General features: G+C 40.7%; 2 protein-coding genes across 2 annotated transcripts in view; one reads left to right on the top strand and one right to left on the bottom strand.

Moving 5' to 3' along the window:
* Positions 1-15,934, top strand: part of TMEM164 (transmembrane protein 164) — a 121,747-nt gene extending 105,813 nt beyond the window's left edge. The window contains exons 6-7 of the mRNA XM_027839044.1: positions 13,139-13,239; positions 15,276-15,934. Coding sequence (XP_027694845.1) covers positions 13,139-13,239; positions 15,276-15,482 — 308 coding nt within the window. The 3' untranslated portion in view covers positions 15,483-15,934. The remainder of the gene's footprint in view (positions 1-13,138; positions 13,240-15,275) is intronic.
* An 18,819-nt stretch (positions 15,935-34,753) lies between these two features.
* On the bottom strand, positions 34,754-112,427 carry AMMECR1 (Alport syndrome, mental retardation, midface hypoplasia and elliptocytosis chromosomal region gene 1). Its single transcript, XM_027839132.1, has 6 exons — positions 112,411-112,427; positions 111,966-112,076; positions 57,958-58,072; positions 40,040-40,130; positions 37,021-37,117; positions 34,754-35,196 (listed from the first exon to the last, which is right to left on the bottom strand). Exons 1-6 carry the CDS (start codon positions 112,425-112,427, stop codon positions 35,082-35,084), a joined length of 546 nt encoding a protein of 181 aa, XP_027694933.1. The 3' UTR covers positions 34,754-35,081.
* Positions 112,428-144,179: the final 31,752 nt, after the last annotated feature.

Below are 144,179 nucleotides of genomic sequence, written 5' to 3'. Positions count from 1 at the left end.
TTCTAACAGTTCAGCAACAAAGAAGGGGGGAGGGGTTGAGCTCCCTTTTTTTCAGGGACAAACAAGCCTGAGCAGTTACCCTAATTCATTACCTGACAAATCACGTTGAGGGTGAGAATGGAGGAGGTGTGAGTGTGGTAGCCTGGGGAGGGGGGCCAAGGGAGAGCTTGGGGGAGGTTTCTGGCTCTCTGCTGCCATCTGCTGCCCTCTTGGGGGATCAGTGGGCTTGAGAGAACACAGGCTTCCCCTGAGCAGAACAGGGAGTTGGCTCACAGTGTGGTGACTAGTGGGAGGATGATTGCCCTGTTAATTAGGACATTTGAGGCTTTCTGGGCTTTTGCCTTTTATGAAGTATTTAAGGTAATTACTCAAGAGAGCCTAGGTATTTTTTCTGACTGTATTATCAGATGATCAGATCCGAGGTCTCCAGCTGGAAGACCCTCTCATTTTACAAAGAAAGAAACTGAGGCCCACAGAAGGGTAGTGACTCACCTAGGGCCACACATAGGATCCTAGCTCTAGGGCTGGAAGGGCCCCCAGAGGCCACTGAGTCCAACTGCCTCATATTATAGGGGAAGAAACTGAGGCCCAAGGAGGAGAAGGGTGGCAACATCCAGATTTGCACTCAGGCCCTGTGATTCCAAATTCAGGGCTCTATCCACTGCACTATGTCGTCCTGTAGCCTAGAATCCGTACTAATAATAACAATAATAAAAATAGCTAACATTTATATAACACTTACTATGTGCCAGGCACTGTGCTAAGCACTTTTCAGTTATTAATCTCATTTGAAATGGCTCCAGGCTGGGGCATGACAACCCTGATCAGGACCTGCTATGTTAGTCCATTCAAAATCGAGGAATATTTATCTCTCTACCTGTTGATTGAGGAGACAGGGCTTGCTGGGGTTTTTCCCCACTTTTCCTCCTGGGAAAAGCTGGTCTGGGCCCATGGGGAGGCACAGACCCTACTGGTTTGTCTGCCTGACCCCAGCATCTGACCTGAGCTGAGGAGAAGAAAACAAACACATATAAAGCACTTACTATATGCTAGGTACTGTACTAAGTGTTTTACAAATATCTCGTTTGATCCTCACAATCACCAATGCTGTTATCATCCCCTTTTTACAGCTGAGGACACTGAGGCAGACAGGGCTGAAGTGACTTGCCCAGGGTCACATAGCTAAGAAGTGTCTGAGACTGGATTTGAACTCAGGTCTTCCTGATTCCAGGTCCAGGCTCCAGATTCTAAGCCTCAGTTCTAGCCATCCATCCATATGACCAGGGCTTCAGCCCAGTAAAAACCAGCAGACCTTCCTTGCAGCCTGGGCTCTCAGGTTTGAGCCTAAAACCTCCTTTTTGGAGTCACTTCCCTGTAGTAGCATCTCCTGCCCCTCCACTGCTCCGTAATCTCCAGTGACTACCCAGGTCAAGCCCCACCTCAGTCTACCCTCCAAGGGTTTATCTGGCCTCTGCTTCAAGACCTCTAGTTGTGGGCGGGGCAAGGGAAGGGGAGAATCACCACCTCCCAAGGCAGCCCCTTCTATTCTTGGGCAGCTCCAACTGTTAGTAAGATTTTCCTGACATTAATCCTCAGTTTACCTTTCTGTGCCTTCCTCGCATTGCTCTTGGTTCTACAATCTAGGCCCAAACAGAGCAAGCTTAAGCCCTCTTCCATGCGACACTTTCCCAAACTGGAAGTCACTCATCATGTCCTGAGTCTTCTTTTGACTAGACATCCCCAATGCCTTCACCCAATCTTCATGGGACATGAACGGGTGGGTCTTCACCGTCTCGATCATTTTCCTCCTCACTCTCCTGGCCGGGAATAGCATTCTCATAATGCTTTTGAACAATAGTTCAAATTCTCTTCTCAGACACCATCTTTGTCTCTAGCTGCCCATTCTCTGGTAATTTGCATTCTTATTTCTTTTCTTTTTTTTTTAATAGTATTTTATCTTTTCCAATTACATGTAAGACAATTTTTTGCATCCTTATTTCTTAACAATAAAAGACTGAGAAAACAACATAATGAAGAAGCCCAACTTACAATAACAAAAACCATCCACTATTCAAAAATTAACCAACCTTGAAATACACAGAGCCTGTCTTAGGACAATTATAAACCTGTAATGACTCAAATGAAAGGATATTAGGTGATGATTGATGGGTTGGCTTAGTATAGAATAGAAAAGGTGCTACTCTCAAAATGATTTTCCATACATAATGTAACACCAAGAGATTGCTTCGCAGAACTGGCTAAAACCGTAATCAAATTTATATGGAAAAACAAACAGGCGAGACTCTCAGGGGGCATGCTGAAAAGAAAAACTAATGAAAATCATCTTGTATTCTCAGGCTTGAAAGCATATTAAAAATTGGTTATCACAAGAAACTATCTGGTACAAGTGAAAAAGGGAGAATGAGATAGATCAGTGGAATAGATGAGCTAAGGCAGATGTCCAAGCGAATGTCGGACCAAGGGGTATTGTTTGATAAGCCTAGAGAAAATAAGGCTGGGGAAGGATTCATTGTTTAACAAAAGGACAAGAGGGGAGAAAATTGGTTGGCAATTTGGTGGGGAATGATTTAGATTTTACACAGTCCACCTCAGAGAGTTCCATCTTGTAATGACCTGAAACATTTTAAAAAAAAAAAGATAAAAAAGATGGAAGAAAATGGAATGAGGTTTGGAATAGGGAAATGATGTTCTGTTCGGCAAATAAAAGGGAATTATTCAGGCAAGATAGATGTTCTTGATTACATTAAAATAGCAAATTCTGTGTAATAAAAAAGCATAATTAAAAAGGAAAAGAACAGACTGGAAAGAAATATTTATGGCAAATACATGAGGCCTGGATAAGGACAATTATACAGCCTGTTTGTGTCAAAATTAAAAAACTTGGCATATACTATATGTAAAGAACTGCCAAATATTCACAAAAGTAACTTTTTGTCTGCAGTGGATTAATTGTCAGATGATACGAACAAAATGTCAAAAGAAGAAGTGTAGGTTGTTTTAAAAAAAAAAAAGCTTATTATGTTTTCCTGATATTAAGCTTCTGTTTACCTGTCTGTGCCTTCCTTGCATTCCTCTTGGTTCTACAGTGTAGGCCCAAACAGAATAGGTCATCACTGTGTAATGGGTAGCGTTCTTGACTTGGAGTCAGGAAGACCCTAGTTCATATCCCACCCTACGTAGACACTTACTAGTTCAGTGACCCTGGGCAAGTCACTTCACCCCAATTACTTACTATCAATTTGGAGGTTGGACTGAATGGCCTCTGAGTTTGCTTCTAGCTATAAATCTAAGATTTCGTGAACTTGAAAGATTGCTTGAGTTTATTAACAATGAAAGAAATGCACATTCAGAGCAACTTTAAGGTACTACACCCTACCCATTGAATTGACCAAAAAAAAAAAAATTAAAAGGAATGAAACTCAGTGCTGCTGGCCTGGAGGGGGAATGGGTCCACTCATTCCTTGTTGGTAAAATTATAAACATAGAGATTCTTTGGCGAGAGCAGTCTAGCAGTATAGAGAAGGTTCACAAATAATCATGCCCTTTGACCAAATAAGGCCATTGTTGAGAATAAAGGGAAAGGGGGAGGGAATGAGCATTTATTAAGTGCCTACTATGTGCCAAGTACTATGCTAAGTGCTTTCCAAATATTATCTAATTTCATCCTCACGACTCTGAGATGTTGTTGCTATTATTATTATTAGTCTTATTTTGCAGTTGAGGGACCTGAGGCAAATAGAGATTAAGTGTCACATAGCTAGGAAATGACTGAGGTTAGATTCAAACTCAAGTCTTCCTGACTCCAGGGCCCCAGTGCTCCATCCAGTGTGCCACCTAGCTGCCTCTAATAAACCCTGAGTGTTAATTTAAAAAAAAAAATCTGTTCATAGATGTTCATGGCAGCATTACAAAAAACCCAAAAAACCAAAGTCAAACTTTTGTTGTTGTTTTTCAGTTGTGTCCAACCCAATTTGGGGTTTTCTTGGTCAAGATACTGGAATGGTTTGCCATTTCCTTCTCCAGCTCATTTTACAAATGAAGAAACTGAGGCAAACAGGGTTAAGTGACTTGCCTAGGGTCACACAGCTAGTAAGTGTCTGAGGCCAGATTTGAACTCGATTGAGTCTTCCTGACTTCAGGCCCAGTACTCTATCCACTGCAGCGCCACCTAGCTGCCATAGTCAAACAAAATGACCAATAATAAGGGAATGGTCAAACCAAGTGAGGGACCTTAATATAATGGAATTCTTTCATGTAAACCAGACTAGCGAATTTGAGGAGGAGTAAAAAAAAAAATCTGAAAAGACCTTTGTGAAACAATGTGACATGAATAAAGCAGAACCAGAAGAACTGGACACACACTAACAACAGCAATAATAGCTAGTATTTATATAGCACCTACTATGTGCCAGGCACTGTGCTGAGCACTTTACAAATTTTATCTCATTTGATCCTCACAACAACCCTGGGAGGTAAGTAGGTGCTCTTATTATCTCCATTTTACAGATGAGGAAACTGAGGCTGATAGAGTGCTTTACCTAGGGTCACACAGCTAGTAAGTATTTGAGGTGGGATTTGAATTCAGGTCTTCCTGACTCCACTAGACCCAGTGCTCTGTCCACTGAGCCACTTGACTGCCTCTGTATAAGGGGAAGGATGAACAATTTACCTTATCTCTGTTATCAGTTATGGCTCCTGGTTAATGGGATGCTGACACCTGACAACTGAGAGGAAGCCAAAGTGCCCAGGTTTTACTTTTCTTCTGTTTTTTTCTGCCAACGAGGATGATCTTTGTACCGCAAAGAGCAGAACAAAAATGACTTAGAGGGAGTAGGTCCTCAGATTGCTAAGGAAATGGTAAGAGAACTTAGTCTTCAGCTGCCCTGGCTTGTCAAGGCCCCCGGACCAGGACAGCTGCATCCTCAGGTACCACAAGACCTTCAGGATGTGGCTGCTGAGCCAGCTCTGTCCATGCTTTTTGAAAGACCTTGGAGAATGGTACCACAGGGCTGGAGAAGAGTGGGTATTGTCCCTGTTTTCAAAGAAGGGAAGCCTTTGATTCCTGGAAAATACTTAGAATGTAGAGACTTTGTGAACATCTCAAAAAGAAAAATTTCAAAGAGCCAGCAGGCTGTATTTCCTTTTTTTTTTTTTTTGACAGAGTTACTAAACTGGTAGATTGGGAGGGCTATAGATAGCTTACCTAGATTTTAGCCGGTATTTGATAAAGGATCCCCTGCTCTTCATGGGGTAAAGATGGAGTGATGTGGGTGAGATGAGAGTTTAATTAGAAGCATTCAGGACTGATGGGATGCTCCGATGCAAAGAGGACTCATCAGTGGTTTGATATCAGTGAGGCAGAAGGTCTCCAGCGGTGTGCCCCACAGCTCTGTGCTTGGTCTAGGGCTGTTTACCATTTTTATCAATGACTTGGATAAAGGCGTAGATGGCCGCCTCATCAAATTGCTGGACTGCACCAAATTGAGAGTGAAAACTGATGCTGGATGACAGGAAGGACCCAGAGGGATCTTGACAGGCTAGGTAGAGCATTGGGCTAAATCTAATAAGATGAAATTTATTAGGGACAAGTGTACAGTCTTACACTTGTGTTCAAGAAATCATTTTTGCAAGTATGATGTGGGGGAGGCATACTTAGACAACAGCTTGTCTGAAAGAACTCTGGGGGTCTTATTGGACTACAGGTTCTAGAGAAGTCATCAGTGTAGCATTTGTTGTTATGTGATTAAAAAAATGAATGCTATCTAGGGCTGCATTAACATGACCAGGAGGGCAGCTAGGTGGCGCTGCAGTAGATAGAGCACTGGTCTTACTTAGAACCAGGAAGACTCATCTTCCTGAGTTCAAATCTGGTCTCAGACACTTAGTAGCTGTGTGACACTGGGCAAGTCACTTAACCCTGTTAATCTCATCTTTAAAATAAGCTGGAAAAGAAAATGGCAAAACCACTCCAATATCTTTGCAAACAAAACTTCAAATGGAATTACAAAGAGTCAGACGTGACTGGGAAAAAAAAAAAAAGACTGAACAACAACAACAGAATTGATGAAACTTGGGGAATGGCTGATTCTGTGGGGTGAAGGTAGAGATGAGAATGTCTCAGAAATGCCAAAATCGACAGATTGACCAACAATCTGATAATTTGATGTCCCTTTGCCTTTCTGGCCTTATATCAAATATGACTGCCAAATCAGATTAGTCAAAAGGCACTGATGTGCTCAGTCTTCCCCCCCTCCACACCAATGCTATACGTTTTCTTCCATCTACCTGGAATTTCTTCCCTTCCTTTCCTGTATCTGTTGAATTTCCTGCTCATTCTTTAATGGGTAAGAAGACCACCTCTTACATCATGTTTTCTCTGGTATCTATCACCTCCCCCCCCCCCCCCCCCCCGTGAGTAATGATCTTCCCTTTTGCATTTTCTCTCACATCAGTCTCCAATGTTATATCATGGAATATTGTGTAGTGTCTGTGTGGGTGTCTGGCTTATCCCCCAGTTATCTCCAGAAGGGCTAAGACTATGTCATATCGAAAGTTGGTATCTCTCCAGGCATCTAACACATGATAATCACTTAATATTATATTTGTAATCATGGATTTAGGGTTGGAGGGAACCTCAGAGGCCATTGAGTGCATCCCTTTATTTTACAGATGAGGAAACTGAGGCCCAGGGAGGGGAAGGGGCTTGCCCAACATCACACAGTTCATTGAATGTCAGAGGCAAGATTTGACCCCAGGTCTTTCAGCCTCCAAGTCTAGCACTCTCTGCACCCTGTGGCCTCTGTGTAAGGGGCTGATTGTTCATTGGAAGGAGTTCTGCCTGAGGAGTCAGAAGCCTTCGATGAGAGTTATTAGGCTTGTGACCTTGGGCACATTTCCTATCTGTATAATTTGGATAATAAATACAAGGCTGCCATGAGAATCAAATGGGATCAGAACTATGAAAGCCCCATGTAAATTACCATCATAACTGTTATTAAGATCATTATCTCTGTAGGAAAGAGCCTTGTGCTTTGCCTTGGGTGATGATGGCCGGGAGCCTACTGAGCCCTCACAGCTGGGTGGGGCTATGTGTTTCTTGGAGTGGGAATCATATGATCCAGAGGGAAGGATCCAATCCTCTCATTTTACATGGGCACAAACTGTACTCCAGAGAAGGTAAGGGTCACACTGACTGGGTCATGGACCAGGTTCAATAATACAGGTAAATTCATGTTCCCTATTTTCTAGAGGGGCAGCTAGGTGGCGCTGCAGTGGATAGAGCACTGGGCTTGGAATCAGGAAGACTCGAGTTCAAATCCAGCCTCAGATACTTACTAGCTGTGTGACCCTAGGCAAGTCACTTCACCCTGTTGGCCTTAGTTTCCTCATCCGTAAAATGAGCTGCAGAAGGAAATGGCAAACATTTGTATCTCCAGTATCTCCAAATGGAGTCTTAGAGAGTCGAACATGACTGAAATGACTGAGCAACAGCTTTCTAGGAGATTAAATGTTGGAGATTTTTGTTTTTGTGGCAGGGGGAACCAACTTGTGATTTCATTGATATAGGGGAGGAAAACTCCTTTCCCCCAATGCAGGTGGGTGTCTTCTCTGCAATTTATGGTCACAAGCCAGAGAGGTGATGACTTGCCCATGTTTGTGTCAGATGAAGGGCTTGAAGTCAGGTCTTCCTGGATTCGAGATCAGCTATCCAGTTTGTCAACAAGCACTTACTGTGTACCAGGTCCTGTGCTAAGCACTGGGGATACAAAGAAAGGAGTTCCTGCCCTCAAGGAGCTCCTAGTCTAATGAGGAGACAACATGTACATTAGTATACATGAAGAGCAGAGGAAAAGGACTGGAGTGGGGAGACGAGAGGGTTTTTGAACTGAGCGTTGAAAGAAGCCAGGGAAGCTAAGAAGCAGAGGGGCAGATCGTTGCCTGCATTAGGCACAGCCAAGGTAAAGGTGCGGAGATGGTAGATGGAGTGCTGTGGGTGAGTATCAGCAAAGAGGCTAGTGTGGATGATTGTGGAGTGTGTATCTTTTAGACATTTTGATTTTGAAATCTCAAGAACAAGCTGATAGCAGGAGAGAGAGAAATAGATTTGTAAGTCATCTGCTTAGAGATTATATCTGAACCCATGGGAGCTGATGAGATCTCCCAGAGAGTGAGTATTTTTCAAATATTTCATTAATTTATTTTCCTTTTTTTTTTTTGTTTTTGTTCTCACTCACCCCCCACTGGCTAGGTCTGGCATGTATATTTCATTCTGTGCCACAAGTGTGGCTTCTCTTGTTCAGGAAGTGGATGGCCTGCTTCCTCATTTGTCCTCTGGCATTGTACCTGGTAGCCTTGATCAGATTCTCAAGTCTTTCAGAATTATCTTTCCAACATTGTAGTCATTAGGTCACTGCTCATTTCCCTCTGTATCAGTTTGTGCAAGTCCTCCTAGATTTCATTTTAATTCATCCCTTTTGTCATTTCTGTTTTCGTTTTTGTTTTTTTTTTGTTTTTATTGGTGTGGCGATCAGGGTTAAGTGACTTGCCCAGGGTCACACAGCTAGTAAGTGTCATGCGTCTAAGGCCGGATTTGAACTCAGGTCCTCCTTACTCCAAGACTGGAGCTCTATCCACTGTGCCACCTAGCTGCTCCCTTTCTTGGGGTGCAATAATATTCCATCACTTTCATATGTCATCATTTGATCAGCCATTCCCAAATGGATGGGAACCCCCTTAGTTTCTAATTCTTCGCCACCCCCAGAAAAGCTGCCACATGTATTTGTGTACATATGGGTCCTTTTCCTCTTTCTTTGGTCTCTTAGGATTTAGGCCTGGTCATGGTATCCACCCAGTCTCCCTTATCCTTCCTTACACACCCTTTTCAGAATGTTAGGCAGGGAATACCCATTATGCAATCATGCACTCAAACCATGGCCCAAGTAGGTCTGCAGAGACCAGTGGTCTGCCTTGACATCTTGTCAATGACTAGCAGGGGAAGGGGTAGCTATTTTTAGAATGAGGTAGATGGAAAGACCACAGGTTCTCTCATCCCAGGGTTGGGCTTTTTTGAAGGGTGTTAGAAGCTCATTAGCAAAGCAGGTTAGATGGGTGGAAAGCACAAACAACCCTGGGAGGTAGATGCTATTATGATTCCCCATTTTACAGTTGAAGAGACTGAGGGCGATTAAGTGATTTGCATAGCATCACATGGCTACTAAGTGTCTGAGGTTGGATTTAACTCAGGTGTTGCTGGCTGTATTCCACTGTGTTACCAACTGCCTGGCTAGGATGGGTATAGGAACTTACAGGGATATACTAAAAGACTGATCAACATGGAGCTTCTCACAGGCTCCTACTAGAGCTAGACTGTCTAGCTCAACACCCTCATTTTACAGAGGGGAAAACTGAGGCCTAGGAAAGGATGAAGTGAGTCATCCATGGTTACATGGGTAATAAATATGAGGTGAGATTTGAACCCAACTCCTCTGATCTAGTCATCCTTTGACTTGCCTACTTCCTGCTGGTGATGGTGTGTTAAAAAAAAAAAATGGATCCTACTTCACTAAAATAAAATTGGTCCTGGAGTCCATATTGGAACTCTTGTCACTATCTGGGTAGCCCTCTCCTTTCCTGTCCCTTCCCCCTCCTCTCTGTTCCTCTCCCTCCCCAGGCAGTCTCTGGATGCCCACTGATTGTTCCACTCTTGGATACTCCCAGAATCCCCCTTTTCTTTTGCAGCTCAGGATCCCAACCCTACTTCATTCTGACTTTGAGACTATGATCCCCTTATCCCCTTCAAGTTACCTTAGGATGGGTGCCTGCTCAGACCCAGTCCATTAAACCACCGCAGGAGGGCACTGCCCTGGCCGAGGTTGGTTCTTGACCGTGCCACGTATACCATGGAATCTAGGTCGAGGAAGGGAACTTTGCCATAAACTCTACTAGTTCTTTCCTTTTGCAGTAACCAAGAAAATTAGAGAGGGGGGAGGGAGTTGGTATTGTCTGTAGGGCAGCCTGAACCAGCTTAATATGTAACTGAGAAATAAAATAATACAATAATAAAATAAAAAATATGAGAAAACATAGGATAATATTACTTTTTAAAGCTAAATCAATTTGTGACCCATAGGAGTCCTTTTGTATGATTTTTGTGACCCCCCCCAGTTCCATTTGAGTTTGACCCCTTTGGTTTCCAGGGTGCCCCACTTGGGCCCAAAGCTTAGACTCATCTTTTGTTAGGTATTTTTTGAGATATGGAGCTTCTGGCCCCACTGGGATTCTCCAAGGACAGGCAAAGAAGTGAATAGGGAGATGGCACCTGGGTCACCAAGACCCTGGGTTATGCCTCACTTCTGACACTTACTGGCTGGATATGCAGAACGCAGAACAGGTCATCAAACCAGGACTTCTCACCCTCTTGGGTGTTGTGGACCCCTTTGAGTCGTATGGGGATGCCTAAGGACCCCTTCTCAGAATTACATTTTTAAATGCTTAAAATAAAATACAAAGAAGACCAATTATATTGAAATACAGATGTCAAATTGAGTACTGGCCCTGGATTCAGGAGGACCTAAGTTCAAATCTGGCCTCAGACCCATAACACTTACTAGCTGTGTGACCCTGGACTTAACCCCATTGCCCAACCAAAAAAAAAAAAAAAAAGAAATACAGTTGTCAAAGTATTTCCTTTAAAAATTTCCTGGCCCTCAGGTTAAGATCCCTGCCCTAAAGCTCTAATTATAGATAAAATGCTTCCCTCTGCTGGTAGAAGGAGTTTCCACTTCCTTCTAGAGTCCTCTAGACCAGGGGTGGGGAACCTACAGCCTCAAGGCTGCATGTGGCCCTCTAAGTCCTCAAGTGCAGCCCTCTGACTGAATCCAAACTTCAGAGAACAAATCCTTGCCCTCCAGGTCTTCAAGAGCGGCCCTGTGGATCCAAACTTCACAGAATGAATCCTTGCCCTCTAGGTCCTCAAGTGTGGCCCTTTGACTGAATCCAAACTTCAGAGAACAGATTTGTTCTCTGAAGTTTGGATTCAGTCAAAAAGGGTCGCACTTAAACCTAGAAGGCTACCTGTGGCCTTGACTGACAGAATCATCTCATTAAATAATGACTATTTTACAAAGAAAAACAACCTGCACATAAAAGTCACTCCCTTTTTTCAGTCCTTTTTTGTAATTTCAGTTGTACACTGTTAATGCTTGTTGATGGTTATCTAATTAATAATAGAAAAAAAAATATTATCTGCTTTCGCCAAATAGTTTTTCCTTGGTACTTAAGGATTACTCAGAATCCAGTCTTTCATTGCCCTTCTATTCATTTTTTTTTTCTTCCCAAATCTAAAGAGCATGTCACACTTTGCCCAGATTCCTGAATTTCCTCTCTACTCCCATCGACTCTAGGCAGGAATGGACCCTCTCTTCCACCCTCCTCTCCATCAAGTGGGATTTGAACTCAGATCCTCTGACTTCAAGTCCAATCGTCTTTTGATTTGCCTACTTCCTGCCAGGGATGGTGGGAAAACTGGATCCTCCCTCATTGGAGTAAAGATGGTTCCCATCTCTTCCACCCCAGGACCAGGTTCTCCCTGTCAGCAACAATCAGAATCATGCATTGCCCAATGTAGATTCTTCCACCTCTCAGAGGATGTCTTGTTAGCCCAAGTGGTGTCTATGTTTCCCCCCCATGCTACATATATTTTCATTTTATTTTCAGGCTCTTTTTTTGGGGGGGGCCTAGCCAATGGGGTTAAGTGACTTGCCCAGGGTCACACACCTACTGAGTGTTACGCGTCTGAGGCCAGATTTGAACTCAGGTCCTCCTGACTCCAGGGCCAGTGCTCAATCCACTGCTTCACCTAGCTTCCCTTCAGGCTCTTTTAAGGTGATATTTAACCATTGTCTCCTGGGTTCCTGAGTACAACTAACCCATCGAATAATTCAATGTTTGCCTGGTGGCCTGTGGGTACTTTCCCAGTTTGGTCTCCCCAGAAAATGTGGCCTTGAGAAAATGAGGAATTGTGGTTTAGTAGAAAGAAAGGAATCTTTGAAATCAGAGGAGCTAGGTTCTGCTAATTACTACCTTGGGCAAGTAACTTCCCTTCCCTGGGACTCAGTTTCCTCCTGAGTAAAATAAAGGGGTTAGACTAGGTGGCCTCTGGGGTTTCTTCTGTCTTTAGATCTAGGATCCTGTGTGTGACCCTGGACAAGTCACTTCCCCTCCCTGGGCCATCACTTTCCCCAGACAGTTGGACTTAACGTCCACCAGGACCTTCCCAGCTCTCGAACCTTGGGGAATGTGATAGCCAGGTTCCTTAGACCCCTCCCCTTCCCAATTCCTATGATACTCCCTGCCCCCCCTTCCAGTAACACCACCTAGGATCCCTATAACAGGGCATTTAAATTCAGGCTGTATTAGAGCTGGAGCAAGAACTCAGGCCTGCAAGTGTGAGGTTGCCTTGTTCTTTTTCAGGAGTGGGGAAACAGGGTTGAGTAGAGGGAGTTTTCAGTACAGCCAGGTTCCAATGAGGAGAATGAATTCCTCTGAAGTGGTTGCATGTATTTGAATTCACACTATTCAGTTATAATTATGTAAAATATGGTCATTGGTTCCAAACCAGTGAGAATAATCCATAGTGCAAATTCTAGTTATAAGTATACTAGCTAACATATATATAGTGCCTGCTATGTGCCAGGCACTGTGCTAAGTAAATATCTCATTTGATCCTTATAACACCCCTGGGAGGTTAAGTGCTCTTATGACCCCTGTTTTACAGATGAGGAAACTGAGGCAGGCAGAGGGGCAGTGACTTGCCCAGGGTCACACAGCTAGTGTCTGCCTTAAACTCAGGTCTTGACTTCAGGCCTAGGGCTCTCTGCACTGTAGTGCCCCCTAGCGGCCTTTGTGACCACTTCCGGGAATTCATTATTAACACTCACTAAGGTCTAGCTGTGGAGAGGAGTGTGCCCCACCAGGGAAAGAAAATGGGCCTCATTAGGCAGCAGGTGACTCCTTGGGAACGCAGCTCTCAAATGGAACACACAGGGTTGGTTCTGTTCGCCACGGAAGTGAGGAAGTCTTCTGCGTATTGGTCTCACCAGATTCTTTTCTCATACAGGTGTCTACACTCCCGAGCCGCTCTCCAATTTTTGGTGGGCCCTCCTGGCGACTGGCCTAATGTTCTTCTATCACTTCAGCATCTTACAATTCCTGGGCCTGGTGAGTGTGGCAGTCCTGATGTCCTTTATCCCCAACTGATGATTCCTCCCAAATCACTGTACTCTTTTTTCCCAAGGCCTTGCCCAAGTCTAAGAAGCCAACTGATGATTCATGAACATTGGCCTCTCTGGAGGGTTCAGAACCCTGAATTCATGATAAGTCTTTAAGTTGCTTGGTTGTTCACAGTCCTTGGCCCAGTGATCTAGCTGGATCTGGAGTTAGGGATCAAGCCAAGAAGTATTTAGTAAGTGCTTACAAGTAAGGATTTAGTAAGGCACTGAGCTAAGCACTAGGGATACAAATACAAGTAAAAAAAAAAAAAAGATAGTCCCTGCCCTCAAGAAGCTTATATTCTAAGGGGGGAAGATGACCTATAAGAGGGAGCTGAAGAGGTATGGGAGGGAAACCTGCAGATGGCATCCAGAGAATAGAAGATGGACTCATCTGGGTCCTTTCTCAAAATGGAGGTTTTAGGAATCATTTACCAATGGATGAAGGGTGGGACAGGGTGAAGACAAAAGGCAGCTGAGGCATGGTGGCAAAATCCAGAGGTGGGCTTAAATCCCACTTTAGACACTTACTAGCTGTATGACCCTGGACATGTCACTTAACCTCTGCCTCAGTTTCCTCATCTGTGAAAGGCAATATGACCTATGGTACACAGCCCCCAGGGTTGTCATGAGATATACCCAAATAAGATAACGTATGGAAAGCAAACTCAAACAGGCTATATAAATGTGAGCTATTTGGCCTGTGCCCCAAGGAGGTCAAAGACAGAAAGAAAGGTTTTATATAATAATAAGTTAACATTCCCATAGGCCTTTGAGGTTTGTGTAGTGCTTTACTTTATGTTCTCTCATTTGATCCTCATGACAGCCCTGGGAGGGAGGTGCTGTTATTATACCCATTTTACAGGCGGGGAAACTGAGGCACATTGAGTTAAAATGACTTGCCCAGGATCACACAACCAGTAAGTATCTGAGGTAGGATTTGAACCCAGGTCTTCCCGACTCCAGGTCCAACGCTCTATCCACTGCACCACCTCACTACTTCTCACATGGCAACATTTTCAGTAATAGCAAAAGACTAAGAACACAGTGGGTGTCAATCCACTAGGGCAGGGGTGGGGAACTTGCCCTAGGGAATGGCCGGACAAACTGGCCTAGAAACATATTGGAACACGGTAGTGTGATAAGAACTGATGAACAAGAGGAATTCAGAAAAACGCTAGAGGATTTGGATGAATGGAAATAGAATAAAGAAACCAGAACCAGGAACACAGTACACACACTTAACTACATTGATGTAAATGAAAACAACATTATCAGGCATACACAATCAAACTGATTCCAATAACTCATCTTGGTCCTGGACAACCCATAGAGAAGCACACTGTCCTTCTCTTAATAATAATAGAGAGGTGGGGGACTTTGGGTGCAGAATGTTGTAGATACTGTGGTTGTTTGTTAAATAATTTTGTTTAAATGTTTTTCTTTGTTATGAGAGTAGGTTGAGTGGAGTAGAGGGGAGGGGGTAAATTGGAAAATGCTTATGGTGCAGAAATCAGTAAAACCTCTCATGACTCTTTTTCCTTTCCCTGGGGAGATTAGCTATCTTATCTATCCAAGCAGGGCAGAAAGAATGAGCTGTGAATGTCAAGTCAGCTGCACATCACAGAACTGGGAGCCAAGGGGCAGCTAGGTGGCGCAGTGGATAGAGCACTGGCCCTGGAGTCAGGAGGACCTGAGTTCAAATCCGGTCTCAGACACATAATACTTACTAGCTGTATGACTCTGGGCAAGTCACTTAACCCCAACTGCCTCACTTTAAAAAAAAAAAAAAAAAAAAAGGAGCCAGGAGAGAGCCTTCAGGCTATGGGGAGCAGAGTATTTCAGTGGTAGGGAATCTAATTGAGAACTTTGGGGTCCAATCAGAAGTTGCTTGAGTAAAGCTCTCTGGCTCCCTGGCTTTGAGTGAGTGTTTGGGCTGGAGGCCCCCATTGGTGAGTACCCATTGTTCCTCTTTTGTTTCCACAGGCCACCGAAGTGAATCTGAACAACATGCTTTGCCCGGCCATTTCTGACCCATTCTATGGCCCCTGGTACCGGATCTGGGCCTCAGGCCACCAGACCCTCATGACCATGACCCATGGCAAGCTGATCATTCTGCTTGCCTCCACTGCCAGGCCCATGTTCAAGTACCTGCTGGATCTACTCCATCTTCCAACCAAGAAAATTGACTGAAGAATTTGCTCTCCCTACTTGGAGATGGCATCGGGAAAGGGGGATTGTGTGTGTTGTGTTTCTTTTTCTTCTTGTCCCCCTGCCCTCCCCCATGGCTCAGACTGCTCACCGAGCCTGAAGCCAGGCCCCCTGGGCCCATTGCTCTTTCCCCCCCCGCTCCTGGTGGCCTTACCTGGGGAGGTGGCAGCTGATCTCTCTTCTCTTCATGCAGGTGCTTTAGTGATAGCTCATTGAGGAAGGAAGGTGCTACAGCAGCAAAACCATGAAAACGTGTTCTTTCCACTGCCAGGGACCCCCAGGCCTGTCCTCTTCTGTTAGCACAGCCCCCACCATGGGCCCATACCTCATCTCTGTACCAGCAATGAGCCCGGGGGAGTGGGGAAGTTCCCAAAATCACAGCCAAAGTAGGCACTGGGCTAGCCTGGGACCACCTACTCTGAGTTCAGAATTTCTGTTGGGGGGTGGGGGGTGGGGTTGGGAGGGCACAGGGAGGATGAGAGGACAGAGTTGGGTTTTTTTATGGGGGGGGTTTAGGGAGCAGTATAACAGTAGGCAAATCACTTCTCTAGGACTCAGTTATTCTCTGTAAAATTAGGGGATTGAACTAGAATGCCTTTGAGGTCCCTTATTCTAAATCTATGATTTTATGGTCCTACGTAGGACCCGGGCAAGTCACTTCCTGTTCTTGGGCCTGTTTCCTCCTTTGGAAAATCATTTATCATTTCCTCACTGGCTTCTGAGGTCCCTTCCAGCTTTACAGCTGGCATCCTATGTCTATAGTATCATATACTGGGAAGCCCCTCCCCCCCTCCCATTGCCATAAGGGTGGAGACCTCCATGTAAATGCTGACTGTAAATAAGCTAGTCATTTGACTGTTGTGCCATGGAATCTGAAGAGCACAAGGGATGCTGGGATTCCAGAAACCTTAGAGCTTTAGGCATCCCCCAGTAGACAGCTTCTGCTTTAAACAAGTGAATATTTTGAGGAAGAGTGACCCCAGAGGCCTTGATGATATGAGAGGCTGACGCATCCCATGGCCCAGCAGAGAGTTTGAAGAGCTGGGTTTCAAGCCTGCCTCAGATACTTATTAGCTATAGGGGACCTGGGCAAGTCATTTCATCTCTATCTGTTTCTTTATTTCTAAAACCGGATCCTAATAGCACCTGCTTACCACAGCACTTAGGAGGCTAGAATGTGATTAATATAGGGAAAGTGCTAGAGAAACATGTGCTCTTATTAATCCATGATTTGGCTAGCATGAAAAGCACCCTGGTCATTTTGCAAGATGCCTACTCAGGCTTCCAGGGCTTTTTCAAGGTGGAGCACTTCCCGGTAGTGTTTCCCGGGGGGCCATCTCCCTCGTCATTGGCCAACTCGGTGCTGAACGGTTTCTTGGAAGTGTTGGCTTGTTTTGCACTGTCCACATGCTCCCAGGCTTGAGACCATGGTTGGCATGGGCTGCCAGGGAGGGGCAACCTCCGTTGCTTGTGTGTGGTCATGAGGCTTGAAACTCGGCCACCGATGTATCTCAGGAAAGAAGGTCGTGATTGAACGTTCTGTGACTCGCCATTCACCCAGAATGATTTCCTTAGCAAAGGGAGAAGTTTCTCCTGACAACCTGTCCTTCAGGGCATCCTCTATAGCCTATCATAGTTCTAGTGAGTTTACCATTGTGGGTATTAATGAACGAGAAAGCGATGATGGAGGGAAAGCTTGCGTGTGTCTGAGCACGTCCTTCTAGACAGAGAGAGCACTTTTATTGCAGAAAAAAATGCATTCTGGGTGAGCACCCATTGCTCCTACAGGCAGCTGAGGTCTTGGCTGATTCTCCATGTCCCTGCTTATCATATCAACCCCCAGCTTTCCTGACAGTGCCAACATAACTCCTTAACCCTTGTGGCCGAGTTTCTACATGCCGTTTGATGGTCCTTGTTTATCAATACGTGGGGGAAGTGTGTATAGGTGGAAAGGGAGGTTGCTTCCTTCTGAACAGTCAGCACCAAGGCCAGGACCGCCAGGTGTGGTTAGCCAGAGTTGGTGATATGTGAGGAGCTCATGGCTGAGCTAGGGCCCTGTGTGATCCTTTCCACAGGGAGACATGGACAGGTTCATGCAGGTCAGCAATGACCTCTTCCCCCACCCCCACCCCCACCCCACTGCTTCCTTCCCCACCTCACACGCCTTGTACAGCTGGGTGGGCCAGGGACCTTGGTGGAACTGGGCACTTGTACCAGATAATTGAAGTCTGTTTATTGTAGCCCAAATCAGGGTTTTGCTTACCTCTGATGGTTGATAATCCTGGGATTGAGAAACTGGGACCCTTCTCCATGATTAGGGTGATCCGTAGTCAGCCCTGCACTGGAAGTGAGCTGGCTTGCTCACTCAGGGCCTCTTTTCCCCATCCCCTTCCCCCCGCTTCCTTCAATTCCGCAAGAGGGGCTTATGTTTTCCTTTTATGAGTTGGAGATTTTCAGATTGCTTTTTCTCAAAGGAGGTGAAGGGGTGATAGTGTTGCGTAGTGGATAGCGTTAGGTTGGCCTGTACACAAGGCCCAGCTCTGATGTACGATGGCTGTGAGACCCTGGGTCAGTCACTTCTCACTCTGCTCCAACACTGTAAGTTGGTCTGGGGAAAACCAAATCAGAATAATGATCCCTGGGAGGTAGAGTATACAGTGGGAAGGGTGCTACATAGGGAGTCAGAGGACCTGGGTTCAAACCCAGGCTTTGCCACTTATTCTGTGTGACCTGAAGCAAGGCACTTAGCTCCTCAGTGCCCAAGCCACGCTCTAAGACTTCTAAGTTTCAGAGTGGGTGCTGAGCTGAATGGGCAGAGAGACTTTCCTCTCCAGAAAATCACAGGTGGATTTGTGGCCCATACCAAAGCTGGTGTGGGCCACAAAACCAGAAAGCAGGATGGCGTCGGGTAAACCAGGAGAGTAAGCCTGGCCGCACTGGGTCGGGGCATAGTCCCTTGCCAGCTGCAGGCTCTGAAGCTCAAGGCCCCAGACAGGAAGGGAACGCCTACTCCCTATTGGCTCCTCTTGGCAGTGACACAGTCCCCCACACAGGCATGCTGCTCATGGCTCAGCTGGGGTCATCACAGACCAAGCTCTTTGGAAAATGCTTGCTTCCTGTTTTGTTCTGTCTCCCCGCGCCCTGCTTTCCTTTACCGAATATGAGAACAAGCAGGGTGACGGGTGCAGGGAGAAACCTGCCAACTCCTTCCGTGCCCACCCCAGAGGCAGGGCTCTACACACAGGGCCCCCAACAGCCACAGCCGGCACTGCCTTAGCAGCAGCGTGCCCAGTATTTCATAGCCTGCAGGACGAGCGAACAGCATTGACCCCGCTGGGCTGGCCTTCAGTGACTCCCTCCAGCCTTTCCTTCACCCACCTTTTGGAACTTAAGTTGTTGTTGCTAACTTGTTGTCCTTGTTTTTGTAAAAAGTGTTTTGTTTTCGCAAATTTCGTAACCTCTGGACCCCGCTCAGAATGGGGCTTCTCAGGTCATTCTTTTGGAGTAATTAGACTTATAGACTTGGCTATTTCTGTTTCTGAAGCTCCCTGAGTGAGGTGGGGCCTTCACTAGGGGACCTATTGTGCAAATGTTTTGTAGGGTGACATCATTAAAAGATTTATGAGAACCCAGCTGTGTCTGCCTCATTTCTGAGAAGCCCGGCAAAACCGTTGGGGCCTTGAAAGTGGGAGAGATGGCATGAGAGGGGCGGAAAGAGCCCAAGGACTCGAGTTACTGCTTTGCTGTGCGACCTTGAACACATCACAACCTCTCAGCTATCCTTCCCTGCAAAATAAAAATGATAATGGAAAGAAAATCGAAGAAAGCATTTTCTAAACAAAGCATGATATAAGAACTAGCTCTTACCAGCTTTTCCAGAGATCTGTCCTTTCAGGTCGCTGGGAACACTCCCAATGGCACAGATCAGAACTTGCTCCATGAGGTATAGAGACCTGTTGACAAATTTGTCACCTGGTGACTGGCCCTTTTAGTCTTAGGCCAGTCCTTGGATGCAAGATGTGCCACCAGGCTCTTACCTGAAGCCCTGACAGCTCGGTAAGATTTCCCAGAATTTACGCAGGTTACCCTACACACCGCCAAGAGGCATCTGAAGACACATTTCCTTATTTGCAAAATAATGGAGTGGGCCTGGGGGCCTCCAGAACGCCTTCTTTACATCTATGATTACATGTGTGACCTTAGACCAGTATAAGTCCCTGTAAAATGAGGGGACCTCTAAGAATCCTCCCAGCTCTAGCTCTATGAGCTTGTATTAGAAAGAAGGGGCAGCTAGAGTGCTGGGCCTGGAGTCAGGAAGACTCATGTTGGTGAGTTCAAATCTAGCCTCAGACACTTACTAGCTGTGTGACCCTGGACAAGTCACTTCATCCTGTGTGTCTCAGTTTCCTCATCTGTCAAATGAGCTGGAGAAGGAAATGGCAAATCAGTCCAGTATCTCTGCCAAGAAAACCCCAAATGGGGTCATGAAGAGTCAGACAAGACTGAAAAAAATGACTGAACAACAAAAATTATAAAGAAGGAAAAGGAATCCCTTACCCCTCCTGACAGATTAAACGTTATTTTTCAAGCCCAGTACTTCCATGTTCTCCCAGTACAAAGCTGGGGACACAGTAGGCATCAACTAATACTTGTTTTAATTCAGCTGAATCAGCTTTTCTGGTCACATTTGTGAACACCAAGTGGGCTGCAAACCCCTAAATATCTCCCATTCTTTTCTGTGCCTATAGTAGCACAGACTGCCCAGGAAATGCTTGGGACTCCAGCCTTTGTTTCCAAGTAACCCCAGAAGGCCTCACACAGGGTGGGCAAAACCTTGTTTCCTAACTAGCCTCTGCTCCTTACTGTTCTTTTTTTTTTTTTCCATTTAGTTGGAACTTCCTTATGTCTTTTTTTAAATTTAGTATTTTATTTTCTTCCAGTTACACGTAAAAACAATTTTTAACATATGTTTTTAAAACTTTGAGTTCCAAATTCCCTTCCTCCCTCCCTCCCCCATTGAGAAGGCAAACAGTTTCACATAGGTTATACATGTATAGTCATGTAAAACATATCCATAATAGTCATATTGTGAAAGAAAACAGACCAAAGGGGGGAAAAAAACCTCAAGAAAAATAAAGTAGGGGCAGCTAGGTGGCGCGGTGGATAGAGCAGCAGCCCTGAAGTCAGGAGGACCTGAGTTCAAATCCGGCCTCAGACCAAACACTTGACACGTACTAGCTGTGTGACCTTGGGCAAGTCACTTAACCCCAATTGCCTCACCAAAAAAAAAAAAAGAAAAATAAAGTAAAAAAAAAAAAGTAAGCTTCAACCTGTATTCAGACACCACCAGTTCTTTCTGTGGGGATGGATAGCATTTTTCATCATAAGTCCTTCAGAGTTGTCTTGGATCTTTATATTGCTGAGAACAGCTAAGCCATTCAGAGCTGATCATCTTACGATATTGCTGTTACTTTGTGCACAGGGCACGTCACTTTGCATCAGTCCATGCAAGTCTTTCCAGGTTTTTTTTTTTTTCTGAGAGCATCCTGCTCATCATTTCTTACAGTACAATAGTATTCCATCCCAATCACATACCACAACTTGTTCAGCCATTCCCCAGTTGATGGGCGTCCCCTCAATTTCTAATTCTTTACTCCCAGAAAAGAATTGCTGTAAATATTTTTGTACATATAGGTTAGGTCCTTTTCCTTTTTGTTTTTTATCTCTCTTGGGATATAGACCTAGTAGTGGTATCGCTAGGTCAAAGGGTATGCCTGGTTTTATAGCCCTTTGGGCATAATTCCAAATTGCTCTACAGAATGGTTGAATCAGTTCACATCTACGCCAATAGTGCATTAATGTCTCATTTTTCCCACATTCCCTCCAACATTTGTCATTTGCCTTTTCCGTCCTATTAGACAATCTAATAGGTATGAGGTAGTACCTCAGAATTGTTCTAATTTGCATTTCTCCATTCAATGATGAGTTAGAATATTTTTTCATATGGCTATGGATAGCTTTGATTACTTCACCTGAAAACTGATTATATCTTTTGATCGTTTATCAATTGGGGAATGGCTTGTATTCCTCCCATGCCCGTTTATTCTATTCTTTCTCTCCTTTCACCCTGTCCCTCCTAAAAGTGTTTTGCTTCCTACTACCTCCTTCCCCAATTTGCCCTCCCTTCTATCACTCCCCCTTCTCTTATCCCCTTCCCCCCCTTACTTTCCTGTAGGGTAAGATAAATTTCTATACCCAATTGCATGTGTATGTTACTCCCTCTTTGAGCCAATTCCTTTTTTTGTTTGTTTTTAATACATTTTTACTTTTTCTTTTTCTTGCTTTTTGGTGAAGCAGTCAGGGTTAAGTGACTTGCCCAGGGTCACACAGCTAGTAAATGTCAAATGTCTGAGATCAGATTTGAACTCAGGTCCTCCTGACTCCAAGGCCGGCGCTCTATCTGCTGCGCCCCCTAGCCACCCCATTTGAGCCAATTCTGATGAGAGTAGGGTTCACTCACTCCCCCTCACCCCTCCCTTCTCCTCCACTGTAAAAGCTTTTTTTTTGCCTCTTTTTTGTGAGATAATTTACCCCATTCTACCTTTCCCTTTCCCTTTCTCCCAGTATATTCCTCTCTCACGCTTTAATTTTATTTTTTATATATCCCTTCATATTCAACTCACACCTGTGCCCTCTGCCTATATATAATACTTCTAACTACCCTAATAATGAGAAAAGTCTTATGAGTTACAAATATCATCTTCCCATGTAAGAATGTAAACAGTTTAAATTTATTAAATCCCTTATGATTTCCCTTTACCTTTTTAGGCTTCTCTTGAGTCTTGTATTTCAAAGTCAAATTTTCTATTCAGTTCTGGTCTTTTCATCAAGAATGCTTGAAAGTCCTCTATCTTATTGAATATCCATTTTTTCCCCCTGAAGGATTATACTCAGTTTTGATGGGTAGGTGATTCTTGGTTGTAATCCTAGCTTCTTTGCCCTCTGGAATATCATATTCCAAGCCCTTTGATCCTTTAATGTAGAAGCTGCTAAATCTTGTGTTATCTTGACTGTGACTCCAGAATACTTGGATTGTTTCCTTCTGGCTGTTTGCAATATTTTCTCCTTGACCTGGGAACTCTGGAATTTGGCTATAATATTCCTAGGAGGTTTCATTTTAGGATCTCTTCCAGGAGGTGATCAGTGGATTCTTTCAATTTCTATTTTACCCTCTGGTTCTAGAATACCAGGGCAGTTTTTCCTGATAATTTCTTGAAAGATGATGTCTAGGCTCTTTTTTTGATCATGGCTTTCAGGCAGTCCAATAATTTTTAAATTATCTCTCCTGGATCTATTTTCTAGGTCAGTTATTTTTCCAATGAGGTATTTCACATTTTCTTCTATTTTTTCATTCTTTTGGTTTTGTTTTATTGTTTCTTGATTTCTCATAGAGTCATTAGCTTCCATTTGCTCCACTCTAATTTTTAAGGAATTATTTTCTTCAGTAAGCTTTTGGACCTCCTTTTCCATTTGGACAATTCTGCTTATTAAGGCATTCTTCTCTTTATTGGTTTTTTGGACTTCTTTTATCATTTGGACTAGTTCTTTAAGGTGTTACTTTCTTCAGTATGTTTTTGTGTGTTTACCAAGCTGTTGACTTGTTTTTCATGATTTTCTTGCATCACTCTCATTTCTCTTTCCAATTTGTCTTCTATCTCTCTTACTTGATTTTCAAAATCCTTTTTGAGCTCTTCCATGGCCTGGGACCAATTCATATTTTTCTTGGAGGCTTTGGATGTAGGAGCTTTGACTTTGTTATCTTCTTCTGAGTGTGTGTTTTGAGCTTCCTTGTCACCATAGTAACTTTCTATAGGCAGAGTTTTTTTTTCCTGTTGTTTGCTCATTTTCCCAGCCTACTACTTGACTTTTAACTGTTTGCTAAAGTAGTGCTCTGCTTCCAAGGTGGAAGGCACACTATCCCAAGCATCAGGGGTTTTGTGCCACTGTTTTCAGAGATGCTTCTAGGGACCTGTAAGTTTTCTGTACTTCCAAGATGGTATGATCTAAGTAGAGGTGTTTATTCCTCTCCTGGCCTGTGCTCTTGTCTGTGAGTGACCACAAGCACTCTTTTCCACCCTGGAACTGTGAGGAGGGTCCCCCCCACCACTGTGGCCATAAGCTAGTGTGTGCTAGTGATCCTCCTCATCCTGGGACTGCCACCCAGGACTGTGATCCGAATCTGAGTATTGGCAAAGCAACAGAGTCCTGCCTCAGTGCTAGCAAAAAGACCCCTGTAATCTCCTGACCCCCTTACTGTCTGTGGGCTGAGAGCTCCAGAAGCAGAAGCATTCGATCACTCCCAAGGCCTGCTTCTGGTTTGCTGGGGCTGGGGCTATTGGTGTGGCCTATGTTGGACTACATTCCACTCTTACCCAGGTGTGACAGACCTTTCCTGCTCACCTTCCAAGTTGTCTTTGGCATTTGTGGGCCAAGATGTCTGGAAACTGCCACTGTGGCCAGTGATTCAGTCCCCTGAGTCCTGCTCCAGGTTTGCTGGGACCCATTCTTCACTGGATTGCACTCTTCTATCCCCCTGGTGCAACGGACCTTTCCTGCCAACCTTTCAAGTTGTCTTGGGCTGGAAATTTGTGTCACTCTGTCTTTTTGTGGGTTCTGTTGCTCTAGAATGTGGTTAGAGTCATTTTTAAAGGTATTTGGAGGGATTTGGGGAGAGCTCAGGCAAGTCCCTGCCTTTACTCCACCATCTTGGCATTGCCTCCTATTCTACGTTGTACCATTCCCCTGCCTCCACCTCCAGACTCTCTCCCCTGTGGGCCTCACTTTCCTCACATCTAAGATAAAGATATTAGACTAGAGGTTTTCTAAGGGTCCATCACATTTATTAAGCAAAAGTTTTGTGCTAGGGACTGGGTATACCAAGGCAAAAGTGCCCTGCCCTCAGGGAATATATAATCTAATCAATTAATAAGTGGGTTTGTTTTTTTTTTTAGCACCTTCTATCTTAACACCACAGGGCCACTAGATGGTGCAGCAGTGGATAGAGCACTGGCCCTGGAGTCAAGAGGACCTGAGTTCAACTCCAGCCTCAGAAATTTACTAGCTGTGTGATCCTGGGCAAGTCACTGTTTGCCTCAATTTCCTTCTCCAAATGAGCTGGAGAAGGAAATGGTAAACTGCTCCAGTATCTTTGCCAAGAAAACCTCAAGAGGGATCACGAAGACTTGGACAACAATAACATTTAGCACCTAGCAATGTGGGAAGTACTAAGGAGAAAAATAAATGGTCCCTGATCTCGAGGACCTTTCTATGGAGTGTTCTATGTTCTCAGTACAGTGCCCTGCTTCATTAAGGGATAGGGACTGGGCCTGTGATTTCCTTGGCATAGAGAACTTCCAGGCAAGGAAACTTCCTTCGCCAATGCAAGTGGTGCTTTCTCTACCATTTATAATCTGGAAGATTTGCCTAGATGTGAATTGAGGGATTATGCCTTGCCCAGAGGCTAAGGTTAATGTGTGCAAGGGGTGGGACTTGATTCTATCCAGACCAGAAATGTCAAATACACTGACACTCCTGAACCAGATTACAATGGAGTTAGGAAATACTTAACAAAATAAGTAAAAATATGATAAAACATAGATATTATCTATTATATATTAATATGTTTTTTTTTAAAAAATCAATATGTGGCCTGCAGTGGCCCTCATTTCTATTTGAGTTTGCTATCCCTGTACTACACCATGATGCCTGTCTTGCTTAATAAATAGCTATTTAACAAGTGATTATTGAGTTGAATTGACCACAAGCAAATGTTAGAGATCAGCAAATGTTAGGGATCAAAATCAGATTGGTTTCTGGGGAGTTTCCAAGTCCGTTCTGGCATTTGTACCAATAGCTGGAGAATCCCTTGGGCAAATCCCATTCCCTCATTGGGCCTCAGTTTCCTCTTATGCAAAAGGGGTGGATTGTACTCTGAGGTTCCCTTCTGACTGATTCCAAGCTTTTGTGTAGAACAGAAATGAAAGGCAGCGTGGTGTAGGTAGAAAGATTGCCAGAATCAGAGGACCTGGGTTTGAATCCTGGGTCTGCCACTTACTATGTGTGACCTTGGGTAAGTCACTTCCCCCCTCAGCCTTGGTTACCTCTAGATGATCTCCCTAAAGGTTCCTTGCAGCTATGGCTCCAAATCCAATGAGTCTTGGATGAATGTCAAGACAATGGACGGTTAAGGAACAGCTTCATCATCTGATATTTGGGAAATTGATTTGATTACTGCCTTAAATAACTGTGTTTAAACAGAGAGTGCACTGATAGGATTGAAAAAAAATAGTTGTTTCATGTAATAGTGACTCCATTGGTCTGGACCTCATCTTCAGGCCACTGGGCAGGCAGGTGAGCAGCCCTAATGGCCAAAACGGCATTTAGCTTTGTTGACGTGGCCAGTGCCCAGAGAGCCTGAGAATGTTTAATTCCCTGAGTGGGTAAACCTCCATTTGGAATCTCCAGCAGCAAAGGGCAAACCATAAGGAATTCTGTATGTTTCAATTCAATTCAACAACAGACTGCAGACACTTTGAAGGCAGGGAATGTGCTACTGGATGGGCTCTAGCACAGTGATCGGTGAAACACCTAGTGAGGGCAGTTTGGGGGTGGTGGTGCAGATGTGAAATCAGAGTCAGGCCATGCGTTCAGACAGCTTAGTCTAGTAGGGAGGGTAAGACAAGGACATCTAAATTAGGACACAAGTTAGAATACGATGAATGTGTAAGGGAAGCAGAAAAAGGGAGAAAGAGCATTTTTGCTTTATGCAGGCCACCAGATGGCGCCATAGTGCAACGCCACACTTGGAATTCGTCTTTGGTTGTTCAGTCAAATTTGACTCTTCATAACCCGATTTGGGGTTTTCTTGGCAAAGATACTAGAGTGGTTTGCCATTGACCTGAGTTCAAATCCTACCTCAGATACTTACTAGTTAGGTGACCCTAGCTAAGTCACTTAATCTTTGTCTGCCTCATTTTGCTCATCTGTAAATAGGGGTGAGAAGAAGAGCACCTACCTCCCAGGGTTGTTGTGAGGACTCAGTGAAATACCATTTGTAAAGTGCACAGAGTAGGTGCTTCATAAATGCTTGTTTCCTTCCTTTTTTCTTTTTAGGCAATTGGGGTTAAGTGACTTGCCCAGGGTCACAAAGCTAGTAGGTGTCAAGTGTTTGGCCTGAGGCTGGATTTGAACTCAGGTCCTCCTGACTTCAGGGCTGGTGCTCTACCTAGCTGCCCCTTTTTTCCTTCTTGCCTTATGTAGGGAAAGCTTCATGAAAGAGGTGACCCTAAATTGAACTTTGAACAGTAGGAAAGGTTTTGAAAGATTGGTGATGGACTGAGCAATGACACAAAGGTGGGAAAGTGGGCTGGCCTTAGCTTAAAACATGGAAAGGGAAGTCATGTAAAATAATATACTAGTTAAGAGGTAAGCTGGGCCCAGATTGGAGGGGATCTTCATATTCTGCTGCATCGTTTATTTATTTATTTATTTTTAAAAATTTATTTTGTTAAATATTTCCCAATTACATGTAAAATAAAATTGAACATTCATTTTTTTAAAATTTGGAACTCCAAATTCCCCTCTGCTACCCCTTGAGAAGGCAAGAAATATGATATCGACTACACATGGGAAGTTATGCAAAACATATTTCTGTATTAGCCATGTTCTGCTGCATAGTTTTATTTGGAAGATATCAAATTTGGGATAGATTTATTTGGGAGCTATCAAAATTATTTATTTGGGAGCTATCAGATTTATTTGGGAGCTATCAAAAGTTTTTGAGCAGTTAGTTAAGTGACCTGGTCAGACCAGTGTATTAGAAAGATACTATGGAAGGGTACCATGATGATTGAAGAAACAAAGGAATGAATGAAAAACAGCACGTAAGGGCTTATGACATGCCAAGGGTGACTGAGCTCTTGAGGAAACAAATACAAAAAGCAAGATAGCACCTGCCCTCAAGGAGCTTGCCTGAGGAAGGTAGCCCATTAGGGCAGTGGTGACCCAGAGAGGGCAAGGCTGGGCTGGGAAGTCACAGAGAAGGGGAGTGGAGCCAGAGAACATTGTTGATTTGGTGGAAGGGGAAAGGGGGGTGGGGAAGGGAGATGGTTCACATGGCATGAAGATAGCTGCTGGATTTGGAAAACTCTCACCAATTAAGAGTAAGGGGCCCCAGGATGTGATCTGGAGTATCAGGCGGGAGGTTGAGGCTTCAGCAGGAAGGTGATTGGAGAGCAGCAGCATGCTCCGGTCCGAGTCAGGAATATGTATGGAGGATGGTTGGAAAGAATGCCTGTGGAGTCGTTTTTTTCAGTCACGTCTGACTACTGACCCCATTTGGGGTTTTCTTGGCAAAGATACTGGCTTGGTTTGCCATTTCCTTCTCCAGCTCATTTTACAGAGGAGGAAACTGAGGCAAACAGGGTGAAGTGACTTACCCAGGGTCACACAGCTAGGAAGCATCTGAGGACAGATTTGAAATCAGAAAATCCAGACTCCAGGCTTGGTGCTCTACCCACTGTACCATCTAGCTGCCCACTGCCTCTTCCTCTTCCCTCAATGACCTTTTATTTGCATTCTATATACTTATGTGTTCCTGTATCCCCCAAAAGAATGTAAGCTCTTTGAGGGCAGGTGCTGTTTCATTTTTGTCTCTGGGTCCTCGGCACCTAGCACAGTGCCTGGCATACAGTAGGCATTTAATAAATGTTTGTGGATTGATAGTTGCCAGATCAGCTGAAACAATCCTGACCACTGAGTAGGGGGAAGCAGTGAGGTACACAAGAACACTAACTCTGGAGTCTGAGGGCTTGGGTTCAAATGCCACCTCTGTTGCCTCCTACCTGTGGCCTCCCACAAGTTCCTTCCCATCCCCGGGCCTCAGTTTCCTCCTCTGTAAAACAAGGGGGTTGGACTAGCTGGCTGCTGAGGTTCCTTCCAACTCTAGATTTGGTCCTAAGAGGGACCTTGGACAAGTCCCTTCCCTCCCCGGGCCTCAGTTTCCTCCTCTGTAAAATGAGAGAGTAGGCCTTTGGGTCCCTTTTGGCTCTAGACCTTGGATCATTCTACTGGGGAAAAGGGCAAATACATACACAGAAATGGCCATGCAAAATAGATATCAAGGGGCAGCTAGGTGGCACTGCAGTGGATAGAGCACCGGCCCTGAAGTCAGGAGGACCCGAGTTCAAATCCGGCCTCAGACCAAACACCTAACATTTACTAGCTGTGTGACCCTGGGCAAGTCACTTAACCCCAATTGCCTTAAAAAAAATAGATATCAAGTTCTTTTCGAAAAGCTGGCGAGGGGCACTAGCAGCTGAGGAAATGAAGACCGGCTTTTGCTGTAGGAGGTGGCATTTGAGTTGAACTTGGAAGGCAGTTAGGGATTCTAAGGCATAGGCGAGGAGGCACTGGGGGGGAGCAAATGGACAGAGACAGGAGGGAGAGTGTCTTGTAAGGGGAAGACCAAGGAGGCCAGTTTGGCTGGGATGAGAGTGTGTGGAGAGGGGTGTGCGATAAAGCCAGAGAGGGAGGTTGGAGTCAGAGTGGGATACAAAAATCATCGGAGGAATTTCTATTGTATTTTAGAAGAAAGAACTGGGGCTATGCTTTAGGAATCACTTAGGCAGCTGGGCAGAGAATGGAATGGAAAAGGGAGTGACCTGAGGCAGGGTCAAAGACCAGTGGGAGAGTACTGCCATCAGCCAGGTGAGAGGTAACAAGGATCCAAACCATAGCGGTAGCTATATGAGCAGAAAGGAGATTGTCGATGTAAAATCAGTAAGATGGGGCATGAGGGGAGAGAGAATGACTTTGTGCTGGGGCATCAGGGTGATGGAATGGGCGGCTCTTCTTTCTCTTCAATCCCACCAGTTCTATCGCTTTAAATGATTTTTTTTTTTTTTTTTGCTAATTTTGACAGGTGTGAAGTGGAACCTTTACGTTGTTGCACTTTGCATCTCTTTGACCAGGGCTGTTTCAAACGATCAATAAATTTGTTCTTTTGAAAATTCTGTTTCTGTCCTTTGACAACTTATCCCTTGCAGACTGGGGGATTGCCTTTGTAACTTTAACATTTCCTCGTGATGTTATCTGTCAAGTTGTCATTTGTGACATTCACCATATTTTTCTTACTCTTACTTTTAATTATATTGAACTACTAAATTTGAATGTAATCAAGGCGTATCTATCTTGTCCCTAAAATACCTTCAACAGAACAGAACAACAGCATTGAAAAATTCAATCTAAGGAGACTATGCTGTCCACGGTTAAGGCGTACCCGATCTTGCCTTCTCCCTCCCCTGGTATTGGGGCTTTTTCCATCTTTAAATCTATCACGCAGCTGGAGTTCACTGAGTTAAATAGGGCCTTTCTTTACCCTGCCTAGTGATACAATGAATTCACTCATCACTTGCCAGTTTTCAAGCCGTACAAGGTCTAGGGTAGGGGTTCCAGATCTCAAACCTGAGGTCCATGGATAGATTCAAAGGAACCTGTGAACTTAGATTAGGAAAATATGGCATCTTTATTTTCACTAACCTGTAAGTGAAATGTTAGCATTTCCTTTAATTATTTGAAGCCATCATTCTGAGAAGGGGGCCAAAGTTTTCACTAGACTGCCAAAGAGGTCCAGGACACAGAAACAGGCTAAGAACCCCTACTCTAGAATGGTAGATGTGTGTGCGGGAGTTACCTGGGTAAAAAAGTTAATTCAAGGAAACTGTGTGTGCCTCTGACCTCTAGGTGGCCCTATAATCTAAGAATCGTGGAGCTTCGGTACTTTGGTTTTGTACATCCATAATAACAGGAAAGCTTCCGATGGCAGAGGAAAAGGATATGCAGTGAATGAGTGGGACACACCACCAGCAGGCCTACAAAAGTGGAAATACCTACAGTAACCACTGATTTGGGACGAAGCAGCCTAAATTTCTGGAGAGGTTCCATTCCCTCCCCGATTTGGGGGCTAGGAGGGCTGTCTTGGTCAATAAAGCACCCTCTCTCAGCCACAGACAGCTCAGTGCCAGAGGTGAGGGTCGCTGCTAGTCCGAGGTCGAAATTTAAAAACATTTCTCATTTCTACCTGGATTCTTAGGCCCTTTCAGCCAACATATGTTGCTGCATTTAATAACATATCAGTAGAACCTCCCCATGAGCATTCCCAAGACGAAGTAGAAAGGCAGAGAAATGGACTGGACTCCCACCAATGGTGACTCATTTTTTATATTTTATTGGGTAAATGATTTAAAAAGTAATAACAATAGTGTTAAAACTACTACAATATCTTTCCACAGCCATCTCACAGACCCACAGATAACCTATATTTTTTGTCTTTTTGCACATTTTAACCTTTTAAAAGCCATACTTATGTTAACATGCCCATTTCAACAGTTTCTTCACACTAATAGCAATTAAATGTGGAAGGAAGGAGGATCTAGTTAAAATGGAGGGGGGTTAGTTATTGTAATAATAATATAATTCATAATCAAGTTACTAAGAAAGGAAAGCAGAGGCTACTCCAGGCAGCCCTCGCTCTGAAGGTCTCACCATTGCATTACCGAGAATTCATTATGCTGGTGACTGAGTCAAAGAAATTTTTTTTTCCTAACATACAAAACACAAAAATAACTTAGATAGAAACTAGATCCAAATATTTCAAAAAGAATCAGCTTTGATATACAAAAACAGTCATAGGTTGTTACAAAAGCGTTTTCTCAGTGCGTTCATGTACCAGCGCAGTTTAGCGGGTCCAGAGCAAAGTAAGAGGTTTTTTTTTTTCTCTTTTGAAATAGCGATAAAAAACATGGAAAACACATCTTTGTATATAAAGAATCATTGCTGGTCTTGAGAATAATGTAATCAGAAACCCTTAAATCTGAGAGGCACACAATAGGTTTTTTTTTTTTTTAATGAAAGGAAAGTCACCAGTTTATTTAATTGGAGGATGTACTCACACTCCTCAAATAAACTTAATTCAATTAACATCACTAGAAAAAATCAGTTAGAAACTGTACAAAAATAAAAAAGTTAACACGCTGAATCCTGCAAGGTTTTTGTAAGGACTGGAAGGCGGGCTGTGGGAGCAGCATTTGGGCATGGCTGGAGGTGTCTTTGGTTTGATCTAACACACGAGAGATGTAACCTATTCTGAATGACAGCTTCAAAAGCCTGCATATTTGAAGACAAAAGAGACTAATAGAACAAACTTCTGGTGTTCTGGGAGAAGAGGCTGGATGTGTTTCTGGGACAATCATGAGTGCTTTGGAGGGGGTTGGGTGGGAGAGGAAGACTTGGGGCCCCCTCCCAAGCTGCAGTTGGCCTCATTGGGGGGGGGGGTTCGGGGCAGGCTGGGGAGAGAAGCAGCACAAGCTGGTGCAGTCAGAAGGCCACTTGGAGGAGGACTAGAAAAGAGCTTTTCAGTTAAAGACTGAGACCTGGTCAGTCTGATTGAAGGACAAAGAAGCCCTTCCAGAAATGGAAGCCTTTTGAGAAATATCCAAGTAAAATTTTTTTTCCAAGGGAAAAAACACTACACAGATGCATTTCTATAAGTAAAAATGAAACTAATCTAATTAACATTTAAAAGGGGCCGTGTAAACTTTGTGCTACTTAAATGGAGTTCAAGTATTATTTCTGGGCTGTTTAAAGAGAATTAAAATGACCCCATGTCTGGGTGATCACAAGTGCAATACAAGTTTGTGTTTCCAAACAAATAAACCTACCACTGGTTACAACACAACTCAGGGAATCAAAATCTCTGAGTTTGAAAATACATGCTACATTTCTATGTGTCCCAAGTTAATTCAAATGACAAAGTTCAGAAGATATCGGGAAAGGTGAACTGGGCCCAGCATTGATTTGGTTAAAGTACACCATACAGTCTGGATAATGACCTTTCTGCTACAGTCTTGAAGCCAAAAGCTACAAAGAGACAACAATTAATTGTGCATTATACTGTATCTAAAAGGAGAGAAACTATCCTTTTCCTCCAGGCCATGGAGTATTGCTGACCTCGTCCTCTGAAGCCGGCAGGATGGTTACATCATCAGTATATTATTATTACACTGGTAAGAAATTCTGTATAACATCTGCATATATGAAGGATTTTAAAAAATCTGATATGATTTTAGAGTCCGCATGACCAGTCACGTGACCTGTTCCAGGTTGATTAGCACCTTAAATACACACACATAGAATAGATCTTTTCTTAAAAAACTTCTAACAATAAGCTCATCCCAAAAGGAGGAGCAGGCTGTATTGAGATGATGGACAACATGGGTTTCACAACAATATTGGTCTTTTTTTTTTCTTTTTCTTTTTTTTTGTCTTTTTTTTGCAGCAGACATCATCATTCAGCTTGTGCTCAGTTTCCCTATAAGGGCATAAAAAAAGTTTCCACTGAAAGGCGATGCTGTTCTGAAATGCTTCCAAGTAGAAACAGGACGACACTACCAAAGTTGCTGCTAAAACCCAATAGCTAATGCTTGCCTGGCAAATCTCTAAGCTTAATATATAGACTTGGCGACTGAGAGGCCCTTTCCGGCCCCCAGTTGGCTTCTGAATTAAGGCATCATAACTGAAATTACTACCTAGACAATGGATGCTGTGGATGAAGGAAAACTGATAACCTTCTAAGGACCACCATCAAGCCCCAAAGCCCCCAGAGGTGCTTGGCCACAGTGGTGAGCAGCAACAATTTAGCCAATTATCTTAGAAAATAGAGACATAATTCCCATTCTGGGCTAGAAGGATGCCACCGCTTAGAACAAATGGATGGCTTTTAAGGACTGGATATTTGATTTCATTTCTTATCTCTTTAGAATATATATTTTGTTTTATACCTATATTCATAATTTACATATTGGTTTCTTGCTTGAAAAACATTCATCTCCACTTATTCTAAATGAAGAAAATTCTTTTGTTTTCTAGGGTTTGTCACTTTCCTGGCAATGTACTTACCTCCCAAAGGCATGAAGAGGTTTTCTTTATGTACATTTAAGGGAAGACTGGCCTCCCCCCAATAATTGGGGGTCTTCTACACGTGCCTTAACTAAATCTCATTTCTGTTACTACAGCTTTAAAAATTAAAATCTTATCAACACAGTAATTACGTTTCTCTTGCGAGTGTGTAGTGCAGCAAGTGATTCAAGCTATTTCCTAGTAATTCTAAAACTCCAGCACTGTCTCTGGAACAGACACAAGTAGCTGAAGCCATGGCATAACTAACTCGATAATCATGACCATTTATCTCAGCTTTGCCCAATCATGATTTAATGCAACCTGAAACTAACACATTTAAGTGAAAAGACATCAGCAGAGTGTCGCTTTTTGGCTGTTTGCTTCAAAACCAACAGCAACCAAAAGGGACCTCGAGGTTTAAAAAAATCTAAAAGTAAGGAAATTGTCTAGTACATGGATTAATCTAGAGAAACCATATAGTGCTACAAGTGATTTCTCGAAATTGCCTTTTTCTACTCTGCCCACCCTACGATTCCACTTTCCCAAGTCAAAGGCACTAAAAATCTACATCTGCTCTCTTCCTAAGATTCAATGCTCTTCAAAGTGATTCCTGTAACATATTTGAAAGGTAGTTTTTTTTTTCCTTATTTACAGATGATGTTTCTGTTTGTTAATTGACTCAGTGACACAATTAGGACATTTTTTCCTATTTATAACTGGCACACAGGCATAAACGATTTCTGTGACAAACCTTAATGGGGACTTCTCTGCTTTAGAGATTAGCTCTCTGAAATTCATATACATTTTGACTATATGAAAAATATCACTCTGGGGGGGAAAGACTTATACAGACTAAGTCTTCATAAGAAAGTCAACCCTGAAGGCAGAATTCAGGGTAAATTGTAAATACCTGAATCTGATATGCATTGTTCCCTAGCCAAACAAATTCAACCACTATAAGTGTGTGTGTATATATATATATATATATACACACACACACACACACACACACACTTACACACACACATATACATACACATATACATATGTATGTACACATACATATATACACATATATGTACACATACATATATACATATATATGTACACATACATATACACATATATGTACACATACATATATACATATATGTACGCATGCATATATATGAATATGTATGTGTATATGTGTGTATACATATGTAAAAGAATCACAAAACTTTAAATGCTTCCTTCCATCCACAGTAAAAAACAAAAACAAGCTTTGATATAATGAAGTAAAATTTGATATAATATTATAGAAAAAGAAAAAAAGATTATATATGCTGCAAAAAAAAAGTCCATGACCTAAAAGAATAAAAATAATTATGGGATGAACTTAAGAAAAGCATTTTTTCCCACCCGTTGCCACAATGAGCTTAACCAATTAAGGAGAAGTCTCACTATGGCAACGGAAACTATCATCATAAAATGGTACAGTAATAGAGATAGCTAGACCAAGAAGGGGGAGGGTCTCCTGGAAAGAGGTCTGCAGAGAGGTCCAGGGACTGGTCATGTGGCTCAGTGTCAGGAGTAATGGTTGTAAGGTGGCAGAGGGTGTCCAATGCCATTCTGGAAGTGATGATGCTGACGGTGGGCAACATACTCCGAGTAGCTCATGGTCATCTTCTCACTGCGGTACCTGGAAGAAGGAAGAAGAGGGAAAAGATTTACCCAAAGAAGCACCTGATACAGAGCTCGAGAATCACAGAGCCAGAAGGGCTATTCGTGACTGCTTAGTTGGCCTTGATTTTACACATTGGTAAATGGTGGGCTAGAGACAGGGTGAGACTTGCTTACTGAAGGTCATGCAGCTTGTCCATACTGAGAGGAACCTAAACTACCTATCAATCTAGTGTTCTTTCTACTATCCCACTCCCCCAAATTGTCTTTTATTGGTAGATCAATCAATCAATATTTATTAAGCACCTACTATGTGCCAGGCATTATGCTAAACTCTGGGAATAAAAAAGGAAGCAAAAGACAGACCCTGCCCTCAAGGAGCTCACAATCTAATGGGATGGAAAAGACGCCGTGAATTATCTTCCCAAACTTTTTCATGTTTTACTTTTTTCCCCCCTCAAGAGTGTAGGTGTTTATATGGAGAACTCTTGGCGTAGATAACAGTAGAGGGAGTTTCCCTCTACTACTGCAGAATGACATTTCTTCCATATCTTCTACTGAGTTGCCTAGGGGCAATTGAGAGGTGAAGCGACTTTCTTATAATCACATGATTTATCTTTTCCAGAAGTGGGTCTTCCTGACTCTAAGAATTATAATATTTTATATTAAAAGTGATTATTTCTAACAACATTTTGTTTTTGTGAATTTAGAACTCTGGATTCAGATTTTTTTCTTATTTGTACTGTATCCACAGACCAGAATGGACAACTTACTTCAAAATTCCTAGCCTTAGCTGGATTTGACCTAACTTCAAAGGAATAGCTTTGAATGGTGTTCAAACTGATCTTTGAAGGAATTTGCCCAGAACTCAAAAACGAAACTTAAAAAAACTTGACTGTATCTTTACATTTACAGTGAGAAGACACAAGCTCCAACCAGTGCTCCCTCTCATATTAAGTGACTGAACTGAACTCACAGCTGTTCTTCTCTTTTGACTGCTGTAGACTTCTTATGGGAACAATGTGTCTCTATAGCCTTCCTGGGAACTCAATTACAGTAAAAAAGAATATAAACTCCTCGAGGGCAGGGGTTTTATTTTCAAGATTATATATTTATTTATACTAGATGTATTGTGTCTAGTCCTGAGTGAGATAAGGTGGGAGAAGAAAAAATAGAAATCAAACAAAACAAATGGAAAAATATAATTTTTTCCTTAACAAGTGTCAGTTTCATGAAAACCTACTGGCCTGCATGCCCTGACCGACAATTCAAAGTCAGGGAGTACAAGGAGCTGGTAAGCTCTCCTCAAAGATCAGGGCTTCCTGCTGCTTTCCTGACTCTTCCTAAGTCCCTTCCCATTCCTGAGATGCTCTAGATCATCGCCCTCCCTCTGTCTGAGTGGCCTTCTACAAATCCTTCTGCTTTGTGGCCTCCCCAACTCTGTCTTCTGCCCTGCAGTAAAAGTAAGAAGATCAGGGTCTCCTGGGTCTGGTGGGCTGGCAGAGTGAAATTCAGGTGTTCTGTAGGTCCAAGTCAGAATGAGTTGGGTCCTGTTTGCACTAATTCAATCTAAAAGTCAGTTTCTATCCAAAAGTCAAAATCGTAACTCAAAGCTAAAGATATGAAAAAAATTGAGTGGTTTGACTTCTAATCAATTAATGGTCCCTTGTATTGGCCCCTCTCCTACCCAAGTATGACCCTGTAACTCATTCCCACTCTGCACTGGGAAAGAAAAACAGAGAGCATAAAGAACAAAACATGTAGCAACACTTAAGGCATGAAAACAGCCAAGCCTCGGATCTCAAGCCCCAAGCCACAGAGTTCATGGTCCTTAGGCAGGTACCTGGTCAGTTTGATGCTTTTCCTGAAGTCACTTGTAATTGTAGCTTTGTAGCCTCCTTTTCTCAGTAAGGAATCTATGGTCTGAATGTGGTCCCATCCTGTTGAAAATGAACCAGATAATGAATCAAACACATGGACAAATACTCCTTTCAACCACCTCATGCCTAAAAAATGCCCAAGGGCTACAGGGGATGTCATCCTGAAGAAACAAGAGTGCCCTCATACTCCTTAATCTCTACCTAGTCACAGACCAAGCACAGCTGTCGTGAGAGATGCCAGTCTCGCGTGAAAAGGCAGAAACTAGGTATACAAGAATCTATGGTAAACTCAAAGTGCTTTCCTCTCCTCCCTCCACATTTAGAAATGGGGTAGGGAAGGGGAGAATGTTGTATGCAGGAAAGTTAACTAACTTAGCGACATCTAGACTCATGGAGGGTCAAACACAGATTATGCAAAAGTGGGGAGCATTTTTCTTGGTCCTGAAGAGTGCTATATTGGTCTGAATATAGGCTGCATCCTGAAAAGGATCACTTTGAAAGGAAAAAGCATATGTATAGCACTTTCTCTCTCTCTTACACTGAAAAACAATGATCTAAGAACACCGTATTTAAAAATTGACTGAATTTGGGAAAAATCAGTGCTTTTCCTAAACTACATAAGTTCACGCCATACTCAAATCTAAGGCACAAAGGCCAGTTAAGGAGACTCGAGCCAGGGAAACAGGGTGATTCAGAGCAGCAAACAAACACAAGAAGTCAGACTTTTGGCATGGGAGGATGACCCAACTAGGAAAGGTGGCTTATTCTTTTTCAGCTGTTCATTCTCCCCATTCCTAACTTATTGTACTTCGCTCCTTGAGCAGCTCCACAATCAAGAATGAGGCTGAGCCACCACTCATAAAATCTAGGGGATGGGCCGGTCCTCCCCTAACTTCTCCACTCCTGACACTGAACTTCACAATTTCTTTTTTTTTTTTTTTTGGCTAGGCAATGGGGTTAAATGACTTGCCCAAGGTCACACAGCTAGTGAATGTTATGTGTCTGAGGCCGCATTTGAACTCAGGATCTCCTGATGCCAGGGCTGGTGCTCTACCCACTGTGCCACCTAGCTGCCCCAAAGAGTGGTCTCTGGACCCCTGAAGTTCCCCAAAGGGGATTTTTTTTCTGTTTTTGGTGAGGCAATTGGGGTTAAGTGACTTGCCCAAGGTCACACAGCTAGTAAATGCTATATGTCTGAGGCTGGATTTGAACTTAGGTCCTCCTGACCTCAGGTCCAGAGCTCTATCCACTGTGTCACCTAGCTGCCCCTCACAGTTTCACCTCAGCAATAGATCTACGGTCTACAAGGAGGAAACAGAGCCCAAACAATGACAGCTCAGAACAGTTCCTCTTCTTCCCCGTCCCCAGCTATTCTAGCCTCAGAGGTATGGAAAGGCTTGCAGGTCTTTGTACTGGGATCTACTTCCCTAAGCACTCTGGAACAGGGATGTCCACAGGCCATAGCAAGGGGGCAGGGTGTGGTGAGGAGCAGGCCAGCAAAAGTAGCAGCCTCTCTGCCATTGTGACAACAATCACAGGGCATCTGGCTCAGCCCTGGGCCCTTCAAGCCATCTGTGAGGGCCCCTGGCAAAGCTGCAGCTAGTGCTTGTGGGAGGACCAGTGAGGATTAAATTGGGCTTTGTGCAAGCTAGATGAGGGAAAATACAGCCTATACTCAAACCAAATTGCTAAGGGTTTTTTCATGGCTTTTTTCCTAGTTCTTATATCTGACTTGTAAAGTCCGAGGCTCATTTGAGCTGTCTCTCTTAACAAACCCTCCAGTGCATAGTGAGGATTGCTCTGTAGTAACAGAAACTGCATGCTGGGAAGCACCTGGAACAGCCCCTCTTAACAGCTAGCAGTCTTCAAGGTTTTCTGGATTAATGCTCTCAAATTGGCAATTCTCACCTCAATTTTTTCCTTTACAAAACAAAGAAGGGAAAAGCAATTTATTTGGTGATCAGAAAAAAGCCTCAATATGTTTGGCAAATGTTTCTTGCTAAACCCCAAAGGCCATAGTAAATGTGGCCATTATAGGACCAGAATTTGGGAATTACATTTGGGAAAGAAAAATATTAGCAAACTAACAAGCTCAGGTAGCTGCTTTGCTGAAGCTAGAATTATATGGTGCAATGCTTCTTCACAAGGGCCTGCGTAAACTTTTTGTTGATAAAGAATTACTGACCAAGGGATAAAACCCTTGTCCTCCTGCTTCCATGCTTCTATGCAAACCATCCATATATTCTCAATGGACTGAAATAATGGAAAGTCAATATTCTTAATAGAGCTAGAATAAAAAAGGCACTATTCTGCTATTATGGTTTGCTCCAAGGAAATTAATTTGGATGTTTCAGGAACCATCTGGTGGAACAGTATATGTGTGTGTGTGTATGTTTACGTCTATATACACACACACACACACACACACACATACATAGACACAACAATATATACCCAAAGCTTTTTTTTTTTTTTGGCTAGGCAATGGGGTTAAGTGACTTGCCCAGGGTCACACAGCTAGTAAGTGTTATGTGTCTGAGATTGGATTTGAACTCAGGTCCTCCTGACTCCAGCACCGGTGCTCGATCCACTGCGCCACCTAGCTGCCCCAAAAGCTTTTTTTAATCACTAAAATTTTTGCACATCAAAAAAAAAAACCACTCCAAAACCAAAAGAAAATGGCACTTCTATGAGCAGCAACTTGCTACCCCCAAAACAGTTGGCTTTATAATGCAAAATTAACTTTTTTTTTCATTTTTCATTAAGGGTTTCTTAGTATACTGATACAACTTTTGTGTCATATAGTGCAAATCACTTATTTGATATAAAAAAATGAAGTGGCATTAAGAGATAAGAGCCATTCCTTACAATTTCATATTGACTCATCGTCAGACATCAGTGGAAGGTCAAATATTGCATTTTATATTTATGTATTTCTTTAAATTCTTCACTAGATCATATGAAATAAAGTACAACAATGACCTTGCTCCTTTGCGACCTCTGGTAGGTAGGTGGCCGTGCGTTTTGATCCTTTTTCATTGATGAACTCTATCCTAATGCCATGTACACCCACCTGAAAGAAACGGGCAGTTTTATTAATACATTCTTTTTCAAATAAACAAACAGCAAAGTTGAACAGTTAAGTAGCAAGAGTCTTGCCTCCTTTCGGGAGTCGGTCTTCCTTTTTTCCCCTCTCCATAGCTTGGGATTTGTTTCTGGGAGAGCCAGAATGATGGTTTTGGAAACTGAAAATTTCGTTCACCTAGGGTCCAGCGTGTGGTGTCTCACTGTATCTTGTTTTCAGCTGCATCTACCCTGAACCTTTCTATAAACACAGACTGTATAAAACTAGCTATCCTATAAACCTCTTAACTCAACAAAGGGAAACAAGCAAACTTTTGTTGATATAAACAACTATCATTGATGTGAATAATGTCTCACTAATAATCAATTAACATGAAAGCATTATTAAGGGCCTACTGTGTGCCAAGCACTGTCTTATACACATATAACTTGTGGCCCAGAACCCCAAACTCTGGGCTTACATGGCCAAGATTTGATCAGGGAAAGGGAAGCCTCACAAAATATTACTCTTTTGGGCTCAGTTTTACCCTATGCAAAAATTACCCTGAGAATATAAGATAATAAGCTGTGCTTAGGTCTCTACAGATGTTGGTCAAGGGGATCCTTCAGTTCCTTTGAAGGACCCATCTAACAATATTTCAGACAACATTATTTCACCCACTCAGAGGACTCCCAATTGCCCATTAATCAAAAACAGTTCTTTCCTCCTTCCCTCCCAGAGTGAAGTCTTCCAGAACCACAATCCCCCTGAAAAGAAACAGATTTGGGGTTACTGGAGAGTCAAACCCTCACCTCTTAGTAAATTTTCCAACTCCCCTAGGGAGCTCGACAGAACTCCAATCTAATAGCTCCACTCATAGGGTCTCCCCTGAAAGGAATCTGACATTTGGGGCTATCAGTGAGACAATGCCCTTCCCAGAGGATCTGCAATCTGACTGACACTGTGCCTCAGTCCCTTACTGGTCCCCTTTGGCTCTGGTTCCATATGATTGTACCTCTTCTCTCTGGAATGAGGCTGGCTCCCCCCAACTCTTGACATTTCCACAGAAGGCTAGGGGTCAGGAAATCTTGACATTACACTTTTGCTCTGGCTGCTTCCACCTCTCAAGTTCTCTCCCTCCACGTATTCTTCTCTCTGTGGCTGCCATCTCCAGGGCTAGCAGGTTCTGCCAATGCCTCTCTATGACTGGGTCCAAGGAACTTGACATTACATTACTGATCCCAGCTACTGCCATCTCCAGAGTTGAGGGGAGAGAGAGAGAGAGAGAGAGAGAGAGAGAGAGAGAGAGAGAGAGAGTGTGTGTGTGTGTGTGTGTGTGTGTGTGTGTGTGTGTGTGTATGTAAATATGCTTCCTCACCTATCCTCTTTAATAGGCCTGTGTAGTTCAGATATACAAATCACCCCTACCTCCATTGCCCTGGTCCTATGGAGGAGACATAAAATCAAAGTCCCAAACAGAGGGCTTATCTTCTAACCTCATTAAATTGCAAATGAATAATTCTGGTCACCCATATGTAAAGCAAATGAATTTGTGGCTTTGTCCCCAGGTTTCAAATCTTACATGAAATACTACATTCCTTAATGAAAACCCATATTTCAATATTCTTTGATTCTACCTATCACATGCTTTTTATGACTTAGCAGTCATTTAAAAATCTTTCTTGAGATGTGGACAAAAAACTCCCTCTAGTTTTAGATTAATTATTTGAGGAGACTGAGTGCCTGGCCTAGGATGGCATGGCCAGTACGCATCCCTGGCTGGACTTGAACCCGGGTGTTCTTGACTCCCAGGCCAGCTCTCACTTTCTCATATGGATGGTCGCCCTGTAGCCAAGGTGGGGAGGAGCCTCTCCAGACTTGACCAACCCGTAAGCAGTCTGTCACTGGGTCTATCTATACTCAGAGCCTTCCCATCTTGGTAGGAACCATCAGAGCTTGCCTTCTGCTGACAGAGCTTTCAAGAACTCAGAGTTATTTCTATACCAAGATGAGGTATCAGTGGACAGTGATGAGAAAAAAAAAAAGGAAATTTCATAGGCCATTAATAATGTCATAAGCTACTGAACATTTTATATTTATAAACAATGAGGAACTTCTGAAGACCTACTAACAGAAATATTTTGAAGTACTGTAAAAGTACAAATAAACAACCAACAGCTGCCCTCCTCCAAAAACCCAACTGTTTCCCCCCACCTACCACCCAACTCGGGGCTCTCCAGTTGGCTAGAGGGCCACATGGGGGTGCAGCAGAATGAACAGTAACAATTAGGCTTCTTTTAAAAATATGCTAACATTTCCACAGATCTTTACTTTTTGCATCAATAAAGACCTGAAGGCTGGGGGGAGATAGAGACAGAGGTGAGAAAATGAAAAAAACTTCCTTTTTCTTTTTTCTTTCTTTCTTTTTTTTGTTTTTTTTAGGCAATTGGGGTTAAGTGACTTGCCCAGGGTCACACAGCTAGTAAGTATCAAGTGGTTGGTCTGAAGCCGGATTTGAACTCAGGTCCTCCTGACTTCAGGGCCGGTGCTCGTTCCACTGCGCCACCTAGCTGCCCCCCAAAAAAACTTTGCATAGAAATTCCATTTCTTAGAAGCAAAACAAAGAAGTCCTAAGAAAACCCATTTCTTTTCCCCAGGCCTTTAGATATGGTCCCTTCCAACTGGATAATTCAATAAGATGATCTCTATCCATTTGGACCTAACAGATCTATCATTTTTTAATTTAATTTTTTTTTCACTCTAAGACTCTGCTCATTCTGAGCTTCAGCATTCCTGACACTATTCCTCCAGGATTGTCCTGCTTTTTTATTCATCTTCTATTATCTGCCCTCACATCTACCTTATTGCAGACAAACTTCCTAAAATTTAAATTGGCTGAGTAGGTGGCAGGGGGGCAGCTAGGTGGCGCTGCAAGGGACAGTGCACTGAGCCTGGAGCCAGGAAGATTCATCTACATGAATTCAAATCTGGCCTCAGACACTTACTAGCTGTGTGGCCTTGGGCAAATCACTTAACCCAGTTTGATTCAGTTTCCTCCTTTGTAAAAATGAGCTGGAGAAGAAATGGCAAACCACTCTAGTATCTTTGCCCAGAAAATCCCAAATAGGGTCACAGAGTCAGATACAACTGAAAAACAACTACACAAACAAAAAAAGGTGGCAGAGTAGATAGAATCCTAAGGCCTGCAGTTAGAATGACTTGAAATCCAAGCCAGCCTCAGACACTTACTAGCTGTGTGACCCTGGGCAAGCCACTCCTCCTGCCCAGGCCTTAGTTTCCTCCCCTGTAAAATGAGGGAGTTGGACTGGATGGCCTCTAAGGTCCCTTCCAGCTCGAGATCTCAGACCCTGTGATGAACTCTGTGTATGTCCACATCAGTCTCTTTAGACACCTCTCCCTTTACCTTCTTAGTGGAATTATTTCTTTTCACATCTTCAGAAGTTAATTCTCGAGGACTTCCAGTGCCTTCTGAGATAACTTCTCCTGAAGAATTTTAGACCATGAGATCCTACCAATTATTTCTCTGAAACTTTTGAAATCTGCTCTCCTAAAATTAAAGGCGTACTGCACCTGGCTTTCTTTACCTTCTCGATCTCAAATCCTAAAATACAGTAGTTACCTCCTCTTCCCTCAACAAGATTCTCATCATTTTTACCCCAGCAATCAGTACCTCCTTGTTGGCAAAAATGAAGTCCAAAAAACAGTTCCTCCCCCTGATTCCTCCACCTTTTGAAGAACAAAACAATCTTTAGTTGTGCCAGCAGATATCCAGATAATTGGACTGCTCCAGTAAATGCCTAGATGTCTCCTAACACTGTTCTATCACGTCTTTCTGACGTGCATGTAATCTGCTTCCCAAAGTCCTCACCTGTTTTCTCTTTCTGTTCTGGTAGTCTGTTATACATACTCTGATGACAGCAACACTGCTATTTCCACCTGCACTGATCTTCACCCAAATTCTCTCCACCTGACACTTTTCTGACCCACCCCTAGTTCCTGGCTTTCCTCATACATCTTCTTAACATACATGTAGTACTTTTAAACCTATATTGTCCTGATTTATTCAACAAGCCTGCAAACTTAGAATATCACATGAAACACCCTGACCCGGAGCCAGAAGTTTTAATGTTGTTATTGTTTAGTCATTTCAGTTCTGTCTGATTCTCTGTAGCCCTATTTGGAGTTTTCTTGGCAAAGATACTGGAGTGGTTTGCCATTCCCTTCTCCAGTCCATTTAACAGATGAGGAAACTGAGGCAGACAGCAGTTAAGTGACTTGCCCAGAGTCACACAGCTAGTAATTGTCTGAGGCCAGACTGGAACTCAGGAAGATGAGTCTTCCTGACTCCAGGCCCGGCACTCTATCCACTGCAGCGCCACCTAGCTGCTCCTGAAGTTTTAAGGGAGTCCATCTATTAAAATTCATTTTTGTACAACTGAATAACATGACAATTTCAGGAGCAGGTCAGACAAGAAAGCTGGGGTAAGCATATCTTCTGGCATCATAGCTCTTCAGTGACTTTGAAAAGGCAATTTCTCTTGTATGCAGCTACCAAGAAGGGCTTCCTCAATCTCTTCTTAATCTGTTTAAATTATCTGAATAGTTATTAAAGTTGTTTTCCAATAAAAAGAGTTCTCTCCTTCAAATGTCACAGTTCCTCAGGCGTGCAGCCTCAACTCTTCACTCTCACTCCCCAAGCATATCCATTCCATTTCTCCTTTCACAACATCTCCAGCATATGTCTTACACAACAACACAATCTCAGTTCATGCCCTTTAACCTCACATCTGGCTTGCTCTCATGCCTCAGGGCTCTGTCTTCCCCACTCCAACCCATTCTCTACTCAGTTGCCTAGAGTGCAGGTGTGACCATGTCACCCTCCTGCTCAAGGAGCTCCAGTGGCTCCTGAATACCAACTCCAGGATCAATTCGGAACCTCTCTTTGGGTTTTTAAAGACCTTCATAACTTGGCCGCTTCCTCCCTGTCTCATCTTCTTCCAACTTCCTCCCCTCCAAGTACTCTGATCCAGTTACTTGCCTTATCTGCAGTTTCTCAAACATAAATGCCCACCTTCTGTCTCTGTGTCTTTTCACTGGCTGTACCTCATGCATAGGATGCTCTGCCCCCTCACCTCTGCCTCTTGGTTTCCTGGTTTTCTTGAAGACTCAGCTCAACTCCCACCTTCTGTAGGTGGGGTTTGTCATTCCTTTCTCCAACCCATTTAACAGATGAGGAGGGGAAAGCAATAGCAGTTGGGGGAACTAGCTTCCCCAACTGCTATTGCTTTCCCTTCTGATATGACCTTCTACCTATATTGTATATACCTTGTACGTACCTAGCTATTTAAATAATGTCTCCCCATTAGACTGTGAGTTTCTTGAGGGCCAGAACTAATTTTTTTTCCTTTCTTTGTATCCCCAGTGCTTAACAGAATGCCTGGTACAAAGTAAAGCATTTAAAATATGCTCTGTAAGTATAAAATGAGGAAGCTGAACTTGGTGTTCTCTGAGGCCCCTTCCAGCTCTAGGTCTGATCCCATGTGTGACCTTGGACAAGTCCCTTTCCCTTCCCGAGCCTCACTTTCCTTCTCTGTAAAATGAAGAGGTTGGACAAGATGGCTTCTATGGCCCATTGGATCTCTAAGTCTTGGACCCTATTTCACTCTGCATTTGTTCCACTAAGTCTTCCCACACTTCTCTGAATTCCTGAGAAATCCTTCTATAGCCCCCTCAGCAAATAATTATCCAGCCTTTGCTTTAAGTCTTCTGGTGAAGGAGAATACATGCCGTCCCCAGGAAGCTGATTCCACTTTGGCCTAACTCTGGTTGTTAGGAAGCCTCTTCCTCTCCCCAGGCCTATCCACACTTGCCTCTCCGCAGTCAGGACTCCCATTTCGAGTTCTACCCTTGGCCCAAGCAGAACAAGTCTAATCCCTCTGCTATGTGACAGCCACTCAAGTGTTTGAACACAACTCTCAGGATTCCCTCACATCTTCTCTTTTCCAGTTACCTAAACACAGACAATTCTTTTTAACTAATCATACTTATGGCCTGACCTTGGGGCCATAATTCATCCTGGCCACTCCTCTCTGGACACTCATCGATGTCCGTTTCAAACTGCTGAGCTCCAAGCTGAACACAATATCCCACATGTGGTCTGCCTAGGGCAGAGTGCTGAGGTCTTATCAATTCTCCTGTCCCAAATGCTTTTCATCTGCTCTACTCTCTCCCCTCAATGCACTCTAAGAGAACATTTATTTTCTTGGCTGTCATATCATGCTAGTGACTCATATTAAGCTTGTAGTCCATTAAGACATTTTCCACATAAACTACTAAACAGTCATGCTTCCCCACACTTGTAAAAGTGATTTTTAATCTAAATACAGAAATTATATTTATCTTTATAAAATTTTATCTTATTAGATTTGACCTAGCCATTTCGGTCACTGATAAAAAATGTTAACAATACAGGATTAAGGATAGAACCCTGGAGTACTCTACTAGAGATCTCCCCCTCCAAGTTGACTCCCTCTACCCCACTACTCTATCCCCTTATAATCATCCCTATCTCCCACCTTAGCCCTGCCCCTTCTCCTCTGCCCACTACTTCCATTCCATCCCACCCTCTGGAACCTCCACTTTACTGTTAAGACTCTGCTCCCCACCTTTATTCTGGATCATGTTGTTTTATGCTCTTTTCCTCTTATACAAATGGAAACCTGGTTCTCTCCAGAAGGCACTACATCTCTGGCCACCCTTTCCAGCATGGGAGGGACTGTGCCTGTTCTCATGCCCCTCTGAAATGCTGGACCAGAAAGAGGAGTAAGCCTGCTCCTTGATCCTCACCCTCACCTCTGGATTGTCCCATTGCCATCATCACTTGACAACCATACCTCCTTTGGAGGTTCACTCCATTTATCTTTGTCACTTGGTATAATCCTTATGTCAGTAATCAACTGGCCTACCAGTAATTTTCTCACCTTTCTCAAGATGCTCAGGATCTGGCTCAAAGTCTTCCTGCTTCGCTCAAATTTGGGACTTTCTGCTCACATCTATGTTTCCTCCCAGTTCAGCATCCTCTAAAACTCCCAGGGTTGCCATCATCACTCCAGCTCAGGCACACATACGGACAATTATACCTTCCATTACCCATCATTATTCTACCTCCATGATCCAGAACTCTTCCTGAATCTGTTCTGATCTTTACCATGTCCTTTGGTCCCTCAGTTCCTCCCAGTCCATCATTCTTGCTCTGCCCTCACTTCCGTAAGTCTTGACCCTCTGGTTGACCAACTCCACCATGCACTACCCTTTATCCTGGAGTCCCTTGCATAACCCTAACCCTCGTCCTATTGCCAGTCACACTTTGATAAAACACAATACTAGGTCTCCTGTCCCTTCCCTGCCCCTTGAGACATTTTTGCTCCAATTCATAAGCTGAACACATCTGGAGAAAGTTGTGCAACTGTGTCAACTGGGTTCACCACAAAGGTATGTTGCCCGATCTCAACTGGGCCCTCATTGCTGCACAGTGGCCCTTTTATTCTTTTCTAACTGACTCTCTTGACCTCACTCTCCACAGTAACTATTTCAGACCTTAATTCCACCCCTTCCCCTCCTACCGCCCCACCAGCAGAAGACTGAGCTTCCTTCTTCACTAAGCAAACAGAAGCCATTCATAAAACGCTGTCTCTTCTCCACTGGTCCACATCTCCAAACCCCCCTCCCCCCCACACATATATTCTCTCCTTTTCTGTTCCTGTCTCTGAGGAAAAGGTGGTCCTTCTCCTTGCCAAGGTCAACCTCTTCACTTCTGTTCATTCTTCTCTTCCTCTCATTTTCCCCAGATCACCTTCTTTCCCTCACCCTTAATCTCCCTTTCTGCACTGACTTGAAACATGTCTAGGCCACCCCCTCCTGCTGCAGCTAGGAAGGACCATCTAGATTTGGTGCCTTCCCAGCCCCTTGCATTATTGCCACCACACTACTAAAGCTGCTCTTTCCTCATGTTAGCAGCATGGCCTCACCTGCCATCTCTAATGCCCATTTCTCAGCATTCATTCCAATTCAGACCCATCAGGGAAGTAGTCCTGACTCTTGAGTCAAAGGAGCTGGGTTCCTATCCTACCTCTGATGTTTACTTAGTAGATGTGTGACCTTTGAAAAGTCCCTTTCTTTTGCCTCAATCTCCTCCTCTGTCAAATGCCATGTGAACTCATTTCCTTCAAAGCACAACTCAGATGTCATCTCCTACAGGAAAATTCCCTGACCGTGATGTCAGTGCTCTTCCCACACTGAAATTCCTTTGTGTGATTCTGTGTACACACACAGTATCCCCTTCGTATAGCTTAAATTCTTTCTTTGTGTCACCATTTCCTAGAAAAGCACCTTGGGCAGAGTAGGGGAAAAATGGGTGATGGTAGGGAGGTAGACACAGAAAGTGTAGATAACTCTAGGTACATGGTAATGAAAGTCAGGAGGCACAGAGAATGAAAGCTTGAGGGGATGGCAGGGTCAAGTGAAGAAGATGTTTGGCAGGAGGGAGAGAGAAGAATAAGGGAAAAGGGAAAGAAAGGAAAGAGATATTAAAGGTGAGAGAGAAAGAGAAATTGATTGAGGGTGAAGAGGGAGAGAGATTAGAGATGAGAGAAAGAATATGGATGCATAATTGAAGGTAAAAGCTTTCAGGGGATACAGCTTCCTAGGACCAAAGGCACAAGAAGGCAGACTCTCTTTAGCAAGAAGAGTCTGTTACAGCTTTCTAAAGAGTTTCCTTGGCTCCAAACCCACCTCTGCAGAGCTGCCAAAGTACGTAAGTCTGTTTGTGTTACTCTCTTGCTGAAGAAGCTTCATTGGCTCCCTACTGTTCCTCCTCTGCTTGGCCCTTAAAGCACTTTATCAACTGGTGCCAACCTATCTTTTTAGTGTCATTTCTTATTTCTCACTCTCCAATCTCTGTGCCTCTGCACAGGCTTTCTCTGTGCCTGGAATGTTGTCCCTTGCCTCACATATATTTCTTGGAATCCTTGGCTCCATTCAAACAAAATTCAATCCAAATACACTTCATGCTTGAGGCCCTTCTTCACCGCCCTTTCCCGCCAGGTCAGTTTTCCCTCTTCCTGGAAATTAACATTGTACTTACTCTGCAAATATTTTATATTTATTTGCATGCATGTGTTTTCCCCCCGTTAAAGGTAAGCTCCTTGAGGGTAGGGCCTGTTTTCACTTTGGTGCCAGGCATAACAACAGGTTCTTGATTGTTGAACTGAAATTAATCCTTCCTCAGAGACTCAGTAAAGGAGATATAGAGGTGCTTTGAGATATGGACAGAGAGCTGGAGGGGCTCCAGATGGATGACCTTGACAGTCTCAGTAAAAGAGAAGGTGAGGTCTTTTACTAGGACAGAAGTAGTCTTCAGCCTTGAGATACAAAGTGGGAATAACATAACGTTGTCAGCTGTGTTAGGAGCACAGGAATAGGAATGGAGAAGGACAGCAGGGTTATCTCAAGGTTGACGATTTCTAGGGTGCAGGACAAAGAAGTATAGGATTCACCTGAGTACAGGGTCAAGACTACTGGAGAAGAATGTGAAACGAGGGCTGAGGATTGAGTCAGAGAGGCTAATTCGGGGTTTGGAGATCATGGAGGTGGTAGAGTTATGGGTAACAATGATGGTGGGAGGGGGAAGGTAGAAGCTATGGGAACTAAGGAGAGAGAGCACTTGAGAAGCCCTAGAGTTGATAGCTATGCAGCACTATGATATCACTATATATCCAGAGGTAGAGAGGACGACTATGAATCTATGAATCAGGCCAGAGACGTTTTTTTTCCTTTTTGTCTTTGTATTCCCAGGACTTTTTCTTTTGGTATCCTCAGAGTTTTCCATTAATTCCAGCAGCTTCTTGGCTTGTCCTTCATAATCTGTGCTGACTACACAGCCTTACATATAGTGTGGTTCTTCAGTCATTTTCCAGTCATGTCTGACTCTTCATGACCTCATTTGGGGTTTTCTTGACAAAGATACTGGAGTGGTTTGCCATTTCCTTCTTCAGATCATTTTACAGATGAGAAAACTGAGGCAAACAGGGCAAAGTGACTTGCCCAGGGTCACACAGCTAGGAAGTGTCTGAGGCCAGATATGAACTCAAGAAGAAGAGTCTTCCTGACTCCAGGTCTGGTGCTCTATCCACTGCACCACCTAACTGCCCCATACACATAGTAAGACTTAATAAATACTTCTTGGTTTGAACTAGAAAGGAAAGAGAATGACCTGGAAGAGAAGCAACACAATGGGAAGGAAACCTAATGGAAAGAACAAGAAAACAGACTGGAAATAGTCAAGGGTATTTGTGGTTAAAGTTAAACTGCATTCATTTTCTTTAAAAAAAAATATATATATATATATATATTATTTACCTATTTTAAAAAAATGTTGAGTTCTAAATTCCCTCCTCCCCCACTCATTAAGAAGGTGAAACAATATGATAGCAATTATACATGTGAAATCAAAAACTGCATTAATTTTCTAGATTCTTTTTATTAGCTTTTCAAAGGTTACTTGCTTACTATGACTTGACTGTTTCCCAAGGCTTCTCTTACACTAACCAGTTCACTCCACATCTATTCTTTCCAGGCCACCTGGAAAGCATGATACCTTTCTTTCCCCAAATGCCAGAGTGCTTGGGGAAAATGCTCACACTCAAGTATTTTAAGTAGAGGGTTATGACAAATATTGAATTCTGGAGTCAAGAGCAAAGCCTTTGCTAAAAATCTCCAGCTCCACAGAAAATGCCATGAAAAAACTCTGTGCTAGGCTTCTCCAGGAAAGCTCCTGGACTCTGTACTGGCAACACAAAACAAAAGGAATCTGCATTTAGAAGACAGAGAAAATTTGGGTCTGCATTACAATTGGGGGGAAAAGGTGGGGGGAGACCCTGAACCATCCTATAGAGCCAAGGCGACCATGTGTATATCAAAGGGAACTTTTTCAGTGTTCACTTAAGAGCCAGAAAAAAGCTCAATTTTTGAACTTCAAAGGGAGTATGGAAATATGGGAGATAATGGCAGCCAAATTATTCACCTCATATGTTTATTTTTGTGAATGTTGCTATAAAGAAGTACAACTCACTGAGACAGGAAGGGACCTACTGGGAGCTGTTTTCCAGGGCAATGTATTCCTTTGACACCCAACAGGATCCTGGAGGCTGCAAGTTCTGGCATTTGGATGCTTCGAGGTGCATCTTAGTTAATACCAGGCCTGGGACTCAGGACTTTGAACCCAAGGATGGGTCTGTTAGTAGCCCATATCTGTCATGTTAACCATGAGGTTAACAGATGGGCCCAGAGCTGATTTCATTCAGATACCTCCTGGCAAAGAGCACCACTGTCTTGGGGGCTGCAGAGCATACCGCAGGGGTTAGATGCCAGTATCACATTGGGGGAGACACACCCCAAACCTTTGGTTCAGCCAGATATCATTCACAAATGGAACTATGGATCCATCATTCTTGCAGTTGTATCTTTAAATGACCTTGTCCCTAAATTACAGAAATAAAAGCTTTCTGTATCTCCAATACTTCTGTCAGTACATTTCTGTATTTGGTGCCACACTGATTACATAAATTCACTTACAAAGGGGACAACTGTTTATTCCTATCCCACCGAAGACGAGCGCCTTAGAATGGCCCATCAAGTCACATCCCACCCATCTTCTTTTCAGTCTTGCATAATTTCAGGTTCTTCAAAGGAAAAATGGATGCCAACAATTTTCATGGTCAAGGTTACGGTCAAGGCATTATTTTCTAGGGTTCCAATGTACTTCTTTTCCAAAACAGCAAGTTTGGTCGGTCTTTGTTTAAAAAAAAAAAAAAGAAAGAAAAGTAAATATTTTCCAGATGTTCTTCTTCTTTACATCACTGTCATGTACCACTGACATTCCACCAGCTCTCCTTTGTAACAAATAAGTAAAGTTAAACAAATCTCCCCATCAGCCATATTTGCAAGCAAATGCCTCATTCTGCACCTTGCCTACCACTTCTTGCCAAGAGGTGGGAGACATACTTCGCCATTAGTCTTCTGATGTGTTTGTCTGTCTGCTAGCCATCTATAACTACAACAATGCTGCCAACTGAAAAATGTGGAGCTGTGGTTCAACCACAAAGAAAATGATTAAACCCCAGTCTTTTGCATCTGGAAGAGACCTTCAATATCATCTAGTTTAGCATTTCCCAAATGTATTTGGCCAGAGAACACTCTTGGGTTTGAGTGGAACCAATACACATGAATCTGGGAGGAGAGTATAGAATATTCCTGGGATTAAAAGAGAGGGTGGGTGTTTGAGGAAAATTTGGAGCTAAGTAGAGGAAATTAAGTGCAGTTTCACATTTAAAAATTCAACATGTATTCCACATGTCAATTTCTACCGCTATTAATCTACTCCCTACTGGCTCCACTAACCAGCCCTGTAACTTTCCAAACCAAAATACCCCTCCCTAGCCACAATTCCCCTATAATGTTGCCTTTCCCTCTAAGAATGTAAGATCCTTAGGGTCAGTGACTATTTTCCCATTTGGATTTGTATCTCCAGCCTTTAGTACAGCATTTAACACTTAGTAAGTGCTTAATAAGGGCTCATTCATTTGTTCATTTATAGTTTTGATACATACATAGTTTGATAATACATTATTTCTCATTATGAGCATAAGCATATGATCAATGGTATCAATTTTCTCACAGAACCTCCATTCCTAATGTGTGAGGTAAGGCCCAAGGGAGGTGAGATGACTAGTGGCAGGAATAGAATTTGAATCCATGTCCTCTGACTCTAGTGCCAGACTTCTTCCCATCACTGTGTGTAGCTTCCAAATAACGTCATACATAGGTTTATTAGTGCATCAAAATTTGTTGCAAGAAAATATTTTATTAGTTCTTACAATCAGCATCAGTATGTTAATATAAGAATGTACTGACAATCAATTATTGGAAGTATATAGTTCCAAGATGTATTTAAAACTCTTGCACAAAATATTTTTTCCCTTTTTTTTTTTAAACATTCTTGGTCCAATTTCTATAGGAGACAATTGTATACACAAGTGTTTTAAATAATTTTTAAAATCCTTCATATGGGAACTACTGAGGGTATACTTTTAGAATTTTTTTTTAACACCAAGTAAATCAGCCCATTGAATGAAACAGTTTCCCAAATATTACCAGAACCTCAATAGCAGATAAAGAGGCAGTCTGAAAGATGGGCTGTGTGACCTTGGGCACTCACTTAGATACTCATCAACATTTATAGAGGGAGGGTTGGTTTTTTTTTTGTTGTTGTTTTTTTTTGTTTTTTTAAACAGGAGCTCCCTACATAGATGAAATCACAGGTCCAGACCAAAAACAAAACTGCTTACTTTACAGAATGTATTCCAGCAAAGCCTGGAAATTAATCCTATTCTCTCGATAGACTTCCATTATAGAGATTTGTTCCCATGGAAAAGGTTCCAACATAGACTAAATCAAAAAATTTGGAAAAGAAATTGCTATGTCGGAAGCCCACTGTGTGGGATACTGTGCATCCCAGCCCAGCACCTGCATGAAGGCCTTCCAGGAGGGCCTGGCCCCACTGTGCAAAAGTGCGTGGGCCAATCTGGCAGGAGATTTCTGACTCTAGGATCATCCCTACCTCTCCCCACATCCTAGCAATTTCTCTTGGGACTGACTGATTCCATGTGCAAAGCTGCCAGAACTTGACTCTCTTGGTCCTCTGACCTAGGAATTCACAAAATCTCATTCTATAAGGTTACAATAACATACATCACCAGTAGGTGTCACCTACTGGTGTCATAATATACTGCAGTTGAAAAAATCCTTCAGGTTTTATGACCCAAAGTCTCTATTCACTAGAAGAGTCAGGTTAGATGCCACTAACTTTTTCCCACTTTCTCATCTTGTCTCCTGTCTTTTACTTTTGTCAGGATGGGTATAAGAACTTTCTACATACATACATACACAGGCAACTCATCCGTTACTAAAGTCTCACAGGGAAAGTTACTTGAGGGCACTGAGGTTGGGTCAGAATTAACCAGGATTCACACTCAATAATGCCAAAGCTGGTTCTGTCTGGTATGCCATACAACTGCTTCTCACTAAAATTCTATATTTCACTGTTTACTGGACCCGGGATTTCACTGGTGTAGATAGGGGACTCTCTGTAAGGAAACTCCCTCTATCAATGCAGATCTGCATCTGCTCTGTCTTAGTCAGACACCTGGGATGTGGAGAGGGTAAGTGACTAGACCTGGGAACAAGCTGGTATGTGTCACAGGCAGGACTTGACTCCAAGGTTAGCCCTCTCCTCATGATGCTTTATAACAGTAAGAGCTTATGTGGACGTAGCACTTTATGGTTATAGACTACTTTATGCATATTGCAAAAGGGCCAACCCGTTACTAGACACATATTGGAAGAAGAAATCTCAACTAGGTGGCGCAGTGGATAGATCACAGGCCCTGACATCAGGAAAACCTGAATTCAAACCTGGCCTCAGACATTTACTAGTTGTATGACCCTGGGTAAGTCACTTAACTCCAATGTCTCCTCCAAAAAAAACAAAAACAAAAACAAAAAAACAAAAAAAAACATATACCCAGTGGTAGTTCCACCTCTGCACTACCCCCTGCCACTGACTGCTCATTGCCTTTGGGGGTAGCTCTCCTCCACATTAGGAAGCTAGGCCTGGCATCAAATCTACATTTGCCTTTCTGCAACTGTGACTTCTCCATGGCTCCTAGTTCTGTTTCTGGGGCCAAAGAGAACAAGTCTAACCCCTTGGCCAGATGATACTTTTTATGACCCCCAAATCCTCTCTTCTCCAGACTAAACAACCCTAATTTCTTTGTCAGGTCAACAAGCATTTATTAAGCAGCTAATATGGGCCTTGGCTATGTTAAGCTTTGCTAAGCTTTGACCAATCCCTGGGTGTTCATTCTCTTTCTTGGCTGCCAACTCATACTACTGACTCTGACTGAGCTTGCAGGCCACTAAGACCCCCATAGCTTTTTCAGATTAGCTGCTGTCTGACCAGGCCTCTCCTCCAGCCTGTACTTGTGTTTGAGGCTTTCAGGATCTCTGTACACTTTGTGTCCCCTGCCGTCTATACCTTTACACAGGTCACTGAGGGCCCTCACTAAGGACCTCCTAAGCTGACACCAGATCATTCCTGGAGCTGCCTTGGGGCTGGCTATTTAACTAGTATCAAAGCCATGGCACTTATTTGAGCTAACTGGAAGTTCACCAACCTCGCTCACAGAAGAGGGAGGGATGAACACTTTTGTCTGCCATTTCCAAGGCAAGTGCTTGTTTCCATGTGCCCCAAACACAGTTCACTTTCAGCCACTGCATTTGTTCATCCTCAGTTTAAGACCCCGAAGTTCTATTACTTAACTAATGGGATTGGCACAATTACTCTTGGTAACAACCATCTCACATGATATGCTTTTGACATTAAGCTTGGTGGAAAGGAAGGATATTTTCCCCCACCACAGCCATTCTAAATCTCCATTCAATTCAATTCAAAGTGTTTAAATAGGGGCAGCTAGGTGGCACAGTGGATAGAGCTCTGGCCTTGGAGTCAGGAAGACCTGAGTTGAAATCTGGCCTCAGACACTTGACACTTACTAGCTGTGTGACCCTGGGCAAGTCACTTAACCGTATTGCCTAGCCACAAATAAAATAAATAAACAAACAAACAAACAAATAAATAAAAGGTGCAGACTTTAAAAAAAAGTGTTTGGATTAAATTCCTTAAAATATAGCATGCTTTTGCACAAGTGGGTAAGGATCATAGGAGGGATATCAATACAGGCTCCAAAATAATATTAATAACATTTATATAGCACTTGCTCTGTGCCAGGCACTGCACTAAACACTTTAAATTATAGCATTTGATCCTTACAACAACCCTGGGAGGTAGGTGTTATTATCCCCATTTTAGAGTTGAGGAAACTGAGGCAAACAGAAGTGAAGTGACTTGCTCAGGGTCACACAGCTACTAAGTGTCTTAAGATGTATTTAAACTAGGGTCTTCCTGACTCCAAGCCTGACGCTCTATTCATTGCACCACCTAGCTGCTCCTGATTCAATATAAATCTTGAAAAAGATTCAAAATTCCCATAATGCACAACCATAACAACCTAAGGGGCCCAATGCCACAGGGTAGTAGAGCTAAAGGCAAGATGCTGATTGATGAGGCACAGAGAGCCCCTTCATGACTATCAAACATTTGGTGAGCCCCCACCTCTGGAGGCTCTTTCTACCACCAAGCATAAGACTAGCCCCAAATATATAAAAACTCAACAGCCAAAAGGGTAATTTCCCTTTCAGACAGGCTGGGAGATGGATTAAAGAGGGTGATAGGTATGCTTTGGGCTTACCAATATCCCTTTGCCCCAGGTACCACTATCCCCTTTTCCTCCCCAGTCTGGCCACAACTGCAGTTCAAGCTCAGTGACAAGTGAGGAAAGGGGAACTGTTTGTTCTTAGTGATGTCCACCAGCCCTGGGTCACTCCCTTCCACCCAGGAAAGTGAACTGTGACTCAGGGGGCTTGGCTCCAGAACTGGAGAAAGACCACTCCAAGGCGCCGAGCTAGTCGCTACTGCTGCTTGGTAGGAGATTTGGAGCCACTCAAAATACAATTACTGGGATGGCCTCCTTCCTCATCCCACCTCATTTCAAGAAGCATCTTAGGAAACATTTATGGTATAGTCTAACTATTTGATTTTGTTTTCCCTTATGAAAAATCTCCAGAAGTTGCTCTGCTAATACTCTCCCCTCCTAAAAGCCCACAAAGCCAGAAGGCTGTATTTCATCCTACACTGTCTAGGTTGTCTTTTCACAAAGAAAAAAGATGTTATTTGTACTCTTTCCTGGCAGATCCCAAAATTATGGAATGTTAGAAGGTTCCAAAATTACTCGGGCCTAACAATTTTTTATCACAGACACTTTCAAATCAAGACTAGGAACTTTATAAATGCCTTTTTCTGTATGTGGAAAAAACCTGAAGTACAGCAGAGTGAACTGCCCAAGCCAATCAGTGGCTGAGCCAAAATAAAAGCCCAGGCCAATCCGCTGCCAAGGCAGCGCTCTGCCCACAAGGCTCCGACAGTCAGTGGTCTCCATAAGAGAGACCTACTCTTACTACTTTTTTTCAAGAGAACTACTGAAATCTTAAGACATGGTCACTGCCCAAACAATGGAATAAGACGGCTTAGAAGTACACTCCCCCCTCTGTGCCATACCACCCACCCGAGCACCACTGCAAATCACAGTGGCTACATAAGCCCACAATCCACCAAGAAAGAGAAGGAAAAAAAAAATACAGCTCTAACCACAGACTTACTTGCTAGCTGTACACATTATATAAATTAACATAGTCAAGAATGAGAGACAGACTTGTTCTATTCAGCCATCACTCCATTCCCCAGGGGCTAAACTACCTGCCCGACAGATTATCCTTCTAGCTCTCCTTCTTCTCGAGTCCACCTTTTGACCACATCATCACTCCCAGGCAACTACAAACTGTCCGAGAAGGGAAAAAAGAGAAAGAAACCTCCAGAAAAGTTCTGGTAAGAAGTTCTAATTGGGGATAAAGTTCAAACAAATTGGGTTTTTGGAATATCCCTGGGTTTTAATTATACATCTTATATTCAATTCCATTACTACCAAAAAAAAAAAAAAGCTGCCAGAGAATTTTATAGTCATGGTGATCTATGTGTAATGCAAATTCATCTCTAATTTTCTCTAAGTGATTTTCACAATCTTACCTCCCAGTCCAAATAATCACAGACATCTTCAAAGTTAGTGAGCAGAGACACTGAGCAGGTTAGCCGGGGCAGCTCCTCCCTTGTCATTGGGGGGAAACGGCTATCTTTAAGGGCACTGTTGAAAAGAAAACACATTTTAAAAGAAAAACTGAATAGAACATTTCAAAAATTGCAAATGCAGCAATCATAAAAAAAAAGGTAAGACATGATAAAAACTTTAAGATTCTGGAGCTGACACTAATCATCCTCAAATGTATTCTAAGGCCCCAGGAAAATATAAAGATTTTATAAGTCCCCATTTCCCGTACTTAATACTGCTTGCTTGCAGACTTCTCAGATAGCTAATTCTGTAGCCACTTCAATCACCCCAAAATAAATAAATAAATAAATAAATAAATAAATAAATAAATGAAAATGATCAATTACATTTTCTGTGTAGTCACTTCCTGATGAGATTTCCTTAGTACTGTAATAAACTGATAATGTAAGATTTCACATTAAATAATTCATTTTGGTGGGGGGAAGACCAGTGGAAACTTGTGGGAAGATTTTTGGATCAAGTACTAGAGGAAAATGTCATGTTGGGAGAAAAAGAGGTAGACTAAAGTTTGTTTTAGTTTTCCCTTAACTTTGATTGCTTTTGCTTGAAGAAAATCAATCTTGTCAAGTATAGATCATTCAGTGTGTGACTCAGAAGCTGTGAAGCTCCAGGAAATGGGCCACTGTCAGTGATTTTGGAAGGATCGCAGACACTCAGAATCCCAGACATCGGAAGGCACCTCAGAGGCTGGCCATCTGGTCCAACCCACGCCTGACCAAGAACGCAGTCCACACCATCCTCAAAAAGTGATTATCCAGCCTTTGTCTGAAGACCTCAAATGAGGGTGAGCCCGCTCCCTCCTCACAAAGCCCATTCCAATTTTGGCCAGCTTCAATTCTTAGGAAGTTTTTCCTTCCACAGGGAGGAAATCTGCCTCTGAGACTTCTAGGCAGCACTTCTAGTACTGCTTTCTGGAACTAAATAGGATAAACCCAAGACTTCTTCAATATGGCAGTCTTTTAAATACTTGAAAAGAATTATCGTTTTCCCCACTAAGTCTTCTCTTTTTCCAGGATAAACATCTTAAATTCCTTTAAGCAATCCATATATGGTTATGATATCAAGGCCTTCTGTTAACCTGGTTGTTGTCCAGTTCATCAATATCCTTTCTAAACTCTGGTACCCAAACTTCTAGATGTGATCTGACCTGAGGCGAGGACAGTGGGACTTGAATTTATGAAGGGCAATGAGCTGTTCTTTCCTGATTTCCTTACTTAATGACTTTGTTCTGGACACTGTGCCTTTCTTAATAAAGGCTAAGATTATGTGAGCTTTTTAGATGGCTATGTCACACTCTTGTCTCCGTCATACAGACTCCACTAAACCCCAGATCTTTTTTTCGATAAACTTCTAACCACATTTTCCCTATCTTGCATTGGTGAAGTGGATTTTTCTTTAAAGGACCAGGCATAAAAGTACAAGAGAGAAAAAAATAACCTCTGCCCTCAAGGAGCTTATATTCTAATTGGGAGAGACAACTCCTTTAGAGGAGTGATGGCTAGAGAGGATTTGGGTTTAGAAGGTTATAGGAATAGTGACTGGAACCAATGGGCAGTTGATTGGCATGCCCTTTCCTGTAGCAATGGTAGTATTGATTTGATTCTTGTATCCAGAACATAGGGTGCCAGGCAAGCTTGGAAGATGGCTGTATGAGATATGAAAGTCCAACAGGGTCTAGGACCAATGAATAGATAAAGAAGGCTAAGTGTATTAGTTTGTTCTCACTCAGGCACCGATCAAAACGGCTGAGCCCTAGGGTGGGAGTTCCAAAGATGGGTAAATTAATCTCCCCAGGGACTGGAGGCATAGGTTCTGGGGGTCCAGTTCCAGTGAGGTGGGTACTGGTCTAGGTGGGGAGAAGTTGGGCAGTAGTGACAGGTGGAATAACTATAATAATTAGCTAATAGTTAGTTAAAAGTTAATCATTAATACTTAACTTTCAAATAATTTAAATAATTTTTCATCTTATTAGATTTCAGTTCAACGTCTCAGCCTGGACAATTTTGCTGGATTCTGATTCTGTCATCCAACATCTTAGCTGAAAATCTGATAAGCACACCATCTGTGCCTTCATCTAAGTTGTGGATAAAGATATAGTGCCAAATAAAGTAAGCAGGACCAGCAGAACAATATGCACAGACACTACAACAATACTAAGGGAAAGAAGGACAATAAAAAAATCAATTGAAACTGAATGCTGTGAAATTGTAATGACCAAGCCTGTCTCCAAAGAGGAAATATGAGAATGCACTGCCTGTCTCTCCTCCACCTTCTTTGCAGAGGTGGGGGGGCTTTAGGCATGGAACACTGCACATGACATCTGATTTTTGCTATGGGTTGGTTAGTTTTGCTGAGTAGTTATCTAGGAGGGGTAGGGAGGATGGATGAAAGATGGATGGGTTCTTCGGGTACTTGGCACACAGTGTGTAGAGACCACTTTCTAAACTGAAGCCAATCCAGCCATGACTGTCCTTTGCCTCCAGTCATTCCAGAAATTCAGAATGCAGCTCACTGCACTGCCTTGTACCCGGCGTTGCTCTATCAAATGAGACCATATCTATAAAGTGTTTAGCACAGCGCTGGTGCAAAGGGGGCTTGTTCCCTTCTCTTATTCCCCTACCAGGTCCACAAGAAAAAACAAGGACACTGGCAAATGCTTTGCTGAAACCTAGAGAAACCAATCTATAGCACTCCACTGATTTACTTACTGGTCTGCCCCGTCAAAAAAGAAAAGAAGGCGACTCTGGCATTCTCTGTGCTTCCCTAGCCATCTAGCATTAATGTTATGTTCTGGAATTTTGCCAGAAATTGAGACTCCACTCTCTTGGCTTTTCAAAAAACTGGAAATCTGAAACAGAGGGCATGATTTTTATCTGTTCGTAGTAACAATGTATCATAAGCTAGATTACAGACCTTTCCGACTGGACATCCTGCAGGCAATTCAAATTCAAATGCAACAGGTCCCAAACTGAACTCATCATCTTCCCACCTCCACCCCTTTTCAGATCTGGTACCACTCTCTTCTAAATCATCCAGGTTCACAACTTTCGTGTCATCTCAACTCTCACTGCTCCACATAACTAATTAGTTGACAAGTCTTATAATTTCTAGATCCACATCACCTCTCACAAGACAGTAACATCTCATTGGTCTCCACTCACAAGCTGCCATCCTGATCTCACAGCTGCCAAAGCAATTTTCCTAAAGCACGAATCTGATCACAGCCCACGTGCCTGCTCAACAAATTCTAATGGCTTGGGCTCAAATATTGACTCCTTCTGTTTAACATTTTAATTTCTTTATGTCCTGGCTTCCTTCTAGTTCGATATGCTCTGCATATCTAACACTCTATCTGCCATCTCTGTGCTTGTGCACTGGGTATCTTTCACGCCTGGCCTGAGCTTCCTCCTCACCTCCACCTCTTCTCCCCTCCACTAGACAATGGGGTTAAGTGACTTGCCCAGGGTCACACAGAGTAAGTGTCAAGTGACTGAGGCCGGATTTGAACTCAGGTCCTCCTGACTCCAGGGCCGGTGCTCTATCCACTGTGCCACCTAGCTGCCCCTTCACCTCTTCTTTCAAGACAGTTCAGATACCACCAAAAAATTTTATACAGATTTTCCAGATTGAAGGGGTGCCATGCACCTAACCCCCGTGATGTGGAAGGGATAATTGTACTTTGTGGGTTAGTTGCAATGTGCTGGGTGGTAAATCAGTAGATGTGAATGGATCTGCTAAACAGCTATCCTCCTTATAGTACAAATAAATCACATTATACTGGATTTTCACTATACTTTGGCAAAGATAGTAATGTTAAAAGAAAATGTTCTGACAAATATAGAAACGTCAAGGTCAAACAAACAAACAAAAACCAAACCCAAACAAACTCAACTGGACAATCCTTGCCCTTCTCTCGACCTGTGTTACCACTCTTATTCTACAAGATTGTTCAAAGAGAAGAGATGGTGGTTTGGCCATCTCACCCACCAGTTCTTTCAATACACAAGGGTTAAGTTTGGTATGGGCCTTGACCTCATTAAGTGCAACTAATTGTTCTTCCTTATTTTTCCTGGATCTCAGTTTCCTGTTAGCCTTTTTTTTCTTTAATCTTTTCCAGTCCAAAGATCGTTGTCCCTTGGCAGAGAAAACAAGCAAAAGAGAGTTGAATAGTGGTGTTTTCATTCCCTTACCTTGTTTTAGCAGTCATCCTCTCCTTTCTTGGATCCTCCTCTTTTCCTCAAGATAGCTTTAAAAGCCCTGTCTTTGGCTGTTCTCTGAATTCTGTGCTTTAGCACTCCTGACCCTATTCAAGCTGGCCCAGCTGCAGGATTGTATTCATCCTCCCTTCCTATCAGTGCTTCCATTTTCTATACTTTTATAATCTTTTACAATTTGAAGCTGGTTGATGAGTTTTCTATAGATTCACATCTATCTTTAAACAATTCCTTTTTCTCCTCACTAGAATTGTTTCTGTCTCTTCAGAACTTCATTTTTGAGAACTGTTCACTCTGTCCTAAAGTAATTTCTTTTGTAGAATTTGAAGCCATGGGATCTTATATATGCTTTTCTTTGAACTTTGAATTTTATACTTCCCAAATGTAGGATGCATGTCAGATTATGTTTGGCTTTCCTTGTCATGAATTCTAGGATGGAGAGATCATTCTCACTCTTCTCACCCCCCAGGCTCCCACTGTTTTGTTTTTCTTCGAGAAACCAGTCGTTTTTGTGAATCAGAATCAGTTCCATAATAACAGTGTCACTTCCTATACCCTTTAAAGGATGAACTTCATAGTATAATAGAATTATAGTTAGAAGAGTCCTTAGTAGTCATCTAATCCAATCAAGTTCCATAGATGGAGAAAATGAGGTTCAAAGAAGTTTTGAGTCCTGACAAAGGTCACACAGATTTTAACTGGGATCTGAACACAGGCCTTTGACACCAAAGTCCCTAAAGCACTCTACTTCTAATTTAGCATTAAGGAAGGTAAGCCAAAAGTGCACTAGTTCTGCTTTTGGTAAAGAGAGAGAATACTAGCAATTGTCTGAATAACTGAAGCCCCTCCCCCCCATTTCTACTATATTATGCTTTCATGTCAGGCTTGTCCTTTGTTTCCTCAGATCCTCAATTCTTTCCTCCTCCAGCCTCGATGATCTGTAATCCAGTCCAATGAAAATATTGCTTCTGTTACTCCTTCCATAATTATCCAAATGCTCTCCATTGGGCTTTCCCCCTCGGGTTCCAGGATTTCCTTACTTTAATATATTTTATTAATATATGATGCCAATCTGTAGCCCTGTCCCCTCTTTTATATGTCGTTTGTTTTGAATTCTTGTGCCTTTCTCAAGCCATATAAATCAACCTACTGGTTTTTTCACAGGGCTCCTTAGGCCATTCTGCTTGTTGACCATCCTCTGTGCATTTCTACACAGATATCAGAGGCCATGAATTTTACTGCTGGCTTCTCTCTCACTCTCCACATCCTGTGAATTCTTGGGCATCCACAAAACTCCTCTTTCTAGACTGCAGTTACTCTCTAAGATGTATAGATTGGCAGAGGTTGGCAGATTTATGTAGGCTTCTCTCTCCCCTTTCCTCCCTCTTTGGCTTAGATTTGCAGGACTCAAACAATCAACAGGCATTTGTTAAGTGCTGGGCACAAAGCTGGGTTCTGGGGATGTATAAAGTATAAAGACGGTAACAATACCTGCTTACAAGGAGCATATCTTCTAATGGGGAAGATAAGAACACCTATACGTATATACAGCAGAAGTGGAAAGTGAATAAATACAAGTACACATGAAGTAAGAGGGTACTAGCAGTTAGAGGAATCAAGAAAGGCTTCATATAGTTGTGCTTCATCTCGATCAGAGCGCATCATGCCTATACTGAAGCCATGGCCAAAACTCCATTTTCAGATGGCATCTTCTTAACCGACTGTCCATGTCCCAAATTTGCTTTTCTCTTTCAAAGCCCCTTGATGAAAATGCCACGTGGGCTGCCAAGGTCTTCAGGCCCTGGCTGTCTCGATGCCTTCTGGCAATATCACTTCTCTCGAAAGGAATCACTAGAAGTTGTCCATGGTCTTTGGGCTGGATGGGACTTGGCAGGATTTCGTCATCTGGGGGGCACTGGCCTGGATGGCCTGAGAAGCTCATGATCTGCAAGGCCTTGAGCAGGCCATTCTACCTCTGTGTGCCACATTTCCCTCCTCTGCAAAATAAGGGGGTGCTGGACTCAAGGCATCTAAAGCCCGTATTGTATCATAGATACATGCCCCAGGAATACAGCAGAGTCTTCTACTGTTAATGTCAGGTCAATAAATAAATGTCTCAGTCCCTTCGGCTACTATTCACTTCTGCTTCCTTGAACGCTTACTGGACGTTCTTTCCTCTTGGTAGCACCTGTGGCTTCACATCATCATCCCTGGCACATACCCAGATGCTCGTCCTCAGAGGGTCCAGCCTCTCCCTTTACGGGAAGAGTCCATAGTTATACTTAGAGTCACATCTATAATTAGACAGTCTTTTGTGACTTACACACCAAAATGAAGTTGTGGTCAGAAAGCACTTTGAAGTTGCAGGACCTTTCTTTATTGGTTTCTATGCTATGAAATCCCAATCTCTGGTTTAGGATTAGGACTGGGACTGGAGCTAAAGACTCAGGAGTAGTTTTAAATCATCCTATCCATTTTCAAATACAAATTTTAAAATGCCCTCAATAGCTAGATACATTATTTATGATAATCTACTCTTTGAGATTTGCCAAGCACAACAATTCTCACAGATAACAAGTTAAGATTAATTTCTTTGACTTAATGTTTCATAATATTTTTCTTACTATTTGTGTGATTGCAATCACACATGTAATCACAAATGTGATCACACATGTAATCAGGAGGATCTGAGTTCAAATCCAGCCTCAGACACTCGACACTTACTAGCTGTGTGACCCTGGGCAAGTCACTTAAGCCCGACTGCCTCACCAAAAAGAAAAAAAAAATCATCAAAGATTTTAGTTCGGGAAGGGGCTCTAGAGATCATCTAGTGCAACCTCTTCATCTTACAGAGAGGGAAACTGAAGCTCAGAAAGGGGAACTGACTTTCTCAATATCACAGCCAGGAATCAAAACCTAGGTCTCCCAATTTCCAGTCCAGCACACTGTCTCCCACGTCAAATTTTTACTTAAGAGTTATTTTAGACTTCAACTATACTTATATATACTGATCATATGCTGAAATAAGTCAAAAAGCATCTTGCTGCCTGCGAAAGGAGACCAATTTTATGTGGATTTGCTTTTGGTTTCAGAGATCATCGCAAACACATTACTTTCATAACATAGATAGGTTCAGAGGATCCTTATTCCAAGTCCCATTTCCACTTTTGGCTCTATCTCTCCTTCAGAGTTTTAGGGGTATAACTGAGGGGTAATCAATGTCATCTACTTGAGCCCCCACTGGTGTGCTTTCCCCCAAGAATCAACTTCATCAGCCCACCTTAAGTAGCCTTTGAGAATGAGTACTTACTATGGTGGTACAGTAAGCAGAGTTGGTACAAAATATGTACCCAAAAATCTGTGACACCACAAGTACAGAGTCCAGGGAAAAGTGGACTCAAGCTTAGAAAAGCACATGTAGCTAATAGCTACTGGAAGTCTTCTCTCTTTCATAAGGTGCTCAAGAAGTTCTCCTTAAACATCATGAATCTGTAGCCATAGGTCTTTGGTTCCTGATAGAGACACTGCTTTCAGAAATGGGCAGCTAAGACGCCTATGGGAAAATGGGAGGTACAGCAACTTCTGGCCAGAGGGGATGAGAGAAAGAAGAGCTGGTCAAGGCCAAAGCTGAGACCTCTTCATTCCATTCCCTCCCCCAGATGATTCCTTCTAAGAGCTGCTAGAAGGTCATTTGTGCTCTAATCCATCAAATGAATCTCTTCTCATCTCACTTGATAATTTATAGATGACACCTTGCACAGTCAGGCTTTCTTGGCCTACATCAACACAATTCTTAGTGCAAAGCTACTATGCTTCCAAGGACTTAATCTAAAGCTCATTGGCTGGCTGACTGGGCATCTTATCACTTACTTTAAGTGGGGTGGGGTTGAGTAAATCACTTCACACATAAACTTTATTTTCCAAATTGGACAATTAGCATTCTTTTCTTTTGTTAAGTACTAAGCCTCTATATCTATGTATTGGAAATAGCGCTGGATAGGGAGTTCCAACCTCAGTTTGACCCTGAGCAAATCACTTCACCTCTGTGTTTCATTTTCCTCCTCTATAAAATGATGCAGTTGGTTGGACTGGCTGACCTCAAAAGTCCCTTCCAGCTTTAAATTCATGACCTCCACCATCTCTAATTTCATTGAATGCTATGCAAATCTCTTGGCTATGATATGTTCAGAAACTTCAGTAGAGCCCTGGGACACCAAAAATTCATCAGAGCTGTGACTAGTAGTGAGATTCTGGTGAAGTCCCGTCAATAAATCTAGTGTCAAAAATGCAATTAAGAGATCAACCTTAACATTTAAGCATTAACCACAGGGCAATGCCTTCTCTGGAAATAACTCACATCAAAGTATCTGATATAGGTGCTATCCATGAATTCTTATCCCACATCATGGTTAATGATGGTCTATAGGATTTCACTGAGGTGGTGTCAGTAAAATAACCACCTTTGCAAATTTTCCGCCTTATTTGTGTTTGTATTTAACAGGGTTTCGTGGCTGTTCTTACTTCTTCCCCGGGTGTTTTAACAGATACATGTGGAGATGGGGAGCAGCCTTGCCTACTCTGCAGGTCATCTTCATTAGTGGGACCTGCCCCACATAGGTATCTAGACAAATTGGTCTCCCAAGAAATGTAAGTGGAAAATACTGCTTCTTGGACCCAGAACCCACTGGAGGCAGGTGCCAGAGAAATAACATTAACTCAAACAAACAGGAAGACGATGGGACCCCAAACTATAGGCACAGAGGCCACTAATTTACATGGCTCTATAAATGTTCCTTGAGAAAAATCTTAGTCTTGGACAAAACAATAACTTGCTCTGTGAGAAAGCACTTGTGTAGTGGCCAGATCAAGCCTGCTCCCTATCCCTGAACTGCAGCCAGAGCAGTTCTATGGAGGTGATACACTCAAGAAGGAAAGGAAGTGAGTACATGATTCAAACTATCCTCAACTCTGGGCCTGCCAGATTTCCCTTACACTTGCACATTGGAACTATGCTTCTTCAAAGAACAGCCAATGTGGGTGGGCACCCTCATGTGAAGGGCACATGCTTCCCAGAAGGAGCATAGTCTGGTTTCTCCCTGTGGCAAATAAAATAACTTCAAGAGACAAAGTTTTGGGGTAAATTATAATCAATTTCATCAATCACGGCCAGCATATGATTGACAAAAAAGGCGGCTACCCTCTCGACCAAAGAGACTGCATGGCTACTTTTTTAGGTTTATATGCCTTTGGACAAGAGGTGTTCCATCAGACAGCAATCAATTCTAATTGGCTAATGGTTTAATGAGGGCTGGACTTTACAAAGAAAAGTGGGCTTACTCCAATGAGCGGCTGAGAGTGACATCATGCCACTCTTGGACTGAGAGACCATCCCTATACCCAGGTCATCCCTAGCCTTCCAGACAACAGGGCAATCTAGACAAAAGGATCTATCTCCACCCAAGCCTGACTGAATGGAAGTCACCTTAAACATAGAGAAGGTTAGCTCAACCTTCAGAGACTGAGGTCTTGAAATGAGGATAGAAAAAAGGGGGGGAACTGATTCCCCCTAAATCATTAGTTATTAATAATCATTTCTCTCATCCTCACAATCCCCTGGTCTTCAGCCTCTGGACACAGCTGCCCCAGTCTAGCAAATCCTGGAAGCAGAGGAAAGACATGATACTGACACGCTTTCTCTATAATTCACCAAAAGCTAACTGAATACCTATGATGGGTCCAACATTGTGTACAGGCACAGCGGGAGACATAAATGATAGTCCAGGTCCTAGTTGAAGAAACCAAATGTACTCTCTATGTAACTAGTGGAGAATTATAAAGTTCAAGCATGTGCATGGAAGGAGGACTGGTGCATGAGCAGGGTGTCGATACACTTGGCTGATCCAAATTCTCTATGTCAGAGAAGCTGGGGAGTCTGTTTCTAGGAGAGCTGTTATAATGTATAATGGAAGTGATTTGGAGAGACGTCGGAACAAGTGCAAACATTCTATAATTGGGTGCTGTCGGCTAACCATGTGGTTAGAGAGAGGCTTTTTGATCAGCTGAGTAGCTGGACCAGAGGGGGTACCTTTGAAAAGGCACTAATGACAAGAACCTCAGACATTTTCTCTTTGGCTGCTCTTGATGGATACCTCAAACGCTCTCGATGATGGCATCTGGTGAGAGACAATGCTATATGAAGAGGGCTTTGACTCTCCCCACCAAGGATGACAGGCACCCTGTGAACAGAGGTGTGGGTTCACTGTAGGTCTCAGCATTTGTTGTTCTGTTTTAGGTAAACAGATTGGTGACTCCAACTTTATAGGTTTTGAAGGTCACGAGAGAGCCTTGGTTTTTGATGCCATGGGGTTTTTGCAGCCAGCTCAGTATCAATGTGCCAAGGAACAAAGAATGATCTTTAGGACCCAGCCCAGTGACAGCTGAAATAGGGACTCATCCTAGTGTCATGCCACATGTGGATATGAACTCGGTGGGATCAATGCTACATAGAAATTGTGCTAAGGGTGAGCCTCAGAAAATGAGGTGGAATAGGGGAAAGTGTGTTCCCAAGGGGTTGGCAGTGGTAGAAAGTTGGGGGGGGGAAGGAGGGGAGGGAAATAGATGCACTTTTGTTCTTGTTATATCCCTTTATAACAGCCGATTGATGTTAAGTGGTTAAATGAAACTGGAGTGCTAATCACTGGTACCTAAAAGCAGGGAGGGCACAGCTGCTGGGGGCTCTAGCCAAGGTACTAAGAGATAACCTTGAGATGTAGCAGGCTTAGCTCAGGGAGAGTGAGGTCAGGGCATGTTTGCTACACATGTGATTACAGAATGGATAGAAATCAGTAATCAAGCAACAAGCATTTGGCAGGCACCTACTTTGTGCCAGGCACTGTGCTGGGTGCTGAGGATACAAAGACACAAATGAAACAGTCTCTTTCCTCAAAAAACTTACAGTCTATTTGTTGTTGTTTAGTCATTTCAGTCATGTTAGACTCTTTGTGACTCCATTTGGGGTTTTCTAGGCAGACATACTGGAGCGGTTTGCCATTTTCTTCTCCAGATCATTTGACAGATGAGGAAACTAAGGTAAGCAAGGTGAAGTGACTTGCCCAGGGTCACACAGCTAGTAAGTATCTGAGGCCAGATTTGAACTCAGGAAGATGAGTCTTCCTGCCTCCAGGCCCGGTGCTCTATCCATTGCAGCACCACCTAGCTGCCCTCTACAGTCTATTGGGGGGTGGCGTGGGTAAAATATGGACATCAATATGTATATGCAACTATATACTAAATAAATACAACATAAAGGGGGAAGGAGGTACACGGAAGACATTAGCAGCTGGGAAGAACCAGGAAAGACGTCATGTAAAAGGTAGCACATGAGCTAAGGACTGAAGCAAACAAGAAATTCTAAGGGATAATGGCAAAAAGGGGGAGCATCTCAGGCATAGTGGACAGCCAGTGCAAAGGCACAGAGAGATAAGATGGGAGTATACTGGAGACCTAATGGAAAGCTAGTTTGGCTGGGTCATGGGGAGGAATGTGTAATAAAGCTACAAAGGTAGGATAGGGTCAGCTTGTGAAGGGCTTTTAGTGCCAAACAGAGGACTGTATATTTGATCTCAGAAATACTGGGGAACCACTGGAGTATACTGACAGGGGAGTGACATAGTCAGACTTAAACTTTAGGAAAATCTATTTGGCAGCTATATAAAGGACTGATTGGATGGAGAGAGGCTTAAGGTAGTGGGGATCAATTAGGTGGCTATTCCAATAGTCCACTAGAGAGGGACAAGGTCTTGAACTAGGAGGTGGTTATGAAGTTGAGATAGATGGGAGAGATGTGGCAGCAGAAATGATCAGATCTGGCCACTGATGAGCTAGGTAAGGTGAGAGTGAGGAGTCATGGCTACCACCGAGGCTGCAAAACTCAATGTGATGAAGGTGATGAAGCTGATGAAGGATGATGAAGGTGATGAAGGATGGTAAAGGTGATGAAGGATGCTGGTACTCTTGACAGAAGTAGGGACATTCAAAAGAGGACTATGGTTTGTGATAAGGAAAGATAATGAGTTCTATTTGGGACATGCTGAGTTTGAAATGGTAGGTAGTGTGGAGTAGTGGAAGGAGTGTTGTTGGATTTGGAACCAGATGGCCTGGGTTTAATGTCCCAGCTCTGTCATTACTACCTGTGTGACCTTGGGTAATTCGACCCTAAATTTACACAGCCCTTTGCAAAGAGCTTTACAATATTATCTCAATTCAAAACAACTCTGGGAGTTAGGTGTTATTATTATCATCCCCATTTTATAGATGAGGAAACTGAGGCACATAGAGACTGAGTGCCTTGCCCAGGGTCATACAGCTAGTATCAGAGGCTGAATTTGAATTCAAATTTTCCTGATACCAGGTCTAGTGCTCTATCTAGTGTGTCACCTCTCTGCCTCAAGTCACTTAACATCTCTAGGCCTCAGTTTTCTTATCTGTAAAATGAGTAGGTTAGACTGGATGTCCTCTAAGATTCCTTTCAACTCTAAATCTATGATCCTATGATTCAATAATCTTATGTCTTTGGGACATTCAGTTCGAAATGTCCAATAGGCAGGTGGTAAAGCAGGACTGGTGCACAGGAGAGAGACTAGGGATGGATATATGGGTCTGAGAGTCATCTGTACAGAGATGATAACGAAACCCACTGGAATTTATGAGGCCACAAGTGAGAGGATACATACAAAGAGAACAGAAGGCCCAGGACAGAGCCTTGAGCATAAGGCTACCATTAGGAGGTGAGATAGAAATAACAATCAAATGAAGGAGACTAAGCAGCACGCAGCACTTGACAGGTAGGGGGATAACCAGGACAAGAGTGTCAGCTCAGAGAGAAGAGAGTATTCAGTAGGAGAGGGTAGTTAATAGTGTCAAAGGCTTCAGAGAGGTCAAAAAGGATGAGAATTGAGAAAAAGCCATTAGATTTGACAACTAAGAGGACACTGGTAACTTTGGAGACAGCAGTTTTGATTTAATGATGAGGTTGGTAGTATATCTGGCATATAGTAAGTGCTTAATAAATGCTTCTGGACTGACAGATTGCAGTGGGTTGAGAAGCAAATAAAAGGAGAGGAAATAGAGGAATCGAGTATAGACAACTTTTTCTAGGAGTTTGGCTGAAAAGGGTAAAAGAGAGAAAGGATGATAGCTTAAGTGTGTGTGGAGGGAGTCAAGTGAGGGTCTGTCTAGACTGGGGTGGAGGAGTTAAGCAAGGTATCTTTAGGGAAAGTGCTCTTTGGAGCAAATGGCTCAGCAATGGAAGGAATACTATTTTAATAAGCTCAGATCTGACTTGATGACAGCTAAATTACAGCATTTCAATTTAAGCACAATTTTCTAGGAAGCCACCTGTGGTATAAAGCAAGGGACTACAACCATTGTGCTAAGCCAAAGGCTAAGACATTGCCAGAAAGAACTACATGACTTGCAGTGAGCAGCCATTTTCGTTATCCCAAGAATAAGTGATGCTTATAAACAAGTTGAAGGAGAATAACGGTCTTTGTTGTTGTTGGTCAGTTGTGTTCTACTCTTTGTGTCCCCATGGACCATAGCATGCCAGTACCATCCATGGGGTTTTCTTGGCAAAGATACTGGAGTAGTTTGCCATTTCCTTCTCCAGCTCATTTTTCAGATGAGGAAGCTGAGGCAAATAGGGTGAAGTGACTTGCCCACGGTCACATAGCTAATAAATGTGTGAGGCTGGATTTGAACTCAACTCGTCCTGACTCCAGGCCCAGTGCTCTAGCCACTGAGCAACCTACCTGTCTAATGGTCTTAATTACTCTTTAACAGCCTTGTAAAATTATACCATGGATTTCCTTAAATGAGAGGCAGTGTGGCAGAATAGACCAAGTGGACCTAGAGTCAGGAAGACCTAGGTTCACATCCCACCTCTGACATCTACTACTACCTGTGTGACTCTGGATGAGTTCACATCTCTGAGTGCAGGCTCTAAGACCACATTATAGACTGCTTGCAATCTGCATCAGAGGAGGGAATTCTTCCAACTCCACAGGTCCATGACGGATATTTTTTTTTTTTTTCAAATATGTTTTTACATATTAAGGATAATAGATACATACCTATCAGCTTGAAGCTGCTTTGTTGGGGGTCAATGCTTCAATGCTTAGCTAAATGTTTTAAGCATGGATATAAGTAGATTCTAAGTAAAGGGCCCTCCTCCTACTTCTTTGCAGAGATGGGACTATGAGTGTGGAACACTGCCTTTGATATCAGACTTTTCTGGTACTTTGGTTCATTTTGCTAAACTTCACTCCCTGTCCCTGCCCCTTCCCCCAATTCTTTGTTATAAGGGACTGCTTTCTTGGATGGAGTGGGTAGAGGGATATATAAAAACAAAATATATGAATAAAATTGATTTTTTTCTTACAAAAGTAAAGGGCATATTTTCACTTATTTTTGCTCTCTCCTATTTCCCCAGTTTGATATTGGTGATTCAGAGCTGCTGTAATTTAAAAACATCTGTTTCCTCTTAATTTAAAAAGTCTTATTAGCTGCATATTAAGTCTTCCTTTATTCTCAAGTCTTTTCACAATCTGAAATTTAATACGCAGGACTTATGATGATCATATGCAGAAAGACCACCATGAAAATCAAAAAATGTAACAAAATCTGTTGCAGAGAACGAGGAGGTAGCGAAATTACACAGAAAACTTGATAACACCCTCCATTTTAATACTTCATGACTGATAAATACTGGAGAGGATGGTGAAAAATATTAGAAAATATGACTCAGGATCAAGAAAGAAGAAGCCAAATGTTCAAAGACTATACATAAGTCTCCTGCCTATGTATCATAAATCTCAAGAAAAAGTAGGAAGGCACTCAAATGTTGAGTAATACCGCAAAAAAGAGGTACTGACTGTATCTTAAAAAACAGATAGCTAGTGATGTGGCAGTCATTTCTGAATCAGCTGTTGGTGTACAGTCAGACCACTGACTTATTAGATCAAAGATAAAAATTAATATCCTGTTAAGAGAAAGAATAAAGATGAAATGTGAAATTAAAACAGTGCCAATGTGACCTATTTATTACAAGATATTGACATTCCAAAAATTAGAAATGGATAAAGGAACAGACAATGCCACATTTCCAAGAGGTAAAGTGGTACACTGGAAACTGTGGTACATTGACTCTACAGAGTTAGAGAACCTGGCTTCAAATCCTAGCTCTGCCAAGTGTTACCTGTGTGATTCTGGGCAAGTCACATCATCTCTCTGGGTCTCAATTTCTTTATCTGTAAAATTGGGGGAGCTGGAATAGATTACCTCTAAGGTTCCCTCCAACTCTAAAATGATGCTCTTATACCATGAAAGTTCATCTGGTATAAAGAAATGGTCAAAAGGAAGTCAAGAGAGCCAAGAAAACGGCCTTGCTTAGCAAACATGTGATATCCTTGACAAGCAGAGAGATGGCATCATCAGTTTAGAATATGAATATGTTTGTAAAATCTTATCATGGAGAATGATTGTATGAGATTATGAGCAATACTTCATAAAACAGCAAGAAGCAGTTGAGAGAAAAACAAGTTTGCAGAATATTTCATATGACATGCAATTAAAATGCCTCATCCTGAGAGCATTGCATGATAGAACTGAAGGAAAAATAAGCAGAAAATAGGAAAAATATGTCAACATTTCTATAACAAAGCATTTTCTTTAACAATGACAATGACACAACCAAATGTGAACTGTAACATCACAGTCTCACAATGGTCTGTCCAAGGAATTAGAAATGAAACTAAAGACAACAGATATGAGAAGATAACTGGACCAGACCAAACAGTCATAGAAGAGGCCTGTGCCTGAAGTGAAACAATATTAGGTCTTTGAGGGATCAATGGTCAAGATATTTATAAAATGGTAGGTTATTGAATGATTGGAAAGAATCACGGATGAGACTTTATCAGTGTGGGCAACTCCCAACGTAAAAATTTCCTCCATCAATGCAGAGTGGCAACCTTTTTACAATTTACAGTCTAGGAGCACTAAGAATTTAAGTAAGCTGCCCTTGGTCACAAAGCTAGTATATGTCAGAAGAACTGGACAAAGGTCCTCCTGATTCTAAAGACCCTAGCCTTTTCTTTATCCACTACACCATGGTATGGATGGTACTACTATTGAAAAAACATACCTGAGAAGACATCAACAATCACTGACACATATGCTTACTTTCTCAGCTTCACAAAATCTATATGAGAATAATTTACATACATGCTGAAGGTATTCTTGATGAAAATATGAGGAAGGGATATATAGGCTTTTACAAATTATATTCTACAGCAGATTTCATTTTTATGGTCACATGGTTGACTGAAAGGTACAGAGAATACAACATTCCACAGTACTTATAGGGGAAAGAATATTTTATGTCATACAGCAAACTAGAGCCTTAATGGCTCTTCTCTTGTTTTGCATACGTTAATTTCATACAAGATTTCTCAATAGACACATCTGAAATAACTTCGTCCAGCAATCAAAGCAAAAAAAAAAAAAAACCAGGAAGATTTTTGTTTGTCAAGGGTATTTGCCACTGTCATAAATGATGAACAGTGTAGAGTCTCCCACTTCTGGAAAGAAGGTAAAGTGGCTTGAGAAATCCCCTGTCTACTTTTCAGGATACCAGGGAGAAGGAAGTTTTCTTTCTTTCTTTTTTATAAAAAAAAGGAAGATGGGTTTCAATGTGAAAATAAAGAAGAAAAAGCATATGAAGCAGCAGAGGAAAGATCCTAAGAGCAGAGATCCTATATCAAGAAGTTGGAAGAGAAAGGCAGAAGAAAAACTCTGAAGATTTGGAGCTAAGAAATAAAAAGAAACTATTCCTGAAGAAGAGGGGGAGTGTCTATAGAAGAAATCACTCCAATGATTAGTTCAAACTGGATAATGACTCTCTATTTTCCTTCTGTATGACTCTTCCTCATGTCTCTATGAATCTTACAGAGAGAGGTGAACCTAACATGAAGGTTCCTCAAGTTCTCTCTTTATTTATTTATTTGTTTGTTTGTTTATTTATTTATTTATTTATAGGCAATCGGGGTTAAGTGACTTGCCCAGGGTCACACAGCTAGTGAGTGTTATGTGTCTGAGGCCAGATTTGAACTCAGGTCCTCCTGACTTCAGGTCCGGTGCTCTCTCCACTGTGCCACCTAGCTGCCCCACTCCTCTAGTTCTCTTGACATGGAACGGATACCAATAAAACATGTGGGCTGTTCATCAGTTATCACTCATAGTTATCTCATGACTAACCTACTTTTTTCCCCCATACATAGGATCATAGACTTAGAGCATGAAGGGACCTAAGAGGTCATTGAATCCAACCCTCTCACTTCACAGATGAGATAACTGAGGCCTAGAAATGTTAAGTAATTTGTCCAAGGTCACAAAGCTAGTATCTGTAGCAGGATTTGAATCTGGGTCTTCTTGGCTTCAAATTCAGTACCTATCCATTAAACCATTATACCTTTCTAATGACATCCTTTATTTTGACATTTGTTTCGCACAATTCTTAATCGACAACACGTTACAGTTTACTTAATTCCTTTTAATTTTTCATAGATCATTATGGTATTCTATTGTTCATGGCCATACAGCACTACCAGGAAAGTGCTGTTGTTAAAGAGTGGGATCTTTGTTTCAGGAAGAAGCATGGAATCATAAAACCATTGCTCAATATCTCAAAGGCAATCCAGTCTGCTCCTCTCCTCCATTCTTGAGTCAGTTCATTGTGTATACACCATGTCTGTTCAAAATATATATACTGATGGATGAACCATATGGGTTGTCCAACTAACTGCAAAGCATGGTCTGGACAAGATACAGTCTTCATCCACTTGTTACGGGTGCTATTTAGGAGGTTCTGCAGTGTTCCTGGCCTTAATGCAATCAGTGTAGTTTCAACCACAACAAAGGAGAAACTGGAGGATCTCACCATTTGACATCCCTGGCTTCCATAGGAGAAGATTGTAGGAGAAGGAGAAGGAAAAGAGAGAAGGACTTGAGCTGAATAAGAAGAAAATTGTGAAGGTGATTTGGGAAACTTTTGACTTGTGAAGAAGGTTAGAGAATGAGTTTAGAGAAGGGAAATGTGAGAGAAACTGAGGGAAAAAGGGAGGAGACTGATTTTGAAGAAGGGATGAATCTAAAGGAAGAAAAGGATTGAAGAAGGCCTGAAACGAAGTACTCAAGTAGAAGAAAAAGGTAGTTGGTAAGGCAAGGAAAGCACAGTTCAGGCTAAGGACTAGAAACACAGAGAAAAAGCAAAATCAATCAAATCCCTTAAGTTTAAAAAAAAAAAAAAAGGTAAGCACAGGAAACTGTGAATACATTATATTGTATAAAGTTCTATTGGTTGCAGAAAAGTTGCCAATGTGCACTGGAGGAGGGAGTTTCCTAAACCTATAAAATCATGTTTGGAGGGGGAAAAAAGGTAAAACAAATTGGTAAAGTAAATTGGTAAACCAGGTAAGAGGTTAATGAGAGAAGGAAAAGGAACTTTAGTATGACTATGAAGGTGTGAGGGGCTCTAAAGACAGTAAGGAAGTAACTAGGAAGTGAATTGTAGATATCTACAATCTTAAAAAAAAAAGTTGAGATTCTCAATCAACATGGAAATCAGAGAAAAATTTGCAATGAATTGTACTGAGTGTGTGATGTTTAGATTTCTGTCAGTCAAGTGATTATTAGCTATGTTCTATGGTCTCCTGATTAGAGCATGAGGCTACCCCTCCACATTATGGGTAAACAGGGACAGAGCAAGATCTCTTAAAACAAAACAAAACAAAAAATTGGAAGTGGGCTTTAATGTGAAGATAAAAAATTAAATTACCCAAAATAGTAGAGGAAATACTAGAGGTCAGAGTAGACAAATATAGAAAGAAAATATATTTAGAGCTACAAAAACAAATTTGAGATACTTCCTGAAGAAGAAGCGAGATGTTTTGAGGAGGGAGTGAGCTGATGTCCTCTAAGGAATGATAAAGTAAATCTACAGAAGCTAACAAATGAGAGATCATTCAGTAAGAATCAGGGGAGAAGAGTACTGATGGCTGGTAACTTCCTGTCCAGGAGTACTGAGGCCAAATTGGTAACAACCAATTAGGGAAGCCTATTGTCTTCCTGGGCACATATCCACTACATGAGAGAATGCCTCTCAAAACTTGCCGAACTTTGTAGAAATGGATGACTACTACCTATTTTTGATGATGCACAGAAGCATAAACAATACTAACAGAAGGAGATTATGAATAATTTGTGCAAGGAGCTGAAGACAAATAGGAGCACAAATGGTGTTTTCCTAATGGGGTTGCTAACTTGGTAGACCGGGGAGGGAATGCTATAGGAAGTTGACCTAGATTTTGGCAAACTGTTTGATCAAATATCTCATGCCATTGCTGTGGAAGAGATAGAGGGAGGTGGTTTGTAAGATAGTATAATGAGAGATTTAGAATTGGTTGAATGGCTGGACCCAAAGAGTAGCTATTCAGTGCTAAATTAGGAGGTCTCTGGTGGTAGGCCCCAAGGACCTGTGCTTGGCCCTGAGCTATTTAATGTTTTATCAATGACTTAGATAAAGGCAGAGACAGAATACTTATCAAATTTGCAGCTGGTATAAAGCTGAAACGGACAGCTGAAACTATGGATGACAGAATGAAGATCACAAAAGATTCTGACACGTTAAAACATTGGGACAAACTGAATAAGATGAAACTTTAATAGGGTGCACTGAGTTAAAAAAAATCAACTTCACAACTACAAGGTATCAGTTTATCTGATAAAAATATAAGTTTCATTTTTGGGGAAATATTTTACTGATATTTTCTGTTCATTATAGTACAAGGTTAGGGTTAGGGTTCATCAAATCTACTCTTCCCCAAGGAGGAGAGCTTCCTGTTCCTACCTCCTGCCTCAGCCTACTCTTTCATTTATTTTACACAGTGGATAGAGACTGGCCTTGACGTCAGATGCTCTGAAACATACCAGCTATGTGACCCTGGACAAGTCATTTAATCTTAGTGTCCTGGGCAACTCTCTAAGACTATAAATTGCAGAACAGTTGCAGATCTGCATTGCTAGATAGGTACTCTCACTGGAAGTTCTCTATACTAATGAAATCAGAGGTCTGGATTCTATTCCCCTTTCCCTCCCCCCCGCCAAAAAAAAAACCCAAATGCTACTGCTATATTCTTTTTACTTTAAATAATTTTTAAAAAATATCTTCCTTTATTTAGTCCACCAGATGAGAGGGAGGTTCATGAGAATTTTACCACCACTACCCTCTCCTAGACACCAATGTCTGAATAATCTATATCAAGAATAATGACCATGATTTCAGTCAAGAAACCAATAAAAACAAATATATTCAATAGAGACATACAAGGAAACTACATTATGCTTAAGGCAACATAAAGTGAAATAATATCAAAAGTATTTCTATATCCATGAAATGCCATGAAAAGTAAATGAACTGCAAAAAAGATCTAGAGAGTAAGACAATAATCATAGGTGACTTCCTGTTGAAATACAAGCCAATATTAGTACTACATATGAAAGTTCAAGAATGTAGCCACATACCATTTATTTGATTGTTTTTCAGGAAGTGTCTATTGGGTAAAAACAATATGTATGAATAATTTTTTTAATATAAAAAGTTTTTAAAAAATAAATACAGATAGGATAAGAAAAGGCATGGATCAGGAAAACAAGCTTTGCATTAATCTCTGACATCTAGATAACAAAAGTGGAAGGATCCATTATTGGAGAGGCTCTAGGAAGACACTGGTGTTAAATAATTGTTGATGAACTATGAATTGGATCAGCACTTCTAGAAAACAATTATGAGGTAAACAAAAAAATGTTACTAAAATGCTTATAACCTTTTACTCAAATATTCACAGTGGAATTATTATATATTATTTATATTATTACATAATAATTAATAAACCACATATTACTACATTATATACAGTATTATATATTATTATATTATATAGAATTATTATAGCAAAAAGCTAGAAATAAAATACTGTATAATGACTGGGTAAGGGATGAACAAACATTAGTATATGAATGTAATGGAATATACCTGTGCTGTAAAGAATGATGAATACAAAGAAGTTAGAGAAACATGGGAAAATCTTCATGAAGTGACACAGAGCAAAGAAAGTAGAACCAAAAGAACAAAATACACAACTACAGCAATGTAAAAAGAGATCAATGTTGAGAGTCAGTAAAACTCTGGTCAAATATAATGATCGACATGAGTACTATACTATCAAAGTGAAAGGGCATTTCTTTCCATTTTGCTACAACTCATTTGTTTTCAGGGAATTAACTCTGTGGTGGTGGTAGGGGGCACTGTTGGGATGTTTGTTAGGAAATGTCTGTTTCATTAAGACAAAACCTATCAATAACATTTAAAAAATAAATAAAATATATCAACAGATATAAAAACAAAAGAGGAGATACTCAGGTTATATACTGAGAGAAGGAGGTAAGAGTGGGCCAGCCCATGTACTACACAGGGAGTTGCCACAGAACGTCAAGAGACTTACAATAAGGTATCCAATGGACTGGCTGGGCCTCCTGGGGACCATTTAAGGGAGGACATGGACAAGCAAAGGCATGAATGGGCTATGGTTTGTATCATATCACTTAGCACAGAGGTTCCCAAACTTATTTGACCTACCACTCCCTTTAAAAAAAAATTTCTCAGCACCCTCCTGGAAATCTACTTTCTTTAACCCTTTAACAGCTTTTGGTTTGTTTGTTTTTTGAAATTTGCATCATATCAAAATCTTTTTAAATGACATCTTAAATGTAATAATTTATTATAAATCTGTGAGGTTTCTCTTGCATTGAAATTTTGAAGACGCAATATTGCATCATGTAACCATATGGTATCATATTGTAAAAAGTCATTACATGCACATATTCCTACTGATTCATGGTAGACTTCCCAACAATGAGCGACAGACTCACCTGCCAACACTTGCTTGTTAAGATCTGTCGGCAGACTTGACCACTGATTGGTTATAACTTGCATTTTGTGTGTTTATTTGGAATGATGTAATCACTACAACTTTAATTCTGTTACACAACAGATGAAACATGTACGAACAGTTTTTCAAAATTTTTTTCTCTTCTTTCCTTATGCTTCCACTTCCCCCTTATTTTTATTCGATGTCCCCCCCCAATTACACCCAAGGCTACTATCACCCCTCCCCCCCATCATTCCAGTGCCCCCCACGGGGCAATATTGTCCACTTTGGGAACCTAAGACTTAGCCCCTAAAGGCCTTCATAAATGTATCACCGAAGAAAGTGTTCATGCTGAGGAAATCATAGAGCCAATGGACTAGAGAAGGCCTGTTTCTGGTTGTGAATTTTGCCTTTCTGACTCAAATGAACTCATAATTACACAAAAGCATTACAATTCTGTTTTTCTGACTTTTGTGATAATTCCACCTATAATTGAACTCTGTAAAGGATATGTCTAATTTATGAGCTATGTTAAGGTATTGGTCTTTCACACAAAACACAAAAGTGGTCATTGAAGCCATGAGAATGGGTAAGATTACTGAGAGAAGAGAAGGGAGCCAAGAAGACAAGAAATCTTAGCATAAAACTTTGGGGGGAATACTCAAATTTATGTGAAAAGATAAGAAGCCAGCAGGAGATACAAAGAAGTGATCAGAGAGAAAGAAAGGAAAACCATGAGAATGAAGTGTCTCAGAAGCCAAGGAGGAAATTCAGAAGTAGGTGGCAATCCAAAGTATCAAGACACTTAATCCCAATTGCCTTGCAAAAACAAAAAACAAAAAAAACCAAGACTACCATTGTATTCCAGATTGCCCATCAATTCTTTTTCATTACAGTACATGCATTTGCCCATACCCTTGATATCTTTTATTTCAATTCTTACATAAATGCTGTCATTGGTAACATTAAACAACCTGTTTCCACCACATATCTGTCCTTTGACTTCTTTGTAATTTAGTTCCTTGGTAATCATGCCCCAAAGCATCACTAGGAAAATGCTGCTGTTGAAAAGGTGTTTAGTTTGGTTATACAGTGGTATATAATTTTTGATCACAGAAAACACTTCCTAATTTCCCCAGTGCAGTCCCGCCTGATCTCCTCCCACTACCTAATTCCAGGCCCAACTCATTCACCTGCATCATTTGTCCAAAATTCATGTATTGAATGCTAGAGTTCAATGGGCTCTCTCCAATTGCATATTATACTCTGGATAATAAGCATTTTTTTTTCATTTTAAGGTTCTAAACTTAATAACAATCACCAAAAAGAACCTATTCAAATAAACAAGAAAAGTAAAAAGAAAAAACCCCATAAACTCCAAATTATTCACTTTGTTAAAGGAAATTTGTATATATATATATAATATAAATCTATAGCATAAATAACAGCAAAAAACATTGTTTCCAGGTCCCCTTTTGCACTCTGTTAAAGTTTTTGTTGCTATTATTATTTCGATGGAAAGATAGGCATATGGTGAAAAAATTGTTGGGAAACAAGGTTCAGGAGTAAGGAATGAGAGAAACATGTAGAAAGTGCAGAAACTTCATGCCTATCCTTCATGAACACTTTCTTCAAGAAAAGAATTGGAAGGTACTAGACATAATGAGCACTGAATAGTATCACAAAAACTGAAATTGGTTATATTTTAGCAGACAGGAAATGACATGTTACTGATATGGGAGTCATTCATCACTGTGCACACTGACTTGTTAGACGAAGGATCAAAGTTAATACAAAGTTAGCAGAATAAAAACGATAAATCGATATGAGGCAAAATTAAACTAACTCCAACTTGGCAACTAAACAAGTTATTGTTGCAAAAAATGGGAAATAGATGGAGGAAAGGAAAACAACATGGATTTAAAATACTTTTATATAGAAGCTGAACCAAAGTAAATCAAATGACACACTTGTTAGGGCAAAAGGATCTAGAAAGTGGTGGTCTTACTGACCAAGCAAGAGATGACAGCCTGTTTTCAATATAAACTCATTTGTAAAACCTGTAGAAGTATAGTGGAAGATCATGATTAGTATTGGCTTTTAAGACAGCAAGAAGCAGTGGAAAGAAAAGCTAGTTTAAAGCAAGTTTGGCAAGAGACCCAACTAAAAGTCATCCCTACGGCTTTAAGAATAAAACTGAAAGAACAATAGCCTAAAGATGGAAAATTCTGCAAAGATTTTTGTAACAAACCCTCTTCACCCTCAAAGACAGTGGAGTCACCACAGTTCCAGATGTGCTTCTAGAAAAAGCAGAAACAGCACTGAAGAAAACAAAGATGGGAAAAACAGCTGGAATAGACCAAATAGACACAGAAGAAGTCCATGTTAGAAGCAACACAATTTTGAGGTTGTTAAGGAATTGATTCTGAAGGTATCTAAAGGAGGGGAAGATGCTATGGGCAAGGAAAAAATATCAGATATTATTATCAGAAAAAGGTGACTAAGAGAACACTAACAACTACCAATTTGTATGTCTACATTCTTATCAACACAAAAGTTATATGAAAATAGCCCACACACAGATTGAGGACATTCCTGATGAGGGTATTAGAAGAACAAGTAGGTCTTCATAAGTGACATTCCTTGGTAGATGACATCTTTATCATCATACAATTTAGAGATGTAGAGAGAATAAAGATACCACTGTGCTTGATGTTTGTGGACTATAAAAAAAGTAAGACTCAGTAAAGCAAAACATCTTAAAGGTTTCCCTCCAACAAGGAAGAAAAGTCATTCCTTTCACGTATACATCAAAATCATACAAAATTCCTTGAAAGATATAATAAAAGAGATTGCCTTGTTTGATGACCCTCTGATCATTACTATCAAGTTGTAAACAGGGAGACATATACTTACCAAAAGTGTTCACCACTGTCATCAATCAATGAATACATATATATTAAGCAACTATGTTCTGGGTACCATGCTAAGTGTTGGGAATACAAAGGTAAAAATGAAACATTCCTTGTCATCAAGGAACTTAAATTATATAATCCTGGAGGAGATCCAGTGCAGAGAACAAGTTGAAGAGGGATTTCCTATCAAGGTAAGATCCTCCAGATGCTCCGGTTTGCAGACAACATTGTGCTGATTGCATCCAAGCCCAGGGCATTGTAGAGACTCTTCCTAATGAGATATATTAGCAGCACTCCAAAGGGTTTGGCATAACTATCTACTTAAGAAAAACTAAGATGAAGACTGTCTATTGTCCAAACTATGACACATAGTTGGGTAGACAACCTAGAGAGCTCATCTGTCAGTATGTGTATCTTGGACAAACACTGAAAATAGGCAAGGAAGAGAGGGGAATGGGAGGAAGAGAGCTAGCTGAACTGTCTTTAGCAAACTATAGTTCTTTTAACAACCTCAAGCTTCTCTTTGAAACAAAATCCCATTAAAAATATCAGCACTCTTGTTGTATTATTGGAAGTCATGGAACACTGACTTTGAAGAATTGAAACTAAGGATCACTGAAAGGGAAAGGCACATGGTGGGCATGAACAGGCTATAACACAGCACAAATAATGGAATTCTGAAGGAGAAACAGGAAGCCATAAAAATGCATGCCTTCTTGGTCAACCTTTTTTTGGGGAGGTAAAAGAACCACTTGTGAGCTTTTCCATTCTTTTGAAATCTGACTTCAGAGCACTTGTAAAACTGTAGTAGAAGGGGGGCTGTGGGGCCCATCACTGGAGGTCTTCAAGCATAGGCTAAATGACCGCTTGGGGAAGATGCTGTGGATGGGATTCTTAAGGGCATGGATGGCTAGACTAGATGGATTCTGAAGTCTCTTCTAACTTTAAATCCCTTGATTCAATGAAAATTTGATTAATTACCATAAAGTATCTGAAGTGTACCCCAAAGGGGGGAAATGACAAAAAGTAAACACAAGGCAGCAAGGACACTGTTCTGTTTCACAAATAAATTAAATCCGTTAAAAATTCTGCCAAGGTTTGAATGTCCATAGGATCATAGCTCTAGAGCTAGAAAGGCCCTCAGAGGTCATCTGGTCCAATCCCCTCATTTTACAGATGGAGAAACTGAGGGTCAAGGAGGCAAAACAGTTTGCCCACAGTTACATCAGTAGTGTCAAGAGGTGGGGCTTAAACCCAATCCTCTGACTCCCAAACCATCACTCTGGTCAGTCAGCCAATGAATATTTATTAAGCACCTACTATGTCTCAGGCACTGTGCTAAGGACTGGGGATACAAAGAAAGGAAGAGACAGTCTCTTCCCTGGAGGAGCTCACAGACCAATGAAAGAGACAACATGCTACAACTATAGACAAACAAGCTACAGACAGGATCATTTGGAAGTGTCTCAGAGGGAAGGCAGGAGAATTAAGGAAGGTCCCAAAAGGCTTCCTGCAGAAGATGGGATTGTATCAGGGACTTAAAGGAAGCCAGGGAAGCCATGTGGCAGAGATGAGAGAATATCCCAGGCATGGGACACAATCAGTGAAAATGCACCAAATGAAGAACTGGAGTGTCTTATGGAAGGAATAGTGAGGAGGCTGGTGACACTGGATTATACGGTGCGAAGAGGGGATTAAGTGTAAGAAGACTGGAAAGAGGGCGAACAGGAGGAAACTAGGTTATGAAGGGCTCTAAAAGCCCTCCTTCAGAAAATTTTATATTTTATTTTAGAGGTAATAGAGAGTCATTGGGGAGGAGGGGGAGACACAGTCAGAGTTGAGCTTTAGGAAGATCAATCTGCCAGCTGAGTTAGGGATGGACTGGAGTGGGGAGAGACTTGAGGCAGGCAGCCCCATCAGCAGTTTTTGCAACAGTCTAGGCTTGAGGTGATAATGGCTAGGGGGTGATAGCATCTCTCATGTAAAAGATGTCATGATGGCAAAATTGACAGGTCTTGGAAACTGCTTGGATCTGGAGGGTGAGAGACAGTGAGGAGTTCAAGATGACCCCTAGGCTGTGAGTCTGGAGGACTGGGAGGATGGTATTGTCCTCAACAATAATAGCGAAGTGTGAAAGGGGAGAGGGTTTGGGGTGAAAGATAATGAGTTCAACTTTGGACATTTTAAGTTTAAGATGTCTACAGGACATCCAATTGGAGATTTTTTTTTCATTATATTATGATGCCCCCACTGTAAAATACTGTCCTAAAGTACTTATAGTAACTAAGACAACGGTCCCCAACCTCAAAGAACTTAAAATCTGTCATAGCTTGAAGTTCTGCCTAATTCAGTCCCAACATCTAAAAGGTCTTAAGTAATAAAGCAGATACATAAATCCTTCAACAACAGCCAATGCTTTCCAGATGTTTATTTCTTTATTTATTTCTAACACACACACACACACACACACACACACACACACACAAACACACAGATTGGGTGAAGGAAACTGAGAGAACAGATTTGCTAAAAACAAATATTTCAAAATCAACATTTCTTTAAGCAAAAGCCTTCTTGTCAAAATTAGAAAGAAAACTTTTTTCTTACTTTTTGCTTCATACAATGGAATAGACAAAGAAAAAAGACCTAAAAGGTATCTTTTGTTCACTGAATCCTTTGCTACATTTTAAAACAAACAATATATTCCATTCTCATTACCATCTTTTCAATCCAATTAAAAAAAATCCTCATTCTTCTCAAAATTGGAAAGCTGAGTAAGACAAAATTACTTTGACATTAAAAGTGGCTCAATTAATTTACATAAAGGCTTTCTAATGATTCCATGTAACTAATAAGTTTATTTAACCAAATTTTAACTTCATGCAATTTATAAGCTGAGAGAGTCAGGATTTATAATGAACTAGAATTGTGTTGTTATAATTGCCGCATATTTAGGGGAAATACTGAATGTATCTTTCAATCAGGCTTCAAAACCACGGTAACTGTTCAAAGTCTGAATTACCTTATAAAGGAAATGAATAGAACAGCAAGAACACTGAAATCTGTCGAAATGGAATGCCTATTTTAAAAAATCAAGTTTAATAGCAGGTTCAGGTTAAGAAGCTCAACCAACAAATCACAAAGGCAGTCTTTTTTGTACAAAATATAAAAAGACAAATACTCAGCATAATAAGCATGAAAATTAGAAGGCGCTGTTGAAGCTTTAGTACTCAATCAATCACGACTCCCCTGCTACAGTTGGAATTTCTCCCACTGACATCCTGAGTAGCTTTGACCCTTCTTAGTTTCCAAGTCTGACAAAATCACATCTTGGAAGTGGTCAGACTACTGGCAACTGGTGAGTACAGTAAATCCCTTCTCATTCTGTAACTCCAGTAAATGTCCTATTTGCATTTTTTCCCACCAGATGTTTTTACCAAGTACATACAAAAGGCCTGCTGTGAACAAGATGAATGTACAGATCAATGTGTATCATAAGTCTCCCTCCCCTCACTCCTCTCAACATCTAGCTTAGGAAAAGAAGATCCAGACACCATCCTATGCACTCTTTTATTATTTGTCAAATTCATTTTTACCATGAACATATGAAAATAAACAATGAAAGAGTACATTTGAAGACAGTGCTTATTTAGTACAGTGGCCGGCACATAGGTGCTCAATTAAAATCTCTTATTAAATAATCCAACACAAGAGGAGAGGACAACTAAAAACGCCGAGTCCCTAATCATTACCATCAAATGACTGAATTTAACACACATTTAGTAAGCATCAGTCCTATATAGGACTTGGCAACTGATGAACTGTGAAAGGGAAGGGAAGAAATGAATATGAGTTGGGCTGGGAAACTGGGTGACTGGGAGGATGTAGAGGAGATTCATCAACAGAAATAAGGGAGTTGGGAGAAGGCTAAAGATCAAGGGAGATGAGAGCCCACACCAGGGTGCTGGCCAGGTCAGAGGAGGGAGTGATAGTACCTTTCATGTAAAAGCTATTAAGATGGTAAAAATGGACAGGCCTTGGAAACTGCTTAGATATAGATATAGGGTGAAGGGTGAGAGAGCTCAATTTTGGACCATGGGGGTTTGAGGTACTGGAAGAATCTCTAGGTAGAAATGTCCAGGGGCAATGGAAAATGCAGGAATGGCACTGGGGGAGATAAAGATCTGGGAATCATCCCCACAGAGGGGATAATTAAAGTCACTGAAGTAGATGAGATCACCAAAGGAGAAAATATCGAAACAGAAGTTTGAAGCCTTGGGAAGCCCCCATACTTAAAGCACTGAAAAATGAACTACAGTGAAGAAAGAGTCAGACAGGTAGGGTAAGAACCAGGAGAGAATAACTCTACCAAAGGTGAGGGGGGAAAGTATATGGCAGTGTTGACAATGGTAAATGCTACAGAAAAATCGATGAGGCTAAAGGCTGACTTGGGAGAGAGCTGTTTTGTAGAGTGCAGGGCTAAATTCAGCTTGCAAGGAGTTAAGAAGTAGATACAGTGCGGAGTAGTGAGGGAAGTTAGCATTAGAACAACATGGAATGATTGATATGGCAAGATCTCAGAGAAGCCAAGAGGGAGCATGTGGAGAGATGAGTCTTGGCAAGCAGAGAGAAAGAGTTTGAAGTGAAGGAGGAAAGTGAAGTGGAAGATGAGGCCATCGTGTGAGGGCAAAGCATTTGACAAAGTCACAATGTTATTCTTATGGATAAGATGATTAGGTGTAGGTTATAGGATAGTAAGTTATGTGATTCAGAATGGCCAGACATTGATGATTCTGACATTTGTCTTCCTCACAGAATGCTTGTGACTATCCTTAAAGGGGGAATTGATAATGAGTTCTGTTTTAGCTATGGTGATCTTGAGATGATGATAGGGCGTCCACGTGGAAATGCCCAATTGGTAGCTGCCACTGAAAATTCTAGAGCTGAGAAGAGAGGTCAGAACCAGAGGTCTAGATCTGAGGGTCAGCTTCTTGGAGGGTACAGGTGAAACTGGGAGAGCAGGTGAGATTACCAAGGAAGAGGTGTGTATGAAGAGAAGAGAGAGCAAAAAAAAAAAAAATGCCTCTCTTCAGAGAAAAAAGGAGCCAGTGACAAAAAAAAAAGGAAGAGGTGTTAGGGAGGCAGGTGAAGTGGAGTCTCCCTGTAACAGCAACAACTCCCCTTTATGTTGTACTTTAGGGCTGAGAGAATGCTTTCCTCACAACAATCCAGTAAGGCAGAAAGTGAAAGTATTAATAGCTCTATTTTAAGTATAAGTCAATTGAGGCCCAGAGAGGTTAAGTGATTTGCTTGGGTCACAAAGTGTGGAAGGCAGGATTCCAATCTCCTGATTCCAAGTCCTGTGCTCTTTCTAAATCATGCATCCCAGTAGGAAAAAAAAGTGGAATATCAAGTGATACACAATATCAAATGGTTCAGATAGGTCCAAAAGGATGAAAACTAACAAAATGTCATTGGCAGAAGGGATAGTGTGACCTATCTAGCAAGAGCTCAGGATGTCAGTGATCATTTTGAGAGAATTCCTTCAGAAAAGTGACAGAAATGGAAAACAGGGTGCCAGGGACTGAGGAATGAGAGAGAGGCAGGGAACACAGACTACGAGTTAGAGTGGTTTTCATTTACTCAGACAATTCTATTTGGAAAAAAAAAAAAAGAAACAAATTGTATATAAGTAAAATTGCTTCTCATTTTAAGATAACACAACATATAAATCTTCAAATTTATAAAACAGGTAAACTGAGAAGAGCGATCACAGAATCATGGAATTTGAGAGTTGGGAAGGACCATGCATTCTAACCTATATTTGAAAGGAAATTCCACTCTGACATACCTGACAAGCGGTCATTCTGCCTCTGCTTGAAGACCTCTGGTGAAGAGTAACCTATTACCTGCAAGAGCTATCTATGCCCCTCTACTTGTTAAGGATTTTTTCCTGACATCAATCCTGAGTTTGCTTCCATGCACTTTCCCCACACGGCAGTCCTTCACCTAGTTGATCAACACTCCACCCTTAGGTTTGGTCAGTTTTCTTCAAACAACAGTGCAGTTAGTGGCTGGGCCTCATCACGAATTCTGGATATGACGGTGACCCTTCCCAGATTGGTCAAGTCTGATGGTTACTATATGAATCTGGTTATTCAAGTGGGTACAAATGATACTGCCAGAGGGAACCTAGAAAGCACTGCTGCGGATCATCAGTCCTGGGCACAAAACTGAAGGCCTCTAATTTACAAAAATGAAATCTATAAACTTTCAAAGCATCTTGAGAAAACCAGAGGTAGGAGAACTATATTCTACTTCCTGGTGTAATCCTTGACTCCTCACCTCTCCCCATCACATCCAATCTGTTGCCAAGTGTTGTCAATTTTTACCTCTGTGACATTTCTCATATAATTCCACTTCTCTACTCTGACATTGCCACCACGCTGGTATAGGACCTTGTCACCTTATCACTCTACAATCCAGTGACACTGGCCTTCTTGATCTTTCTTGCACAAGACACATCATTTCCTGACTCCATGACTTTTCACTGGTTGTTGCCCATGCCTGAAATTCCTTCCCTCCTCATCTCTACCTCCTGGTTTCCTTTAAATAACTCAGCTAAAAACCCCACCCTCTTACAAGAAGCCCTTCTCTATCTCTCTCAATGCTAATGCCTTACCTTTGTTGTTTATCTCGAATTTATCTTGACTGTATCTTGCTGGCACATAGCTGCTTGCATGTTGCCTCACCCATTAGACTGTGACTTCCATGAGGACAGGGTATCTTTTACCTTTCTTTCTATCCCCTAGCACGGTGCCTAGGACATGCTTGTTGACTTACTGTTGTTAATTTGCTGAAACACTGTAAGGCATGTATTTCAATAAAATTCAACATGCATTTCATTAAATGCCTGTTACATGCTAGGCACTTCGCTAGCTGGTGAGAATTCAAAGACAAATATGGAACTTTCTGCCCTTGAGTTTACACTGCATTAAGGGGAAACAATATGTACATAGATAAGAATGAAATGGATGCAAAATAATTTCAAATTCATTTGAGATATCATGTAGCACTTTAAATGATTCTAAGCCCGCTCTCTGACACAAAAATCCATCTCAAACATGAATATTCTTCCAGTGATACTCTATGGAGTATCATGAAGCGATCTTTGAATATGCAAAACTGTAGAAAACCCAAAGGCCATGGAGAAATAGATGGTGGGTGTGAGCAGGCTGTAGTATCTTACCAATGATGATTTATGTGTCAGAATTGGCATAAAAGATCTTGTGCAGGAAATGTATGATCACAGAATGATGTGTAGCCACTCACGTCATGAGAGTGAAGGATAAAATAACAGACAGCCCGACTACCCACAGAATGGTAAAAGAGAAGTGATTCTTAACTGGGATCTGTAAACTTAAAAAAATTTTTTTTTATAAACTAACTATAATTGATTTCTTTTATAACTTTATGTATTTAATTTTATGTTTATAAAAACATTCTTCTGAGAAGGGGTCCACAGGCTTCACCAGACTCATTTGTAAGAGGGTCCAGGATACACAAAAAGGTTCAGAGCCTCTGAAATTACAGCAAGGGTTGGCAAACTCCTGCCCATTGTATTTTAAAACATAAAACCATTCTCAGGTCTTGAGAGGTACAGAAACAGAATGCCAGCCACATTTAAGCCTCTGGAAGTAGTTTGCCAGCCCCTGAATTAGAGGAAGGTTCTAGTATATTGGGAAAATTCTTTATAGAAGATCTATACAAGAACACTGTAACAAAAAAAAAAAAAAAAAGATTTTCGTGATTGGAAGGAGTACCTGATGGATGAGATCACAGAGTGAAGAAATTACTGAAGCTCTTCAAAATTAGATTCTTCCAAGCTGCTTTATTTACAAATTGGAAATCATCCAGCACACTCCACCCCACCACAAAAACAAAACAAAACACCACTACAAAAAAAAATCGTATATGTCCACTGAATGGAAAATGGTAGGAAAATTATGGTATATTAATGTAATGGAATAGGATTATATTGTGAAAACCTGATAAATACAATGCATACAAGGAACTCTGGAAAGATCTCTACAGAGGGTCAAGTATAATTAGCAGAAAACAATCTAGTCTCAACTTCAAGTCCCAGAAACCTTGGGTTTCCTCCTAGTTCAGTCCTAGACTCCCCTCTCAAGCATGCCTATAGTGTGTGGTTGCTTTGATAGCAGAAGCTTTAAATATTTTAGTGGTAAAAGGATGGAGAACTGAAGTATGAGTGTATGAGTAGAACACTGGTGGAAAACTTGCATATTGTCTTGCCACTGCTATACTTTTTTAAATTAATTTTTTTTGTTATTCTGAACCAAATACAAATAAACATTAGTATTTCCATATGTAAAGAAGAAAAAGTTTTATATATGAATCCACAAATCTCTATTATAGACAGATTGTATTTTGTTTTAAAGTAAATAATAAATTCAACATGTTCAATATTAAACTTAAGTCTCAAATGTGACTTGGACATTCAGTTACTTGACCGCTGTTGGTTATTTGACTTAAGGAATGGTATGCTAAAGATTGGTGATTCCAATACATTTTACTAAATTTCAACTGACTAAACAAAAAAGAAGCAGTCTAGTAACAGTCTACAACCTATTGTAATAAGGTCTGCTTCCTAAAATTGCCATCTCATATGAACTAATAGACTCACCTTGTATTCTCATGTCATGCAAGTTTACTTGGTTGTTATCTTTCAGAGTTCAAGAAAACAACTCCTTGGTAGTCAATGTCATTCAATTTGTTTTCTTTTTCTTTTTTTAATTTAAATTTAAAGAAATTTATCATTTATAACATTTTCTTTTTAAATTTTGAGTTTCAAATTATTTCCTTCCCTACCATCCCCTTCCCCACCCACTGAGAAGGCAAGTAATATGATATCAATTACATATATGAAATAATATAAAACATATTTCTATATTAGCCATATTGCAAAAAAAAAGCAAGAAAAATAAAGTAAGAAAAATTATACTTCAACTTGCATTCAAAGTTCATGAGTTTTCTCTCTGGAGATGGACAGCATTTTTTCATCATGAATCCTTTAGAATTGTCTTGAATCATTGTATTGATCAGAGCAGCCAAGCCTTTCACAGTTGATCATCATTACAACATTGCTGTTACTGTGCACAATGATCTCCCAGCTTATCTCACTTTGCTTTGCATCAGTTAATATAGGTCTTGCTATGTTTTTCTGACACCACCCCCTCATCATTTTGTACAGCATGATAGTACTCCATCACAATCATATGCTACAACTTGTTCAGCCACTTCCCAATTGATGGTTTCCAATGATTCAATGAGGGGATGATTTCCATCCTCTCAATTTCCAATTCTTTGCCACCACAAAAAGAGCTGCTAAAAATATTTTTTGTACATATAGGTCCTTTTCCTTTTTCTTTGATCTCTTTTGGATACAGGCCTAGTAGCAGTATTGCTGGGTCAAAAGGTATGCACAGGGTGGAGGGGGCGGAGCCAAGATGGCAGAGTGAAAGCAGTGACTTGCTTGAGCTCTCCCCCAAACCCCTCCAAATACCTGTAAAAAAAAAAATGGCTCTCAACAAATTCTAAAGCAACAGAACCCACAAAAAGACACAGAGAAACAAATTTCCAGCCCAAGACAACCTGGATAGTTGATTGGAAAGGTATATCGCGCCAGGCGGGAGAAAAGTGCAGTGAGGTGTGGGCGCGTAGGCCGCAGCGACCCTGGAGCAGGCCTCGAAGGACTGAATCGAGGGCAGCTGTGGCAGTTTCCAGACTTCTCAACCCAGGAACGCCAAAGACAACGTGGAAGGTCAGTGGGAAAAGTCTGTGACTGCGGTGAGAGAGGAGCTAGGTCTCAGCCACAAGCCCGGGGCCATGGCTTTTTCCTGAGTTTCCAGCCCACAGACTGAGGGGAAATCGAGTGGCTGATCAGAAGGGGATTGCAGGGATCTCTTTGCCAATGCTGAGGCAGGAATCTCTTGCTTTACCAGTGCTTGGATCTGGGTCACAGTTCTGAGGGGTGGTCCCCGGGGCAAGGAGGAACGCTGGTGTGGTAGAGCTTGTTGTGGCTGTGTAGAGGAAACACCTCGCCCCTTATCATAGCACCTTGGAAGAACTGAAAATTTACAGGTCCCTAGTAGTACCTCTGAAAACAGCTGTACAAACCCCTGAAGCTTGGGACAGTACACTCTTCACATTGGAAGCAGACTTTTCCCTTAACAAAGAGGTTAAAACTCAAGTAATTGGCCGGGATCATGAGTTAGCAGCGCAAAAAGAGTCAGACTATATTATTTTACTTTGGTGACAAAGAAGATCAAAACATACAACCAGAAGAAGACAACGAAGCCAAAGCTCCTATATCCAAAACCTCCAAGGAGAATATGAATCAGTCCCAGGCCTTGGAAGAGCTCAAAAGGGATTTTGAGAAGCAAGTAAGAGAAGTAGAGGTAAGACAGATTTCCATACCCCATTGTTTATGTTATTCCCTCCTTAAGCCAAATCCTATGAGAATAAGATTCACTCATTCCCTCTCACCTTCCCCCATTTCCCCTCCACTGTAAAAGCCTTTTCTTGTCTGTTTCATGTGAGATATTTTACCTCATTCTACTTCTCCCTTTCTCCTTCTCCCAGTTTAATCCTCTCTCACCCCTTAATTTTATTTCCAGATATCACTCCTTCATCTTCAACTTACCCTGTGCCCTCTATCTATCTATCTCAGGAGGCAGCCGCTGCCCTGGCCAAGCTCGGGGACTGGAGCTGAGACCACCGGCTTCTCTTTCTCACCGCAAAGACTTTTCCCACTGACCTTCTAAGTTGTCTTTGGCATTCATGGGTTGAGAAGTCTGGAAACCGCCACAGCTGCCTGCAATTCAGTCCTCTGAGGCCTATTCCAGGGTCGCTGCAGCCTGCTCGCTCACACTGAACTGCGCTCCTCTCCCTGCCCGATGCGATATACCTTTCCAATCAACTATCCCGGCTGTCTTGGGCTAGAAATTTGTTTCTCTGTGTCTTTTGTGGGTTCTGCTGTTTTAAAATTTGTTTAGAGCCATTTTTTTACAGGTATTTGGAGGGGTTTGGGGGAGAGCTCAAGCAAGTCACTGCTTTTACTCTGCCATCTTGGCTCCGCCCTCCGGTTCTGCTTTTTAAGAAGTTCTTTTCTTCAGTGAATTTTTGTACTTCCTTTTCCATTTGGTCTATTCTGCTTTTTAAGGAGTTCCTTTCTTCAGTGAATTTTTGTGCCTCTTTTACCATTAGACTAATTCTGTTTCTTAAGGTATTATTTTCTTCAGGGTTTTTTTTTTTTTTTGCCTCTTTTACAAAGCTTCTTTTACCAATTCTCTTTTCATATTTTTTTCATAATTTTCTTGCATCACTCTCATTTCTTTTCCCATTTTTTCCTCTACTACTCTTATTGCTTTCTTTAATTCTTCCAAAAATTCTTGTTGGGCTTGGGTCCAATTAGCATTTTTCTTTGAGGCTTTGTTTGTAGCTGTTGTCACAGCTGTTCTCTTCTTCTGAGTTTATGTCTTGGTCTTCCCTGCCACCTAATAGCTTTTTATGTTCAAATTCTTTTCTTGTTGTTTGCTCATTTTCCCAGCCTATTTCTTCACTTCGAACTTTATGTTAAAGTTGGGCTCTACTCACCTGGGGGTGGAGAAACACTATCTTAAGCTTTAGAGTTTTTTCTGCTGCTGTTTTCACAGCTAGTTCTGGGGGTCCGCAAGTTTTTGGTGCTTCCAAGATAGTGTGATCCTAGGAGAGGTACAATCACTGATGTCCTAATCCATGCTCTGGCCTTTACCCAGGAATGGTCTGTGGTCCCCTATACCCACAAGCACTAGTGTTCCTCTTTGCTCTGGAGGTGTGACCAGGATCCCTGCTCTCTTGTGACTGATCCCCAGCGCTCCTCTCTGCCCTGGAACTGTGTTTTAGAGCTGCATATGGGCAACAGTGTTGCCAATCAGCACCAGCTGTACCCAGTGCCAACAAAGGGTCCCCTGTAATCTCTTTTTGACCAGCTGTCTAACCCCCTTAACATCTCTCGGCTGAGAATTCCCAAAGCTGCTGCTGCTGCTGCTGCGTGTATGGGCTCCAGATAGGTTTCTATTCCAGTGTCACAAACTTCTGTCGACCTCCTAAGTTTTCTTGGGCCAGAAAAATGTTTCACTCTGACCTTCTGTTGGCACTGCTGCTTCAAAATTTGGTTTGAGGCATTATTTTAAAGTTGTTTGGAGGGAAATATTGAGGAAGTTCAGCTGGACTGCCTTTAATCTGCCATCTTGGCTCAAAGTCATTCAACTGGTAACTGAATTTAAGTATCATTGTTTTTATTAAGTTGGTGAAGCCTAACCATGAACAATGAATATCTAATTATGTATCTTCCTTTATTTCTGTGGCTCAAGCCCCATCTCCTATTTGAGACCTTTACTGGGTCCCTCAGTTGCCTCTCTCACCATCCCCTGAAACTGCCTTGTATATGTGTATATGTTGGGTCCTCCGATAAAATATAAGTTCTTTGAGGGCAGGGAATGCTTCCTTTTCATTTAGCACATAAGTTGATTAATAAATTTTTGTTGACTAATAGTTAGATCTATTTAAATCTTGAGTGTATCTTGGTAAATTAGCTCCAGGATATTTTATGCATTTTAAACTTATTTTGAGGAGAACTTCTCTATCGTTTCTTTCTGTTTTTTTTTTGTTGTTGTTGCTGCTGTTGTTGTTGTTAGGACTGTATAAAAATGCTGATAAGTTTTATTGATTTCTTTTGTCTCCTGCTACTTTACTGAAGCCCTCAATCATTGTTTAATTAATTAGCTCCTTCACTAATTCTCTGGGGCAAACATTTTTAACCTGGGATCTGTGAACTTAAAAATTTTTTTTTGTGATAACTGCATTTCACTATAATCGATTTCTTTTGTAATCCTATGTATTTAATTTTATACATTTAAAAACATTTGCGGGGAGGGTGAGGTAGGGAAGGAGAGAATTTCCTGAATGCCTGCCAAAGGGAGGATTCATGGCACACAAAATGTTAAGATCATTCGCTCAGAGGTTTTCTAAATAAATCATCATGTAATCTACAATTATGGATATTTTGGCTGTTCTTTGCATATATTTGTACCTTTACTCTCTCTTATCTCACTGCTATATTTAGAGTTTCTAGAACTGTGTTGGGCAACTAGGTATCACAGTAGGTAGATTGTCCGGACTGGAGTCAAGAAGATTCATCTTCCTGAGTTCAAATCTGGCCTCAGACACTTAGTACTGTGTATAGTACCTGTGTGACCCTGGGCAAGTCACTTCATCCTTTTGCCTCAGTTTCCTCATCTATAAAATGAGCTGGAGAAGGAAATCATTCCAGTATCTTTGCTAAGAAAACCCCAAATGGAGTCACAAAGACTTGGACATAACTGAAATGAATGAACAAGAACTGTGTCAAATAATAATGGCGAAAAGGAAGCTATATGTTTAAAGATTTTCACAGCCACATTATATAAAGATGCAAAAAAAAAAAAGAAGCATCTTAAAAATCTAACAACAGCGAAACAAGTTAAATAAATTTTGGTAATTCATGCAAAAGAAAACTACAATGCAAGTAAGATGGACAAGAGTGAGGAATAAAAAGAAATCTGCAAAGTCTTTAATGCAATAATGCAAAATAAAAAACAAAACCAAAAACCCACTATATCCACAGGAAGAATACAGATTATGACTACAGGAAGTCAATGAGTATGAATTGAGAAAGAATGCTAATGGAGCCTTAAAAGAAGTGATTGAACATTTTTATAATACTTTATGTATTGAGATGAATGCAAATGCAAACAGTTATAAATATAGTTGGTTGCATTGATGTTCAATGTTAAGTTTTTAACAAAACATTTAGTTGAAAAAATAATAATGGGGAAATTGGGCCTTCTAGTTTTACCCCTGTATTTAATGGAAAAGTCCCCAGTGTTTTTCCATTGCAAAGAATGCAAACTCTTGGTTTTAAAAATATTTTTTGATCATATTAAAGAAAGGTCCTTTCCTGTCTGTCTCTGCTTTTTAGGTTTTTTTTTTTTAACACAAATGAGCACTGTATTTCCTTAAAAACTATTTTTCTGCAACTTTTAATGTGGTTTTTGTTGTTTACATGATTCATTATGCTCACTGTTTTCTTAACATTGAACCATCCTTGCATCCTTGGTATAACTCCAACTAGGCCATAGTGAATAACTGGATATGTTACTGTAGGCTCTCTGCTAAAGTTTTGTATTAAAATTGTGCATCAATATTCATTAGTGAAATTGGTTAATAGTTCACAGAATAACAGAATTTCAGAGTTGGAAGGAACCTCAGTGACCATTTAGTCCAACCCATAGGCAAAAAATAATCCCTTCAAAAACAGACCCTGCCAGTGGTCATCCAGCCTTTGCTTGAAAGGCACTATTTCTTGAGGAAATCTATTTCATTTGAGTAGCTTCAATTTTTAGGAAATTTTCTTCAGAGCAAGCCTAAAGGTCTGAGGTCTGCCCTTAGTGCCAAAGAGAATAGCCATTCAAATTACCTGAAGACAGATATCCTGTCCCCTCTGAATCTTCCATAATTTAGGCTAAACATCCTCAATTCCTCAGGCCTCATTTCAAGGCCCTGAACTTCCAAGGCAAAAAGCCAATACCCTCACCATCTTGGTTGTCCTTCATCTTATCAATCTCTTTTGTCAGATGTGGTGTCCAGGACTGAACACAGCACTACAGATGCAGTCTCACTGGAGCATAGTACGGCTAGATGGCCACCTGTTTATTCTTGGAATCTAGGCCTCTTTAAAAACATTTTTACTAGAAACTGGACATTAAACATCAATACGAACAACTAAACTTACTTTCTAATTCTCTACATTTAAATTAACTGATTCCCATCCAAACTCTCATGATAGTCTTTCCCTCTAAGTCTCCATCAGGACCCTACGTCCATTAATTCTCATGTATTTTTCCTCCTAGAATCATAGCCTGTACCCAACTCATCTGGTTCTCATTTTTTCCCTATCTCTTACTTCATAAAGGTCTTTGCAGATTTCACTTTATATCTCATACTTATCCCTCTCAATTGCATTATAATGTTCAATTACAGCTATCATTCAAAAATGTATTTCTTAAGTGCTTAGTATGTGTCAGGCTTGACTATCCATGTTAGAAGGAAAGGCTCGGGGGCATGGTGGAGAGAGGGAGAATGAGTGGGTATTTAAATAGATGCCTCTCTTCCACCTCTCACAAAAAAGAATCAGCAAACATTAAAAAGCATATAGAAGAAAATTTAAAAAGTTCAAAAGGGGACAGACACAAATAGGGCAATTTTGTTAATGTTGCATTAAATTTAATGAACACTTTCAAGAAACTGCACAAAGCAGGGGTTCTCAGTTTCATATACAATCTGTTATGTTCTTTGCATAATGAAATGTGCATGTTTTTAGATGTTTAAGTTAGTTAACTGAATTAAAAATAACTGATAATAACAATAAAGATGATGTTACTAAAACTTGGACATAGCGTGTTTTCCGCGCAAGCTGTCACGGACATGTCATTTTCACACCTGGCTCCTCCATAAGAACTAGCACACAGTGTACTGTGTGGCTCTCTCTGGAGAGAGAGCTACACTCTTGTTTATGGCCCAAGAACAAAGCAAAATGTAAAAGTGAAGCATAGCCAACTGAGTTAACTGGACTTAGCTCTACTATGCAGCAAAGTTCCACATGTTTCAAAGGTCAATAAGTCAGTCCATAAACGTTTATTAAGTGCCTACTATGTGCCAGGTACTGGGTAAGTGCTGGTAGGCTCAGAATAGCTTCCAAAATCTAAGAGGACCTCAGAAGACATCTAGTCCCAGGGGTATCAACTATAATCTCTTCCAGAACATCCGTAACAAGGAGTTATCCTGCCCACTGGAAGACCTGTACTCAGGGGAATAGACTACCCATTCCATTTTTTGGATAACTTTGATTGCTGGGAAGTTTTTCCTCATATGGAGCCTAAATCTACCTCTTCTACTCCTCCTCTAACTAGGGACCCCCAAATGAATAGCTGGGATTAAAAAATCATTTGGATTTTCTTATATTTAGATACGGTTTCCATCTAATGCTACTAGTTTTCCTCTCAGGTACCAAACACAACAACTTGTCCAAATGACAGCCCTTCAGGCACTTGGAAACAGGTAATATATTGACCCCTAAGTGTTCACATCTCTAGGCAAGAGGTTCTCAGTACCTTCAGTCAATACTTACATGGCATCATCTTGAAACTCTTTACTCTCCTAGTCACTGGATGCTTTCCTAATATTCAAAGCCAACCTAAGACTTTGAATTTTGACCAATTAGATTTTATCTCCAATTCACCCCACTGTTCTACCCAGTTGATATCTTTCTGGATTCTGAAGCTGCTATCTCACCTGTTAGATATTCATCCCCCCCCCCCACCATAGCTAAGTCATTTGCAATTAGATAAACATCAGTTAATCAACAAGCATTTACTGAGCACTTGCACTTATGTGTCAGTTGCCAGAGCTACAAATCCAAAAGTTGAACAGTCCCTGCAACAACACACACATTATAGGAATATACAAACCGGTAAAAAAAGATACGAGATAATGTTTTTGGAGGGGGATGCACTAGCAACTGGGTTCGAAAAAAGACTCCTGCAGAAGGTGGTACTTGAGCTGAGTATTAAAGAAAACTAGAAAGTCAGAGTGGTGGAGCTGAGGAGAGAGGGCATTCTAGGGATAAGGGAGAGCCTGTACAAAATCCCTGAACCAGAATGGTCAGTTTCAGTTTGGTTGTACTGCAGAGTAGATAAAGGGGAATAATGTGGAATGAAGAGGGAAAGGTCAGATGTGACTAGGTTGTGAAGAGCTCCCCACTAAGAATGTGCTTTTCATCTGAGAGGTGACAGGGAGCCACGACAGTTAATTCAGCATAGGAGAGACAGGGTCAGACCTGTGCTTTAGGAAATCACTTTTGATAGATTGGAGACAGAAGAGACTTGAGGCAAGGTAACCCGTTAGGAGGCTACTGAAACTGTCCAGGTGGCAGGGGCTGAGGGCCAACTGTTATGTTGTCCTTTAAGTGATTCTGAGTGGAGAGAAGGGGCCAGAAGCGAGAGACGTGGTGGCAGAAAGGACTTGGCAACTGAATGGATCTGTGGGGTGAGTGAAAGTGAAGAAGTGAAGATGACATTGAGGTGGTGAACCAAAATGACTAGAAGAAATAGGCATTTTTGGAAGAGGAGAAGGTTTGGGGGGAAAGCTAATGAGTTTTGGACATGAGACTGAGATGCCTATGGAAGATCCAGTTGGAAATATCCCATAGGTAGGTAGTTATATAGTCCAATAAAGGTACATAATATAGGTCCTATATATATATATGTGTGTGTGTGTATGTGTGTGTGTATATATATATATATATGTATATGTAGCCCAATAAGTTAGTAGGACTGGGGCTTGACAGAAAGAATAAAGCTGGATATATAGATCTGGGAATCATCTGCATAAAGAAGGTAATTACATAGTATTAATGCCTTTAGTCAAACAAAGTGATCCTTAGGGGCACTCTACTAGAGACCTCCAGCCAAGGTGACAGCAAACTATTAATGACTATTCTTTAGATCTAGCCAATCAACCAGTTTTGAGTCTACCTATCAAATTCTGGCAAGACAGGCAAGTGAAAGGTTGTATCTGAATTCACTTTCAATTTTTATAGAGATAAAAAAGACATGACAGTCAGTATTTAAGGATGGACTGACTGCTAAGTAAACATGACATTACCCAACTTAATCAACAGACTGTGTGCAAAGAATTAAGCAAAATTCAGTTTAATCCAATCAGCATTTATTAAACATCTACTCTGTGTAAAAGAGACAGTGTTGTATAGTGGCTACCGTCGAATTTAGAGCTAGAAAGACCTGTGGTCAGATTCTGCCTCAGACACTGGTTTCAATGCCCCCCACACTAGTGATTTCATCTCTCAGAGGCTCAGCTTCCTTATCTGTTAAAAAAAAAAAAAAAAGAGCAAGAATAGATCTGGTACCTACCTCCCAAGGGTTGCTTTAAAAACTTTAAAGTGCTAAACAAATGTCAGATCTTTTCTCTTACCATACTTTTGACTCTTGGACCCTTTAACTCCCTTCAAGGCTCAACTGAAGGGTCAATTTGAACACAAGATTCTTCCTGATCCCGACAGATTTCAGGGGTCCCTTCAACTCTGACATTACTTCAGTTCCACTTCAGTGTATATACCATTTCTCCCATGTATAATATAAGCTACATGAGAGGAGGGACTTTGTTTTTTGTATCCCCAGTACCTGGCACATAGTTAATAAATGCCTGGTAAACTGAATGGCAAACTACAGCTGGACACAACATGTAAACACAGTATAAGAGTTTTTTTGTTTTTTGTTTTTGCTTTTTGGTGAGGCGATTGGAGTTAAGTGACTTGCCCATGGTCACACAGCTAGTAAGTGTTAAGTGTCTGAGGCTGGATTTGAACTCAGGTCTTCCTGACTCCAAGGCCAGAGCTCTATTCACTGCGCCACCTAGCTGCCCCCAGTATAAGAGTTTAAAATTTGTTTTATAGTTATAGTTCTCTGAGTCCTTCATGTGTTTTATTAGGTTAATCCCTTAATAGGTTTTGTTATTTTAAATGAAGTTTCTCTTCCTATCTCCTCCTCCCGCATTTTATTAGTAAACAGCTAAAAAGCCGATGATTGTTGTTTGTCTTTCATTTATGTTTTTGTTAAAGGTTACAATTTCTATTGTGTTATGGCCTATAAATGATGTGTTGAGCATTTCTGCCTTTCAGTCAGTCAGTCAACAAGATTTTATTAAGTGCCTACTATGTGCCAGGCACTGTTCTAAGCATTGGCTAAGCACAAAGAAAGGCCAAAAAAGCAATTCTGATATTGGTTTTGTGATGCTAAAGAGAATAGATACATTCCCTAAACTATATTCGGTAGATATCAAAGGTAAATCAAACCCAGTTTTTCTATTATTTTGTTTAAATCTTTAATATTTTTCTTATCTGTTAGACTTGTCTACATCTGAATGGGGTATGTTGAAGTGACCTAAAAGTATTTGCTTGTTATCTAAGCCTTTTTGTAATTCAATTAGCTTTTCCTTTAATTATTCAGAAGCTATTCAGTTTGGTGCATACATATTCTATATGGTCTCTTTAAGTATAATGTAATTTCTGTTGCCTATTTTTACTGTTACCTTGTCTGAGATCATGAATAAGACTACTACTTTTTTGGATTTGAATGAGACATAATAAATTTCATTCTGGCTCTTCACTTTACTTCTCTATGAAGTGTTTTTATTTTATTCATGAAAGTTTATTTCTTTATGGAGTGAAATGTTGGGTTTTGCTTTGTAGTACATTCTGTCACCATCCATCATTTTATGGGCAGCTCAGTCATTAACATTCCTGGTTATGATCATTTTCTTCCCCATAAAATTCTATTATGATATTTTTCTTTGGAAAAAGGAAAAAAATCAGCAAGAATTTTCTGCAGTTTGTACTTCTTAGGGCAATCAGATGCCAATTTTCTCCCTAATCTTCTCCTCACCTGGCCCAAAAGGGTCTTGTCCTTTTTTTTCCTTTTGTAATGGGCCCTCCATAGCCATATTTCATTTTGTTTAAGGCAACCCCCTCTCAAATCTCAACTTCTGGCACAAATAGCTTCCAACATAATATCCTTTCTTCTACATTTGAATAACCTATACATCTAGAACTCCAACCTGAATGGATATTAAATCCTTTCATCTTTCTCTTCTTTCCTTCTCTAAGGTTCTTGTTTTTGAGCAAAGCCCAAAGTTAATAAGCACTTATTAAGTGTCTACTGTGTGTCAGACACCGTGCTAAGCTCTGGGGATACAAAGAAAAGCAAAAAACAAAAAACTCCCTGCCCTAGAGGAACTCAAAGACTAACAGAGGAGACAGCATGCTAACAACTATGTACACATACACACACACACCACACACACGCGATAACTCTGAGGTAATCTCGGAGGAAAGGCACTAATATTAAGGGAAGCTGGGAAAGCCTTCTTTTGCATAAGGTGGGACTTTAGTTAAGATTTAAAGGAAGCCAGGGAAGCCAGGAGATAGAAGTGAGGAGGGAGAAAATTCCAGGCATGGGGAACAGGGAGTGAAAATACCTGGATCTGAGAGATGGAGTCTCTTGTGCAATGAATAATGAGGCAGTGTCACCTACTTTTATAGAGATAAAAAAGACATGGCAGTCAGTATTTAAGGATGCACTGGCTGCTAAGTAAACATGACATTACCCAAATTAATCAACAGACTGTGTGCTATACCAATCAAATGACCAAAGATTAATACTCTAAAGAATTAAGCAAAATTCTGTTTAATCCAACCAGCATTTATTAAACATCTACTCTGTATAAAAGAAGCAGTATGTGGAGGGGAGCCTAGAAAGGTAGGAAGGGGCCAGGTCATTAAGGACTTTAAAAACCAATGGAGAGCCACTGGAGTTTACTGAATGGAGATGCAGTGACATAGTAGGAGGATAATTTTGATAGCCGAATGGTGAAGATGTTGTGAAGTTAGAAACAACAGGACTTGGTAGCAGATTGGCTATGGGTGGTGAAGGAGCATGAGGAGGGAGAAGAATGACACTTAGATTTCAAGCCTCCGTGACTGGAAGAATGGTGATGGCCTTGACTGTGACAGAGAAGCTAGGAAGAGGAGTAGGTTTTGGGGAAAAGATAACAAGTTCAGTTTTAGACATGTTGATTTAAAAATATCTATGGGATATCTCATTCCAAATGTACAAAAAGCAGTTGGAGATGTGATACTGGAGGTTAGGACTTTATAAATAAAGTTAAGAATCACCTGCATAGAGATGATAACTGAATCCATGGGAGCTTGTGAGATCACAAGTGTAACACTATCGGGAGAGAAGGCCAAGGACACAGCCCTGCAGGATACCTATGCCCTGCAGACCTGAAGGAAAATGGAGCAAAGGAGACCGAGAAGGAGCAATCAGATAGGAGAACCAGGATACAGCAGTGCCATGAAAACCTAAAGAGAAAGAGATAGCAAGGAGAAGAGGGTGATGGACAGTGTCAAAGGATGCAAACATGTCAAGAAGGCTAAGAACTGAAAAAGGCCATTCGATTTGGCAATTAAGAGATCTTTGGTAACTCTGGAAAGAGAAGTTTCAGCTGAATCGATGAGGCTGGAAGCCAGACTGCAAAGAGAAGTGGAAACACAGATTATACATGTTTTGTTTTGTTTTTTCCCAAGAAGTTTAGCCATGAAAGGAAAGTGAGATATCCCTATTTCTTCTGAGATATTTAGACAAAGCAGGGCTCCTCTGCTAAGTGTCGCAGTGGACAGAGAACTGGACCTGGAGTCAGGAAGACTTGTATTCAAATTCAGCCTAAGACACTTAGTAGTTATGTGACCTCATGCAATATATATGACCTCTATCTGCCTCAATTTCCTCATCTGTAAAGTGGAGACAGTAATAGTACCTACCTCCCAGGGCTATTGTGAGGACAAAATGAGAAATTACTTGTAAAATACTTTGCAAACCTGAATGAACCATATAAATGCTAGTTGTTGCTATTATTATTAGTAGTAGTAGTATTGTTGTTACTATTATTATCATCAGCATCTTCCCTATTCTGTATTTAAGCACTGGACTCCTCACCTAGTCATTTCAAATTACTCATATTGGTTTACCTTCCTTAAGTTTCTTTTGTCTCCTGTGTTTTCATTTCAATCATCACATTTTTTGCAAAAAAAAAAAAAAAAAAAAAAATCCAGAAGAGACAGGAAAAGAAATTCTACTTAAGATAAAAACAGAATGCATTAAATAATCTGGGAATTAATCTAACAAGACACATGCAGGACTTACAAAAATACAACTGCAAAACAATTTTTATAGAAATAAAAGACCAAAACAATTAGAGGAATAGCCTATGTCCTAGATTGGAGTACTGTTACAGTAGCAATGACGTGCTAATCAAATTACTTAAATGATTTTATACTACATCAACAAAATTACCAAATAAATATTCTCAAGAATTAGACAAAATCCAATCCAATCCAACAAGTATTTACTGATTGTCCTCTCTGTGCAAGAGAGGTAGGGCAGTCTCGTGGATAGGGAGCTCTACTTAAGAGTTGGGAAGGCTTGGGCTCTGATCCGGCCTCTGATAATTATTAGCCACAGCATCAGAGCCAAGGTCATCTCACCTCTCCAGGCCTCAGTTTGGTGGTATCCTTTCTGATTGTCACCCAACACATTAACTATACCTCCCAGCTTTGTGTCATCTAAGGGCACAAATGAGGGGAGTTCCTGACCCATTTGACATGATCTCCCAATCAACTTGATGTTCATGGACATTTCCTAGAAGGGGGTGCCTCCAAAAGAGCTGAGCATGTGCCCTAGCACCTTGCTAAGAGGACAGAGAATTCCTGACTGATCCCAGTGACTGGGGCAGCTTCCTGTTAATGGACTGAAGAGCTCTTTCTGCCCTAGGACTTCTGCATATGTGTTTCCATGATGGATGCAGGGAGGGGATTTATCCTGCCCCTAAAAGCAGAAAATGATACCTTGAAAGAAATGCACATGGCCAAGTAGTAGGCCTGAAAAAGGAGTTTGTGGAATTCAAATTCTTGGCTGTCTTATGCTTTTTTGTTTACTTTTTTGAGCATAGGTCAGTAATCCTGCAAATGGATATTTCCAGCAATGGGTAGGTAATCTCATGGGTAATCCTGAGTTTGAAAGTTGAGCACCAGCCTCTCACAAGGAGAAGAGTTCCTTAATTGCACATGTCTCAGAGAAGAGGATTCTGCAAGTTAAGGCCTAAAGCTATGCCACGAGGGGCTAGAAGATCTGAACCTTGTCAACCCTCCACAGCACTGCTGAGTTTCTCTGATGATGCAGGCCCAAGGTAAAGGGGGAATTTCTGTTTAGCAGTCCTACACAGTACCTTTACCTTCGGAAGGAATCTAATGAGTATAATGGGTTGAGTGTTCTCTATTTCTGTATTTATTAGTGGGGGTCCCTTTGTGCCCTTTGCTGCTTATGTATCTTCTGTTGTGAGTACAATAAAGGCTATCTTATACCCAAGACCCATATTGTACACTCAGTGCCTTTGTGGGAGATGGTACCAACTCTGGGGGAAATGCTAGGTATAAGCTATATTTAAGGTTTGTTTTAGAAACCTTCCAGGACAAATTCTGGCAAAGTCGTGAGCCAAGAGACCCTTTGGATTAGGTCTCCAAGCTTGGACCTGGGCTGATCTGAGTCTAGGCTAAGAAAAGAGGGGAAGAAAAGAAAACTGAGATTATAATGTTCCAAGTAATAAACTACAGAAACCTAGTGCTAATTTCATTCTTTTTTTCCACTCCTTTCTTTTTTTCTTCTAAAGAGGGGGATAAAAGGAAATATTAACAGTATTTATGAAAGGAAAAAGAAACAACATTCAAAACCATGAATGTGAATGGAATAAATTTACATAAAATGAAAGAGGGCAGATCAGAATGGATCATCAGTGCAATAACAGCTAACATTTATATAGCGCTTACTACATGCCAGGCACCATGCTAAGCACTTTATAATTATTATATCATTTGATCCTGGAAGGTAGGTGCTATTATTATCCCCATTTCATAGATGAGTAAACTGAGGCAAAGAGAGGTGAAGTGACTTTCCCAGGGTCACACAGTAATTAAATGTCTGAGGCTGGATTTAATCTCAGCTTTTCTCGACTCCAGGTCCAGTGTTCTATTCACTGTGCCAAAGGCCTCCCCCAACTACAAGTGGTTGGTTCAACAGAAGGAAGAGATGCAGATTGGGAGAGGATGAGGTAAAGATAGGGAGGAGAAGGAGCTCCTACCCAGAGAAACCCCCACAGAAGTATGGTCTTCTGGGCTCCTATTCACTTCTTTTCTTTTCTTCAACAGGCTCCAGGAATTGGCCCTTTTGCTTCCCCATTTCTATGACCATTAATCACGGTTTCTGCCCAGTGTTTCTCTTCTTCTCTGGCCTACTATAGAATTGAATCTGGACACTGCCCTTTAAGTTTCTAAATTTTTTTGTTGTTTTGTTTTTAATTAATAATGGTTAAACAAGAAGTAATGGGCAGGAAATAAAAACACTGCCTCCTATTTATTTCCCCACCTCTTTCTTTCACTTATATCCCTATAGGAAGAGAAACAAATGATAGAGCATTCTATATAAAAGACTCAAGTCAGGTTCACTTATATCTTTTGAGGAAAAATACACTCAGCCCAATCTGGGCATTTCATCACAGGAGTGAAGGTAGAGTGGAGAAGACTGGTGTGGGGTAGGGGTGGGGAACCTTTGGCCTCTAGGCTACATGTGGCCTTCTAGGTCCTTGGGTGTGGCCTTTTGACTCAGTCCAAGTTTCACAGAACAAATCCTATTATTAAGGTGAGTCCTCCTGGGACGGGAGGGGGTGGTGAAAAGGTAGGATGCTGCCAATGGAAAGTATAGCTGGTAGGAGAAGCAGTGGGGCATTTCTGAATAAAGAAAACTATCTTTTGTCACTCCTGATAGTCCTGCTGCCCAGGAGAGACAGAACGAGTCCTACCCTGGCCAAGGGCAAAAGTAAAGACTAGAAAGGGATGGAACTCAATCTCAGGCACAATTGACTGATGGGAAAAGGTGGTGTCAAGAAAATTCTATGTTGTATGGCTACTGTGGCCAATGATTTGCGACTCACATAAAATAATCTAGTTTCATTGACAGAGGCATTACCTGTATGTACACACACATTTTATATGTACACAAGTGAAATCATACCCACACAGGGACTTTTATTATAGCACCTTTAAAAAACTTTAACTTTTAGTTTTTCTGATTTATCTCCCAGAATTAAACCCAGAATGGGTCTCCAGATAAATTTTTTTGTTGAAGAGAGCCAGAGATAGCTGTATACATACCAGAAACCTTCTGATAGACTTTGGTCCCTAGGGGGGTTAACTGCATACACAGTCCCTCCCTCTCCTAGCCTACCGCCCATCTTAGCCTCAGGGATATGTGCAGTTATGAAGAGCCAGTGACCCTCCCTTGGCCCACTGACATCTCATTGTGGATGATTGACTAAGTCATTACACTGGAGTGAGGGAGAGGGGGAATGCAGGGAAGAGTTATTGACTCATGGCTATTGTGGATCTGAGCCTCACCCTTGGACTCAGGCCTATGAAAGGGAGCAGTCAGATCTAGGAGAGAGGTCAGAGATCCAGAGAGAGCTATGAGGCTAGATAGAGACCAGAGAGCAGACTTAAGTCCCTGGGGGGGAAGGAGAGAATGCCTTCTGAACAACCCTGCCCTGCAGGGGCCCACTCAATCATAGAGATAGGGGCAGCCAGTGGCTGCCTGGAGTAAAGGAGGGAGATTTGTCCCAGATACTGCAGAGTTCCTAGACTTGCTTTCTTATGGAAAAATGGGATTTGTTCTGGACTACATCGAGTAGTCCACTAGAGGCAGCTAGGTAGCTCAGTGGATAGAGTGCTGAGCCTGGAGTCAAGAAGAACAGAATTCAAATCGGGCCTCAGACACTTACTAGCTGTGTGACCCTGGGCAAGTCATTTAACTTCTGTTTCCCTTAATCCACTGGAGAAGGAAACAGCACACCACTCCAGTATCTTTGCCAAGAAAACTCCATGGACACTACTGGCATGCTATGGTCCACTGGGTCACAAAGAGCTGGACACGACTGAACAATAACAATAACAATGAGTTCCTAGACTTAGCCTTCTAGAGAGATGAATAATAGTTCCACTTGAATTCCTGAACCTAGCATTCTGAAAAGAGCAATCATGTGGCTCTGGAGCTGAAAGAATAGTCATGGACAGTGTGGAAGAACATGATATTTACTGGACATTTGACTTTACTATTGCTACCAAGAATTACTTATATGGTCTGACAGCAACGGGGACTATCTTTCTAGCAATGCAAAGTACAATATTTCCTTTCAGGGGACCCCCAAACCTTTGTTTATCACTCCAAATCTAGAGGACTGTAGAGGTCCCCAGAAGAAGGTGAAGGGTCATCTCTCAGTCTCAATTGTGTTTCCCTTCTGAGGAGGTCTCAACCACACGGTAGCAGGGGGAATTTGAAGAGCTCTTTAGGTCCTCGGAGGGAAAGCTGGACTCACCATAGAGGAAAGGAAAGCTCCCCTGACTGTTTATGGGATCCTATGATCTTCTGGGTAGTTTTGTTTGGTATCTGGTATATATTGTTAGCTTGAGTGCTAGCATGGAGGCTGAAGGGCATTTTTTACCCACATCTGTAGAAGCTGCATAGAAGTGACCTCAAAGTCTCTGACACACACTGGCTTTGTGACCCTGTCTAAGTCATTCAACCTCTTAGTGTTCCTTGATCTCCTTAAGACTCTAAGTTTCAGGGCAGTTGCAAACCTGCATTGGCAGAGGCAGTTTCCTCATGTGGGAATTCCTAACACCACTGAAATCACAGCTCCAGTCCCTATCTCTATCCCTTATCTTAATCAGAGAAACTCAAACATGAGCTATATTCTGAGATTCCCAGGAGACACCCTGGGCAGGGGTATATGAGCCAAAGGCTGATGAATAGGAAATCCCCCAAGTTGTTTATGGCCTCAAACATTCCTTAAAAACATGAGGTATTTTTTATTAGAGTTTCACTATTTTTGAACATTGACTTAATTCTGTTTTCAAACTCATTGTGCCACTGGGTTCCACTGTCTGAGGGAACTTGGTCCATGTAAAACCAAAATTGCGGTTTGAGGCCACAGCTTATACAACAAAAGCAGAATCAAAGAGTTTGGGCACAGGAAAGGGTAGGATCAGGGGTTGTTTCTGTGAGAAGGGGTCGGAATTAGATTATAGCAAACCAAAAACACTGCAGGGATGTAGTGCTGATTTCTTTAAAGTAATACAACAGAATTTGATGGCAACACAAATGTAACAATTATGACCTTGAATGTTAATGGATCAAGTGAGTGACAGAATAGATTAGGAAAAAAAAAAAAGATGAAGCCACTGTTCAAGAATTCTAAGAATCTAAGCAACAAATAATTAATGTGTTTAAAATGTGCTTTTGGCCAGAGACAACTAAGAGTTTGGGGTACCGTGGTCAGGCCTTAGAACTGGAGAGGACTGCTAGATTTGCTAGTTTAAGGCCAGTACTCTATAGGGCCTTTCTCCAAAAAGCATCAAGGGAATTTTTTGTATAGTATTTTACAAGCCTAGAGGATCACAGATTTAAAACTGAATGAGGTCTATGACATCATTTGGTTCAACTTCATTTCAAAGATGAGGAAACTGAGGCCCCAAGAGGTTAAATATTTTGCCCATGATCATTCAGGTAGTAAGCAGAAGTGATGGGATTCAAACCCAGGTCCTCTAACTCCAAATCCAGTGCGCTGGTTCACTGGCCCACTGGCCCACACTACCTCCACTTCATTTATCTTCTTATTAAATGTATAGGACAGACGAAAAATCTGAGGCTGAGCCACACTAAGTGATTCACACTAAGTGCCATAATCAGCTGCATAATGGCCAGATAGCCAGCCTTAGAGTCAGGAAGGCGACGTCTGACACATACTGAGTGTGTGACCCTGATTGGTTGCCTGCGTTCTACCACTAAACTACAGAGCAGGTGCTGATTTACATTGGTAGAGGGAGTGTTCTCACAAGCTCACTCTACAATGAGGGGGTCACTGGTCTTTCCAAAAAAAAAAAGAAAAAAGCCATGTGCATATTAATTGCTGTAGAATATGAAAAATAACAGGAAATTCTTTTACTTCTTGCTTATTTAAGGAATTTTCTTCTTTTGAAATAATTTTGGAACATGATTTGCTAGAAATCAAAACAGAACAAAAAATCAGATGTCATTAGCAGATAGCTTTTCAGAGACTAGAAATTAGGACAAGAGCCTTTTCACAACTTTAATGAGGCATTCAGGACTTTGTTATTGTGTTAGATGAAACAAAAGATATTAAGCTGCAATTAACTCTGGGTGCTGGGTGTGAAGGATCCTGCTGCCAGCCTTTGGTACCATTTCCTTCCCTAGTCCAGAGGTTTACCCAGCAATCTCAAAAGTATTTGAAAAGAGCAGAACCCAATCTTATGAGATGAAATTAATAGCAACCAAATTGAAAAGTCTAATAGGGAAGAGGTGAGAATGTTTGTTATTGAAAGCAATAAATTTTGAGAACTCAGGAACATTCAGTCCTCGGCTCTCAAGTTAAATATTGAATACAAGTCGTTCGTGAAAATAAAGCCAACAAAAAGGCCCATTAAGAAGCACCATTTGCCAGAGCAAATGGGATTACAGAATCACAACATTTTAGACAATGTGAACCAATCGTCATCAATCTCTAAAGATAAGGCAGGTGGTTAAAGGGTTGGACAAAGTTTGACTCTAGCACTCCCCCATTTCTGGCCTCCCTCTCACCACATTCTGTTTGTACAACATTTACTACACTTTCCCATTCTACCTTGTATCACAGCCATTTGAACATGCCTTTATCTCTATGTACAGACGCTCCAAGTTTCATGCAATGCCTTTTGCACATACTAGACAATGAATATTTTTTGAAGAAAATTGATTGAAGAACTTTGACCAGTTAGAAAATATTAGATTCACTTTTTAAAATGTAGAAGCGATTATTTTTAAAAAGGGATCTTTACCTGGTAAGTGTGTACTCCCTGAGTCCTGAATGCAGGTTCATGGCAGAAAAAGTACCTATGCATCCACGTAATCGTTTATCTCGACCAATCTTCCACGTAACAAACAGTGGGCTGTGATAAGAAACAGAAAATCCAGCTTACAGAAGTATTCAATCTGACTTTGCAAATATTTCCTGCATTCAACTTCTGATTACTACTGTCATATAAGTTTCATATGCAGCCTCAGAAAAATTGTGTCGCAGTGTCCTCAGTAACCTTAATGACACCAGAAGATCAGACTCTGAGCTGGAAGAGACCTCAGGTGGCAGCTGTTTCCACCCATAGCTCAACAGCATCACCCCCATAATGAGTGGTTATCTAGCCTTAGGCCAAAGGCCATCAGAGCTGAGGGACTTGCTACTTTGTAGGCAGCTCACTGCGCTTTCAGACTACTTTAATAATTCACCTGAGCTCGGTGGCCATGAGCCTAGAGGAATACCTGCTGAAACTCTTTCTTAGCTGGAATTCAAGACCTTCCAGAGATCTCCATTCTCGAGAAGCTAGAAGCAAGCTCTTCTGTCTCCCATACCCTACTGTGAATCAACAATTAATAAGCACTTATTCTTTTATTTTTTTGGGGGGGGCGAGGCAATTGAGGTCAAGTGACTTGCCCAGAGTCACACAGCTAGTTAAGTGTTATGTGTCTGAGGCCGGATTTGAACTTAGGTCCCCCTGACTCCAGGGCCGGTGCTCTATCCACTGCACCACCTAGCTGCCCCAAATAAGCATTTATTGGACAACTACAATGCTTGTGAAGCATCAAGGATATCAATACAAAGAACAAAACAATCCCTATCTCTACTACTCAGACAATAGTGGGCAGCCTTGAGTCAGCATTGGGCCTGGTGGCGCTGGGACTAGGCCTCCTAAAGTTGTACTCTCAGAGACCAGACCTACTCCATCATCCTGAGCCCAACACAGGTTTCTCTCCCTAGACTCTTATTCTCCTCTTCTTCCTAGCTTCTGTCCCTAGTAGATTGGCCTTCAGTCCACTTCGATAGGCTGGACTATGGAGTTGCACCTTAGGATCAAGGAAAAAGAAATCAGGCAGGGTTATAATGGTTTTGTACAGAGGAACATAAATGTGCAGATTAAGGTGAGATGTATGCAAAGTCCCATATATAGAAAAAAAAACCCATCTATAAACTGATAGACAATTACATCCAGCTTGGCTCATGGCTTTAAAAAAAGGTATCAACAAAAATAAAACACATTTAACAAGTTCAAAATTGTATATTTAAAAAAAATTATAAATTAAAAAAACCAACGTTTTAAAGTGCTGTTTAGCAGTATTTAAAAACCATAAAATAAATTTAAAATGACAGTACTACATGAATATGACTTTATACTCAAAATATTTTTTAAAAACACATTTTAGTGTATTTCGGTTTCTTTTAAGATTTTCTCTGCATTTGGACAGGCACTATCTACTTTCTGCTCTGCAGAGTGATGGGCCCATTTGAAAATTTCCTTCCTGAATATGGGCGTGTTTGTGTACACATGTGCTTTGAGACTGCTGGAATAAGGGAAATGACTAAAACTAAGTGGGTAAATCTTGGAAAGTTTCATGGAAAAAGTTAAGTTTTTAAAAGAACTTGGAAGGAAGACAGAGGTATGATTTGGCAAAACCTTGTACCCATGGAATTACCCTGGACATTTCACCTCTGTGGGGCTCAGTTTCCTCATCTGTAATATGAGGGAGATAGAACAGGTGACCTCTACCTCCCTTCTAGTTCTAAAATCTTTCATTTTAACCTCTTCCATCCTACGGAATCCACCGTGTACAGATTTAGAACTGCGACCCTTCTCTGCTCCCCCTACTGCCCTTATCCTTCAGTACACCATAATCTAGGCTATGGCTAATAAATGAATGGGTTGAATAAAACCTTATAAATTCAGACTAAATAGGGTTCATCTAAATGAATGGAAATGTAGAATGAAGGAAATATTTTGAAAAGGCCATTTTGTTATTTACAAGCACATGTTCTACGTTAAAACATGTTAACAAATTATCTCCATGTACAAGTCCTTCTAGAAATCTATTTTCATGACTACATCATAGATATACATGATTAGCAGATTAATTTACATGAAAGCAAAAGTCTTTGAAAAATTTTTCTAACTGATTAAGCATGTTCTCTGAAAACTTCTTTACTTCATTAATATATCTGAACTTGAGACCAATTAGTGACTAGGAATGCAATATTTCTCAATAAACTTCACACATGACTAAGGGTATTGTGTATGTATGCATATATAAAATTTTTTACAGACATAAAATGCTTTAGGTATTTATTCTCAATTGTTAACATATAAAGAACAGTCCTGTTCTATTCACAAGCAACTTTGTTATTTTAATCTCTACAACTTTTAGGAAATTTTAAAAGAAATTAGACTGAAATTGGTCTGCTTCTTATATTTGCACGTCTGTAATGTTCTTAAAGTTGTATGGAATACAAAGCACACTTTTGCCCTCTAGAAATGTCCATTTTATGGCGACCTGCCATACCTCATAGTACTGCTAATACTAGGATCTGTCAAGAAATATCTTTTTAGAAACACTCAGCCAACACTCCCACTCAGCCAACATTTCAATCACTCCATACATATAAGTTATATTGAAGTCTAAAAAATAAAGTTATAACAGCAGGATAGCGCACGCGTGTGCACACACACACACATATGTATATACGATGCAGAAGACAATGAGCATTCCTTTTTACAGCAAACCAAAGGTATAATGACATCTGAAAAATGACCAAGAAAAATATAAGATGGAAGAGGGAAGGACATGAATGAAGAGGCAGCGTCAAGTCGTCCAACTGCCTAGAAGAGGGAATATGGAAAAAGGCATATAGGGACTGGACAGGTTGAACAGAGGGTGGATTGTAGAGGGTCCCATATGTCTGAATGGTTCAATTCAGTTCAACAAATATTTATGACAGGACTCACATGTGCCAGACACTGTGCTCGGCACTATGGGTACAAAGACACAAGTGAATCAGTCCCTGCCCTTAGCCAATCAACAAGTGATTATTAAGCACCAAATGCATGCCAGGCCCTGTGCTGGGGACACCAAGACAAAAAAGACATGGCCCATGCCCACAAGGAGCTCAAGCTCTAGCCGGGGCAACAACATATCCAAAGAAAAGTATAGATAAAATACAAAGTGAATAGAAGGTGGTGGGGGTGGGGGTGGGGGTGAGTGCAGCACCGACACTATCAGCTAGGAATGGTGGCAAGGAAAGAATTCAGGTAGGAGGTGGCTCCTCAGCTGAGCCCTAAGGGACACTAGGGATTTTAAGAGATAGAGGTAAGGAGGAAGTACATGACAGGCATGAAGACCAGCCTCTGCAAAGGCAAGGAGACATAATATTGAATGCCATGTGTGAGGAACAGCAAGAAGGAGTGAGGAAAAAAGGAATAACATGGAATCAGCCTGGAAAGGAAAAACAGAGCCAGAGTGCAAAGGCCTTTAAATGCCAAACAGAAGAATTTGTATTTGATACCAGCGCAATAAGTCAGATTTGTGTTTCCAGAATATTACTCTGGCAGCTTTGTGGAGAATGGATTGTAAGGGGCAGGATGGAGGGGCTATAGATAGAAACAACTAGAAGATGAAAGATAGAGTGGGGAGTCGAAGATGACACCAAGGCTGTGAACCTGGCAGAGCCCTTGACAGAAAAAGGGAAGTTAGGAGGGAGGAGGAGATTTGTGTTTGGTTCATTGGTTTTCACAAGGTGGCAAGTGGTGTGGGAGGAGAGAAGAGAACACATTGTTTGGGACCTGTTGAGTTTGAGATGCCTTAGGGAACATTCAGTTTGAAATTTCTATTGTAGAAGGCATTTCTACTTTACTTAGTGAGCAAGAGAAAGTCAATTGAGATTTCTGACAGTGGCATGAAGGGAAAGACTAAGTCAGGGACACCAATTAGCAAGTTATCACAACAGTACAGGCAAAATGTAATGAGAGTCTGAAACATAATGATGGAAGTATGAGTGGAGAGATGAGAGGGAGCCTCAACAGCATTTGTCAACTGATTAGACAGGGAAGGTGAGCAAGAGGTAAGAATCTAAGATCACTCCTTATAAACTTGGGTAATTAGGAAGATGATGGTATCCTCACTAAAAATAAGGAAGGCTGGAAGAACAGTCAGTTTAGGGGAAAAGATAATGAGTTTAGTTATGGTGTTAAGCATGAGATGCAGACAGGATAGTCAAATGAAGCTATCCAGTAGGCAGCTCAAAATACCACAGTAGAAATCTAGGGAAAGGGTAGAGATAGACCTTCCCTGGGCCCTGCCACTTCTCCAAATGATGATCTTGTCTTTTTTCTTCCCTTCACTAAATTTCCAGCAACTTAGTCGACATTTACTGACTCTACTTCCTCACTAATCCCTTGCAATCTGGCCCCTGATGCCACCAATCTAGTGACACATATTTTCTTCAAAATGGCTTATTTAGACTTCCAGGACTTCTTAATTCCCAACCCTTTATTCACTCCTCATTTTCCTCAACCCTTTCTGCAGCAGACAACACTGATGATCACCTTTTGGACACTGCTCTCTCTGGTGCTTCTACTTGTCAGACTGCACTGGATCATCATATTTCACCCTCCTTTCTCCTCCCTTGCCCTCCACTCCCTACTGCCAATCTCTCCTCTTCTGTAGCTCTGCCTTTAATGAGCTCATCAGGTCCCATGGCTTTGTCACAACTATGCACTTGTAAATATATACATTGTTCCTCAATCTCCTCCCTGAATTTTAATCCCATATCTATAAATACCTTTCTGCAAATGTTCACATGTATGTCCTACCAGTACCTCAAACGTGCCAAAACTGAATGTATATTCTCTTTTAAAAATGTCCCCTCCTTCAAACTTCCCTATTTCTTTTGAGAGACTCTTAATTGGTTTTCTGACTTCTAGTCTTCCCACTCTCCAACCCATCCTCCACAGGGCTGTCAAAAGAATCTTCCTGAGGCACAATTCTGACCATATCCTCCCTTTCTCCAAAATCTTCCGTGGCTTTCCATTACTTAGAAGATAAAATACAAATATTTTCCTTTCAAAATCTGGCTCCTCTTCCCTTTTTGGCCTTATTTCATACTACTCCCTTTCACAAACTCCACATTGCTAGTAAATTAGATGACTGTTTTTTAAGGTCAATATTCCATTCCTCACATGCCTGCATTCTCAAAAGCCAACCCCTATGGCCTGGTATGTCTTTCTCTCCTCTGCCTCTCTGAATCTTTCCTTCCCTCAAGGCTCAGCCAAGGCACCAGCCCTTCCATGAAACCTTTACTCAAGACCTGCTCCATTTTCAGTGGACTAAACTTACTTGTGCGTGTGTTCTATCCCCCAGGAGAATGTAAGCTCCTTGAGGGCAAGGTTTAGTTCATTTTTCTCTTGGTTTCCTCTGTACCTGCTACTGTGGTAGTACACAGGAGGCATTGAATAGCTGTTTGGTAGTCTACATTACTGAATCAAAGGAGACCATCGCGTTGATCATTCAAGCTCCAAACCTCAGAATTATTTATTTTTTTTTATCCCTCTCTCTCTCCTTCACCCTTCATGTCCAAACACTTGCCAAGTCCTAGTGTATCTACCTGTACAAAAGGCTCTTGTATCTCATCTCTTCTCTCCTCTCCCACAGGAACCACTGTACCTACTGTAGGCCCTCAACAACTCTCACCTGGACTATTACAGTAGCCTCCTAACTGTCCGCCTAGCTTCCAGCTCCCCCCCCTTCAATCCATCCTCCATTTAGCTAGCATATTAATCTTCCTGATGAACAAGTCTAACTGTATCAGTCACAAAATTAAAAACCTTCCAGTGACTCCCTATTGTATAAGCAATGAATCCTTACCCTGGCATTGAAGGCCGAGAAGAACATCATAACAATGTCTCTTTCCAGGCACACTTCCTACTGCTCTCCTCCACATGCTTGGTTTTCTATTCTTTCTATTCTAGATGGACTGGATCTTAGCTATTCCCCAGTCTTGTTCCCTTGCTTCTATGGATTTGCTGAAGTCTGAGACACACTCTTTCTACATTTCAATCTATTAAAATATTTTTATTCTTGTCTACCCAACCAACATTTCCCCCAAACATCCAAACAAAGCCCCCTATGGAGTGCACTTCCTGAAAAAACAACAACAACAACAACAACAAAAAACAAAACAAAAGTTTCTTGAGAGGTAAAGGAAAGGAAGGCTGTCCTATATCCTTTAACTTCAATAGTGTTGGGCAGTTCTGCTGCCTCTCAGAGTTGCCACTTGTTATGGTATTGTGGTGACTGTGCATACTGCTCTGGCTTTCTTCACTTGGCATGACTTCACATCAATCTCCTTTGTCTCTGAATTTTCATTTTCGTCATTTCTCATGGCATAGTAATATTCTATAACAGTCACCATTACATGCCCCCAATTGTTGGACACATTTTATTTCTAGCTTTTTGTCACAAATGATGCTACTAGGAATATTTAACAGCATATCATTCTTTTCTTACTGTCAATAATCTCCTTAGGGTATATTCCCAGTAGTAATAGACTCTCTAGGTCAAATGGAATAAACAATTTCAAAACTTTTCTTGCATAATTCCAAATTTGTTTCCAGAACTGTTGAACTAATTCAATACTCCACCAGCTATGAATTATCATACTTGTCCTCCCACTGTCCCTCCAAAATGAGTTTTCCCTTTCCTAACTTGAAGAGCCTGAAGGAAAACTAACATTTAAAATGTGCTGTGGATCAAATAAGGATGTATGCATAATGTCTTTTGCAAACCTTAACCTGTTATATAAATGTGAGCTATTCTCTACTGATAATATTGAACATTTTTTGAGCAGTTAAGTTTGTATTTCTTTTGAAAACTTCTCACTATTTGATGACATGTCTATTATGGAATGAATAACATTTCATCTTATAAATTTGTGTAAATTTTCTAAGGATTTTGGATGTAAGACTTTAATCAGATGTGTGTAATATAAAGATTTTTCCCCCCAACAACAATCTTCTGACTGTAGTTGTGTTTTATTTATTCAAAAGCTTTTTAAAATTTATACAATTGACATAGTCCTTTTGTCTTTTATGAACTCTTCTGTCCTGTGAATGGTTACATTTTTCCCCCCTAAGCATAGCTATAAAAGCCATAACTTTCAATTCTACTATTAATTTTTAAGATTTTATATTTACATTTGAAATTTGAAATTTATCCTAGTATATGGCATAAGACAGAGGTTCTTTACCTAGGGCCTATGAACTCATTTTTTAAAAATATAAATCAGAACTACATTTTACATAATTGGTTTCCCTTGTAATTCTATGTATTAGATGCATTTAAAAACATTATTTTGAGAAGGGGTCCTCAGGCTTCACCAGACTGACTTCCAAAAGGTGTCTATGACACACACACACACACAAAAAGGTTTAAAAACCCTTGGTATAAAATGTTAATATAAGCCTTATTATTTGCCAGAATACTTTCTAGTCTTCCTAACAGTTGCTAAATAAAGTGTCACAGAATTTCAAAGTCAGAAGGGACTTCAACGGCCATTTCTTTCAGCCCACATCTGTACAAAAATTCCATCCATAACACATCCGCCAAGTGAAATCTAACCTTTCCTTGAAGATCTCCAATAAGGGGAAACCCTTTACCTTCCCCAAAAGCCGCCGAATCCACTTTGGGTTAGCATTAACTAGTCTGAAGTTTCTCCTAACACCAAATTTGCCTTGTTGTAATTTGTAATTTTGCAGTTTTTGTAACTAATTTTTGTCACTTCCTCCTCGTGTCCTCCATGATAAACAGACTAAGTCTAATCCCTTTTTCACAAGATAGCCATTCAAATACCTGAATATGACCAGCATTACATGTGTCATTCTCCCCCCTCCTCCCTCAAGTCTCCAGGATAAAATCCCCAGTTCCTCCAGTTTGTTCTCAATATACTGACCTTGAGGCCTTTCTTGTTGCTCCCCTCTTAATAGCTAATGGCCTTCTTAAATTATGGCCCACTGAATTGAACATACTCCAGGTGAGGTCCAACCCAGGTAGAGTACAGAGGAATGAGCCCCTCTTTATTACTGGAAGTTCTACTTCTCAATGCAGCATTGAGATGGCGTTTGCTTTCTTGAGGTCCTTCCCTAGAACTACAGGTGCTGAATTTAAATAAACATTAGACTGCTATGAATATGTTTCTAGGTCTTGCTTATCTAGTCCATGCCATGGGACCAACTTTTCTTTTATTTACATAGTTTTGGCAATTACTCCTTTGCAATATATTTTCTGAGGCTGCTAGGTGGCACAGTGGATAGAGCAAGTCTGGAAGCCTCATCTTTCTTAGTTCAAATCCAGCCTCAGACACTAGCAATGACCCTCAGCAAGTCACTTAACCCTGTTTGCCTCAGTTTCCTCATCTGTAAAATGAGCTAGAGAAGGAAATGGCAAACCACTCCAGTATCTTGGCCAAGAAAACCCCAAATGGGGTCCCGAAGAGCTGGAAACAACAAAAATAATAACAATAATTTTCTAATCTGGTCAAACCAAATCCATGCTTTCCACTCTCCCTTCCCCCAATTATTTTAACTTTAATTTTGTTGTTGTTGCTGCTATTGTTACAGATAGGATTTCACAGGTTTAAGAAACTTCCAGTGTGGAAACTCTCTCTCCTGCTGCAGACTGGACATTTGTTACTTAGAAAGATGGCTGGGTTCAAGGGCTTATCCATAGTCCCATAGTTTGTATGTGTCAGAGGCAGGACTTACACCCAAGTTCTTCTGGACTCTATACCCAGCATTCTACTATATCATACAACCTTCTGCTATATGTCTTGATATTCTTGTCCTATTATTCATATGAATGAAATTTTAAATTATTTTGTTTCATCCCATTTCTTTGTTAATTTGATTGGCACAGCATTAAATCTGTAGAGCAGTAGGGTAGCATTATAACTTTTACTATATTGGTACAACCTAGCCATGAACATTAAATATCTCTCCAATTATTTCAGCCTTGATCTTCATTTTCATAAAGTAAACTTATCTCTGACACAGTTGTGTTTTAAAAACTTGGATTTCCAAGAAAATGAATTTTGTTCAAAACCACAGATATAAGATGTATATGACATAATTTACTACAAGTTTATCTAGGACATTCATTTTAAAGCCCCTCACAAACATATATGTTATTTTATCTTTTTCCCCCTTTGTATGAAACAGACAAGATTCATATTTTAGGAAGAAGCTGGAAAACAAAAGCTTAAAGACATCTTCTATTATGTGGAAGAAAGTATGTTGGATTTGGAATAAGAGTTCAAATACAAGCTTTACTACTTAATAGTTGTGTGAATATAGGCAAGTCACTTATTTGTCAGTTGCATCATCTCTAAAATGATTCTAAATCTATGATTCTTTTGAATTTGGAAAAAAATTGTTTTGCAGTTCTAATTACAGAAGTATTCCAAGATGACTTGATAGGTTAATTCCAAGATATATAATGCAGTAATCTAATGGAATGTCTTTATTCCTTCCTCCAAGTGATAGGATACAAAAATCTTTTTTTCTCTTCCTTTTTCTAAAAAAATCCAAAACATCTTTGTTATAAGAGATGACTCTCTGAGAGGGTTAAGGGAGGGACACTGGGAAATCTAGGCAATATAAAAACAAATTCAATAAAAACATTTTTTAAATAAAAGAAGTTAATCAAATAAGTACATGGCCTAGTGTTTGACAAACCCAAAGATCTCAACTAATAGGGGCAAGAACTGACTATTCAACAAAAATTGTTGGGAAAACTGGAAAGCAATCAGGTAGATACTAGGTCAAGCCCAATGTCTCACACTGTATAGCAAGGTAAGCTCCAAATAGATACTTAACATACTAAACAAAAAGAGGAGCACGGAAATTACCTGTCAGATTTATGGATAGGGAAAGTTTGTGACCAAACAAGGGATAGAGAGGATAACAGAAGGTAAAAATAGACAATTCTAACTACAAAATATTAAAAAGTTTTTGCACAAACAAAATCAATAAAGCAAAAATTAGAAGAGAAGTAGGTAAGCGGGAAAAAATCTTTGCAATAAGTTTTTTGATAAAAATCTCATTCTAAATATACAGGGAACTGGGGCAGGTAGGTGATGCAGTGGATAGAGCACCGGCCCTGAAGTCAGGAAGACCTGAGTTCAAATTCAGCTTCAGACCAAACACTTGACACTTACTAGCTGTGTGACCCTGGGCAAGTCACTTAACCCCAATTGCCTAAAAAAAAAAAAAATACAGGGAACTAAATCAAATTTACAAGAATAAGAGCCATTCTCCAATTTATAAATAGTCAAAGGATATGAACTGGCAGTTGTTGGAGGAAAAAACACAAGCTTTCAATAATCATATGAAAAAATACTCTAAATCACTAACAATTAGAGAAACACAAACTAAAACAACTCTGAAGTTCCACCTCATACCCATTCAGATTGGCAAAACTGACCCAAAAAGACCATGAGAAATGCAGGAGGGGCTGTAGGAAAACAAGTACATTAACGCATAATTCCAGAGGTCTGATGATGGATGCAGAGTGCAGACTAAGATATATTTGTTTTGGACACGGCCAATGTGGGAATTTGTTTTGCTTGACTATTACATGTTTGTAACAGGGGTTTTATTTTTCTTTCTTTCTCAATGGGAGCAGAGAGGTGGGAGAGAAAGCAGATTTTCAATGACTAAAAAAAAAATAAATTTATTTTAAAATAAAAATAAAAGGAATAGGTAAAGAAAAACAATATGAAATTCTAATTATTTCTGTGGCTATCTTTTTTATTACTATTTTTCTGAAGACAAAAATCATCTCCTTTTTGTTCATTTTTCTAAGGTTCTTCTACGTAAACTATCATTATCATCTGTAAAGAGATCATTTGCCTCCTCTTTACATATATATATATTCATTTAATTTTTTTCTGATTGCTATAACCACCATATTTAAAATAACATCAAATAATAGTGGAGACAATGGGCATCTTGATTTACTTTTGATTATTACTGTCAAAACTTCCAGTATTTGTTTCACCATTACAAGTAACATTAGCTTAGTTTTAAATATCTACTTTTGATGATAATTAGGAAAAGGTCCTATTCTCCTGCTCTTTGGAATTATTAAAACAAATTAGTGTAATTTTCTTGAAGGCTCTTTCTAGAATCTATTGATAAAATCATGACTTTTAAAATTATTCTTGTAATGGCTGAGACGATGCTTATAGTTTTTCTAATGTTGAACCATCATTGCTGCATTCCTAGTACAAATCCAACCTGGTCAAAGTGAATACTTATGAATAATAAACTGTAGGGGCAGCTAGGTGGCACAGTGGATAGAGTACCGGCCCTGAAGTCAGGAGGACCTGAGTTCAAATTTGGCCTCAGACCAAACACTTGACACTTACTGTGTGACCCTGGGCAAGTCACTTAATCCCAATTGCCAAAAAAAAAAAAAAAATAGAATAATAAATAGAATAATAACTTGATGGATTTTTTCAACAATATTTCACTTAACAATTCTGCATCAGTATTTCAGTAGTAAAATGTCTGCAGTTTTCTCTCTGCTTGATCTTTCCCTTGTTTCTTTATTGGGATCATATCAGGCTCATAGAATGAGCGGAATAAGTTGTCATCTTTCTTTGCTTTTGTGAATATTTTATAGATCACAGGCATTTTTATTATTAAGTGTTCAATAAAGTAAACTTGTAAATCCATCTGGACAAATTTTCTTTGGTGGGGGCCAGTGGGGGGAGGTCATTTATATCCAGCGGCAAGAGTTGTTTTTCTTTTTTTTTTTAATTTCCAAATACTTTGCACAAACTAGGCACAACCTACACAAGTTCTTTTCTTATCTTCCAAGCTGTCAGTGACTCGCCCCACTTCATTACCTTATATTTGCTTTATATTATCCGAATAAATGTTATTTCTTTCATTAAAATATAAACTCGGTAAAGGGACCGTTCATTTTAAAAATGTACCATTGTACCTCTTGCATTTATCACAATGCCCTCCATGTAATAGGTACCTAAACAATCTTGTTGAATTGAGTTGAAAATCATGCTATGATGGAAAAAGGATGCCTTTCCTTCATCTGGAAACTTAGGAATTTAAGGAACTATATCTTTGGAACTTTGACCTATTGAGGGGTAAGAGTCTGTTTAAATCATTATAAGTGAAAACTGCACCAAAAAGCACCAGAATTCGGATTACCCATAATGTCTAAGGCTTGGTTCCAGACAAAACTGAAGAAACTCCCTCCCTTTTGGTAGGGAAGCAGGGGACTACAGGTGCAGATTGCTGCCAGATGAAGTTGCTATGTAGGTTTGTTTTCTCAAATAATTTTTCTCTGTTCTAAGTGGGACTTCTATGGTTATTGAGAAATGAAAGTGGTGTGAAAAAAAAACATCATTAAGAAAAGCCTTATGTCTTAATGGAAGCTAACCATGCAGTCGACAACATTCAGTACACACAAACAACAAAGAACAGTACTAGGAACTGTAAGGAGGTACATAAGAAATAGCAAAGTAATTGTCATTGAATAATTTATAATCTAGCACCAACACACACGAAAGACGTTAATAGAGGCAAGGACTATACTAAAACAGTTCTATCTTTATGCAAAAGATGTGTGTTTTCCTTCAAAGTTACAGCTAAATCAGATCTTTCATAAAAACAAATTCTATTTCCATAGCCCCAAAGAATTCAAGCAGAAGAAGGGATGCTGGAGGCAATTCGGTCCAACCTGTACAAGCAGAACAAGAATCCCCCATACTAGAATTCTGTTTAAAGATTTCCAGTGAGGGAGAACCTACTAGCTTCTAAGGCAGCTGCCTCTTCCACTTTTGGATAGGTTGGTCTCATCGCTAGGAAAGCTTTACTTAACCTCAAGCTTAAACTTTTCTTCTTAAAACCTCTACTTAATGCTCCTAGTTTTGCCATCTGGGGCCAAAAAGAACAAATCTATTCCTTCTTCTAGGTGAAAATCCTTCAAATGCTTCAATTTGGCTATCATGGTTGTCCACCCCAAAGTTGAGTTTGCAGTCCATTAAAACCCCCGGATCTTATTCAGCTGAATTGCTACCTACCCATGCTTCTCCCATGTTGGATAGATTATTATTTTTTTTAAATTACCAAAGGCTTTTTCCTTTTCTGCCTCTGTCATTTCCTGACATATGCTCACAGTTGAACCCTCCCCTGTGACAAAGAAAAACATCTAAGGAAAACCAACTGATAAAAGGATCATACCTGAGAGCCTATGCATATTCTGCCCACATATTCCCTATGAGTACAGCTGTCTTTCAGTATTTTCATTTACAGTATTGTAGTAATCACATATTACCTTCTCCTGGTTCTGCACACTTCACAGTACATTAGTTCAAAGAAGACATCCTATATATAACATTGATTTTTTTCACTCAATTTTTAAAATTTACATGTATTTTTATTGCATTTGATCTTATTAGATTCATCTCAATCTTACCTGTCAAGATATTTTTAGATCTTGACTGTAATTTACTATGCTGGCTACCCCTCCAAGTTTCTTAACATCTTCCAATTTGGCAGGGATTTAATACCTACCTTTTATCCAAGTCATTGATTTAAAAAATGATAAATAACACACAGTCCAACAGATCTCCTGGGCATTCTACTACAGACATTCCTCCAAAATGATACTAACCCATTAATGACTACACTTTGGGTGGAACAGTTCTACTACTGTTTATCCCATATCTCTCCACCGTTTCCACAAAAATGACAGGAGACTGGCAAATGCTTTGTTTAAATCCAAGTATATTGTATTTACAGCATTATCTGGATCTACTAATCTAGCTACCTGGTCAAAAAAGTAAAGGAGGTTGAATGACTTGCTCTTGATGAAGTCATGAGGGTCCTTTGTAATCACCACTTTTTTATTTAGGGGTTCACTAACCATCTTTTTTTATAATATGTTGGTCAGTAATCAAAGTCAACCTCACTGGCTCATAATTCTGAAGCTCCACTTTCTTCCCTTTTTAAAAAATTCAGACATTTGCCCTTCTCCAGTCCTACAGTACCCTTCCATTTCTCCATCTCCTCTACCATCTTTTGAAGATTACTGACTTGGAACAGCAATCACATAAGCTAGTTCTTTCAGTAATCTGGAATGTAGTCTGCCCAGGTCTGGTAACTTGAATATGTGGAAGGCAGCTACACAGAGCCAGAATTCTCCTAACTTATCTTGAGTTTCTACTCCCTCCTAAGCCCTGTTGTTCTATTATTCCAAATCTAAAGATAACTCTCCTTGAAAGATAAGAGAATGAAAATAAGAACTGATTAACTTGGACTTATTAACTCTACCTAGGATGCTATAATGCTCATCCCATATACCACAAGCCTTCTGTGAGCTTCTTCTGAGCTAAAAAGTAGCCCTTTTGGTGGTCATTTGCATTCATTGCCAGCATTATCCCATTGTAGGGTGTAGTGGGACTAGGGTACTCTTTTGTAGCCACTATTTTCACTACCTTTGCTTTTACATTCTAATTACGTCTTACTTCAAATCTGAATTTCTCAAAATAAAGAAAACAAAGCCAAAGGTAGTAGAACTTGAGACAGAACTGGAAGGGGACACAGAACAAAAAGCTTTTTGCTTATTTATTGTGTGCCAATTCATTTGTTTCTACTTTCTTAAATGCTAAATGTTTTACTTAAGACTATTGCAGAGAGCTTCTGGCAAGACCCCCAAGTGAGAGACTGCATCTAAGACCAGCTCCCCCTGACACTCTGCCAAAACAATAAAAAAGATGAAAAAAAAAGTCCATAAGGTGGTCGCCCCATAACAAAGAGGGAAGGACCTGCTTGTTGACTTCCAAAATCATTCTCAGTTCTCATGAGTTGGTTGAAATCCTGGTCTCTCGCTCCCCTCTTTGGGCTCTGCACAGTGGCAAGTGGAGTGTCTGAGGCAAGAAGCTTCTGGGACTATTCTAAGCTATAGGGGTCCCTGCCAAGGGCCATCACCAACCACTCCGATGCCAGTCACTGCCTCTCAGAGACTCCCCTGAGCAGTGATGCACCTGGCCCAAGCTGAATTAGTAAATTCACACAGCCCTGGTGACATGGACAAGAGAGAATAGCCAGCCTTGAAGGAAAGAAAAGCTCTGAAAAGAGGCCTGCTGCAGAAGGAATGGAGAAGAAGGGGCTTTTGACAAGAAAGCTCATTCAGAGATTGTGAATAAGCCAAGTTCCCCCTTGGGAACCAAAGAGAACTAGAAATGTACACAATAAGCTAAAAACAACTAAGGGAAGGAAAAGGAAGGAAAGGAAGGCCTCATAAGAGGAAAAATAGCAGAGAGACTGAGGAAATAAGCAACTGAATATATTCATAAAATTAAGAAATAATATGGGGTAAGAAAATGCAAAGATAAAAAGCGCAGAAGAGAATACATCGGTAATAACAAAAGTAGAACCTCAAAAAAGAGAATAAAATGGCCACAAAACTGGTCAGAAAGCCTAATAAAAGAATGCAAAGATGAGATAAGGAATTAGTAACATTGCTCTTAACCAAAAACTCAAAAGCAGATGTCTTACAACAAGAAGCTAGAAAACCTTAAAGCAGACTGAAAAGCGAGGAAACAAACCTCCAAAATTCACTGATAAAGAAATAAAAGAACAAAGTTAAAAGAAAGCAAAATTGCAAAAACTTGTGAAATTATAGTGTCACAGGTTTAGAGCTGAAAGGGATCTCTAGATATCAGCAATTTTAAAAATTGACCAGAAAAAGAGAACTCAAAGAAATAATCTGAAAATCACAGACAAATATGATGAAATAAAAAATATGAATGCCACATTTCAAGAAATCATAAAAGTGTCTGTAAGTATTAGAACGAGAGGGCAAAGTACAGATGAATAGAATCCACAGGACATTACTTGAAAGGGCAAAGAGAAATGAGACTGTTAAGTTCCAGAGCTTGCAGGTCAAAGAGAAAATGTTGCAAGCAGATAGGAAGAGCAGATATTATACCAGAGGATCCCAGTCAGACTATGTACCAAGAAAGCAAAGAATGGAATTAGTCACTAAAAAGCAAAGGAAAATGGCTTATGCCCAGAGAAAAACACTTCCTACAAAGTTGAATATATTCTACAGGGGAAAAAAAATTGGACTTTTAACATAATTGATAAATACCAAGCATTTTTACTTAGTGAAAAAGAACTATACAGTCTTCCAAATGAAAATGTAGTAGCCAAATAAACTTTAAAAAAGAATACACATATGAATGGTTAGAAAGGACTAAGTAAAGATCAAATGTTTACTTTGTGAAAGGGGGAAGAGCCCTTTCAGATTTCCTTCCACCCTCTATTAAAGGTTTAGTAGAAGCAGCGAGGTGGAGCAGTGGATAATGCTGGGCCTCAAGACACTTACTAGCTGCGTGTACCTGGACAAGTCACTATTTGCCTCAGTTTCTTTATCTATAAAACTGAGCTGGAGAAAGAAATGGTAAAACACTTCAGTATCTTTGCCAACAAAACCCCAAAAGGAGTCACAGAGTCAGACAACTGAACGACAATAAAGATTAGTGAGTGACCAAAGTGAGGAGCTCTGGGTTGGGTATTCAAAAAACAAACAAAGAAATATCTTAAGGAAGGAAGAGACAGTGACAAATTTGCTATTTCTTGTAACTGGAATAGATCTTTGAAATAGAAGTGAGAAGGGAATCTCATGAATTTTATTCTAATAAATAACCAGGGAGGGAGAGAGGAAGGGAAAGAAACAGAGAAACCCAGAGAGAAGGGAAGAGTGGTGAAATAAGCAAGGGCCTACCTCCGGGGGCAGGGAGGAGGGGAGCCTGGGTAGGAAGCTGGCATTTTTCAGGAAAAAAAAACAACTACTGAAGGCAAAATAAAAAGCAAGACCTAGTCATTTAGGGCTGGCTTAGGGGAGAGGGGGAGGAGAAAGAGTTTAGCAACTAGAACTATCTAATACAGTTTCGTGTCTTTTTATTCTTTTAAAATAGAAATATTGTAACAGGATCTGAAGAAGGGAAAAGGAAACATTCATAACAGTGGATGTGAATGGGATGAATTTGTCAATAAAAAGTAGAATAGTAGAATGGGATTAAAAAATAACATGACAATTGGTTGTATATAAGAAGCACAATTAAAACAGATAATAAAGAGTTTAAAATAAAGAGTTAAAGTAGAATTTATTATACCTCAGATAAATAAAAAAGCTGGAATGACCAAGGCAGTAAAAAAAAAAAAATAAATGTGGTTAACAGATAAAGACAAGGAAGCTATATCATAGTTAAAAGCATCACAGATAACTAAATGATAAAAAAAAATATTAAATACGTATGCAAGGGCAGTCAGCACACAGTATCCTGATTTCAGAGTTTATAAAAAACCGAGGGGGGGTGGAGGTAGAGGTGGGGGGCAAAGAACAAAAGTACACAGATAACTATAATTATGATATAAGAGTAAGATAACGAGCAAGGGGAGGTACAGGCCAAAATGTTAGACATTTGAGAATCTGAACTATCAAGATGAACAATAATTGGGTATAAGATGAACTGGGAAAGGTACTAAGAACATTATAATCAATCAGTATGGAATTATGTAATGATGAAGGAATAGTTGCAGCTATTTTCCAATTAAATGATCTGATATTAATATCAGCATGACTGTTACTGCATCCAATCAAAAAACAGTATTTGTAAGATGATTGGTAATGGTCATCTTTTCTATATAATCAAAGAGTCCCAGAAATTGTAACAATTTTAAGGACCTGAGTGGTCATCTAGTCCAATATGTACTTGAAAACAATTCCCTCTACATCATAATGAAGAAATGAGCATGCAGCCTTTACCTGAAAACACCTAGTGAAGGGGCACCCACTATATCTTCAGGTACCCCATCCTGCTTTGGGTAGCTCTGTCAGCAAGTTTTTCTCTATATCAAACCTAAATTTGTCTCTTTGTGACTTCCACCCACTGCTGCTAATTCTATACTCTATCTTCCACATGACAGCACTGGAAATACTTAAAGACAACTATCATGCCTTATATCATCATATCATCAGTACTAGTACAGAACTTTTCTGAATCCTGACTCTGTCATCTGGCATGCTAGCAATCCTTCCCAATGCTATCAACTGTAAATTTGATATAAGTATACCAAGACTTTATCTAAATTATGAAAAAAAAAGTTGAAAATCACCAGGAAGCACAGATCTCATTCTTCTGACAATGTATGGATACCAATGGTGTACGTGAGAATGAGCAGAAAGCCTCCAGCATAATGACTACTCCCCTTGTCATGGCTTTACGGGAAGACATGGACAAGAGTCAGAAAAAATGCACAGTGGCTCCAGTATCTGGCACATAGTAGGCACTTAATGAATGTTTATTGACTGACTCTGCCATCAAGACCTCTGGCCTTTCTATCCACAAAACTATATCTGTCATCTCTACCAATTAGCATGTGAGTTCCTTGTATACAGATAGTCTCAGTTATTATTTGCATCTGCAGTGCTTAAAGATTAAGCAAGCATGGATGGGTTACAATTTACAGCACTGGAGGGAGTAACCACAGCAGTGAGATCACAGATTCACCTTGTTGTGTCATGGACCCTATTGGCAGTCTGGTGAAACTCACAGACCATTTCTCAGAATCGTGTTTTTCAATATATAAAACTAAATGCATGGGAATGCAAAGGAAATTATATTGAAATATAGTCATCAAAGAAAATTTTTTAACAAAGTTCATGGCCTCCAGGTTAATAACCTCTGCACTAGAGTATTACAATGATGATGGTTTATACTCGAACTCTAGAGAATGAATCATCAAATTAATTATGAATTCATAGCTTCAATAAAATAGTAGGATTTTTTTACACATTCATTTTATGCATAAATTTCCTCTCCTTCCCTCTTCATGATGAAGTAGTTACTTGTTCTCAAGGTTCTTGTCATTTCTACTTCAGAAAACTTGGTCAAAATGAGGTCCAGAATAGAAGTTACCCTTGTTTTTTCCTCTACTTTTTGAAATACCAAATTATCATAAAGCCAATCATAAATTTATCACTTCCTCTACTTTTAAAAGAGAGAATCCCAGCACATTTCTGGATAACTGAAGTCCACCATCACTACAATATTCTTTGTGACAGATTTCTGATTTGTTTCACAAACTCCTCATCTAATTTTTCCTCCTATCTAGGTGATCTATAGAATACTTACAAAAACATTACTTCTATATCTACTGATCTTTCCCCTAATTATCATGTTTTTCCTCTCAGATTTCTAAATTTCCCCACACAAGTATACATCCTTAACACAAAATGTTACTCAAATGCCAATTTTCTCTATTCTATTGCTTTGAATAGGAAACATCCTTCCAGTGTCAAATTCCTGTCTTAAGTCCCATCTCGCCAATTTTCAGCAATGCATATGAAGACAGTTCTGGATCTGTGCAGGGAAGATTTCTAGTTCTCTCTGTTTATTATTATTCAGACTTCTGTATATAGACATCTGAGGCAACTGAGTTTTAATGTTGCCTCCCTTCTTAGATCCATCACGATTGAAATCCTATCACAAATGAACAGACTGATATCTAGGAAAGCCTTTAGAGTCCATCTATGACTCAGGAGTGGGGAACCTGCGGCCTCAAGGATTCAGTCAAAAGGCCACACTTGAGGACCTAGAGGGCCACATGTGGCCTCGAGGTCACAGGGTCCCCACTCCTGATTATGTCAAACTGTCTCATTTTAAAGAAGAAAAACTAAGGCTTAGAAAAATGAACTCATTTGCCCAGGTAATCGATGGCAACACCGTATCTCCTTCCTACGTTGAACTTTCTTCTGGGATAATAAGATATATGTGGACAGCCCTCTCCCTCTTCTTTCTTTTTTTATTTTAAAGCCCTTTTAATTAAATTCACAAGACTCCAGGCAAATGTCTTTGCTGGCCCTTTTTAGGTATATTCCATCCATTAATTTAGGGAAATAAAACAAAAAATTGTCATTTCTATGGTCCAGAAACCTAAAGTCTATTCTCAAGACACTATCTTCTTATCTTCTTCGCTTCCTAAATTTGCCTCCCTTTTCTCAGTCAGCAGTACTGATGAAAACATCCCCCCAAGGTCTTCAGTTCTTCTGCCCTGAACTTCATAATCCACAGCAATGCTTATTATTTTTCATTTTTTCAATGAATAAAAACTCATTTCTCTTCATTTCACCTACACACACACACACACAGTAACAAATACAGCAGAATCAAACCAAACAAATTTCCATATTGACCATGTCCACAAAATATGTCTGATTCTACATCCTGTGTCTATCACCTCTGTCGAGAGGTGGGTAATATACTTCATCATGACTCCTCTTGAATCATGATTGGTAATTGCATTGATCAGAGTTCTTAAGTCTTTGAAGTTTTTTGTCTTTCTTTTTTTGCTATTGTATAAATTGTTCTGTTTCTAACTTCATTCTTCATCTATTCATATGAGTCTTCCAAGGTTTCTCTGAAACCATCCCTTTCATCATTTCTTACAGCATAAGTATCCCTTTATATTCATACAGGGTAGCGAGGTTGTGCAGTGGATAGTACAGATGAACTTGGAATCAGAAAGAACTGAGTTCAAATCCTTCTTCACTTACTAGCTATGTGTCATCTGGGGTGTGTGGGGTGTTCAAGAGGACTAGCACCCCTGGTGTGGGGGCTTGCCGAGCCCTTTTCAGGGTTGCTCATCTACCTTTGTTGTTAACCTGATTCATCCAACTTTCACCTGTGGCTCTGAGAAGCTGTAGTATTCGCAGTGGCAACTGAGGCAGTTGTTGTGGAACGCTTAGAGCTTGGTCAGATTTCGAAAACATTAAGGTCATCCACTGCATCTCTTGCTATTCTTAGTCATCTTGACTTTTGTCCTGCCACTGGACTTCAATGACTCAAGAAGAGAGTGAGGCTGACAACTTTGTGCAAATCTGCGCCTCACTTTAATCCTATGCTCACACAAGTGACAAGACATCACCCGTGATGTCATTGGTCCTCTTCAAAAACAAAGGACAAACAAGTGTCATCTACACAGAAAGGGTCATTGAAGCCACAGGAGTGGATTAGATGAAGAGAAGAGAAGAGAAGAGAAGAGAAGAGAAGAGAAGAGAAGAGAAGAGGAGTCACAAAATGAGAAGAGCATAAAACTGTGAGGGACACACACAAAATGGAAGGATAACAAACAGAAGAAAAATGGAAAAGATATGCAAAAATGCTTATAATCAACTTTCAAAAAATCAGAAAGCAGAGCCATCAGACTTGGATACCAGATGTGGAGGGAGAAATGGCTCTTTATATCCTATTTCTTTATTTCCTCTTTGAAGTACTTTTTGATTTCACTGAAAGAAAACTTTAATCTCCATGATAACCTGAAGAAGAGAGAGGTATTCTATCAGCCCCTTCAATTTCCCCTATAGGACAAAGATTGGTGTGTACTTTGTATATACAATACACAGTACTAACAAAATAAACAAAAGTATATTCTACAGATCACAGCTAAATTTTTCTCACCCTCTATGCTTGCTTGAAACAAGTTCTAGAATTCTTGGTCATCTTCTTAGTAATTTTCTTAACTAATCCTTGAGGCTAACTACTATGACAAACAGTGTGTTTGCAAAATGTGAGACATGATAGACAAATACATCAAGAGCCATCCTTCTCATTTCATGTTGTTGCTGCTCTCCAGAATCTTCCCTCTACTTTCCTGGACACGAGGCTCTCTCTCACATGTGCTAGGGGAATTTTCTATTTAAAGGCATTTCTTTGTAATGTAAGCCTGACTATGAGTAGCCCTTGCTTAATAATCTTAATTATAACTTAGTACTGCACCTTTTCTCACTACGGGGGTATACATAACGAAGTCCAAAGAGGCAGCAAAAGGAATCACCTTAGGCACATGCATTGTTACAATCACAAAAGATGTCACCCTTATATATATAGCAAATACAAAACAGAGTTAGCATTTCATGCTACAAAACCAAAGATTAGGGGCAGCTAGGTGGCGCAGTGGATAGAGCACCAGCCCTGAAGTCAGGAGGACCTGAGTTCAAATCCGTCCTCAGACCAAACACTTGACACTTACTAGCTGTGTGACCCTGGGCAAGTCACTTAACCCCAATTGCCTTTAAAAAAAAAAATACAAAGATTACAACATATTACACACCAATTTGGAAAGACTGAATCTTTCCAGTGATCACGAATTTAGTGGGGACTGTACTATACAGGAACCCTGTAGAGTGAAGTCTATCAAATACCCCTCCTCCCCTCCTTTTTATGGACTAGACTTGTGATTTCATTGGTATAGAGAACATAGACAAGGAGGAAATACCCTTTACCAATGCACACCTGCAATTCATAGTTCAAGAGAGTTACCTAGGGCACCAAAAGGTTAAGTGAGTTGCTTATAGTCACACGGTTGGTACACATCAGAGGTGGCCCTTGTGAACACAGGTCTTCCTGACTTCTGGGTTGACTCTCCATTCACTACCCCAAACTACCTATCTCTACCATGTACTTTTTGAGTATAAATAATCAAGGATCCCTCAAAAAGGGTGGAACAGAGACCAAATAATTATCCAAGCACTCACTTTCAAGTTCTACCCACCTGCCCATGGGGCAGGGATGGGGGTGCAATACCCACTTTTATATGTTTTGCTAAAAAATGGAAATCAGATGTATAGTACACAAGACAAAACTATTCTTAAAAATTCCAGCACTGGAGTTCAGGAAAGATGGCAGAGTAGTCATGAAAAAGCCCAACACATTATCTGCACCTACCCTTGCATGAATATATTAAAACACCTCCAAAATAACCATTGTGGGGAAGGGTTTGGAGAGGGAGTACAGACATGTAATTTAATCAGTTTAGGGGATTTTCAGCATGTAAATACCCTCTACTGATACAGATAATCTCTAAGTAGTCTTAGAGAGTTGACTAGGGGCATTTTGAAATTAAATGACTTTTCCATGGTGAGACAGCTTGTATACTTCAGAGGCCGAACCTGAATCCAGATCTTCCTAACTCCAAAGGCAGGCCTATACTCACTATGCAATTAAGTAAAAAAAGCCAAGGAGAGAAAGCAAGGGGCACAACCAAAGACCCTCAAAAGGAATCTCTCTCAGACAAGGAAAAAGAAAGGACAAGAAAGTGAGCAAGCAAGGGGGAAAAACTCCAATAGGATAAATAAATATTTAAAAATCCCAAATGAATGTCAAAGTCCAAGATCCAAAGGCGAAGAAGACCCATCAAACTAGTTGATAAACAGATCTAGCGTCAGTGAAGAAAGGTCTCATTGGTACAGGAAGATCTGGGGTCTATTAAGAGAGACCTTTCGTCAGTAAAAACGGAACAAGAGAAATTGATTTTTTTTTTAAAAAGCATGAAAAGAGCAGTGGAACAAAGGAATAACTGAATGGAATCAATGAGAAATAAAAGACTGAGAGTAGAAGGCCTAAGCAGCAGAACATGAAGTTAAAATAAACCCAAAGACCAACTCAAGTGGGAAGAAGTTTGTCAACTTTCCATGTGGGTGAAAGAATTAAGACCGTAGGGGGAGCTAGGTGGTACAGTGGATGGAGCACTGGCCCTAGAGTCAAGAGGACCTGACTTCGGGTCCAGCCTGGGATACATAACACTCACTACTGGCTGTGTAACTCTGGACACATTACTTAACTCTAATTGCCTCACAAAAAAAAAAAAAGAATTAAGACCACAGACTTACAAAGACTTACAAGTTCAGAGCTGGAAGAGATCTCAGAGGTTATCTAGTTCAACCTCATCATTCTGCAGCAAAGGAAACGGAGCACTACAAGGGTAAAGTGACTTGCCCAAAGTCACACAGGGAGTAAGCAGCAGAGCCAGAATGCAATCCCAGCTCCTCTGACTCGACTCCACACCATATTCTTGGCATCTTGAGTCTCCCCAATGACCTCAGAAATGCTCTGAGAACAGAGACTAAGTCTTAAGAGTTTTTTGGTTTGCTTCATGGGTTCCAGCACCATGCTAAGCAAATACAAAGTACTTAAATATTTCTTGAACTGAACTAATTAGAATTAAAAATAATGAGCACATGGCATTTTATAAGTCATATGCAAGAGTTTAAGATGGAACAGACATGCAGAAAAAAATGTACAAACATTGAATTAAGCATATAAATGAATTAATTATATGAATTAATTATATCAAAGGGTCAAATGCATTTAATGAAGTGGTAAGATAAGTACTGGAAACTGAGAATTTTCTTACTCAGAATTACACCGCCATTTCAAAAAAGAATTAAATGGAATCTCTTGCAAGAGTCAAAATAATACAATTAAATATCAAGGGATTTGTTGTATCTTTGCTAATTTACAAAAATAACTCACCTTGGCTGTGTAGACACTAGAAACAAGGAAACTGCCTCAGGTACAGACAAGCGTATCTGGTTTTTCCTAGATACCATTTTCATATTTCATATTTAAATTTAATACTCTTTTATTATAAACTTAAGCATAAGACAAATTCAGCAAGCACTTGACTCAAATAGTTTATAAAGACATATGGACCTCTGGGCTTTACTTTACATATCTCTTTATGCAAGGTGTTTTCCAATTCTCCACTTCTCTAGAAAACACATTTGTCCCAAGATTTATATGTGGCTGTCAGGCTCAATAGTTGTTAAATCCAAAATGTTCTCCTTTAACCTCTGACCCTTCCACCTTTAATGGAAGCAGAGGGAGTAGGACAAAGTGTCTACCTATCAAAGGAGTTTATTTACTTTATTAGAAAATCCTGCAGAATAGCAGGGGGCAAAAATAATCTGCCAGTAAAGAAAAAAAGCCAAGTGTGCTTTGTCAAATTCAGGAGGTTGGTACAAGTCTGTTAAGAAAGTGGTAAATGTTAGGTCATACTCCCATCTGGAATATATTTGTCTGAAACATGTGAAAAGGATTATATTTGTGATATGCTAATGATTTTAAGGTAGTTCATTTATGAATTTCAATGAGTTTGGGGAAACAGAATATTCTAGAATGCCTTTAAAACAGAAATTGGTCTCACCTATAAATAAACCTGGCTTTGGACATCTCTGATGAATCCCATACCACTGAGGCAATTTTATTAATTTTGCTCACATTAAGATGACCCACATATGTGTGTGTATATTTTAAAGAATTCCCAATACCCCTGAAAAATTAGGTCTTCTAAAATCCAACCCCAAATCCTTATTAGTTATATTAGAAGGTAAGCCAGAATTAGTATACATTTGCAGTCACAGTATCTCCAAATCTTAAAGTTAGGAAGGACCTCAGAAGTCAACTAGGCCAAACCCCATCTGAACAAGAATCCCTTCTACAATTCTCACCAAGAAGTAGTCATCCAATCTCTACATGAAACTCTCCACTAAGGGGGAACCCACTACCTCCCAATGTCACCAATTACACTTTTAGACAGCTCTTGTTGTTACAAAGTCTTTTCTTACATGAAGCTAAAGTCTCTAACTTCCACCCACTGCTCCTTGTGCCCACAAAGGCTAAAGAGAACAAGTTTGACCACTTTTCCACAAGATGCCCCTCAAATACTTGAAGATACATATATTCGTAGATAAATTGATGGACCAAATTCAGGCAATTCTCTATTATCTACAGGTAGATTATGCACTTTGTAGACCCTAATTCTACTTCTCTGCATTGCTCAAATAGGTCGGAGGCTGACCACAATGAGGTAGGCAGGATGGTAGTATCTGAGTTGTATATGTAACAGACTGTCTCTACATCACGGCCCAAAGCCAAAAGGAAATGACTGTTCCCACTATTGTGTTTCTCATTATATGTATTTCATATCCTTTGTAGGAGAGGTCTGGGAATTGATAGTATAAGAGACTTAAAGCACCTATAAAGGGTATGCTGAGCCAAGCTGCGGTAGAGTGGGCAGAACACTTACACCACCTATCCATGCCAAAGGAGACAGTGTATACACGATTCCTCCACAGTCTGACAGACTGTCACCTCAGGGTATGGAGGTGGCATTGGATTCCTAAAGGCAATCCTAATAGAGGGCCAGCTCAGGCAGCTTACCCCATGCTGGAGAAGTTTCATGTAGGGTCCTGGCAAAGCACTGCAGGAGCTTTCCAAAGACTGGTCTAGCCAAGTAAGGGGAAACTCATCAATGGTAAGCTGGAAACCTAGTGATGAATTCTTTGGCCACCAAGTAAAGAAAATTAGAAAATGGCCCTTGCTCGGTCCTGTACAGTTCCCTTTTGCTTGTGTGGTGATGATGGCAAAGAAGCAGAGGAGGCAGAAAGTGCTATGAATCACACGGTATTTAGAGTTTCTATAAATAATAACTTGGCTATTGGTAGTCTAAATGTGAGATCATTGTCTGATAATCAAGTACACATACCTGCTACAGGAACTGAATCACATTAACTTCAACCTTTTTTCCTATACAGAAAACCAGAACACAAAAAACTCTCCTTGGAAAGATAAATAAAGGGAGTTGGCAAAAATAAACAATTTCATACATTTTTGCAAAAACACCACCATGAAAATAATTGCAATTTATATCCCAATATTTGTTACAGAGGAAGAAAAGAAAGAGAAATTCTTTGAGGAACTCAATAAGGTCCTGCCAATTAAGTTAATATATACTTTGATACTCAATGACTTGAATGCAAAGGTGAACTAATGGAAGACAGTGATATACGTTGGCAAACATGGTTCTGAAGTAAGGAACAAAAAAGGCCAAACACTTGTAGCAGCGAAGATGCTTCACACCCACATATGATGAATACTTTCTTCAAGGAAAGAATAGGAAGGTGCTGGACAAAGTGAACATCAAATAACATCATAAAAAGTGAAACTGATTTTACTTTAAATGATGGAAACCATTTCTGAATCAGCTATCTCTCTACAGTTAGAACCACTGGACTAGACAGAAGAAAGATCAAAATTAACAAAAACTAGAAGAATGAAAATTCAAAAAAGATATGGCATGCAATTAAAACAATGTCAATCTGACCCACTGAAAAACATTACTGACATTTAAAAAAAGGGAACTGAATGTAGGACAGAACATCAACACTGATTTTAATAATTTCATATAGATATCTAACCAATATAAAAAAATGTAAATAGGCTGCCATTACTATGAGACCAAAATCCACTTTAACATAGTCACATCAAGCTAAGCTTACTTGCCAAGGAGAGAGATGGCAGCCTAAGGCAAAACAGACTTAGATTATTAATTCATCTACAAAATCTTACAAGACAAGGTCACACGATTGTGATCCTATGAAGTACTTGTTTCCAGCATAACTCTACTTCACCAATACTCTCCAAACAAGAATACACCAACTAAAATGAAACAAACAAAAAGAATACACCAAATACATAGTAACAAAGGTATCATCAACCAGAAGAGAAGATAGAAACCCCTCTACCCAAGGTAAAGCTTTGTGAAACAACAGCAGGAGGCCAAAGTACTTAAAGCTTCTATTCCCCCTACTCACCGTCCAACAATCTTGCACCAGGCACAAACCATACAAACAATCTGTCAGGCTGAGGTAGCTTCTATTCATTCCCTTCACAGCAATGACCCGGTTGGAACCGCACCCAACCCATTCCCATGAAAATTAGAAGATATTGGTGATCCTGCCCAACCACTAGAAAGGGGAGTACAATAGTGAAGAGAAGGGACCATGGAACTCATTAGAGGAGAAAGGCTCTGGGTCCAAAGAAAAGGGGACTACAAAGGTAACTATAGTCAATCATCTCCCAATAAAGTTTATACAGGGAATGGGCCTGCCCCTTCAGGTCCCCAAGCTCCCCAACCTGGGGTAGCTAACATGCTTTAGCCTCTGAGGTGTGTCAGAAGAAAACATGCCCTTGGCAATGGAAGGGTAAACCGGGAGGAGGGAAGTCTGAGACAAATGAAAGACAAAAAGGGCCAAGAGAGAATGGCTGGGTATAAGTGAGGATGAGGAGGTGGTTATAGGACATACTGTGGTGCAGTGGTTAAAGTGTCAGGCCTGGAGTCAGGAAAACCTGAGTTCTAATCCAGTCTCAGATACTTACTAGCCATGTGACTCTGAACAAGTCACTTAGCCTCTGTTTACATCTCAAAAATTTTGGAATGATGTCTCCTCATTATCATTCTTTCACAGAGTAATTAATTGGTTCTATAATAAGACATGGGCAGGGGCAGCTAGATGATGCAGTGGATAGAGCACCAGCCCTGAAGTCAGGAGGATCTGAGTTCAAATCTGGCCTTAGCCAGTCACTAGCTGTGTGACCCTGGGCAAGTCATTTAACCCCAATTGCCTCGCCCAAAAAAAATAAGACATGGACAGCCAGGTGTGCAGGGGATAGAGCACGAGGCCTGGAGTTAGGATGATCCCTATAAGCCCCATTTAACAGTTGAGAAAATTGAGGCAAACAGAGGTTATGTGACTTGAGTTATTGTGAGGACCAAATAACATACGTAAAGTGACTTGTGAACCTTAAATCATATATATACTAGCTATCATCATCATCACTATTGTGTGTGTGTGTGTGTGTGTGTGTGTATTTATTCCCTTCATCAATGCTAATCTCAACTCCTGTTACACCTTAGTAGACGGGTTCTTCAGTTACTATGGTCAATATCATCTAGTAGCCAAACCTCTGGGAATGAGTAAATCTAAATTTAGCTAGGATGGTCCTCAGATTACAATTTGTCACCATACTCAAAATGTTTCTAGACTGAGAGGACCAATCAGATTTTGTATTCCATTGGCATGGCTTTCAAGAATCCACAGTGTTGTCTCCATGCTAAGATAGACATTGGATTCTCTAGAGAACATCCAAAGGAGAGAAACCAGGATGGCTAAAGGGCTTTGAGATCATGCCATATGAAGATCAGTTGAATGAAATGGGCATGCAAAGCCTGGAGGAGAGAGAACTTAAGGGGTAGATAATGGCTATCTCCATTGATAGGGTTGTTATATGGAAGAGATATTTGACTTATTCTGACTAAATAACCAGAAGGACTGAACTTGGAGCAAAAGGAAGAAGTTACTAAACTTAGGTTTGATGCAAGTGAAAACTTCCTAAGATTTAGGGTTGTCCAAGAGTGAAAGGGGCTACCCCCTCCCTGGAGGGCCTCAAGCAGCAGCTGGATGACCACTTGTCAGGCACGTTGGAGAAGAGATTCTTGGTCAGGTATTGATTGCAATAGATGGCTTCTGAAAGGATAGAGATTTTCAACTCAAGTTTGTTCAAGCTTAACCTAAGGGTCAGCTAGTTTGAAAGTGTGATCCATTAAAAGCTGTAGAAAATATACTTTTGGCTGGATGAAACACAAATGATGTTCTACCCAGCAACACTCCAGCTAAACAATATTTCTTCCTTTAGGTTCTTTACTATACATAACATTAATTTGTTAATCACCTTTGTCTTTCACAATCCTGTGATGCACAGAGGTTTGGCTTTAAGTAAGCTAGTAATAGAGGGAGTGTGCTCTTCTTGATTCCACAATCACCGACCTCTCTCAGTTCCCAATGTCCTTAGACACTAACTGCCCAATTACTGAATGTGGAAATACCACTCACGCATTAAGGGTCATTCTTGGCAGTCCAGTGCCTCTCTTACCATTTACTACTTGGTCTGTCAATCTATGAAAAGTGCTGCTATAACACATGTAAGGAAAAGATACTTTTGAAGGAAGATTCTTGAAATGTAAAAGCCCTGGTAATTATACTACTTTAAAACATGTAAATGTGTGACGCCAAAAAAGCAAAATAAGCCCTTAAAAATATGGAAAATTTCACAATTCTAAATCTGTGGTACAAATTGTAGTGTTAAGAGCACAGCCCACAATAGTGTAATTATGTATAAATGAGAGGTGCAATTGAGAAGCTTAATAATGTGATATAAGTAATAAAAGTTCAGAAGTAAAGTTTGACAACCTTATTATAGTGGTAATTATTTCATCAGTCCAGTTTTAGTCACTTTCTCATATGCTGGCTCAAAATAGAAATTAGCTTTGAAAATACAGCTAAATGAATGCTATCTTGCCTCTGAGTAATGTACACGTGCGTGTGCATACACATACACACACCTACAACATGAGCTAAAGCAGCATTTCCCACTGAGAGGGCCCAGTAGAGATTCTACCTTTGCTACCCATTCTAACACCCCAGTCACTTGACAGTTTGAAAAGGCCTTCTAGGGTCCATCCAAATTCTGAAGCATGAATTCCCTTAGAAACAATTACGTAGCATGTTATAGTATATAGAGCACCAGACCTAGAATCAGGAACACCTGGGTTCAAATCTTGTCTCAGTTATGTTACAAGTTACTTGACCTTTCTGGGCCTTACTCATAAGTAAAATGAAAGTGTTGAACAGGTCTTTTCTTCTAAGGAACTCTAAATCTATGATCTTATGAGGTAACCTTTAAGGATCCTATCCAATTTGAGGACCTCTACTAAGGGTAGAGAACTCATCACTTACCCCAGGCATCTCATTCCAGTTTTAGAGAGCTCTAATTGTTATGATTTTTAGAAATCAAGACAACTGAAATCCATAACAAGCTCCCTCCAACCCTGAGATAGGTAGTATAAGTATTATGAAGCTCATTTTACAGGTGAGAAAGCTAAGACTCTGAGAAACTGAGTGACTTGCCTATGATCAAGCACAAGCCTAAGAAATGTCTTAGATAGAATGTGAATCTACATCTTCTGACTAAAAAATCACCTCGTCATTAAACCATTATGGTTACCCTAGAGCTCAAATTTGCTTCTTTGTCACTTCTACACAGCAATCCTAGCTCTGTACTCCAAGGGCAAGGAGAACCTAATCTCTCTTCTACATGACAATTCTTCAAAATATCTGACAGTAATCATGTCCCACCACAAGTCTTCTCTTCTCCAGGCTAGATACCAACAGTTCTTTCAATGGATTGCTCTATGGAATGGTGTCTATTCCCCTCACTTTCCTGATCACCCCTGTTGGTACACACTCCAACTTTCCAATGCCCTTCTTAAAACTGCAATAACCAAGAAATGGACATAATACACCAGATATGTCATAATCACTGCAGAATACTATTTGTATCTAAGAAAATGATGCAGTATTTATTTCCTCTGTGTATGTTAACAAGATAAATAGAAGATGGCAGAGTAAAGGTGGGGACACACCTGAGGTCTCCCAAATTACCCTCCAAACAGCTTTAAAATAATGCCTCAAAACAAATTCTGGAGTGGCAGAACCAACAAAAAGTCAGAGTGATACAATTTCCAGGCCAAGAAAACTTAGAAGGTCGGGAGAAAAGGTCTATCTCACTGGGGTGAGAGCAGAGTACAGTCTAGCACAGGCCACATACCAAAAAGCCAGCAACAGGCCTATGGAGCAAGTGAAGTAGTAGCAGTGGTGACTTTCAGAGCTCTTAGCCCACAGAAGGTAAGGGAATCAGACAACTGCTCAGAAGAAGATTACAGGAAAGATTTTGCTTTATGAGTTTTAAAGAGAAATGCACTGGGAGAAGGGGGAAGGGAGAGGCAGAATGGGGTAAATTATCTCACATAAAAGAGCCATAAAGAGCTTTTACAGTGAAGGGGGAAATGAAGTTGGGGGTGACAGACAAAGCTTGATTGTTACTCTCTTCAGAATTGGCTCAAAGAGGGAATAATGTACACACTCAGTTGGATATAGATATCTGTCTTAACCAATAGGGAAGTAGGAGGGAAGTGGTTAAGGGAAGAGTGAGCTGATAGAAGGGAGGATGGACTGGGGGAGGCAGTGGTCAGAAGCAAAACACTTTTGAGGATGGACAGGGTGAAAGGAGAGAAATACAAGGCTAAACAGGGGAGGGGGAGCAGGATGGAGGAAAATACACAGTTAGTAATCATAACTATGAATGTGAATGGGATGAACTCTGATAAAATGGAAGCTGATAACAGAGTAGATTAAAAATCAGAATCCTACAATATGCTGTTTACAAGAAACACACCTGAAGCAAAAACACACACAGAGCAAAGGTAAGGGTAAAGCAGAATCCATTATGCCTCCCCTGAAGTATAAAAAAAAAAAAGCAGGAGTAGCAAAAGCAAAAATAGATCTAATTTAAAAAGATAAGCAGGGAAACTACATGGAGAAATATCAATATACACCTATGCACC

This window comes from Vombatus ursinus, unplaced genomic scaffold (assembly GCF_900497805.2).
Source record: "Vombatus ursinus unplaced genomic scaffold, bare-nosed wombat genome assembly UNPS02004677.1, whole genome shotgun sequence".
NCBI lineage: Eukaryota > Metazoa > Chordata > Mammalia > Diprotodontia > Vombatidae > Vombatus > Vombatus ursinus.
Note: the sequence above shows the minus strand (reverse complement) of the source record. Positions and strands in the feature narration are given on the sequence as shown.

Excerpts from the sequence above, each read along its gene's own strand:
- AMMECR1 (XM_027839132.1), bottom strand. Across the intron at positions 58,073-111,965 it reads AGGGAGTACACACTTACCAG|TGCCCTTAAAGATAGCCGTT; the intron begins GTAAAGATCCCT and ends TCTTTTCAACAG. Across the intron at positions 35,197-37,020 it reads AAAAGCATCAAACTGACCAG|GTACCGCAGTGAGAAGATGA; the intron begins GTACCTGCCTAA and ends TCCTTCTTCCAG.